The sequence below is a fragment of the Suncus etruscus genome, chromosome 20 (genome assembly GCF_024139225.1).
Source record: "Suncus etruscus isolate mSunEtr1 chromosome 20, mSunEtr1.pri.cur, whole genome shotgun sequence".
NCBI lineage: Eukaryota > Metazoa > Chordata > Mammalia > Eulipotyphla > Soricidae > Suncus > Suncus etruscus.
The window spans coordinates 7,726,503-7,869,653 of NC_064867.1; the positions used below are offsets into that span (position 1 = coordinate 7,726,503).

Below are 143,151 nucleotides of genomic sequence, written 5' to 3' on the forward strand. Positions count from 1 at the left end.
GGAGCTGTCCGACCCGGAGCTGTCTGACCCGGAGCTGTCCAACGGGAGTTGTTCCCGCTCCTGCAGCCGCGGCATCTTTGAGGACACAGTCACCTCCTTTAGATCCTATATTCTCTCTACCCCTGATCATTTTCCGGTGCCGTTCCTGAGTCCACAGATTGTCCCTGGTACCTGTTGCCCAGTTCTTCGTGTGTCAACAAGGTCAGCACTAATAGCATATCTTTCTTACAGAGTCCAGGGGCCACTGAGGGGGCCTGCGCCCAGAAATGCTCCAGACCCCTTGACGGCCCTTTTCCTTCCTTCCTGGAAACCAGCCCAGCCTGAAGATTGCCTCCGGTCTGGACTGTTTCTAGCTTAACCCTAGCAGCTCCCCAGTTCTCCTGTGTCCTTCTAGACCCTGACATTTTGGAACTTCTCTGGCAGTTATTTTGTTTTCTCAATGGCTCAAGAATGCCCCTCGGACTTCACCTCTCATCACCCTGTGACCCTACTCTTCCCCTTCAGGCTCAGAAGAGGACTCTTGGCCGGGCCTTGTAAAACCTTAAATAAACCACAGGAACAAATTCCACTTTGACCACTATCTTGTTAAAATCCCTTAAAAAGGGGAACTCAGAGCCCCGAGTTCCTTAACAAAAGCCAGGCACACTTCTGCCAGCGTTGTCTATTCCTCCAACGCTTTTATGTGCTTTTTTATTTTATTTTATTTTATTTTATTTTTTTGTCTTTGGGCTACACCCGGCGGTGCTCAGGGGTTACTCCTGGCTATCTGCTCAGAAATAGCTCCTGGCGGACACATGAGACCATATGGATGCCGGATCGAACCAACCATCTTAGGTCCTAAATCGGCTGCTTGCAAGGCAAAGGCCGCTGTGCTATCTCTCAGCCCCTTTTATGTGCTATTTAATGATATTTCACAAATAGTTTTTCTTGCCCTGTAAGTCGGAGTCATTGAATTTTTTTTTGAGCTGTTTTTTCTTTTTTTTTTTTTTTTTTTTTTTTTTTTTTGGTTTTTGGGTCACACCCGGCAGTGCTCAGGGGTTATTCCTGGCTCCAGGCTCAGAAACTGCCCCTGGCAGGCACAGGGGACCATATGGGATGCCGGGATTTGAACCGATGACCTCCTGCATGAAAGGCAAACGCCTTACCTCCATGCTATCTCTCCGGCCCCGAGCTGTTTTTTCTTGATTTATTTTTTAAATTCATTCCATTTAAGCATAAAATATTTTTTTATAATTTTTATTATGAATTATGAGAACAAAAGATGCAAAGAAAGAGGATAAGGTAAAGTTACAGTGGAAGGACAATCACCCATAACATAATTATCAGAAGAAGTCCCCTTGCTGTTATCTTAACTTTGAACTTTCACCAAAGAAAGTTAAGATAAATAAAACAGAATCCATGTGTAATTACTTTGTCCCTCAAGTCCCCAGATTGTAGCACATTATAATATTTCTTAACAGCACACAAGGCAATCTAAAGCCATCAAACTTACATAACTCCTTAAACATTAGAGGCATATTATTTTTTACATTTCCATATACATGCATATTAGCTTAAGTTAACCTCAAATTTTAAGTGGGTGTGTTTTAAGGATTAGAGTCAAAGGAGCACAGTAAAAATGGTGTTAGAGTGGCAATTGTTGTTTGCATAGGCCCACCAAAATATGAGAGGCATGGAAAGGAATAGCCTTGGCCTAAATACAAAGAGATCCTACCCCTGAAGTTTCCTGGCATAAGACCAGCTCTAGGCCTCAGGAAAGTTATCGTTCGCTCCAAGACATTGTCCGTAGCGCCAACACACTTATCACACAGTCTCTGTTGTTGGTCTCATGTTTCTGTATTAAAGATTCTGGAATCTGCATGTCCTACATTGAAGTCATGATGTGGAGTGCCTTCTCGTTTCACCTCACCATGAAAGGGGAATGCAGGAAGCCCTGTCCTATAAGCAGGTTGTTGTTGTTAAGTCTTCTCAGTGTTAAGGGAAGTCTCTTTTGAGCAGGATGATGTCTGAGCATAGGGTCTTCCGTGGTAGAGGATTGCTTCCAGGTGATGTTATAGACAAACCTCACCATAAAGGGGCAATACAGCAAGCCCTGTCCAGTAAGCAGGTCATTGTTCTTGTTGTCTTCTCAGTGTTAAGGGATGTCTCTTTTGAGTAGATCGATGTCAGAGCAGCTGTAGGGTCGTCCCTGGTACAGGAATACCTCCGGGTGATGTTATATACAACCTTGGATGTTTTGTAAATGTCTTCTGTAGATCAAGGGGTAAATGGAGAATGCCCATTTTTCTGAGGCCTGTGCCAGGTCTTTATGTCAATGTTCAGGGTGTAAGGTCTCATTGCACTACAAGATTTGTGTGTTCCCATTTCTATTAGATAAGAACTTATTGGTATGTATAGTATTTTCCCATGTTAGTGTGCCTACGCAAACAAGATATAAAGCCACGTGGTGCTATCAGATATATGGGGGCATAAGAACATTTCCAACAAGACCCATGACTTGGTTCAAACATAAGTATTAAACTGAGGGATTCTTTCACACCAAATTCCATATTGAGCAGTTCACAAAGAGAAGATAAAAAACATGGGGGGGGGGGAATCATCACTGTATAAGAAAGTATTTAGCAAAAGTTATAGCCATCAAAGAAAACACCCATAAAATGTTGAAAAGATATGTGTCCTTTTTATGCCTTTTAAAATAGTTGGGTGGGTGTTAACTCTAGGGCACCACTTTGGTCTGTGAATTAGGACTCAACAGTACTTAAGTTAGAAAGGGTAAAAAAGGAGTAATGATGATAGGAGATAAGTTAAAGAGAAATATGAATTTATGAAGGGGTATGCAAAAGGGCAGAGTACAAAATGGACATTCTGCATACATAAAAACATAATTCAATGATAGTGAGTACTATTAATGTTTCTTGTGAGAGTACTATTAATGTTTCTTGTGCTATTGCCCCCGCGCGATTTTGAAAATGTAGACTGGACAGAGATTACCAGTGCCAGCCAAACCTCCTCCTGCTAGACTCCCGGCTCCCAGGAAGGAGAGATCCTTCAAGAAGCTGGGAGACCAGAAGTTCAGAGCCCCACCCAGACCCTCCCTAAGGAGCCGCATGGATAGTGGGGGAAGGCCCAGGGTACCTTCAAGCTCCACCAAGGGACCCAACTCACCGGCTTGCCCAGGCGAGTGGCCCGGGGAAGCCCTGGAGATCTGGAGCAAGGCGGCAGAGGGGTGCTGGGGTTACCCAAGTCCCGCACCCCCCCTAGGCCTGGCCAAGCAGGCCTCCGGCATGGCGTGGGCCTGCCAAACCTCCTCCTGCTAGACTCCCGGCTCCCAGGAAGGAGAGATCCTTCAAGAAGCTGGGAGAACAGAAGTTCAGAGCCCCACCCAGACCCTCCCTAAGGAGCCGCATGGATAGTGGGGGAAGGCCTAGGGTACCTTCAAGCTCCAAGGGACCCAACTCACCGGCTTGCCCAGGCGAGTGGCCCGGGGAAGCCCTGGAGATCTGGAGCAAGGCGGCAGAGGGGTGCTGGGGTTACCCAAGTCCCGCACCCCCCCTAGGCCTGGCCAAGCAGGCCTCCGGCATGGCGTGGGCCTGCCAAACCTCCTCCTGCTAGACTCCGGAGTCATTGAATTTTAATTTAGTAGGATCACCCCCTAAAAATGGGCAACAGTGGCTATGAAGGTCGAGTTAGGGTCGGCACCCTCATTAAGGCCTTTCCCAACAGCGGGGCAGAGGGGGCGGAAAGCCCTTCACAGCCCTGAACACATCACTGCTATAAGTCCCAGGGCAAAGGTCCCTCTTTCCTTCTCTGGCTGGTTCCCAAATGGAAGCTAGCTACTGAGACACTACAGACCTCACACCTCCACTCCTCAGCGCCCCCTCCCTTGAAGTTAATCTCTCATCTTTGCTTGGCTGGATCTAAGCCAACATCTCCATCTCCTCACCATTATCTTTTCAGGACTTCACTTTTCTTTAAAAAATGAAATAAGGTCCAGGAGAGAACAGCTTGCTTTGCCCATGCCTTGACCAATCAGAGTTTCATCCTGGGATCACATAAGTCCCTTTAACCCCATTAGGGGTGATCCCTGAGCATTGCTGGGTAAGTCCCCAACATATCCCCACCCCAAAATGGAATGGAAGTACAGCTGGTAAGGCTTTTGTCTTGCATAAGTCCAACCTGGGTTTGATCCCTGACATTCCAGAATGTTCCCTGAACCTCCAGTAGTGAGCCCCAAGCACAGAGCCAGGGGTTAGCTCTAATCACAGCCAAATGTGTCCCAAAACAAAGCAACAACAGAACAAAATGAAGAGCCAGAGAGGACCCACATATGGTCCTGAGTCCTGTCTGAAGTGATTCGGGTGTGTTGAGGAGATAGCACAGCAGTAGGGCATTTGCCTAGCACGCGGCTGACCTGGGATGGACCTGGGTTCAATCCCTGGCATCCCATATAACTGGTTCCTTGAGCCTGTTAGGAGCGATCCCTGAGCACAGAACCAGCAGTAACCCCTGAGCATCCTCAGGTGTGGCCCCCTCCAAAAAAAAAAAAAACAAAAAAATAAAAAAAAATAAAAACACAACAACAAAAAATCCCGAAAAATGTACTCCACAAAGAAAAAAGTAAACCATGTTCATAGAGACATGAATAAGCCCGAAGCACTGCTCAGAGTGTCCCCTAAACCAGCAAATAAAGAGGTGAGGGCTGAAGTAATAGTACAGTGAGTAGGGCACTTGCCTTGCATGCAGCTGACCTGGCTAGGCCACCAGTAGCTGCTATGGTACCTTAAGTTCCATCAAGAATGAGCCCTGAACACGCCCTAGTGTATGTGATTCCAAAAACAAAACCAAGGGGTGTGTGTGGGAGACAGAGACAGAGAGAGACCTGGAGGGAGACCTGGAGAGAGACCTGGAGAGAGGAGTATGTGGTGCTCTGCATGCAGGCAGAAGTTTCATGTGCTCTCCTTGGCACCTTGGCTTAAGCACTGCTGAGAGTGGCCTGAGTACTGGAGTACTGAGTACTCGTGAAGACCCCCCAAACAAAAACATATCAACCATAGGCCAAAAATAGCACAGAGGGGAGGGGCATTTGTCTTGCGTGCGGCAGACCTTGGTTCAATCCCCAGCATCCCATATGGTTCCCCAAGCCTGCCAGGAACGATTTCAGAGCGTAGAGCTAGGAGTAACTCCTGAGCTGCTGCAGATGTGGCCCCCAAGCCAAAACCAAGCAAAGGGAGAGGTGAGGTAAGGACACTTCAGAGGTGAGCCCTGAAGAGTTGTGTCTGGAGTGGCTCGCAGACCACCAGGTGTGGCCGCCCCAAGCCAAACAAGAAGGGCGCCTTTGATACTTGGTCTTCTCTTGTTCTTTCCTCAGGGGCCACTTCCCCACGTCACTTGGAGCTCAGAGGCTGATTTGGCAGAACTCTGGGGACCGCTTGGTGCCAAGGACCATCGAAACTTGGCTTCTTGCATCGAAGGACTAGCACGGGCCAGAGTATTAGCACAACATTAGGGTGTTTGCCTTGCATGTAGCTGACCCAGGATGGACCTGGGTTCGAACCCAGCATCCCATATGGTCCCCAGATCAAGGAGTGATTTCTGAGCGAAGAGCCAGGAGTAACCCCTGAGCATCACAGGGTGTTGCACACCAAAAACCCAAAACAAAAACAAAAAACAAAAATAACAAGTAAACAAAACAAAACATTGCCCTGCAATGCTGTAGTCCCCACTGGCCGGTATGGGGCACTGTGCACCCCGCATTGCTGGTTCCCTTCGGGCAGGAGAGGACGCCCGGGGACCCAAGGCCCAAGCAGCAAATGAGGAGATCCGGAGGGATGCTCGGCAGAGCCCACCGTAGCCTGAACCACACAAGGTACCCTTAGGCCTACACCTGTCTTTGAACCTTTCCCCAAACGCCCACTTTGACATCCCACATGGTCCTAAGTACCCTGAATTGGGGGACCGGGTTAGGGGGTGGCAGGGGGCGGCAGGGGCCCTGGGAGACACTAGGCCAAACCCCCCTAAATTCTCCAGGACAATCGCCTGTCACTGCACACATCCCCTTGGGCCCAAGTAAGGGGCTAATGAACCCACGGCCTCCTGCCTGGACTGGTCTCCCTCTCCCCTTGAGCAGCCTCTGGGTTTATTTGTTTGGGGGGTTACACCCGGCCCTCAGGGGTTACTCCTGGCTCTGCACTCAAAAATCACTCCTAACAAGCTTGGGGACCATGTGGGATGCCAGGGATTGAACCTGGGCCTGTCCTACGTTGGCCGTGTGCAAGGCAAATGCCGTACTGTTGTGCTATACCTCATTTATTTATTTGTTTATTTATATCCGGGCTCTGCACTCAGAAATCACTCCTGGCAGGCTCGGGAGACCATATGGAATGCAGGGCATCAAACCTGGGTCTGTCCAGGATTGTCCACATGCAAGGCAAAGGCCCTACCACTGTGCTATCACTCCAGACACTCTTTACTCTTTTTTTTTTTTTTTTTTTTTTTTTGATTTTGGGTCACACTCGGCAGTGCTCAGGGGTTACTCCTGGCTCTATGCTCAGAAATCGCTCCTGTGAGGATCAGGGGACCATATAGGATGCCGGGATTCAAACCACCATCCTTCTGCGTCTAAGGTGAACACCTTACTGCTGTGCTATCTCTCCAGGCCCTATTTACTCATTTAAAAAAATTTTTTTTGTCACACCCGGCATTGCTCATGGGTTACTCCTGGCTCTATGCTCAGAAATCGCTCCTAAAAGACTTGGGGGACCATATGGGATGCCAGGATTTGAACCACTGTCCTTCTGCATGCAAAGCAAATGCCCTACCTCCATTCTATCTCTCAAGTCCCATTTATTTTTTTATTTTGTTTGGTTGTTTGTTGGTTTTTGGGGTCACACCGGCATTGCTCAGGGATTACTCTTAGCTCTCCACTCAGAAATGGCTCCCACAGGCTCGGGGGAACATATGGGGTGCCGGGGTTCGAACCACCATCCCTCTGCATGCAAGACAAATGCCCTACCTCCATGCTATCTCTCCAGCCCCCTGTTTACTCATTTTAATAGTCACACTCGTCCCAAAGAAATGTACCCCTTTTCAGACAGGTCAGATACCTCGAGGCATGGAGTGACGGGTTTGAGTCCAGGGCAGTGGTCCTAGGGAAGTGGTCAAAATAATAAAAATAAATTTTATTAAGGCACTTGTAGTTATTCAGAGCGGAACTGAAGACACGCAGTGTTCCAGCATCGATCCTATCACTCAGTGTGAACTCTCACCAGTGTTCCCAGGTTCCATCCGCTACCCCTCTATTGGTTGTGTATTTCTTTTCTTTTTTTGGGGGGGGCGGATTTGCGGTCACACCCTGCAGCGCTCAGGGGTTACTCCTGGCTCTATGCTCAAAATCGCTCTTGGCGGGCTCGGGGGCCATATGGGATGCTGGGATTCAATGCATGCAAGGCAAATGCTTTTTGTCCATCTTATCTCTCTGGCCCAGGTTGTATATTTCTTTTTTTTTTTTTTTTTTTTTTTTTTTTTGGCTTTTTGGGCCACACCCTGTGACGCTCAGGGGTTACTCCTGGCTATGCGCTCAGAAGTTGCTCCTGGCTTCTTGGGGGACCATATGGGATGCCGGGGGATTGAACCGCAGTCCGTCCTAGGCTAGCGCAGGCAAGGCAGGCACCTTACCTCCAGCGCCACCGCCCGGCCCCCTTGGTTGTATATTTCTAAATGACACACTTAATAAAATCATATTTGATTTCTTGAATTTATCCTTTTTTACACATTTTTGGGGGTGTTGTTTTGGGCCACACCCATTTGATGCTCAGGGGTTACTCCTGGCTAAGTGCTCAGAAATCGCCTCTGGCTTTTGGGGACCATATGGGACACCGAGGGATCAAACCCCGGTCCTTCCTTGGCTAGTGCTTGCAAGGCAGACACCTTACCTCTAGCGCCACCTCGCTGGCCGCTTTATACTTTTTCTTTAAATGGGGACTGGAAGGGCCTTTTCAGCTGGTACTAAAGCAGAGGTGTTGTGGCAGGACCCTGTGCATGGCAGGTCTGCAATGCAGCCTGTCAGCTACTTCTCACCCTATTTTCAGCTTTCTCAGTTTAATCCTAAAAGCTGGGCAGTACCTTGAGCTCCTGTTAGGAAGAGCTCCATCTCCTGTTATCTATTAGTATGTTCTCAAAACAATTTCCACCAGAGAGGCACACCAGAGCCAAGGAGAACATTTTAACCAGTCTATGACCTTGTCTTATGTAGATTTTTTTCTTCACTGAGTGTTTTCCAAATTGCAACGACGTTGTTTGTATTGCAATGGATACAGAGAGCTAAGGACATAAATTTTACATTTTAGCTCATGGTAAAGAAAAAAAGTTGCTACCAATTTTAGAGATTTTCTTCAAATAACGTTACCTTTTCACTTGGAAAATTCAAATTTGTACCTGAGGAAAAACAGTAAGAAAACTATTGTTCTAGCTCTGTATGCACAGGGGAAGAGTTTCTCCCCACCCAACCTCCCCCCGGGCGCCAGTTACCAGGCCTGGGAACTTGGAGATGCGGAGGCCAACACTGGTGCTGGGAATGCCCCTCATTCCTTGTCACTAGGTGGTACAGTAAATAATTCTGTGAAAGACTGGTCATGCAATTTGAACAATCATAATTTATTGGGTAGAGACTCAGATGGAGTCAGTCTCTTTTGAAGAGGGAATGCGGATGGTGGCCTTGACTTAAGCAAGTCTTGGCCTTTTGCTGGGAGGGCCCGTCTCCTCCGTTTCCTCTGCATCGAAGCTCTGCTTTCTTTTGCCCAGTAGTGACTGGGCCAGGGCCGATGTAGGGGCCGGGGCCAGTTCCGACGCCGATGACGGGGCTGAGCTGTCCCCGGGGCCCGCTGCAGGGTGCCCAATGGCACCGGTGTGACCGCTGCAGCCCTCTCCGCCACGGACGACCTCGAGTCTGTCCTCCGCGACGCCTCCCTGGACGAGCACCCGAGCGGTCGGGGGCGGCAGGAACCAGGTCCAGCTGCGCGGCGGAGGACGGCAAGGGAAGGGCGATGGCGGCGAGTGCCAGAGCCCCCTGTGCCCCGCGGAGAGCGGCTGCGTCCCGTGGGTGGAATCCGGGCCGGAGGGCGGGCGGGCGCCGCGTGTCCGCTGGTCCGGTGGTCCGTGTCCGTTGGTCGGTGGTCCGTTGGTCCTGGCGGCGGCTGCTCGGGCCTCTGCGCGCCTCCTGCCCGGCCGGCGACGGTGCGGAGGTGGAGGCGGCGGCGACCAGCAGCTGAGGGCCACCCCGTAGACGCCCTGGGCCCGCTGTCCGCCCGAGGAGAGGAGCGATCCGCACGCCGGCATCCAGGCCCACGATCCGCTGCGGCTGGACGGTCGAGGACGAGGCCTCAGCGTGGCCCTGCGAAGGGACCGATGCCGCCACAGCACCTGAAGGGCCCGAAGAGGTCCAGGCAGCCGTCCCGGGAAGGGCGCCGCCGTCGTGGCCGGACAGTATCGTCCGACGGAAGACTGCGGCACAGCAAGACACCTACCAGCGAGGGGAGGAAATTCCCCATCACCAAGCGAATGGGCTTCAGGACCCAGCTCCGTCGGCCTCTGGAAGCGGACAGTGACTGCGACATCCCTGAGCATGTGGCCATGCACTTGGAACAATCACGATCGGTTTCAAAACAATGGACTGGTGTCGCTGCGATTGCTTTGGGTAGAGACTCAGATGCAGTCCGTCTCCTTTGAAGACGGAATGGGGATGTTGGCCTTGACTTAGCCAAGTCTTGGCTTGTTGCCGCTGGGACTGCCCGTCTCCTCTGTCTCCTCTGTCTCCTCTGTCTCCTCTGCCTCGAAGCTTCTCTTTCTTTTGCCCAGTAAGTAACTGGGCCCGGGCTGCCCCCAGGGCCCGCTGCAGGGTCGCTGCACACCTCTCCTCCGACCACTTCTACGCGGTATCTAGGAGAGTTGACCCGACCCAGAGCCGGGTGGATGGGGGCGGCAGGAGCCACCTGTCCCCCCGCTGGGAAGCGGCTGCGCCCTGCGGGGGCCAGTCCGGGGCGGTGGAGTGGGCGGGCGCCGCGTCCCCGACGAGACTGCTCGGACCCGGCTGGCGATGGTGTCTGCGTGGGCGGCGTGGGCCAGCGGACGAGGGGCCCCAGGTAGAGGCGCTGGGCCCGCAGCTCATCCGGACACGGCGGCCGCACTCGGGGCTCCAGCCCAAAGATCCATCGGACGATGCTCAGCCGGCGCCTCAAGGGCCGAGGAGGCGCCCTCAGCCTGGCCCTCCCGAAAGGGCGATGCCGCCACAGCCAGCGGAAGGGCCTCAAGAGGTCCAGGGAGCCGTCCCGGGAAGGGCGCCGCCGTTGGGGCCGGACACTCTCGTCCGACCCACGACGGCGGCACAGCAACACATCCAGTACAGAGGTCACGAAATTGCCCATTATGCCAATGAGCTTCAGGACCCCAGCTCCGCTCGGCCTATATAAGCGGACAGTGCTTGGGACATTGGCCGCAGGGCCCCCAAAGCTGTCACTGGGGCCCAGACACCACGTCCAGGGATGAGCTCAGCGGCCTGGACTTGAGTTGTCCCAAATCCATCCCCTCCGTCCCAGTGGAAGCTAAGGTGAGACTGCTGCTTTTGCCCAGCAGTGACTGGCCGGGGCAGATGTTGGGGCCGGGACCGGGGCCAGGCTGCCCCCAGGGCCCGCTGCCCGGCCGGCGATGGTGTCTGCGCAGCGGGCGGCGTGGGCCAGCGGACGAGGGGCCCCAGGTAGAGGCGCTGGACCCGCACTCGGGGCTCCAGCCCAAAGATCCATCGGACGAAGCTCAGCCAGCGCCTCAAGGGCCGAGGACGCGCCCTCAGCCTGGCCCTCCTGAACGGGCGATGCCGCCACAGCCACCTGAAGGGCCTGAAGAGGTCCAGGGAGCCGTCCCGGGAAGGGCGCCGCCGTCGGGGCCAGACACTCTCGTCCGACCCACGACGGCAGAACAACAAACCACCTAGAAAGGTCACCAAATTCCCCATCACGCTAAAGAGCTTCAGGACCCCAGCTCTGCTCGGCCTATATAAGCGGACAGTGCTTGGGACATTGGCCGCAGGGGCCCCCAAAGCTCTCACAGGGGCCCAGAGACCACGTCCAAGGATGAGGTCAGCAGCCTGAACTTGAGTTGTCCCAAATGCCATCCCCTCCGTCCCAGTGGAAGCTAAGATGAGACTGCTGCTTTTGCCCAGCAGTGACTGGCCGGGGCAGATGTTGGGGCCGGGCCGGGCTGGGCTGCCCCCAGGGCCCGCTGCAGGGTCGCTGCACACCTCTCCTCCGACCACTTCCTCGGACTTTTTCCACCTGGTACTCTAGGAGAGTTGACCCGACCCAGACCCGGGTGGATGGGGGCGGCAGGAGCCACCGGTACCCCCGCTGGGGAGCGGCTGCGTACTGCGGGTGCAAGTCCGGGGCCGGTGGAGTGGGCGGGCAAGATGATTTGTAGGTGTTTCTTCTTAGATTTCTCAGCATTTGGGGGTCTGGCCTGACACCCCGTTCAGCATTACTTCCCGATGTGGCCCACTCCTTGCTTCTATCCCGCAAGGTCATGTCCCTTGCTTTTGTCTTCTCCGTGTGCTCAAATCTCACTTGGTCCTTTCCCCACTGTCCGGTGAGCTATGGAGATTTATCTCAAACTCCCCGTCCCTCCTCACTCCTCTCTCACATAGATGCCTCCTCCATTCCTCCCTACCCCCCATCACAGATCTCACAAACCTATGTTTGACCAAGGTTGTTATTAATTCAACACCCTTTTGTAGGAAACATTGGCATCTGAAGTTTGTCAGTCGTGCAATTGGGTTGGGTTCTTTTGCTTCTACTGTATGTAACCCATCTGGCTGCTCAGAATCTTCTTGACCTGATGTTACAATGTAGGAGAGCTCTCTGATCTCTCCCCCGGAAGGCTGAATTGCTCAGCTCTTGAAGTGGGGACACCCTCTGGAGTAGTGCAACTCTCATTCATCCTAGGGCTGGGCCCTGCCTGGAGCAACATTAGACAATTCTGGCACACTAGTGGTCCACAAATAATGGTTCATTGAGGGAAGAGAGATTACTTTCAGGGGTTCTTTTCACCTTCCCTTGAAAGGACCTCTTAGTTCTCCTCTTTTGTTTGGATACCTGGAACGAAAACAGCACAGGAATAAGGCTCTAGTATGGTCGGGCTCCAGGGGCCTCATGAGAAGGGTGGTGACTGTGGAGGGGGTGGGAGTCAGACAACAACAGGCAGGAATCCAGGGGGTCAGAGCACCACTGAGGAAGAGGGGGATCTTGGGTGGCAGCCTCTCACCTTAACTCTCCTGGGCTGGGAAGGACCAGCTGCTCTTCTTTCCTTTTGGTCTTCGAAGTTGTTGGCTCCATGACTGTGGGCCTTGAGTTTCTTCTGGTACCTTTATTTTCTGGTGGTCTACCCAGGCCTCTGTACCTGCCTATAGATACCATCCCAGAACAATGGGGGTGGGGCTATCACAATGCTGTGTGGTCAGTGCCCTCAGCCAAAGGGACGGGCTCTGAGGACACAATGCACCATTCTGACATGTCCTATAGGAGTAAGCAGAGCAATCAGGATATTCTGGTTAGATAGGGGCTATGGTGTATTTCTGGACTACCCCTAAAAATATTTTTTGCTATCTGAGCTTTCACTCTGCTTACTGCCTTATGTCAATTCTGCAATGATGGGTCATATGCTTGGGTAGAGGATGTTTCCTTTAAGTCATTTGTCCTAGTAGGTTGAATATCACTCTAATTGGTTGTCAGGCCTCTTGCACACTGCTTAGGGGGCATTGTTCTCTCCCCAAAATATAAAAGTGCTAAAATTGTTTATTCATTTTTATTAAAATACTTTCTTATAAAATGATTATAAGGGCCGGGCGGTGGCGCTAAAGGTAAGGTGCCTGCCTTGCCTGCGCTAGCCTTGGATGGACCGCGGTTCGATCCCCCGGTGTCCCATATGGTCCCCCAAGCCAGGAGCAACTTCTGAGCACATAGCCAGGAGTAACCCCTGAGCATTACCGGGTGTGGCCCAAAAAAATAAAATAAAATAAAATGATTATAATCTGAATAGCTAGTATTGTCATTGTTGCAAGTCAGCCCCTGAAGAGGTTGACTGATGGAGGGATGAGGCCTTTCTGAGCATTACCGGGTGTGGCCCAAAAAAATAAAATAAAATAAAATGATTATAATCTGAATAGCTAGTATTGTCATTGTTGCAAGTCAGCCCCTGAAGAGGTTGACTGATGGAGGATGAGGCCTTTCTCCTCCAGCTCGGAGCACGCATCTGCCACCCTGTCTAGTCGACAGTTCTGAGGTGAAACAGCAGACAGTCAGGCTTGTGGAAATAGTAGCTTTATTCGGTGGACAAGACTGAAGTCCAAAGACTCAGCATAAGTTCCAGCCAAAAGCCTCTCGCCTTCCACAGACCCTTGTTTTTATCCCCCAGAATCAGGTACCACTCAATGGTGGGATCAGATACCAACCAATGGTGGAAGCAGAATCAGGTACTACCCTAGGGTGGGGGCAGAATGCCAGGTCACACCCTAGGGTAGGGCACAATCACCAATCAGGTTAGGGTGAGTAACATAGTGATCCCCTAAAATATTTACATACACAACAGTCATGACAAGAGAATACAGTTTCAGAAGAGAAGGGATAGTCTATAAATGAATCCATTCGTGACTATAGATCAGGTAATAGAGAATATTGTAAGTAAAAGACATTTTTCAATATTTGGGTCTGAAAGATTGGATAAGCACTTGCAAAACAATACATATTTCAGACTCAGAGACAGGAAAAAGAAGTAAGTTTTTTCCTTTACATGTGGTTTGATTTTCTGAGCAACACCAAGAGTGATTGCTGAAAACAGATACAGGAATAAGCTCTGAGTACTTCCAGGTATGGCCCACTCCCACCTCCAGAAAATATCAAACAAAAATAATATGTTATTTTGCATATTCTTTGCCATGTCAAACAACCTAAACTGAACAATAGATTGATATGTCAACACTAAATTTATAAAGTTTCCTGAACAATAAATGGTAGGGAAAAAGCATAGTTATCATGGCAAGTGTATTGAGGTTGATCCAGCAAGATACAGAACCATTGAGTCTGTAACACTCATAATACATATGGAGCAGCCACACATCTGGAGATGTTCCAGAGACAAAGACTATCACCCTGAAAGGAAGTAAGATGTGGCAAAGTCTCCAAGAGAGAAGAAACTGGAGATGGGATTCCAGATGCTTATTGGCAGCCAAGTGGGAGTCTGAGGGCTCCAATAGACAATACAAGACCTGTCTTGGTTGGCTGATTGAGCATGCTGTTGTGGGCCAGATAGGCTATCCATAGGTACCAATGTATCTATTTGTACAATATCTAATTGTGCAATATCTAGAATATTGCATATGTAATAACTTGAATTTGGTTCAGTAGATGTTGGGCTAGCCTGCTATGAAGAAGTCATGACAAAGGAGTCTTACACCTTGGCCTGCTGTGATCCATTTTTTAAATTTTATTGAAAGACCTTGATCCGTTGTTAGAACAGCTCATCATTTATTCCCGTGGGAGAGTTATTTAAGCATACCAGGATGTGCTCAGAGCTTACTTCTGCTCTCTGCTCCAGGTCACTTCTAGAGGTGCTTTGGGATCTTACATGATGCTAGAGATCAAATCTTGGCTGCCTACATTTACGGTGAGCCCTGCTAGGTCTCTGGCCTCAGCCCATCATTTCTTAATCACAACACAAATGTTCCTAAGTCACAATCCAGTAATGAAAACAATTGAGAGTGGATTTAATCAAAATCTAAAACTTCTTTCTTTTAAATGATACCATTAAAGGAGCGCAAAGGCACAGGACATAGAGTATACACATAGACTTATATATACTTGTATGTACATATTTTAGAAGCCATGTTTGCAAATTCCACCTCTGATATCTCATGTTGTGATTAAGCTGGAACTCTGAGATCTTTGACAGAAGGAACCAATTAATCTAATACAATAGGAAATGACTGAACAGACATTTTTCCAATAGAGATGGTAAAACATATCACTAGCACTCAGCCTGACAAACCACTATGGAAATGGACACACACACAAAGTAAAACATCACTTACTACACACCTCGTGTTAAGTTTTCTTAACATGAAGATGACAGGATGAGTGCAGAAACTCACACTCCACTCATGGTGAAAAGATGAGGTGCTACACTACCTCAAAGAGCCTGGCTCTTTCTCACAAGGTAAGCACATTCACTCACTCACTCACTCACTCACACACACCCTGATGTGGGCCTTAAAATTATAATTATGAATACAAAACATAGGAATTCTCATGTCTAGCATGGCAGAAAGCAAACCAGCAGTTCCTAGGCAGGGAGAAAGGCCTAAAAGGAGTGAGATATACAGAGGCTGACAAAGGTGTGTGAGAACCCTTCAGGGACATGGGTTTACTCACTCTTATGCTGGGAGAGAAATTTCCATGGATGCATTCTCTATTCTCGAAGAATCTGACAATTTGCTATAATTGAGGAAGGTTCATTTTCTGAAAATGCTATTCACTCAGATGATTTCTTGCCACGTGGGATGAGTGCAGCATATGAAACGGGTATTGCTAATGGGCATCCTTGATTAGAGCCTATGTAGGATGGAAGGACTCAGCTGTGGGTCACAGAGACCTGGGTTTTAATACCAGGTCAGCATGGGACTAGGCTGCTTACATCTCAGAGCTAGCACTTATGACTTCATTTGTGAGCTGAATAACATTGTCAGCCTCTTGGAGGGAGAGAGAGTGACATGAATTTGTGCATCTAAACTGCTCCACAGTCTGGTAGATAGTAAATCCTCAATTAGAGATTGTTGTTACTTTAAAGCATGCAAAGCTGGAGTGAAAAAGGTAAGGACAGAATTCCCTCAGGATTGTTCTCTTGTTTCTGCTTATTTTGCTGCACTTGCTGTTGATTCTAAGTCGTCACTAAGAACGATCACTCAGATTGAGTTAAGGGGCTTACCACCGAAGTTTCCTTCTAAATGTGCCAAAAGTGGTTTTGTTAAATTCAGGAGAACGATGCGCCGTTCAAAGACACCAAGACCACAGTCTCATGCAAAAGCAGGGGAGTAATTTTCTTATAAGCATATGCAGGGGCTGTGCTAGAATCCAGCATAAGCCAGAAACTGCCAGCCCCGAGCCATGAGCTTACAAGCTGTATAAAGCATTTCAAACAATAGAAAGGTACAGTAGATTGATTTGCTTTAGGAAGTTCATGATATCTGGCATTTGCTCAATCCCATTTTTGCAAGGTGCAGGTGTAAGCTTACAGGGTTAACATGACCAGGTTAGAACCATGTCAGAACAGAAAGAAAGTTGAACTGTAACTGGGTCTACAAGTTCCCACAATTGTGAAGGGGGGTAGGTGATCAGGGCTGTCAGGGAACTCAGGGGAAATTTTTCCTTTACAGCAGTTTCCCTCCCTCAGCTGAGAAGCCTGTTCCCACATCTGAGCTGTTAGCCCCATGCCTGTCAAACCACAGGGCAGTCATGGTCCAGGTGTGTCCACTCCCAAGGAAACGGACAGCGTCCCTGGAGGAAGTCAGTAAGTCACCAAGTCTGGGGCCAGAGAACAGATGCAGACATAATCCCTGTGCACAGAACCTGGAATAAACTCAGAGCACTGCTGGGTATGGCTCAACCCTTCCTGGCCTCCCCGCAAAAGTCACAAAATCTGACCTAGGTCTCTGATTCTTCTAGTTACTAGTGTATGCCACAAGAATTGCTGCAATGGGGGCTAGGCTGATAGCACAGCAGGTAGGGGTTTTGCCTTGCACATGGTTGACCCAGTTTCGATCCCTAGCATCCTATATGTTCTCCCCAAGCCTGCCAGGAGTAATTTCTGAGTGCAGAACCAAGAGTTACCCCTAAGTGCCACTGAGTATGACCAAAACAAAATAAAACAAAAAAGAATTGCCAGAGAGTTTCTATCTGTCTCTCTGTTCTCTTTTTGATTTGGGGGCCATACTCTTCAGTACTTAGGTGTTACTCATGACTCTGCACTCAGCAATTACTCATGGTGGGTTCAGGGAATCTTATCGGATGCCTGGGATCAAACCTGGCTAGGCTAGGTGAAAGGCATGCTCACTCGTGTTCTCTCTTTCTCTCTTCACTCTCTCTCTTCTCGCTTTCTCTCTCTTTCTCTTTCTTCTCTCTCTTTCTCGTTCTTTTTTGGGGGGAATAGGGCCACACCTGGCTGAACTCAGGAATTACTCCTGAGCACTGAAATCACTCCTGATGGGGCCAGAGTGACAAGACAAAGGCAGGGCGTTTGCCTTGCCTGCGGCTGACCTGGGATGGACCCAGGTTTGATCTCCAGCATCCCATATATTCTCCCAAGCCTGCCAGGAGTGATTTCAGAGCACAAAGCCAGCTGGGTGTGGCAAAAAAAAATTAATCCCTCCTGGTGACCATTTCGGATGCTGGAGATGAAACGCATGTTGACTGTGTACAAAGAAATGTCCTACCTGCTGTGCTATTGCTCCAGACCTCCTTTTTGTCTTTTAAAATGTTTTTGGGGGGAGTCAGAATGATAGTGCAGCAGTAGGGCATTTGCCTTGCAAGTGGCTGACCCAGGATGGACCTGAGTTAGATCCCTAGTGACCTAGGTGGTTCCCCAAGTCAGGAGCAATTTCTGAGCACATAGCCAGAAGTAACACTTGAGTCACTGGTGTGGCCCCCAAGAAAAACAAAAAAAAAGTTTCTGGTGGCCAGCCAGAGAGATAGCACAGCAGTAGAGCATTTGCCTTGCAAGAAGCCAACCCAGGACCAATGGTGGTTCGAATCCCGGCATCCCATATGGTCCCCCGTGCCTGCCAGAAATGACTTCTGAGCACAGAGCCATGAGTATCCCCTGAGCGCTGCCGGGTGTGCCCTCCTCCAAAATTTAATCTGCCCTTCACTCAGTGTCTCTGAATGAAAACATTTTCCCCCTTTGCATCACCACTTTCTTCTTTCACAGATAATTATATAATATGCTCTGTTTACTACATGTATGTCATTAGTATTGACATGTATAAGAGGTGTTCTATTTTCTTCTTTTTTTATTTTTTGGTTTTTGGACCACATCTGGCGGTGCTCAGGGGTTCCTCCTGGCTGTCTGCTCAGAAATAGTTCCTGGCAGGCACAGGGGACCATATGGGACACTGGGATTCGAACCAACCACGTTAGGTCCTGGGTTGGCTGCTTGCAAGGTAAACGCTGCTGTGGTATCTCTCCAGCCTCAAGAGATTTTTTTTTTTTTGCAAGGAATTGAGCTCAGGTTTCAGGTTGTCAAGGTATATCTTTTGGGGTCCAGAGAGCTAGTACAGGGGTTTAAGTCTTTGTCTTTCATACAGCCTACCTTGATGGGTTGTCTGAGCAGTGCCAAGAGTGAACTCTGAGCACAGAGCTGGGAGAAGTCCTGAGCACTGGTGGATGTGCCCCTCAAATACACATACACACACACACACACACACACACACACGAATTTAATATGCTTTTGGTCTGGAGAGAGTGTTCAAGAGGTTACTGCAGGCGATGCCCGCAAGAAGCTCAAGTTCCATCCCCTCATTCCAAGGTCGTCCCAAGCACTGCCAGAGGTCACCCTAAGCACCACCAGGCATGGCCCCCAAATCATAATCCAATAAAGTAAAATAAATAGGTTGGGGCAGCAGTAGAATGGGCAAAGCATTTGGCTGCATGTGGCTAACCTGGGTTTGGTTGCCAGCAACATATATCATCCCACAAGTGCGGGTAGGTTGTGATCCCTGAGCACAGAGGCAGGAGGAAGCCCTGAACACCACCAGAACACCAGGTGTGGCCCCAAAACAGAAAAAAAACAAACAAGTGATTTAGCAATTAGATGCACGTGTGTGCGCGTGTGTGTGCGCGTGTGTGTGTGTGTGTGTGTGTGCGCGCATGTGTGTGTGTGTGCGCGCGTGTGTGTGTGTGTGCGCGCGTGTGTGTGTGTGTGCGCGCGTGTGTGTGTGCGCGCGCGCGTGTGTGTGTGTGTGTGTGTGTGTGTGTTCTCCCTTGTTTGTTTTTCTGGTGTCATCTGACATTCTCTACCCCCTGATCAATTCCCGGTACTGTTTCTGAGTCCTTGGTACCTGTAGCACAGTTCTGCGTGTGTCAGAAAGGTCAGCACTTCTGGCAGGCTCAGGGGCACCATTGGAATGTCGGGAATCTAACCTGGGTCAGCTGTGTGAAAGGCAAATGCAGCTGTGCTATCGTTCTGACCTCCCAATGTTTTTTCATTCTTTTCTTTTCTGTTTTTCTTTTTTTGTATTTTTGGGTCACACCCGGCAGCGCTCAGGGGTTACTCCTGGCTCTATAGTCAGAAATCGCCCCTGGCAGGGTAGGGGACCATATGGGATGCTGGGATTCGAACCACTGTCTTTCTGCATGCAAGGCAAACGCCTTGCCTCCATGCTATCTCTCCGGTCCCCTGTTTTTTCATTCTTTAAATACTAACAGGCAATTCTCTGAAGCATGTTAGCTGAATAACCATTTCAAGTTTCTATGTCTCTTAGATCAAGTTCAGGGTTGTTTATCAGGTGATTGGGAGATAAGGAGCAAGCTATGGGTTTTTCACTACATGGGAGGCCCCAGCTGGCTCTTTAACAGTATGAGAAGTTAGGGAAACTTCTGACAGATTTGACAGATTACATACCAAAAGGTTCTATGAATTGATAAAGTTTTTCACCAACTGATATTGCTTCTGTATATTGTCGCAAATGGTAAAGAACGACTGCTTGATTGTAATACAACATGCTGTTTTCAACATCATCTAAGCCATCCATTTCTTCAACAGCTGAGTGGACCTAGAAAATAATCAAAGGGATATGCCTTAGATAGTACATAAGTTATCTGTATCTCAACATTAGAGAAACAATAGAAATAAAACAATTTTTGGCTTTGGGGTCACAGTTGGCTGTGCTCAGAGCTTATTCGTCTCCTGGCTTTGCTCTCCAGGATTCCTTCTGATCATATGGGTATTCAGGGGATCATATGGGGTAATGGAGATTGAGCCTGGGTTGGCTGCATTCAAGGCAAGTGTCCCTCCTGTATGGCCCTTAGAAATTACTTCATGGGCCCGGAGAGATAGCCCAGCGGTGTTTGCCTTGCAAGCAGCCGATCCAGGACCAAAGGTGGTTGGTTCAAATCCCGGTGTCCCATATGGTCCCCCGTGCCTGCCAGGAGCTATTTCTGAGCAGATAGCCAGGAGTAATGCCTGAGATCTCCGGGTGTGGCCCCCCCCAAAAAAAATTACGTCATAGGGTTCCTGGGAAAAATAAGTAAGACGTTTGATATAAGGTTTTTAGCAAGGTCTTTTGTTTGTTTGTTTTTGTTTTTGGATCACACCTGGCAGCGCTCAGGGGTTACTCCTGGCCCTTTGCTCAGAAATTGCTCCTGGCAGGCTCGGGGGACCATATGGGATGCTGGGATTCAAACCACTGCCCTTCTGCATGCAAGGCAAATGCCCTACCACTGTGCTCTCTGGCCCTTTAGCAAGGTGTTTTGCATAACAAGCAACAAATGTAGAGCCAGGGGGGCCAGAGAGATAGCATGAAGGTAATGTGTTTGCTTTGCCTGCAGAAAGATGGTGGTTCCGGCATCCCATATGCATCCCAAATTTGGTCCCCTAATCTTGCCAGAAGCATTTTCTGAGTGTAGAGCCAGGAGTAACTCCTAAGCGCTGCTGGGTGTGACCCCCCAAAAAACTGTAGAGTCAGGAATAAGCTTTGAAAATAACTGGGGGTCAGAGCAGTAGGGCATTTGCCTTGGGTGCTGCCAACCTGGGATGGACCCAGGTTGGATCCCCAACATTCCATATGGTACTTCGAGTCCAAGAACTAACATAACAAAAATACTATGAGTAATAAAATTGCCTTTCCTTTTTTTTTGTTTTTGTTTTTGGTCCTGGCTATCTGCTCAGAAATAGCTCCTGGCAGGCATAGGGGACCATATGGGATGCCGGGATTCGAACCACTGTCTGTCCTGGATTCGGCTGCGTGCAAGCCTGACCACTGTGTATCTCTCCAGTCCCTGAAGTTGTCTTTCTATTCTTTGTCCATACGTGGTACTAGGAATCCAACTTAGGTCAGTCTGATGCAAGAGAAATATCCCTCCCACACTAGGAGGAAAAGAAAAAGGAAAAGGAAAGAAAAAGGATGAAATCAAAATAAAGTGTAGTCACTATCAGTGATAATAATAACACACTGTAGTGCCTCCATCGTTATAAATCATTGCAATCATCATATTACATGGGGGTTAGGCCACATCTGACTCAGTGCTTACTCAGTGCTTAGTCCTGACTCTGAGCTCAGAAATCGCTCCTGGCAGGCTGGGGGAACATATGGGATGCCGGGAATCGAACTCTTACCTTTGCTGGGTAGGCCTTGTGCAAGGCAAAGGCCCTACAGCTGGCCCCCATATTCCATTTTTATTTATTTATTTATTTATTTATTTATTTATTTATTTATTTATTCATTTTTTGGTTTTTCAGGCCACACCCATTTGAAGCTCAGGGGTTACTACTCCTGGCTAAGCGCTCAGAAATTGCCCCTGGCTTGGGGGGACCATATGGGATGCCGGGGGATCGAACCGCGGTCCTTCCTTGGCTAGAGCTTGCAAGACAGACACCTTACCTCTAGCGCCACCTTGCCGGCCCCCATATTCCATTTTTATATATGTTGACTGTTAACCACTACTATAAGTATTCTATGGTGTGACCGATTGTTTTGTTACAGTAATAACAATAATAATCAATAGAAGTCCTTCCAGGTTTCTTAGGCCTACTAGGTGCCCAGGTTTGGCCTCCAGGCCGCCCAGGACCCGGAGCGGAGGGCCACGCGCATGTGCACCATAGGAAAGGGGAAGTGGAGCGGAGGGCTCGCCTCAGGGGGCGGGGCGTGAAAGGGAGGAACTTCCGGGGCGTGGAGAAGTCGGAAGAGGGCGGGGCAAAGAGGGGCCGCCTCAGGGGGCGGGGCTTATTAAAGAGGCCGGCAGGAGGCGGGGCGAGGAGGAGACGCTTCACGGGGCGTGGCTTAGGAAAGAGGCAGTGAGGGGGCGGGGCGAGAAAGGGAGACGCCTCGGGGAGGGGGCGTGGAGAGAGCGCGGAAAAAGGCGGGGCGAGGGCGGGAAGGAAAGCCTCGGGGGCGTGGCTTGCAGAAGAAGCCGCCAGGAGGCCGGGCGAGGAGACGTTTCAGGGGGCGTGGCTAAGAAAAGAGGCAGAGAGGGGCGCGGCGAATAGGGGCGGGCACGCGCCAGGGGGCGTGGCTCGGCGCGAAAGCGTCCTGGAAGACAGGGGCGTGGCCTGCGTGGCCGGGACGGACTGCCGCAGCCAGCCAATCAGCCGGTCGGTTCCCGCCCGGAAATGACTCCGGACGCGAAAGCGGGGCGGCGGGGGGGGGGTCCTCGAGGTGCGTTGCTAGGCGACGGGTCAGTACGTCACTTCCGCGGGCCGGAAGCGGGGTCCGGAGCCGAGCCCCGCCGCGCGCCCGACGGAGGATCCGCGAGCCCCGCGCGCCCGAAGATGGCTGCAGACAGGCCCGCAGGTGAGGCCCGACCCAGCTCGGCTCTGCGGGCTCGAACCCGCGTCCCGCTCGGCCTTGTCCTCTGTTGCTCGCCTGCTCGTTCCTTCGCACTCAGAGCTCGCTCCTGGCAGGCTGGGGACCCTTCCTGCCGGGCTCCACGTCGCTGCCCTGCACCTGTCAGCCGGGGTTGCCCGCAGCCCAGCTCTGGCTCCAGAGGCCCGCGGCGGAGACGTGCCAGGGACAGCAGGCTGGACTCAGTGGTCCTCAGACGTGCCAGGGACAGCAGGCTGGACTTAGTGGTCCTCAGACATGCAAAGGACAGCGGGCTGGACTCAGTGGTCTTCAGACGTGGAAGGGACAGCGGGCTGGACTCAGTGGTCTTCAGACGTGTCAGGGACAGCAGGCTGGACTCAGTGGTCCTCAGACGTGGAAGGGACAGCAGGCTGGACTCAGTGGTCTTCAGACGTGTCAGGGACAGCAGGCTGGACTCAGTGGTCCTCAGACGTGGAAGGGACAGCAGGCTGGACTCAGTGGTCTTCAGACGTGTCAGGGACAGCAGGCTGGACTCAGTGGTCCTCAGACGTGCCAGGGACAGCAGGCTGGACTCGGTGGTCTTCAGACATGCGAGGGACAGCAGGCTGGACTCAGTGGTCCTCAGACGTGGAAGGGACAGCGGGCTGGACTCAGTGGTCCTCAGACGTGCCAGGGACAGCAGGCTGGACTCAGTGGTCCTCAGACGTGGAAGGGACAGCGGGCTGGACTCAGTGGTCCTCAGACGTGCCAGGGACAGCAGGCTGGACTCGGTGGTCTTCAGACGTGCCAGGGACAGCAGGCTGGACTCAGTGGTCCTCAGACGTGCCAGGGACAGCAGGCTGGACTCGGTGGTCTTCAGACATGCCAGGGACAGCAGGCTGGACTCAGTGGTCCTCAGACGTGCCAGGGACAGCAGGCTGGACTCAGTGGTCTTCAGACGTGCCAGGGACAGCAGGCTGGACTCAGTGGTCCTCAGACGTGGAAGGGACAGCGGGCTGGACTCAGTGGTCCTCAGACGTGGAAGGGACAGCAGGCTGGACTCAGTGGTCCCAGACTCTGGCCCGCAGGTTACACGTTGCATTCGCATCGCAAAATAAGATCTGTGCAGTGTGCAGAAGAATTCGCATATAGCACTCGGTACGGTTTGTAGGAGGAGTGGAAGGTCAGTCTCTGTTGGGCTGCCTCGGTGCCCCGGCAGTCCTGGCGTGCTTGGAGGCCTTCCTAGGGCCCCTGTGGCACCCACCCTTTCAGCCAGGGAGACCTTGAGCCTTCAAACCCTGCGCTATAACATCCTCCTGCCGTCTCCACCGTCACAGCAGCCTGCAGTTGGTTTGTGTTTTCTTGTGGAGGCGGCCACACCTGGTGGTGCTCAGGGCTAATTCCTGGCTCTGCACTCAGCCATCACTCTTGGCAGGCCCAGGGGACCAGATGGTACGTTGGGACAAACGCAGGTCAAGCTCTCACACCAGCCTCCACAGAGCCTCTTAAAGGGCGTTTTTCTCTCTGTCCAGTTTGTTCTTCTCATTGCCTTTCTAGAAAGGCTGATTGGATCACACCCTTTCCCTGTCCACATAGGTCTAAGATTTTTCTGCGTCAAATTCTCATTCTTTATGTTACTTCTGAAATTACCGTCTATTCCTAGAAATTGCTGTATCCTGATGTCTAGCTCTTCCGACCAGAAATGCTTCCAAAATCGGGAGTTGTTATGGGACCTGCTTTTTCTTTAGCTTGTGAACTCAAGATTTAGCTTAGTGGGCTGAGGAACATAGGACAGATTAAGCGGATTGCTTTGCACGAACTCCCCCCACCCCCATTTGATGCTGAGGACTTCATATGGTCGTGGCTTCTTCTCTTACCGCATGAAGAACATACATAAAAGACCTTGGTTTCAGGAACTCGGAGCCTCTCAACTAAATCTGCGTTTTCTTTGTTTTTTTTTTTCTTTTTTGCTCTTTGGGCCATATCTGGTGGTGTTCAGGGATCACTCCTGGCAGATTCAGGGAACCATTGTGCAAAGAAGAGAACCCAGGTTGACCACATGCAAAGCAAATGCCCTACCTTCCCTACTATCACTCAGGTTCCTCAAAGGTAATCTTTTAATAGAGACCTAAAGAATACAGACGATTCCTTGGAAAATGCTTCAAGAACAGCAAAGAAGACCCCTTTGATTTCAGCACCTTGAGGTATAACTGCATCAGGTATGCTCTATCTCCAGTGTCTGGGCAATGGCTGGCCTGTAGGGGCACGAGAACATACTGAGAGCATAGTAGCAAAGATAGCATGGCAAGGGGCATGTAACAAGGACCAGCTTTTGTCAAGCCTTGGAAGCCATGAAAGTTTGGGTTGATTCTGCTAATGTTAGCCACTGGTGAGTTTACGAAGGGCAAAATGTTATCTCACAACAAGGCGAGAACTGAGAAAGTGATGGGGCATGAGAATCAGCCTAGGTTCATCCTAGCTGTAATGCTTGAAATGTTTATGACCTTTCTGCATGTGGGAAAGAGGGAGATTTCTTAATTCTCATTTTCCACAGGTGGAGGAACTGTGTAGTAGCTCTAACTATAAAACTAGTTCAGTCGTAAAGTATAATACCTTGGAGTGGATAGTTGATATAGCAGGTAAGGCACTTGATTTGCATGTGACCAACCCAAGTTCAATTCCCAAGTATTTCATATGGTCCTTGAAGTGATACCTGAGTAGAACCAGGAATTGCCTGAGTAATGCCAACATGTGGACCAAAGCAAAAAAAGAAACAAAACAAAGATAACATAAAACTGTGAGATCTCAATTAAAAAAAAAAGAAAAGGAAACGCCAAACTCCTCGGCAGTGATAGCAATATATCTTCTGCAAAGCCAAATTGTATGTGAAGTCACACTAATTGTACGCATTGTGCTATGCACAGTGAGGTAGATCATTGTTATGAAGCCCAAGGTCCAAACACCCCCACCCTGGGTGAGACCTTTGGATGCTACCTCAAGATCTCCACCAGACCCATGGAAGGAAGCTGAAGAGGTTAAGGACTGAAGAAAAACTCAAACTCGAGGCCCGCAGGCCGTTTGCGGCCCTCCGTACAACATTTTGTGGCCCTGCCCTAGAGGAATCTTTTTTGTTTTGTTTTGTTTTAGTTGTTTGGGTCATATCCCCCAATGTTCAAGGCTAACTACTGACTTTGCACTCAAGGATCACCCCAACTGTGCCTCCTGCGGCCCCCAGGTAAATTGAGTTTGAGACCCCTGCTCTAGAAGGAAATTGTATTTCTACAACAAAATGGCATCTTATTTAAAACTTCCTTCACAAAGGCGCCATCGTTATTCTGTTTGTGTCGTGGTAGCTTTACTTAGGCTTTAGCGTTCCTCTTTTTTCCCTTGGTAAAATGTTTCTTGAGTGGGGCCGGAGAGATAGCATGGAGGTAAGGCGTTTGCCTTTCATGACGAAGGACAGTGGTTCGAATCCTGGTATTCCATATGGTCCCCCGTGCCTGCCAGGGGCGAATTCTGAGCATAGAGCCAGGAGTAATCCCTGAGTGTGACCCCCCCCCAAAAAAAAAAGGTTTCTTGAGCACCATTGGAGTTAGATATTTTGAAAAGTAGCTTGACTATAAAAACTTCCTCCAATCAGATTTCAGCTGTTAGCATTCTGTATTGGAATGTGTCTTGTGCTTTCAGTTAACTGCTTCTTAGCGGTGTTTAAAAAGCAGTCGTGTCTCTTTTCTACTTCGTTTAAACCTCAAGGCAGTTGCCTGGCTAGACATGAAGCCTAGTGGCTTAAAGAGTGTCAAGGCTGGTGCATCAAAGAGTTCTGTCCGCTTAGGAAGTCTGCCGAGTGCATTGGGCCAGGGCCGAAGGAAAGGGAAACTTCTGGATGAACGGTCTTGCTCTCTTTCAGTTGGCAATGGAGATTGCTTTTGGACAAATAAAGACACATTGTGGAATTATGTGCAGACTCTCTCTGGTAAGAAGTCGCCCCTTACAGAGGACGAATGATTTTTAGGCTGAGCTAAGACAACAAGCTTTTCCAGCCAGTGAGATAAGCTCCTTCAGTGGTAAGGGGCTTGCCTTATACAGGGCCAGTGGGTTTGAAACAGGGCACCCCAGGGGTTCCCCAAGCTCAACTAGGAGTGATTCCTGAGTGCAGATCCAGGAGTAACTTTTTAGCATCCCTCCATGTGGCCCAACACTCCCCACCCATACCGATTTCTTATTTAAAAAAAGTAGAAAATGGGAGATGATAAAATTATGATCGGGGCCGGAGAGATAGCACAGTGGCGTTTGCCTTGCAAGCAGCCGATCCAGGACTTAAGGTGGTTGGTTTGAATCCTGGCATCCCATCTGGTCCCCTGTACCTGCCAGGAGCTATTTCTGAGCTATCTCTTCGGCCCCAGTTTTTCCTAAATTTTATCTTGACTTGAGGGGTCGGAGAGATAGCATGCAGGTAAGGTGTTTGCCTTTCATGCAGAAGGACAGTGGTTCGAATCTCGGTATCCCATATGGTTCCCCGTGCCTACCAGGGGAGATTTCTGAGCATAGAGCCAAGAGTAACTCCTGAGCACTGCCGGGTGTGATCCAAAAAAAAAAAAAATACAGGTGAAAGAAAATTGGTTAACACAAAGTGCTATTGGATACAAATTCTGGAAGTGTCTGGTAAGGAAACTGAGACCCTTCCTATGAAAAAGGCACCATGGTATGCCTTGTTTATTTAGATCGTTTACTAGAATTGTTCTGGCTGTAGAAATTATGTACAGTGGGTAGGGAGTGTGCCTTGCACACGTTGACCAACCCAGGGTCAATCCCTGGCCACCCATACGGTTCCCAGAGCCTTGCCAGGAGTGATCCCCGAGTGCAGAGCCACAGAAGTCTGAGCACAGCTGAATGTGTCCCGAAAACAACAAGAAAGGTTCTGATGGTTAAAGTTAGCAGGTAGATTATGTGATATTCCATTTCCAGCCTTGAAATACATTCTTAGTAGTGAGTCTTAAAAGAGCTTACCCAGGGGGCTGGAGAGAGAGCACAGCGGTAGGACATTCGCCTTAGACGCAGAAGGACAGTGTTTCAAATCCCAGCATCCCATATGGTCCCCCGAGCCTGCCAGGAGCGTAGAGCCAGGAGTAACCCCTGAGTGCTGCCAGGTTGACCTAAAAACCAAGAAACAAGAGCGATGGTGCAGTGGTAGGGCTGCACCTAGGACAGACCTCGGTTCAATCCCCCAGCGTCCCTTATGGTCCCCCAAGCCAGGAGCGATTTCTGAGCACATAGCCAGGAGTAACCCCTGAGCATCACCCATGTGGCCCAAAAATCAAAAAAAAAAAAAAAAGAAAAAGAAAAAAATATATATATACCTTTTATGGAGTACAGCAGACAGGGTATCTGCCTTGCACAGTGCCTACTGAATTTGATCCCCAACACCCCATATAATCAAGCCTGTCAAGAGTGCAACTCTGCAGTGATGCTATTTCTAGACAATCTGTTATAAATAATGTCTGTGTGCTTTCATACGTGGACTAGGATGACTGCCTGAAGGTGCCTCGGTCAAAGGCTGTGTACATAGGTATGTTATGACCGTTACTTTCTAGGTGGTTTTTGGTTTTTGGGTCACACCTGGCAGCGCTCAGGGGTTATTCCTGGCTCTATGCTCAGAAATCGCTCCTGGCAGGCTCGGGGGACCATATAGGATGCCATGATTCGAACCGCCATCCTTCTGCATGAAAGGCCAACGCCTTGCCTCCGTGCTATCTCTCCTGCCCCAATTTCTTTATATTTTCAAAGAAGTTTTGTCCTCATTAGTAACACTAATTACTCATTGTAGTCGAAAGAGTTCCTATGTTGCCACGTTGGTTAGGAAAGGAAAAGAATCACACCTTTTCTATACAACTTATTCCTTTCTAAAGAGCAGTAAAACGTTTGTAATTGCAGATCAGGGAGCAGAGAAACATGAAGGGGCAGGCCAGTCTTCTGGGATCACTGATCGAGAAAAGGAGTTGTCCACCAGTGCTTTCCAAGCTTTCACGGTAAGAAACGGTTTCTCTTGATCTCCATTTTCAGCAGTAAGCAAGTATTTTCTAGTCATAGAAATCTTACCATTGGGGCAGGACCAATAGTGGGTGGGGGTGTGATCGAATGATCTAAGTTTCATCCTTGGCATCCCACATGATTTCCCTAAGTCCTCCGGAAGTGATTCCTAACTGCCGAAACAGGAGTAACCCCTGAGCAGTGCTACGTGTGGCCCCGTGCTTGCCAGGAGCTATTTCTGAGCAGACAGCCAGGAGTAACCCCTGAGCACCGCCGGGTGTGACCCAAGAACCAAAAAAAAAAAAAAAAGATGCTTGTCTTGCATGAATACCAAATTTAAAGTCAACGCCAACAGAATCGATACCCAGTCTACACAAACTGTACAAGGGGGAACAGTTGCACCAGCATTACAGGGGTAAAAGAGGGAGATGTGGGATGCATGCTAGGAACAGGGGTGGTGGGAATGCCCCTCACTTATTGCCATTATGTGCCTCAAATATTACTATGAGAGAATTGTAATTCACTTCGACCACAATACAAATTAAAAAGAAAAAAAAGATGCTTGTTGTGGAGGCAGGAATGTTAGTACAGTGAGTTAGGGCTCTTGTCTTGCACTCAGCTCACCCAGGTTCAATCCTTGAGCCCTTCTAAGAGTGAGCCCTGAGCACCACTCAGTGTGACCCAGACAACTCCTCGTCCCCTACCAGAATAATAATATTTTAGAGGGGACAGGGAAAATAGCTTCAAGGGCTGGAGGGAATGCCAGGAGTGTGTGGGACCGCCTCTAACGACAGAGACAAAATTTCATTGCAGAATTCAAGTGTGGTGAAAGATAGAACCAGGAAAGTGACTGTGTAGAGCACATACATGCCTCCTAAATGTGAGGCCTGGGTTCAATTCCTGGCAACCTGGCAAAGAAATAGAATGTTTGATACTCTATTCTGAAATCTCCCATGCAGCCTGTCTTGGATTGCAGTTTTGGTTTTTTTCTACAGACATTTCTTGCCTTCTCTCTCATGATGTCCTAAATAAAACTCTTGTACTTCAGGACCAGAGAGCAGCATAGCAGTTAAAACATTTGCCTGGTATGTGGCTAACCCTGGTTCATATCCCCCTGACACAGGGTCCCTGATGCTCTACCAAGAGTGTTCCAGAGATACATGACAGTAAGCTTTCTAGCATTTCTGATTTTAAACAATAGGAAAGAAAGCCTTATTTATTAGGTTTCATTGGTCTTTTGCAAGGAAAGAGCCTGCCTGCTATGCAATCGCTCCAGCCCATTTTTTTTTGTTATTTGTGTATTTGTTTTGGGGCCACGTCCAGCAACACTACTACTCCTGACTCTGAACTTGAAAGACCACATAATACTTGAGGATCAAACTCAGGTCTTTTGCACACAATTTGCACTAAGTCCTTGGAAATACTTTCTAGCCCTAGAGTTTCTTAACTGACCAGAATCTCGCTTCATCTAGTACTTTTAATATGTTGATAATAATTTTCAACTGGGGACATAATTTTTCAACTGTTGTAGTAGACACTCACTGGTAAAGGAATTGATGCTGTTGGGACATTACGTACCTGAAACTCAGTTGTAATTTTTTAATCCTACTTCATGGTGATTCAAAAAAATTTTAAATAAAATAATGAAAAAGTAGGGCCTGGACGATAAGGCGTCTGCCTTGCGTGCGCTAGCCTAGGACGGCATCTCATGTGGTCCCCCTAACCAGGGGTAACCCCTGAGTGTCACTGGATGTGGCCAAATAAACAAAAAAGAAAAAGTAAAATCGTATTTATTTATTTATTTTATTTTATTTTTTGGTTTTTGGGCCACACCCGGCGGTGCTCAGGGTTTACTCCTGGCTGTCTGCTCAGAAATAGCTCCTCGTAAGCATGGGGGGGGACCATATGGGACACCGGGATTCGAACCAACCACCTTTGGTCCTGGATCGGCTGCTTGCAAGGCAAACGCCTCTGTGACTGTCAGGGATTATTCCTGGCTGTGCGCTCAGAAATCGCCCCTGGCTTGGGGGGACCATATGGGACGCTAGGGGATCAAATGCTGTCTGTCTTATGCTAGCTCTTGTAAGGCAGACACCTTACCTCTAGCGCCACCTTCCCGACCCCAGTAAAATCGTTTTTAAATGAAGATGAGTCAGCAAATCATATTTAGAAATGAATGGATAGGGCCCAGAGAGATACCACAGCGGTGTTTGCCTTGCAAGCAGCAGATCCAGGACCAAAGGTGGTTGGTTCGAATCCCAGTGCCCCATATGGTCCCCCGTGCCTGCCAGGAGCTATTTCTGAGCAGACAGCCAAGAGTAACCCCTGAGCGCCGCCGGGTGTGGCCCAAAAACAAAAACAAAACAAAACAAAACAAAACAAAAGAAATGAATGGATAGTTCTTCAAGCCCGTGTGTAATGTCATTTGTGAATGTGTGTTTTGTTTTAGGCTGGGAATTACGATGCCTGTCTACAACACCTTGCCTGCCTGCAAGATATAAACAAAGATGACTATAAAATAATTTTGAATACCGCCGTAGCTGAGTTTTTTAAAAGTAACCAAACAACAACAGATAATTTGAGACAAACACTTAACCAGCTGAAGAATCAGGTGATAACACAAATGTTTTTAGCTATAAAAATATGATAATCTCTGCATTGAGAAATAAAAATAGTTAAGGAAAGTTGACATGACTTCTTGTATGAAATTAATAGCATAGTATCTGGTATATTTAAAATATTTATTGGTGGGCCCAGAGAGATAGCACAGCGGTGCTTGCCTTGCAAGCAGCCGATTCAGGACCTAAGGTGGTTGGTTCGAATCCCTGTGTCCCATATGGTCCCCCGTGCCTGCCAGGAGCTATTTCTGAGCAGACAGCCAGGAGTAACCCCTGAGCACCGCCGGGTGTGGCCCAAAAACCAAAATATATATATATATATATATAGGTGATTAATTTTGCTTGTGGAGAATATTTATTCTAGGACCAGAACGATAGTACAGAAGGTAGGACACTTGCCTTACATGTGGCCAACAGGGTTTCTATCCCTGGCACCCTATGAAATCCCTCAAACCTTCAGGAGTGATCCCTGAACACAGAGCCAAGTGCGGCCCCAAAACAAAACAAAACTAAATAACTATTCCAAGTAAGGATAGTTATGTTATTTTACTGTATTTATTATATTATTTTGTTGGGTGTTTAATTTGAACCGGATAGACAAAGGTGGAGTTTTGAAAAAGAACTAAAGTACAAGAAACCTTGTGAAGTTGTTACTATAGTTTTCTCATTTTGCAGGAAGCGTAGATAGTTTCTGTGACTATGAAAAACTTAGCTGCTAAGATTAATCTTACTACTATTATGATTTCATTATTAATAATTTCAAATGGTCAGAACCGAGAAGCTGGCCCAAAGTGCTGGAATACTGCTTTCAATGTCCAAGGGCTAGATTTGGCCCCTGATTTTGCGTAGTCTCCGTAGCCCCACTGCTGGGAATGACTCTTCGATACTGCTGGGTGCAGCCCAAATATAAGTAATATCTGATTATTTTTAGCATTTTAGGACATGACTAAGTGAAAGACTTGTCTTTTCATTTGTCTGGTTCAAAGAGCAATATTTCTCACAAGATTAAATCTTTGATGTCCAAGAGGATCTAATAACAAAGGTGGAGTAAGACCTAATTTGAAGCATTTATTGCTTGCTATGCAAAAGACCTTGCTAAAGGGCCAGAGAGCACAGTGGTAGGGCATTTGCCTTGCATGCAGAAGGACGGTGGTTCGAATCCCAGCATCTCATATGGTTCTCCGTGCCTGCGAGGAGCGGTTTCTGAGCATAGGGCCAGGAGTAACCCCTAAGCGCTGCCAGGTGTGACACAAAAACAAAAACAAACAAACAAAAGACCTTGCTAAAACCTTCTATCAAACATCTTACTTATTCTTCCCAGGAACCCTCTGAAGTAATTTCTAAGGGCCATACAGGAGGACACTTGCCTTGAATGCAGCCAACCCAGGTTCAGTCTCCATTACCCCATATGATCCCCTGAATACCTATATGATCAGAAGGAATCCTGGAGAGCAAAGCCAGGAGACGAATAAGCTCTGAGCACAGCCAACTGTGACCCCAAAGCCAAAAATGGTTTTATTTCTATTGTTTCTCTAATGTTGAGATACAGATAACTTATGTACTATTTCCAGACACAAAGGTTTTAATATAATAGCCACGTGCAAGCCAAGCTCCCTACCCACTGCACTATTGCTTCAGCCCAAGAGATCATGCTTTGAAAGCAGGAGATTCATTTTAAGCCCTGGCACCTAACGGACTGTTCTGAGTAGTCATGAGACTGCTAGGAGTGGCCAAGAAAACAAAAAATACAGGTTTGATATAACACAAGTTATAATGAAGTCATTTTTATTATGAGTAATTAAACTTAATCTCTTGAAAGTATAAGAATATGCAAAGCAAAACTGTTGGTCTAATTTTTTGTTTATTCAAGCATTCTATTATTTCCACTCTTTATTTCTTTACCATTATCTAAAGCATATCCCTTTGATTATTTTCTAGGTCCACTCAGCTGTCGAAGAAATGGATGGCTTAGATGATGTTGAAAACAGCATGTTGTATTACAATCAAGCAGTCATTCTTTACCATCTGCGACAATATACAGAAGCAATATCAGTTGGTGAAAAACTTTATCAATTCATAGAACCTTTTGGTATGTAGTCTGTCAAATCTGTCAGAAGTTTCCCTAACTTCTTTTACTGGTAAAGGGACTGCTGGGGTCTCCCATGTAGTGAAAAACCCATAGCTTGCTCCTTATCTTTTTTGTTTTGTTTTGTTTGTTTTTTGTTGTTGTTGTTGTTGTTTTTTGGGCCACAACCGGCGGTGCTCAGGGGTTACTCCTGGCTGCTCAGTATTAGCTCCTGGCAGGCACGGGGGACCATATGGGACACTGGGATTCGAACCAACCACCTTAGGTCCTGGATCGGCTGCTTGCAAAGCAAACACTGCTGTGCTATCTCTCTGGGCTGCTTGCTCCTTATTTTACCAGATTAACAACCCTGAACTTGATCTAAGAGGCATAGAACTTGAAATGGTTATTCAGCTAGCATACTTCCGAAAATTGAAGAATGAGGCCCCAGAGAGATAGCACAGCGGCATTTGCCTTGCAAACAGCCGATCCAGGACCAAAGGTGGTTGGTTCGAATCCCGGTGTCCCTAATGGTTCCCCGTGCCTGCCAGGAGCTATTTCTGAGCAGACAGCCAGAAGTAACCCCTGAGCACCTCCGGGTGTGGCCCAAAAACCAAAAAAAATAAAAGAAAAGAAAATAGAAGAATGAAAAAGCATTGGTATGTCAGAACGATAGCACAGCTGCGTTTGCCTTTCACACAGCCGACCCAGGTTAGATCCCTGGCATTCCATATGGTGCCTCCATGCCTGCCAGAAGTAATTTCTGAACACTGCCTGGTGTGGCCCAAAAACAAAAACACAAAAGTATAAAGAAAAAAAATGGGCTGTAGGGCTGGAGAGATAGCATGGAGGTAGGATGTTTGCCTTGCATGCAGAAGGAAGGTGGTTCGAATACCAGCATCCTATATGGTCCCCTGAGCCTGCCAGGAGCGATTTCTGAGTGTAGAGCCAGGAGAAACCCCTGAGTGCAGCAGGTGTGACCCAAAAACCAAAACAAAAGAAAAACAGGCTAGAGCGATAGCACAGCGGTAGGGCGTTTTGCCTTGCACGCAACCAACCTGGGACGGATCCATGCTTGATCCCTGGCATCCCATATGGTTTCCAGAGCCTGCCAGGAGTAACCAGGTACCTCCAGTGTAGCCCAAAAACAGGAAGGAAGGAAAGGAAGGAAAGGGAGGGAGGGAAGGGAAGATAAAAAAAAAAAGGAAGAGTCTCAGAAATCAGTCGTGTGGTTAGAAAACATGTAAATTGGCTTACTTTTAGATAAATTCAGGTTTTCTGTTAGCCCCTCTTTTTGTTGTTGTTGTTGTTGTTTTCCTTTATTTTGGGGGGCATACCCAGTGGCACTTAGAGGTTATTCCTGGCTCCGCACTCAGAAATCGCTCTTGCCAGGCTCAGGAAACCATATGGGATGCCAAGGATCTAACCCAGGTTTGTTCCAGGACACCCGCATGCCAGGCAAATCCCTTACCCCTGTACTATTACTCTGACCTATTTTATTCTCTTTATTTATTTTTCTTTTTGGTTTTTTTGGGCCACACCCATTTGATGCTCAGGGGTTACTCCTGGCTAAGTGCTCAGAAATCGCCCCTGGCTTGGGAGGACCATATGGGAAGCCGGGGGATTCAACCACAATCCTTCCTTGGCTAGTGCTTGCAAGGCAGGCACCTTACCTCTAGCACCACCTCTCCAGCCCTCTATTTCATTCTTATCCACTGTAAAATCTCTCAGACCCCATTCACTTTGTAGACATACTCCACTTCATTTCCTGCTTTCTTTTGTTTCTGTAGTATAAAATTTTTCCTCCCATCTCATATATAGAAAGGAAATCTTTGGGAAAATAAATAAGATTCTTTTAAGAAAAAAAAAAAAAAAGGGAAAATAGGGGCCGGAGAGATAGTATGGAGGGAAGGTGTGTGTCTTTCTTTTTTTTTTTTTTTTTTTTTTTTGGGGGGGGGGTTTGGGCCACACCCAGTGAGGTTCAGGGGTTATTCCTGGCTATGCGCTCAGAAGTCGCTCCTGGCTTGGGGGATCATATGGGACGCTGGGGGATCAAACCGTGGTCCATCCTAGGCTAGTGCTGGCAAGGCAGACAGACACCTTACCTCTAATGCCACCATGCCAGCCCCAAGGCGTTTGCCTTTCATACAGAAGGTCGGTGATTCAAATCCTGGTATCCCATATATCCCCCGAGCCTGCTAGGAGCGATTTATGAGCATAGAGCCAGGAATAACCCCTAAGCACTGCCGGGTGTGACCCAGAAACCAAAAAAAAAGGGGGGTGGGAGTCTTGGACCAGAGAGATAGTACAGCAAGTAAGTGCACTTTCCTTGCACATGGCTGACCCAGGTTTGATCCCCAGCATCCCATATGGTCCCTTGAGCCCACCAAAAGCCAGGAGTAACCTCTAAGTGCCGCCAGGTGTGACCCAAAAATCAAAAAAGAGAAAGTAAATATTTAGAGCTGGAAAGTACAGTGCAGGGAGCACTTGTCCCACATGTGGCTGACATCAATTTAATCCCCAGCACCATAAATGGTCCCTCGAGCCGCTGGAGAAATTATCTCTGAGCACAGAGCCAGAAGGAAATTCTGAACACCACTGGATGTGCTCACTTTCCACTCCCCCACAGAAAAGTAAATATCCTTCCTAGAATTCAGATCTTTAGAATCAAAGAACCTCAAAATATTACCTTCTCAACATCTCTGCCTTTTTTTGCTTTTTGTTTTGGTTTTGGGCTGCACCTGCTGGTGCTGTGGGCTTACTCCTGCCTCTCCTTTAGGAATTAGCTCCTGGTGTTGCTTGGGGAACCATATGGGCTACTTACTGGGTGTTTAACAGGTCGGCTGCAAGCGAGGCAGATGTCCTACTCCCTGTATGTCCTTGTATTTCTGTATCATTTATTATCGGGCAGGCAAATAGGCTACTTTTATGATGTGTAGAGGCCATCTGTGTGGTAAGCAGCAGAGCAGATACTAGAATTGAGATTTCCTTCCACTTAAAGTAACTATTAGTTTTACATGCTGGTGCTGAAGTCATGGCTCATAGGACTGGAGTGCATGCTTTGCATTCGAGAATTCCTGGTTTGAGCCTCAGAACATTTATTTCTGCCAGTGAACAATAAAGACATGTTTTTTTTAAGTTGAGGCCATTGTGAATTACAAGTGTTTCCCAGTTGTATGTCAGGTGTTTAGTGACAGTGAGTTAGGACCATTCCCACCACCAGTGTTGGCCTTCCTCACGAGTTATACTTCTTTCAGTAAAGACTTACACTTGGACTTTTAGACCTTTTTGTGGGGAAGAGTTGGGGGTCTAAGATGTTTGTCTCACTTTAGACTGTGACTTTTCTTTTTGTTTCTTTCTCCCTGCAGAAGAAAAATTCGCCCAAGCGGTCTGTTTTTTGCTTGTAGACTTGTACATACTAACCTATCAGGCCGAGAAAGCTTTACATCTTCTGGCTGTCCTAGAGAAAATGGTGTCACAGGGTAATAATAACAAAAATGGAAAGAACGAAGTGAGTATTCTGGGGTGATCCCACTAAATTTTAAAAATATATTCATATTTTTATGGGGCCGGGCGGTGGCGCTGTAGGTAAGGTGCTTGCCTTACCTGCGCTAGCCTTGGAAGGACTGCGGTTCGATCCCCCGGCATCCCATATGGTCCCCCAAGCCAGGAGCGACTTCTGAGCGCATAGCCAGGAGTAACCCCTGAGCGTCACCGGGTGTGGCCCAAAAACAAAAACAAAAACAAAAACAAAAATATATTCATATTTTTATGATTAAATATTATTTAACATCTATAAGCATTCATATAAAACTTAGCCTTTTAAAGTCTACAATTCTGTGGTTTTTAGTGAACACAGTTGTATAGCCATCTCCCCATCTAAATTCACCCCCAGAAGAAACAGGTTCTGAGAGGTAGCTCACCAGACTGGAACACATGCTGGAGAGCAGAGTTTGAGCCCCAATGCCACATGGTCCCTTGAGCCTCTTGGAGCCGGAGAGATAGCATGGAGGTAAGGCGTTTGCCTTGCATGCAGAAGGTCGGTGATTCGAATCCCGGCATCCCATGTGGTCCCAGAGGCTGCCAGGAGCGATTTCTAAGCATTGAGACAGGAGTAACCCCTGAGCGCTGCAGGTGTGATCCTAAAACAACAACAACAAAAATGAGTAGCCTCTTAAGTACTGCGCTGGAGTAGGCCCTGGCCGTTCCCAAGGCTTATTCTTGGCATTACACTTCGGGGTCACTCCTGACAGGGCTCTGCGAACCATATAGGATAGCAAGTTCAAATTCAGGTTGGTTTGCATGCAAGAAAAGCATCTTACCCATTGTACTACTTCTCCAGCCCCTACCAGTGCTCTTTAAACTGTCCTATCTGTTCTTCTCATCCTACAACCCCCCCCCCCCCCTTCATTGTTACAATGACTGGCACTTACACACTTGGTTTCTGTGCTCTCCAAAGACCGTTTCTGTGCTCTCCAAAGACCGTTGTCATGCTGGGAGCAACAATGATAGTAATGCTGTGCACTCAGCATTCAGGGTAGTCCCAGGGACCAAACTCCCAGCCTCTTGACTACAAGGCAAGTGTTTTCTGCTGAACCACATCCCGAACCCAGATCTAGTCTTTACAGGAAGACTTAGTCTCATCTTAGCTGTTTGGAAATCAATTTTGGTTAGCCAATCTACACTGAATTTCTCTACCTGAATTTCTCGGAGTTCGATTTGGGATTCTGAATTGTGAAAACTCTCCACAAGCTAAAACACTTAATTGTGTTTAACTTTGTATCACCACCCTGCAGGCTAGTAATAATAGCAACAAAGATGGATCTAATCATAAAACTGAAGGTGGAGCTCTAATAGAAGTAGCAAAGTCCAAGATACATCAGGTAGTGTACATTTTTTAAAGGTCATAACTTGTGTTCATTTATAATTCTTATGATGAAGCATGATCTTTGAAAGCATTAAATAAGTAGTAAATTCTTGATTATTGAGTTTTTTGTTTGTTTGTTTGTTTGTTTTTGGGTCACACCTGGCAGCAGTCAGAAGTTATTCCTGGTTCTAGGCTCAGAAATCACTCCTGGCTGGCTCAGGGGACCATATGGGACGCCGGGATTCGAACCACTGTCCTTCTGCATGCAAGACAAGCACCTTACTCCATGCTGTCTCTCCGGCCCCATATTGATTATTTATTGTCCCTGTATTTCTGTATCCTGTATTTTCCCTAACTTGTAGGGCAGCCAAGTAGGCTACTTTTATGATGTGTGGAGGCTATATGTGTAATAAGCAGCAGAGCAGAATAGATATTTCCTTCCACTTATAATAATAATTATTGATTGATGTAATAAAAGTAGTTGATTGGGGCCAGCGAGTTGGCGCTAGAGGCACGGTGTCTGCTTTCCAAGCACTAGCCAAGGAAAGATCATGACGCGGTTCGATCCCCCGGCGTCCCATATGGTCCCCCAAGCCAGGGGCAATTTCTGAGAGCTTAGCCAGGAGTAACCCCTGAGCGTCAAATGGGTGTGGATGGAAAAAAAAAGTGGTTGATTATTATTAAAAGAGGTAAATAGGGGCGGAGTGATAGCATAGCAGTAGGGCATTTGCCTTGCACGAAGCCGACCCGGTTCAACCCAGGTTCGATCCCCAACCTCCCATATAGACCCCCAAGACTGCAATATAGTCCCCCAAGGAGCAGTATCCAAGGGCAGAGCCAGGAGAAATTTATCACTGAGAGTTGCCAGGTAAGGCTCCAAAATAAACAAAAGTGATAATTAAAAGCATGTATATTTCTTAGGCTTGAAGCATACTTCTGTTTTGTTTTGTTTTTTGTTTTGTTTTTGTTTTTGTTTTTGGGCCACACCCGGCGGTGCTCAAGGGTTACTCCTGGCTGTCTGCTCAGAAATAGCTCCTGGCAGGCAGGGTAGACCATATGGGACACCGGGATTTGAACCAACCACCTTTGGTCCTGGATCGGCTGCTTGCAAGGCAAATGCCTCTGTGTTATCTCTCCAGGCCCGGCTTGAAGCATACTTCTAAATATATTTTGTTCAAGAGTATAAAGCAGGGCCGGAGAGATAGCATGGAGGTAAGGCGTTCGCTTTTCATGCAGAAGGTCATCAGTTCCGAATCCCAGCATCCCATATGGTCCCCCGTGCCTGCCAGGAACAATTTCTGAGCATGGAGCCAGGAGTAACCCCTGAGCACTGCCGGGTGTGACTCAAAAGCCACCAAAAAAAAAAAAAAGTATAAAGCGGTAAGCTTCTTATGTACTTACAGAAGAATAAAAAATAAGTCCGTACTTAAATTTTTGTTAATTGCCATATGCAGCTGGGATCGGAGTGATAGCGCAGCAATAGAATATTTGCCTTGTATACGGTTGACTCAGGATAGGCCTGGGTTCAATCCCCTGTGTCCCATATGGTCCCCTGAGCCAGGAGTGATTTCTGAGTGCATAGCCATGGGGTAACCCCAGAGTGACACCAGGTGTGGCTCAAAAACCAAAAAATAATGGGCCGGCATGGTGGTGCTAGAGATAAGGTGCCTGCCTTGCCTGCACTAGCCTAGGACGGACCTAGGTTCGATCCCCCGGCGTCCCAAATGGTCCCCCAAGCCAGGTGCGATTTCTGAGCTTGGGGCCAGAGCAGTGGCGCAAGTGGTAGGGCATTTCCCTTGCATGTGCTAATCTAGGATGGAACACAGTTCCATCCCCCAGCATCCCATATGGCCCCCCAAACCAGGGGCGATTTCTGAGCACATAGCCAGGAGTAACCCCTGAGCATCATTAGGTGTGGCCCAAAAAAAGGAAGAAAAGAAAAAAGAGTGGAGGCCAGAGAGAGAGCATGGAGGTAAGGTGCTTGCCTTGCATACAGATGAATGGTGGTTCGAATCCCAGCATCCCATATGGTCCCCAGAGCCTGGTAGGAGCGATTTCTGAGTGTAGAGCCAGGAGTAACCCCTGAGCGCTGCTGGGTGTGAACCAAAAATTAAAACAAATTTTTTAATTAAATTAAAAAAAAAAAGAATTGATAGGAACTGGAGCAATAGCACAGTGAGTATGGAATTTGTCTTGCTGGGTTTGATTCCCGGCATCCCAGATGGTCCCCTGAGCACTGCCAAGAGTGACTTCTGAGCACAGAGCCAGGTGTGGCCCCAAAACAAAAAAACAATTCAAAATAAAACAAAAAATTGGGAAAAGAAAAAGAATTGATAGGTAGGTATAGAGAATATAAAGGTTATCACACTTATTTTGCATGTGAGTGACCCCTAGCATTAGTTTTTCAGAATGTATTAAGAATAAAATTGTAAAAATAGGTCATTTAAGATCATATAAAACTTGCTTTCACAGGGAGCTGGTGTTACTAGTATAAACACTTGAATGTAACACACTTCGCTAAAAAATAAAAGTGTAACATATGCAGATATATCCTCATTCTCAACAGTAGCATCTTTTCTTTGACAGTATAAAGTGAGAGCTTATATCCAGATGAAGTCCCTAAAAGCCTGCAAAAGAGAGGTGAAATCGGTCATGAACACAGCTGGAAATGTGAGTTTCCTTTTCTCCAGGACTTTGTTTTCACTTGTGGTTTAAAGCTTCAAACTTTCTGACTTGTACAGTAGACATTTGTCATTTTAAAATAATTTGTCTTAGTCTATAGAGTCTATAGACTGCCAGAAACAGATCATGTTTTGAGGCCAGAGAAAATGCAGCTGACCCGGGTTCAATCCCCAGCACCACCTATGTTCCCTCAGCACAACCATAAGTGGTGCCAAAACAAAATCAAAAAACTTCATCATAGAGTTGTGAAATCCGTGTCGACAATTTATGGTATTTATCACTTGAAATTTCACTACATGTTTACCTCGGTTCAAAGCAGTCATTTTAAGGGGCCAGAGGAGTAGTATAGTAGGTAGGGCCCATCCCAAATTGAATTGGGTCTCCAGCAGCCCATATGGTCTCCCAAGCCCTCTAGGAGTGATTCTTGATTACAGAGTCAAGAGAAACCTTTGAGCACCACTAGGTTTAGCCTAAAGACAAAACAAAAGTGTGAAATCATAAGGATATTGTACATAATAGGAGTGATTCAGGAAAATTAGCCTTAGAAATCTAAGGATTTAAATTAGCCAGATCTAAGCAGGATCTAAATTAGTCACTGGGTCACAACTAATCTTTTAGAATTTTAATACCTAGACATGAGGGCAGGTATTCTTGAATCTAAGGGGAAAGGCTGAACTAGCCAGAAAGCTATTATCAAATCTTATTTTTCTTTTTTTCTTTTTTGTTTTGTTTTTGTTTGTTTTTTTGGGGGCCACACTCGGCAGTACTCAGGGATTATTCCTGGCTATCTGCTCAGAAATAGCTCCTGGCAGGCACGGGTGACCATATGGGACACCGGGATTCGAACCAACCACCTTTGGTCCTGGATCGGCTGCTTGCAAGGCAAACGCCGCTGTGCTATCTCTCCGGGCCCATCAAATCTTATTTTTCAGTGCTGGAGAGATAGCACAGCGGTAGGGTGTTTGCCTTGCACGTGGCCAACCCAGGACCACCCCGGTTTGATACCTGGCATCCTATATGGTCCCCCAAGCCTGCCAGGAGAGATTTTTGAGTAACCTCTGAGCGCTACTGGGTGTGCCAAAAAAAATTAAATGGTATAACATAGAGGCTGGAGAAATAATCAGTGGGTATTTGCCTTCCTCAGCCGACCTGGATTTGATCCCTGGAATCACATATGGTCTCATGAGCACCTTAGGGAGTTATCCCTGAGTTCAGAGCCTGGATTAAGCCTTGAGGACCACTGAATATAACCCCCAAAACAAATTAAATAGGGCCAGAGAAATAGTACAGGGTGTAGGACACTTGCTTTGTATGCTGTCAGCCTGTTAGATCCCTGAATCCCGTATTGTCCCCTGTCCACTACCAGGAGTCATTCCTGAATGCAGAGTCCTGGAGTAAGCCCTGGGCACCACCAGATGTAGCCCCCAAAAAAGGCCAAAAAAAGAGCAAATTAGTTAAATGATATATTTGATAAAGTCAGATTCTATTCAAATAATAAACATATGTTGTTGGGGTGTTTTTTAGGTAGACCCTTAGTTCAGTGACAGATTTTGTTTTTAGATTTTGAGAAGAGCAACCAACGAGGCTAATTATACTGGATTCATCTCAGCATAGTATAATTCTGACTTCACACCATACATCTTAATGCACGCATCATACATTTGATTACAAATCACCAGTAACGTGTACTTTCTTTACAGTCTGCGCCCTCTCTGTTTCTTAAGAGCAATTTTGAGTACTTAAGAGGCAATTATCGAAAAGCTGTAAAGCTGTTAAACAGTTCAAACATTGCTGAGCATCCAGGATTCATGAAAACAGGTAAAAGAATATCTTGAAGCAGTAACTTTTCTTTTTCCTTATTTTGGGGGGCTGGTGTTCTTCTGGTGCCACATGCTGCGGTGCTCAGGTCTTACTCCTGGCAGTGAGCTCTGGAATCACTACTGGCAGTCTCAAAAGACCATACAGGGTACCAGGGATCTAATTCAATGTTGCCTCCTTTGAGGCAACCACCTTACACACTGTACTATCCCTCTGGCCTTTTCTCCCAAGAATCAAACCCAGGCTTGTCACATGCAGAGCCTGCGGTCAGCCTTTTGGCTCCAGAATAAATGTTTGGGGCTGAAGAGATAGCACGGAGGTAAGGTGTTTCCTTGCATGCAGAAGGTCAGTGGTTTGAATCCCGGCATCCCATATGGTCCCCTGAGCCTGATGGGCGATTTCTGAACGTAGAGCCAGGAGTAATCCTGAGCACTGCTGGGTGTGACCCAAAAAACAAAACAAAAAAAGTTTGAGGCCAGAGCGATAGCACAATGATAGGGCGTTTGCCTTGCATGCAGTTGATTCAGGACAGACAGTGGTTCAAATCCCGGCATCTCATCTGGTCCCCCTGGCCAGGAGCGATTTCTGATCCCATAGCCAGGAGTAATCCCTGAGCGTCACCAGTGTGGCCCCAAAACCCAAAATAAAAAGAATAAATATTTATGCTTCACATGCAGGAGGCTTGGATTTGATCCTTGGATTATGGTCCACCAAGTACTAAACCAGGAATCGGTCCTGAGCATCAATACTGGTTATAATTCAAAAAATAAAAAGAGAAAAAGGAATTCTTGCTACTGATAAAAATTCATTAGTATAGTTGGTAGGGCATTTGCCTAGCATGCGGCTGGCCTGGATTCAATCTCTGGCATCCTCCAAGCCCACCAGAAGTGATTCCTGGGTACAGAGTCAGAAGTAACCCCAAGTACCACCAAGGATGGCTTAAGCAAAACAAAACAAAAAACTTCTATTGTCATTATGGAACCAGAGTGATTATGCAGCAGGCAGGGTGCTTGCCTATTGCAAGTCAGCCCTTGATGGGGCTGGATGATGGTGGGATGGAGGATGAGGTCTCTCTCCTCCAGCTCGGACCATGGTCTGCCACCCTGTTCAGCCGGCAGTTCTGAGGTGATAGTGGCGGGTAGAAGACTCACAGGCAGTCAGGCTTCAGGAGATCTCAGCTTTATTCAGTGGATAAGGCTGAAGCAAAAGGGCTCAGAATCAGCCCCAGAAAAAAGCCCCAGCCTTCCACAGACCCTTGCTTTTCTGCACCAGAATCAGGCACCACCGTAGGGTGGGAGCAGAATGCCAGGTCACACCTAGGGTAGGGCACAATTACTGATTAGGGTAGGCTCAGTAACATAATAATCTTATGGAAATGTTTTCATACTTGCCTTGCATGCAACCAACCCAGCTTCATCCCTGGCATCCGATATGGTTCCCTGAGCCTACCAGGAGTGATTCCTGAATGCAGAGCCAGGATTAAGCCCTGAGTACAATAAAACACAAAATGAAAGCTTGTGAACTGGAGCTTATGGTGGCATGTAGGATACCCAGTTCTATTCTTTCCTCCCATGATTCCCCAGCAGTGCTAGAAACTACTCCTGAACACTGAGTGGGGAGTAGCCCTTAATTACTCCCAGATGAGACCCCCCCCCCCAAAGAAAATAGTCAATATAATTTTCAGATACTCCCTGGATTCCAAATGCTTTGTAAACTATTCTAAGGAAATGAGTAGAATTTTATACTTGTATGAGGTACATCAACAGTAAAATTTTTCTGTGAACATTTTTGTGTTTTTTTCATAGGTGAATGTTTAAGGTGCATGTTTTGGAATAATCTGGGTTGCATTCATTTTGCCATGAGCAAGCACAATTTGGGGATTTTCTACTTTAAAAAGGCTCTACAAGAAAATGATAATGTCTGTGCACAACTTAGTGCAGGCAGTAGTGATCCAGGTAAGCCCTTTGCTGGGGACAGTGTTTTGTATTCTTGTTTGTTTGGGGGGGGGGGGGTTTGAGGGTAGTGGATTCTTTTAATGGTTTGAGGTTCTGTTTTTATTTTTAGCAACATCCAGCAATTTTTTTGGGGGGAGGGCCACACCCAGCAGTGCTCAGGGGTTACTCCTGCTGTCTGCTCAGAAATAGCTCCTGGCAGGCACGAGGGACCATATGGGACACCGGGATTCGAACCAACCACCTTTGGTCCTGGATCGGTTGCTTGCAAGGCAAACACGTCTGTGCTATCTCTCTGAGCCCATCATCCAGCAATATTATTAATAATAATTTCTCATGCATGTAATTCCATAACCACACCCATTTCCTGCCTCATCCCTCCCCATAGGCTCTAATCCCTTTCAGCCTACTTGTATTTTTTTTTTTTTTTTACTTTTTGGGTCACACCCAGCGGTGCTCAGGGGTTACTCCTGGCTGTCTGCTCAGAAATAGCTCCTGGCAGGCACGGGGGACCATATGGGACACTGGGATTCGAACCAACCACCTTTGGTCCTGGATCGGCTGCTTGCAAGGCAAACGCCGCTGTGCCATCTCTCCGGGCCCCAGCCTACTTCTATTTTACGCTTTGGGCAAAGCATGATTCCAAAAAGCAAGCATGCAGTCAGAATGCATCCTCTGTGAATCTATGTACACTGATCCTTGTTTAATATATTGAATCCTGAGGATTCCTTTTTAAATAGAAGGGGTTATACTCGATATCAGCCCTTGGATGGGGCTGGATGGTGATGGGATGGAGAGGCCTTTCTTCTCCAGGTGTCCAGGACTTTTTCCTGGTTCTGTGCTTGGGGGCTATATGTGGTATTGATCATGCATTACCAGGGATTAAACCTGGGGCTCTTTTGTCAACTCTTTGAGCTAATTCTAAGCCCTGTTTTGTTTTGTTTTTAAGAATTATTGATTTGAGAGGCTGGAGCAATAGCATAGCAGTAGGGCATTTGCCTTGCACACAGCCAACCCCAAGGGACCTTGATTCAATTCCCGGTAATCCATATGGTCCCCTGAGCCTGCCAGGAGCAATTTCTGAGGACAGAGCCTGGGATAACACCTGAGCGCCACCAGGTGTGAACCAAAAAAAAAAGAATTATTGATTTGAGGGCCTGAGTGGTGGCATAGCGACAGGGTGTTTGCCTTGCCCTCAGACAATCTGGGACAGACCCGAGTTCAATCCCTGGCATCCCATATTGTCTTCCAAGCCTGCCAAGAGTGATTTCTGAGTGCAGAGCCAGGAGGAACCCCTGAGTGCCTCTGGGTGTGGCCGAAAAATATTACAGAGAGGTATGGTATGAGGTTCTCAGGTAAAAGTCCTTATCTCTTTCCTTAGTCTTCTGGAAAAGAAGTGCTTGAGGTTAGCACTTCTGTGCTCACTAGCAACTGCCATGGCACTGGCAACTCTGTCTCGGGGCGAAACCCACCAATGGTCAGAGCCACGCAACTTCAGTTGGGTCAGTGGCATATACACGACGTGAATTTAAGGACTAAAACCGGAGTACATGTTTTCAGGGTGGCTGGTCCTTAAAGTCTCGCATTTAATCCCATCTCATTCCTGTGGCCAGGCAAGAAGTTTTCAGGACGACCCATGTGCACGTTACTGACCAACAAGAGGTATGAGTTGTTGTATAACTGCGGAATTCAGCTGCTGCACGTCGGGAGGCCACTGGCTGCCTTCGAATGTCTGATTGAAGCTGTTCAGGTTTATCACGCAAATCCTCGCCTCTGGCTCCGGCTGGCTGAGTGCTGCATTGCCGCCAATAAGGGGGTGAGTGCTACATAAGTCTTCGATCGTATTTGTTTCTTGGAGTCGCTTTGGTTCCGTTTGGGCCACACCTGGCGGTGGGGATGTTAGGAAGACCATTTAATGTTTAAGTAGTTTTTGTTTTGTTTGTTTTTTGCTTTTGTTTTTGTTTTTTTGTTGTTTTTTTTGTTTTATTTTCTTTCGTTCCTCGGGGGTATTTTTGTTTGTTTGTTTGTTTGTTTTGGGTCACACCGGGCAGCGCTCAGGGTTTACTCCTGGCTCAGAAATTGCTCCTGGCAGACTCTTGGGACCTTATGGGATGCCGGAATTCAAACCACTGTCCTGCATGCAAGGCAAATGCCTTATCTCCATGCCATCTCTCAGGCTCCTGTTGTTGTTGTTGTTGTTTTTGGTTTTTTTTGGGTTTTGGTTTTTGGGTCACACCCAGCAGCGCTCAGGGGTTGCTCCTGGCTCCAGAAATCATTCCTGGCAGGCTCGGTGGACCATATGGGATGCCGGGATTTGAACCACCGACCTTCTGCATGTGAGGTAAAGGCCTTATCACCATGCTATTTCTCCGGCCCCTGTTGTTTTTTTTGTTTTGTTTTTTTTCTTCGAGGGGTTGGGCCATACACGATGACACTTGGGTTACTTCTGGCTATGTGCTCAGAAATTGCTCCTGTCTTGGGGAACCATATGGGACGCCAGGGTATTGAAACTATGGTCTGTTCTAGGTTAGTCGTGTGCAAAGCAAACATCCTACCACCTGCGGCCCTGCAAGTGCCTGTTTCATATCTTTCTGGTCTCATTAGCACCACATGGTTTCCTAAAACTCCAATACAAGTAGTGATCCCTAAGCCCAGATCCCTTAAATAGAGTCAAGTATGGGCTCCCCTGCAAACAAAACCAAACCAATCAACAAATCAATTTTATAAAAAAAGAAAAAAAGAAAAACCCAAGTCAGAACTGGAATCATAGTATACAGCTTGCCTTGCAAATAAGGCACTTGCCTTGTACATGGCTGTCCCACATATAATCGCCAGCACCCCCAGATGATCCTATGATGGTAGAGCAGGCGTGAGCCCTGAGCACTGCTGGGTGTGTCCCCAAACAAGCAAAAAATGAGTTTCATGATATCTTGAATTTTTTTTTCTTGGTTTTTGGGCCAGACCTGGTGACGCTCAGGGGTTATTCCTGGCTCTGCGCTCAGAAATCGCTTCTGGCTTGGGGAACCATATGGGACGCCAGGGGATCGAACCGCAGTCCATCCCAGGTTAGCACTTGCCAGGCAAACACCCTACCGCCACCACACTGGCCCCAATATTTTGATTCTTTCTTTTTGTTTTTAGTTTTTGGGCCACACCCAGCGGTGCTCAGTGGTTAATCCTGACTATCTGCTCCGAAATAGCTCCTGGCAGGCACAGGGGACAATATGGGATGCCGGGATTCGAACCAACCACCTTAGGTCCTGGATCAGCTGCTTGCAAGGCAAGCACTGCTATGCTCTCTCTCCGGCCCTGAGTACAGCCAGGTGTGAGTGACCCATCAAAATCAAAAAACAGTAATTGTGTGAAAAGTATTTTCTATACCCCTTAAAGCATTTCTGTGAAATCATAAGTTATTTGTATTTTTAGACTTCTGAACAAGAAACAAAAGGTCTTCCCAGCAAGAAAGGAATCGTACAGTCGATTGTTGGTCAAGGTTATCATCGTAAGATAGTGTTGGCATCACAGTCCATACAGAATACCGTATATAAGTAAGTATTTGTAAAAAGAAAGTGAATATAGTTAATCATATTCAAGTTACTTCTAGAAAATGTTGGAGTGATAGCACAGTCGTTGGGCATTAGCCTTGCACACAGCCGACCTGGGACAGACCTGGGTTTGATTCCAGGCATCCCATATGGTCCCCTGAACCTGCCAATAGTGATTTCAGTGCGCAGAGCCAGGAGTAACCCCTGAGCACTGCCAGCCCTAAAAATAGAAAAAGAGGGCCCGGAGAGATAGCACAGTGGTGTTTGCCTTGCAAGCAGCCGATCCAGGACCAAAGGTGGTTGGTTTGAATCCCGGTGTCCCATGTGGTCCCCGTGCCTGCCAGGAGCTATTTCTGAGGAGACAGCCAGGAGTCACCCCTGAGCATCGCCGGGTGTGGCCCAAAAAATAAATAAAAAATAAAAAAAGAGAGAGAGAGTGACCAGAGCGGTGGTGCCAGTGGTAGGACATTTGCCTTGCACGCATCTGACCTAGGACAGACCTCAGTTCAATCCCCCAGTGTCCCATATGGTCCAGGAGCAGGAGCAATTTCTGAGCACATAGCCTGGAGGAACCACTGAGCGTCACCAGGTATGCCCAAAAAGAAAAGAGAGAGAAAATGATTAAGACTTATTCTGTGATGCAGCTGGAGAGATCATGTAGTAGAGGGTATTGCAGTAGCCTGGATTTGATGCCAGGTATGCATGTTCCCCTGAGCCCACTAGGAGTGATTTTCTAAGCACTGCCAGTATGGATCCTCCCTCCCCCAAAATAAAGAAGACTCATAGAAGTCTTTTAAGACTCAACACTTTTTTAAGACTTGTAAAAGCCTTAGTCTTTTATAGAAGGCTGTAAGTTTTTTATGATAGACTCATAGAAGTCTATCAGAGTTTTATTGCTATTTCAAAATGACTTTCATGATCAGATCTACTTTGTTTTGTTTCTTTGGGGGGGGGCATACCCAGTGACGTTCAGGAGTTACTCCTGGCTCTGTCTTCAGGAATCACTCCTGACAGACTGGGGAAACCATATGGGATGTCAAGGATTGAACCCAGTCTGCAGTGTGCAAGGAAAACTCCTTACCCTCTGCGCTATCACTCCAGCCCCTGTTGCTTTTCTTTTTTTCCTATGGGGCCATACCCAGCTGAGATGCCTTCCTGCAAAGTATGCAGTGGAGCCCTTGATCTAGCTCTTTGCCCCTCTCCTCAGTGGTGAATTTAACTGGTTTGACTTTGGTGTTTGGGCCAGGGGTCGGGGAACATTGGTGTTTTAGATTTGTGGAGGACATTGGATTATTTTGGGCCGCCCCTGCCCGATTTTTTTTTTTTTTTGTCTTTGGGCGCCACTGATTTGATTTATTATGTCCATCAGTGCATGGCCTAAGAAACCCTATTCAAGGCCATTATTCGCGCTTTCCAGAAGAGGGCGACTTGATGTCTTTCCTTTATTTCCTTTGGTTTGGGGGGTCATAGCCAGCAGTGTTCAAAGATTACTCCTGGTAGTGTTCAGGGGACTTCATTATGTGGTGACAGGGATTTGAACTCAGGTCAGCTACGCACAAGGCAAGTACCCCATCTCCTGTACTCTAAATGTTCTTCTTGCAGTTGTTACTTTTCACATCTTGTACAATAAAACTTTACCGTTTCTACATAATAGATATTTTGTAGAATCTCAACAAAATTATATGGCTGGGATGTAGTTCAGTAGTAGAGTATATACCTTGCCTGTGTGAGTCCCTGTGTTCTCGTCCTGATACCACCCCCAATGCTGTCTTTTATTTTTCCTTAGTATTGGGTCCACACTGGTGACGCTCAGGGCTTACTCCCGGCTCTATGCTCAGAAATCGCTCCTGGCTTGGGGAACTAACTAGATGGGGTGCCAGGGATCAAACGGAGGTCCATCCTGAATCAGCTGTGTGCAAGGCAAATGCCCTACCACTGTGCCATTGCTCAACCCAGCATTTTTATTTTGGCTTTGGCCCATACCCAGCAATGTTCAGGAGTTATTTGTGTAAAATGTCTACCTTGAGAGGGCCAGAGAAATAGCACAGTGGGTAGAGTGTTTTGTACCTGGCTTACCCTGTTTCAATCCCCAGCACCCCATATGGGCCCTGAGACTGCCAGGAATGATTTCTGAGCACAGAGCCAGTAACCCCCAAGTGCTGTGGGGTTATCCCCCAAAATAAGTTCTACCTTGACAGGCAAAGTTTTCATCTATAATTTTATTGATTTTGTTACTGATGGTAGAATATACTTGTCTTTATATCATTTTGCTTTCTTAATTTTATTTTATTCTTTTAAGTGACGGACAATCTTCAGCAATTCCTGTAGCCAGTATGGAGTTTGCAGCTATTTGTCTCAGAAATGCCTTATTGTTGTTGCCTGAAGAACAACAGGATTCAAAACAGGAAAATGGATCCAAAAATAGTAATCCATTAAGTGGAAACCCTGAAAGCAGTGAAAGCAGTGAAACGAGCAGGTATTTGACCCTTCAGCCCTCTCCTCCACTGCCCCACCAGACCTTGACCAAGACTTTGGGATTTTGGGAGAATCCTAAAAACCTGACCCTTTAGAATTTCAAAAATTTTGCCTGTAGTTTCAAAATGTTATCTATTAATAATAATGATGTTGGGGCCGAAGAGATAGCATGGAGGTAAGGCGTTTGCCTTGCATGCAGAAGGACGGTGGTTCGAATCTCGGCATCCCATGTGGTCCCCCGAGCCTGCCAGGGTAGAGCCAAGTGTGACCCTTGAGCACTGCCGGGTGTGACCCAGAAACCAAAAAAAAAAAAAAAAAGTTTTGGTCGGAGTGATAATACAACATTTGCCTTTCACATGACCAACCTGGGTTTGGTCCTGGCATCCCATATGGTCCCCCAAGCCTGCCAGGAGTGTTTTCTGAGCACAGCACAAGAGTAACCCCCTGAGCACTTCAGGATGTGGCAGAAAACAAAAGAATCATTTATAAGACCACACAGGAGACAGGAGCAGGAAGCTCATCTGATCATAACTAAATAAACATGTTCAATATGAAAATCATGCTTTGTTTTACATATTACCAAGTGATTTATTGGAAAAATTCCTATGTGCTCAGGAGCTATATGCAACAGTGCTTGGGACACCCTGTGTTCAGGGATGAAACCTAATGCTCCAATTTGCAAAGCATGTTCTCTGCCCTTTGACCCAGCTTCCTGGCCCACACATGGCACCTTTATTTTCTGTCTTTTGTTTGTTTGTTTGTTTGTTTTTTGTTCCATGCCCGGCGGTGCTCAGGGGTTACTTCTGGCTGTCTGCTCAGAAATAGCTCCTGGGACACCGGGATTCGAACCAACCACCTTTGGTCCTGGATCAGCTGCTTGCAAGGCAAACGCCGCTGTGCTATCTCTCCGGGCCCTTTATTTTCATTTATTTTGGTTTTTGAGTCACACTTGGCAGCGCTCAGGGGTTGCTCCTGGCTCTATGCTAAGAAGTAGCTCCTGGCAATCTCAGAGGACCATTAGGGATGCTGGGATTCGAACCACCGTCCTTCTGAATGCAAGGCAAATGCCCTACCTCCATGCTATCTCTCAGGCCCTACACATGACATCTTTACATTAAATTTTTTGTTCTTAGAGCTGGAGTGATAGTACAGTAGATAAGGTGCTAGCCTTGCATGTGACCTGCCCATGTTTGATGCTCAGTTTATTGGGGGGGCTAGAGCAGTGGTACAAGCTGTAAGGCGTCTGTCTTGCGCCTGCTAGACTAGAACAGACTGCATTTCAATCCCTGGTTTCCCATATGGTCCCCCCAAGCCAGGAGCGATTTCTTAGTGTATAGCCAGGAGTTATTCCTGATTGTCACCTGGTGTGGCAAAACAAAACAAAACAAAAAACAAAATTTATGGGGAAGGGGGCCTGGAGCAATAGCACAGCACTATGTATGTAGGGCATTTGCCTTGCATGCGCCAACACAGAACGGACCCTGATTTGAATTCCGGGATCCCATATGGTCCCCGAGCCTGCCAGGAGCGACTTCTGGGTGCAAAACCAGGAGTAACACTTGAGGGCCACCAGGTGTGACCCAAAAATCAAAAAGACAAAAATAAACAAAAACTGGGGCCAGAGAGATAGCATGGAGGTAAGGCGTTTGCCTTGCATGCACAAGGATGTTGGTTCGAATCACGGCATCCCGTATGGTCCTTCGAGCCTGCCAGGAGCGATTTCTTTTATTTTTTTCAGGAGCGATTTCTGAGCGTAGAGCTGGGAGTATAACCCCTGAGCGCTGCCGGGTGTGACCCAAAAAAAATCAACAAAAATTTATGGGGGAATAAAGTTCATGGGAGGTCTAGAGAGGTAATAGCTCAACTGGATGGAGTGTGTGCTTTGTAGGAGAATTAACCTTTGAGCACCGAGTCAGGAGTTGTCTAGTCTCCCCTCTCCCCCACCTCCTATCACAGACTGGGCCACTGCCCCCAATTACATGAATGTGGAAATTGAACAGTGAAACAGAATTTTACATCTAGCTATTTCATTTAATTCAGAGTTTGTCTCTTTTAGCAGTAAGAGTCATGATGGAGATAAATTTATCCCAGCTCCACCATCTTCTCCTTTGAGAAAACAAGAACTCGAAAATCTAAAGTGAGTATCTAAACAAATAGACACTTTGGGAATGTTGCGGTGTTTTTAGCTTTTTCCCTTGGTGTTGCTGGATATGCCTTGGCAACCTCACTCTGAAGCTCTCAGTTGAAGGTGGACCTTCTCACACATGGCTTGAGCTTTACCACTGAGCCACATACCTGGCCCTGTTTTTTGTTTCGTTTTGGTTTGGTTTTGGGGTCACGCCCGGCAGTGCTCAGGGGTTACTCCTGGCTCTGCACTCAGAAATTGCTCGGGGGACCATATGAGATGCCGGGATTGGAACCATCGTCCTTCTGCATGCAAGGCAAACAAACGCCCTACCTCCATGCTATCTCTCCAGTCCCTGGCCCTGTTTTAATCTCTTTTATTCCATTCATATTTTGAATTATGTCAAATGTTTCACCTACATTTGCTCGTGTGACGAATCCTATTTGGCTTATAATGTATTTTGTATACATTGCTAGGAGTGGGACCGGAGGGATAGCACAACCATAAAGTGTTTGCCTTGCACGCAGTCCACCCAGGATGGACCCAGGTTCAATTTCCGGCATTCCATATGATCCCTCGAGCCTGCCAGCAGCGATATCCGAGCACAGAGCCAGGAGTAACCCCTGAGCACCTCCTGGTGTGGCCCAAAAAACAAAAAATAGATAAATTGGGCCCGGAGAGATAGCACAGCGGCGTTTGCCTTGCAAGCAGCCAATCCCGAACCAAAGGTGGTTGGTTCGAATCCCAGTGTCCCATATGGTCCCCCGTGCCTGCCAGGAGCTATTTCTGAGCAGACAGCCAGGAGTAACCCTGAGCATCGCTGGGTGTGACCCAAAAACCAAAAATAAATAAATAAATTGCTAAGAGTAGGTTTTATTTGGTTTTGTTTTGTTTTAATTAATTATTTGGTGAGGAGGGGCTTGAGGACCGTATGTAACGTCAGGTATCAAACGAGGTCAAACACATGAAAGGCAAAGCAATCTCCCTGGTGCACTATCTTTCTGACATAGATTTTTTTGTGTTTTTTTTTTTTGTTTTTTGTGTTTTTGTGGTTTGTGTGTGTGTGTGTGTGTGTGTGTGTGTGTGTGTGTGTGTGTGTGTTTTGATTTTTTTTTTTTTTTTTTTGGTTTTTGGGCCACACCCTTTTGACGCTCAGGGTTTACTCCTGGCTATGTGCTCAGAAATCGCCCCTGGCTTGGGGGGACCATATGGGACACCAGGGGATTGAACCGCTGTCCGCCCTATGCTAGCGCTTGCAAGTCAGACACCTTACCTCTAGCGCCACCTTCCAGGCCCTGTGTATGGTTTTTGGGTCACACCCGGCAGTGCTCAGGGGTTATTCTTGGCTCCATGCTCAGAAATTGCTCCTGGCAGGAACCTTCTGCATGAAAGGCAAATGCCTTAGCTCTATGCTATCTCTCTGGCCCCGGGGGGTTTGCTTTTGACTTATATTCGATTCCCAGTATCCTATTTGGTCCCAGGAGCACTTCCAGGAGGTGTCACACCCTGTGGTGCTCAAGGGTCATTCTTCAGAATCACTCTTGGCATTGCTTTGGGGAACCATTTGGGATACTGGAGACTGAACCAGGGTCGGCTGCATGCAAGGCAAGTGCCCTACTCACAGCCCTCTAGCCTCACTAAGTGGAATTCTTAAAACCGTAATTAGTTTCCGGAGACATAGCATGGAGGTAGAGTGTTTGTTTGCCTTGTATGCAGAAGGATGGTGGTTCAAATCCTAGCATCCCATATGTTCCTCCGAGCCTGCCATGAGTGATTTCTGAGTGTAGAGCTCGGAAGAACCCCTGAGCGTAGCTGTATGTGACCCAAAAAACAGAAAAAAGGGCCCAGAGAGATAGCACAGCGCTGTTTGCCGATCCAGGACCAAAGGTGATTGGTTTGAATCCTGGTGTCCCATATGGTCCCCCGTGCCTGCCAGGAGCTATTTCTGAGTAGACAGCCAGGAGGAACCCCTGAGCAATGCCGGGTGTGGCCCAAAAACCAAAAAAAAAGAAAAGAAAGTCACATCAGGGAGATGACTGTAAAGGCGATTAGGAATATTTTGCAGGAAGGACAGCCAGATTTGATTCTCGGCACCACAGGCACTGCCAAAGTCCCTTGAACACCACACTGGCAGCTGCGCTGGGGCACTAGTATTGCTTGGGTGTCCACGACTCCCACAGTAAACGTCAGACTTTTTTGGTCCATTGATGATAGTGTTTAAGAACTTTTTTTGGTTTTGTATTGTTACTGATCCAGCAGTTCTCAGGGCTGAGGGGCTACTTCCAGCTCCATGCTGCGGAAGGTGGGGCATCTCTTGGTGCTGCTGGGGGACCACGCAGCATCAGGAATAGAACCTGCGTGCCATCCATGTACCCAGCGTTCAGAACTGTCTACTTCTTAAAAAAGCTAATTTGGTGCCTGAAGGAAGATAATTATTTCATTTTGTTTCCATGTTCTCAACTTTGTCTTATTCATTCCAAGGGCTTCTTTAGCATGTAGAGGAGAGAGCAGGGGGGCTTATGCAGTGGGGAGTAGCCTGTGTCTCCACCCTTCAGGGCTGCCTTCCAGTCTGATGAACTATCAGATTCCCTGAGTGGTAGTCAAGCAGATTAGACTCAGAAAGAATGAAGTTGGGGGCCCAGAGAGATAGCACAGCAGTGTTTGCCTTACAAGCAGCCGATCCAGAACCAAAGGTGGTTGGTTCGAATACCGGTGTCCCATATGGTCCCCCATGCCTGCCAGGAGCTATTTCTGAGCAGACAGCCAGGAGTAACCCTGAGGCATCGCTGGGTGTGATCCAAAAACCAAAAATAAATAAATAAATAAATTGCTAGGAGTAGGTTTTATTTGGTTTTGTTTTGTTTTAATTAATTATTTGGTGAGGAGGGGCTTGAGGACCGTATGGAAAGTCAGGTATCAAACCAGGTCAAGCACATGAAAGGCAAAGCAATCTCCCTGGTGCACTATCTCTCTGACATAGATTTTTTTTGGTTTTGTGTGTGTGTGTGTGTGTGTGTTTTGGTTTGGTTTGGTTTGGTTTGGTTTTTGGGCCACACCCTTTTGACGCTCAGGGATTACTCCTGGCTATGTGCTCAGAAATCGCCCCTGGCTTGGGGGGACCATATGGGATGCCGGGGGATCGAACCGCTGTCCATCCTACGCTAGCCCTTGCAAGGCAGACACCTTACCTCTAGCGCCACCTTCCAGGCCCTGTGTATGGTTTTTGGGTCACACCCGGCAGTGCTCAGGGGATATTCTTGGCTCCATGCTCAGAAATTGCTCCTGGCAGGGACCTTCTGTATGAAAGGCAATTGCCTTACCTCCATGCTATCTCTCTGGCCCCGGGGGGTTTGTTTTTGATTTATATTCGATTCCCAGTATCCCATTTGCTACCAGGAGCACTTCCAGCAGGTGTCACACCCTGTGGTGCTCAAGGGTCATTCTTCAGAATCACTCTTGGCATTGCTTTGGGGAACCATTTGGGATACTGGAGACTGAACCAGGATCTGCTGCATGCAAGGCAAGTGCCCTACTCACAACCCTCTAGCCTCACTAAGTAGAATTCTTAAAACCGTAATTAGGGGCCAGAGAGATAGCATGGAGGCAGAGTGTTTGCCTTGTATGCAGAAGGATGGTGGTTCAAATCCTAGCATCCCATATGTTCCTCCGAGCCTGCCATGAGTGATTTCTGAGTGTAGAGCCAGGAAGAACCCCTGAGCGTAGCCGTATGTGACCCAAAAACCAAAAAAAAAAGGGCCCGGAGAGATAGCACAGCGCCGTTTGCCATGCAAGCAGCCGATCCAGGACCAAAGGTGGTTGGTTCGAATCCCGGTGTCCCATATGGTCCCCCGTGCCTGCCAGGAGCTATTTCTGAGCAGACAGCCAGGAGGAACCCCTGAGCAATGCCAGGTGTGGCCCAAAAACCAAAAAAAAAGAAAAGAAAGTCACATCAGGGAGATGACTGTAAAGTCGATTAGGAATAATTTGCAGGAAGGACAGCCAGATTTGATTCTCGGCACCACAGGCACTGCCAAAGTGCCCTTGGACACCACACTGGCAGCTGCGCTGGGGCACTAGTATTGCTTGGGTGTCCACGACTCCCACAGTAAACGTCAGACTTTTTTGGTCTATTGATGATAGTGACTAAGAACTTTTTTTGGTTTTGTATTGTTACTGATCCAGCAGTTCTCAGGGCTGAGGGGCTACTTCCAGCTCCATGTTGGGGAAGGTGGGGCATCTCTTGGTGCTGCTGGGGGACCACGCAGCATCAGGAATGGAACCTGCGTGCCATCCATGTACCCAGCGTTCAGAACTGTCTACTTCTTAAAAAAGCTAATTTGGTGCCTGAAGGAAGATAATTATTTCATTTTGCTTCCATGTTCTCAACTTTGTCTTATTCATTCCAAGGGCTTCTTTAGCATGTAGAGGAGAGAGCAGGGGGGCTTATGCAGTGGGGAGTAGCCTGTGTCTCCACCCTTCAGGGCTGCCTTCCAGTCTGATGAACTATCAGATTCCCTGAGTGGTAGTCAAGCAGATTAGACTCAGAAAGAATGAAGTTGGGGGCCCAGAGAGATAGCACCGCAGTGTTTGCCTTACAAGCAGCCGATCCAGAACCTAAGGTGGTTGGTTCGAATCCCAGTGTCCCATATGGTCCCCCGTGCCTGCCAGGAGCAATTTCTGAGCAGACAGCCAGGAGTAACCGCTTAGCACCACCCGGTGTGGCCCAAAAACCAAAAAAAAGAATGGAGTTGGACAGCAGAAGGTGTCAACATTAGGTGGCGACTCATCAAAACGAAAGGAACTCTCCAGGGGCTTGAGTAGATAAGCTATGCCTGGTCTCAAGTATTCTAGGCTGCAGGAATTATGCAGTGTGTAGTGTTCATAGAGGAAAAGGATGGCATGGGAGACTGAGTTGGAATTGGTTGTAAGCCTCTCAAAGAAAAGAAACATAATCTTGTTTGCGTTTGAAGCAATTAAATTTGTTCAGGTGAGGTGGCGCTAGAGGTAAGGTGTCTGCCTTGCAAGTGCTAGCCAAGGAAGGACTGTGGTTCATCCCCAGGCGTCCCTTATGGTCTCCCCAAGCCAGGGGCGATTTCTGAGTGCTTAGCCAGGAGTAACCCCTGAGCATCAAACGGGTATGGCCCCCAAAAAATATACATATGTAAATAAATAAAATAAATTTGTTCAGTACCAGTGACTCTTGATCAGAATGCCAGCTCCAAAACCTTGCATTTGTATATTTCAGTGTGTTTAAAGTGAAGGAATATTTTCTGTTAGAAAAAAAATATTTTGTTTTATTTTTTTTTCAGTCACACCCTGCAGCGCTCGGGGTTACTCCTGACAACGCTCAGAAATCACTCCTGGCAGGCTTGGGGACCATATGGGATGCCAGGAATCGAACCACTGTCCCTCTGCATGCAAGACAAACACCCTACCTCCATGCTATCTCTCCGTCCCCAGAAAAATAATTTTGTTTTGTTATCGGGCCACACCCATTACTCCTGGCTCTGCACTCAGAAATTGCTCCTGGTTTGGGGACCATATGGGACATGGGGGGATTGATCCAAGATCCGTCCTAGGTCAGCCACATGCAAGACAAACAATGTGCCACAGCTCTGGCCCCTAGAAAAAAAATCTTTCAGGGCCAGAGAGAAAGCACAGCGGTAGGGCATTTGCCTTACAGGAACCTAACCCAGGACAGACGGTGGTTTGAATCTGGCATTCCATATTGTCCCCGTGCCTGCCAGGAGTGATTTCTGAGCGCAGAGCCAGAAGTAACCCCTGAGTGCCACCGGGTGTGACCCAAAAATAAAAAAAGAAAAGAGAAAAAAAAAAAACTCTTTCATTCTGGGGTTGGAGTAATAGTGCCCCAGATATGATACTTGTCTTGCATACAACTGGCTTAGATTTCTCCCTGCTGCCCCATATGATCCCTGAGCACTGCCAGGAGCGATTCCTGAATTCAGATCTAGGAGTAGCTCCTGAGTACAACTGGGTATAGCCCAGAATGAGAAAAAAAAAAAAAAAGAAAGAAAGAAAAAAAAAAGTAAAAATTTGACTGGTGTGATTTGTTAAGGTATTATTGAGTGGGGTGCTGGGGATCAAATCGTGGTGTCCTTGTGCAAGGTAAGCGCCCTACCCCAATAGCCCTGGTTTGGTTTTTGACCCATACCTGGTGGTGTCAGGGCTTACGTCTGGCTCTGAGGTTAGGAACCACTCCTTGTGAGATTTAGAGGCAATTTTTGTTGCTGGGGATTCAGTCTGGGTTGGCCATGCCTGACTCACTCTCATCTCAGGCCCCTGGCTTTTTGTTTGTTTTAGTTTTGGGGTCACACCCAGCAGTGCTAAGTGGTTACTCCTGGCTCTGCACTCAGAAATCACTCCTAGCAAGCTCGAGGACCATATGGGATCCTGGGAATCAAATCCAGGTTCATCCTGGGTTGGCTGCGTGCAAGGCAAACACCTTTCTGCTGTGCTCTCTCTCTGGCCCTTTGGCCTTTTTTTAAATATGGGTACTTTTTCCCTTGAACTTAAATGATCCTCACACACCTTATTGGTGTATATATGCATTGTAACTTGTAAACATTATTCAAAACCCTCTGTCTTCGGCCGGAGAGATAGCATGGAAGGAAGGCGTTTTCCTTTCATGCAGAAGGACGGTGGTTTGAATCCCGGCTTCTCTTATGGTCCCCTGAGCCTGCCAGGGGCTCTTTCTGAGCATAGAGCCAGGAATAATCCCTTGAGTTGGGCCATTTGCGGTGGGCCATTCAGACCTCCTTTCAAGTAAATAATGTTACTTGAAGATTGCTTTGTGAAGCACTTGTTTGACATTGAAGGATCTATTTAACAGCATCAATATTTAGCCAGTCTTTATGAATGAGCTGTTTGGGGTTTTGTGTGTGTGTGTGTGTGTGTGTGTGTGTGTGTGTGTGTGTGTGTGTGTTTAATCTTTATTTAAGCACCACGATTACAAGCATGATTGTAGATGGGTTTCGGTCATAAACAGAATACCCCGTTCACCAGTGCAACATTCCCCCCACCAATGCCCCCCTCCTTCCCCACCCCTGTGATCTGCTTGTAGAAAACGAAGGAGAAATTTAGGTTTCCAATAAAATATAGAACCAATGTTGTTATCAGGGTTTTTTTTAGTATTCACATGTATTTGTTTTGCTTTATTTTTTTTCTTCAGTATCATTTAGGAAAATTATGCCTATCTGAAAAAAATTCTTTGAGGTGTCCTTGCTCCTGTTGCTTAACATGCATAGACTTGTTAAGAGGTTCAGAGAACATTTTCTTTTTGTGGGGAGGGAGGCCAAACCAGCAGTGCTTGGGAGTTATTCCTGGCTCTGCTCTCAGAAATTGCTCCTGGCAGGCTCGAGGGACTATATGGGATGCCAGGGATTAAACCAGGTCAGCCACAAGCAAGGCAAATGCCCTACATTCACACTCCAGCCCCAGAGAACACTTTTTTTTCTTAGTAAAATATCAGCTGTCTGGAGGCTGGTGAGATAGTACAGCATGTGGGGTGCTTGCCTTGCACACAGCAGAGCTGGATTTAATCCCTGCATCACATATAGTCCCCTGAGCTCACTAGGAATGATTTCTGAGTACAGAGCCAGGAGTAAGCCCTGAGCACCTTTAGGTGTGCTCAGAAACAAAAACAAAAACGGAAGGTAAACCTACATTTTTTTTTGTTTTTGTTTTTGTTTTTGGGCCACACTTGGCGATGCTCAGGGGTTACTCCTGGCTGTCTGCTCAGAAATAGCTCCTGGGACACCAGGATTCCAACCAACCACCTTTAGTCCTGGATCAGCTGCTTGCAAGGCAAGCACCGCCATGCTATCTCTCCGGGCCCCTACATATCATTTTAATTTTTTTTGGTTATTTTGTTTTGGGACAACAGCAGAGTTCAATGGTTGCTCCCAACTATGGTACTCTGGGGTCTGTGTATTTCTGGAGGGCTGAACCAGCATGCAAAGCAGGCTCTCAGCTCACAGAGACATCTCTGGCCCCCATCATTTAACTCTTTCCATTAGTCTTAGGGATTTCTCTCTCTCTTCACCACTCTTAACTGTGGTCTTCCTTCTGTTTAACAATAGAACTATAGGGACCGAAGAGGTGGCGCTAGAGGTAAGGTGTCTGCCTTGCAAGCGCTAGCCCAAGGAAGGAAGGACCGCGGCTCGATCCCCCGGTGTTCCCTATGGTCCCCCCAAGCCAGGGGCGATTTCTGAGCACTTAGCCAGGAGTAACCCCTGAACATCAAATGGGTGTGGCACCCCAAAAAAAAAAACAATAGAACTATAAACTTAGTGACACAGGTGTTCAGCCCTTCTCCTTTGTGTTGCAGATGCTCAATCCTAGCGTGTAGTGCTTACGTGGCTCTGGCTTTGGGTGATAACCTTATGGCTTTGAATCACGCAGATAAACTTCTTCAGCAACCCAAGCTATCCGGATCTCTTAAGTAAGTATAACTTGCACTTGCCCTGGTTGGTGCTGTTGGAGTATATCTGCTTAATTTGTGATGCACATTGACATCTTTCTATTTCCCCAGTGAATGTTTTGTTTTGTTTTGTTTTGTCTTTGGGTCACATCGCCAGCAGTCAGGGGTTCCTCCTAGCTCTATGCTCAGAAATTGCTCCTGGCAGGCTCGGGGACCATATGGGATGCTGGGATTCGAACCATCATCCTTCTTCATGCAAGGCAAACACTCTACCTCCATGATATTTCTTCGCACCCTCCCCCAAAAGTGAAATTTTATATCTACAGAAAGCAATTGATTAAAACAGCAGATAGAGGAGCCAGAGAGATAGCATGGAGGTAAGGTGTTTGCTTTTCATGCAGAAGGTCGGTGGTTCAAACCCGGCTTCCCATATGGTCCCCTGTGCCTACCAGGAGTGATTTCTAAGCCTAGAGCCAGGAGTAACTGCTGAGCACTGCCAGGCGTGACACAAAAAAAAAAAAAAAAAAAAAACCAGCAGATAGAGTGTTCGTCTTGTATGTGGTTGACTCAGACCCCAGTAGCAACCCAAGTTCAACCCCCAAAATCCTATGGTCTGAGCCTACCAGGAGTGATTTCTTTATTTCTTTTTGTTTGTTTTCATTTTGGGGCACACCCGGTGAAATGAAGGGTTACTCCTGGCTATAGACTCACAAATTGCTCCTGGCTTGGGGGACCATATGGGATGCCTGGGGATTGAACCATGGTTAGTCCTGGGTCAGCCGCCTGCAAGGCAAACGCCCTACCACTGTGCTATCACTCCGGTCCCCCAGGAGTGATTTCTGAGCACAGAGCCAGGAGGAACCCCTGAGCACCACCGAGTATGGCCCAAGAACCAAAACCCCCATTTTATTTCATACACTCACACTAGCATCCTGTTCATGGAGATTAAATGTATGAAACTGAGTTGTGCTAGCTGAGTTGTGCTAGTTGTCCCAAGGTGGTAACAACTTGGATACTTAGGACTACCCAGTGCCTGCTTGTTTTCTGCCCAAGTCATATAACTGAAGTCTTCTTCTTAGATACCAGCTCCAAGAAAAGATAGCTCCTCAAAAAAACTCACAAATTATGGGGTGTTTGCCTTGCATCCCGGGGTAGGGCGTTTGCCTTGCATCCCAAAGGATGGTGGTTCGAATCCTTGCATTCCATATGGTCCCCCTCCCAGCCTGCCAGGAGCGATTTCTGAGCACAGAGCCAGGAGTAATCCCTGATTGCTGCCGGTGTGATCCAAAGACCAAAACCAAAAAAACAAAAAGACGGTCCCATATGGTCCCCTGTGCCTGCCAGGAGCTATTTCTGAGCAGACAGCCAAGAGTAACCCCTGAGCGCTGCCGGGTGTGACCCAAAAACCAAAAAAAAAAAAAAAAAAAAGAAAAGAAAAGAAAATTTGGTCAACATAATAAATCTGCATTGTGGAGTGCATTTTAAGTAGTCAATTAAGAAATTCTAGGGGCCAGAGAGATCAGGAGTAACCCCTGACTGCTGCCAGGTGTGACCCAAAAACAACAAAAAATGAAATTCCAAATGGGATCATAGTGATATTATATATTATAGAACTTGCTCTGCACTCAGACAACTCAGATTTAACCCCCAGCATTTCATATGGTCCCCTGAGCACTGCCCAAATGTGCAAAAACAAAAAACTAATCCAGCACTTATTGATGCATTAATAAATTTAGATCCTAATTTAAAGAATCAAATACATGATTTATTGTATTTTTGGTGTTGTTATGATGAGCTACTTTTCTTTCTTTTAAACTATGTTTCATTTTAGGTTTCTGGGCCATTTGTATGCTGCAGAAGCCCTCATCTCTCTGGACAGAATATCTGATGCCATTACTCACTTGAATCCAGAAAACGTCACTGATGTCTCCTTAGGGATCTCTTCCAATGATCAGGAACAAGGTTAATGAGGACACATTCGATCTGAACTAATCACCATTTCCACTGTTCTTCCTCCTGTAACTCAGGATGAATGAGATTTTAAGGGGGTCGTCTTCCTGTCCCTCCCTCTCTCCTTCCCTCTGTTTCTCTCCTCTTCTTTCTCTCAATGTTTTCCCTCCTCTCTCAATAATACCACATGATCCTCTCAGCAGCACTGGATGTAGCCCCCCTCTTCCTCTCCCACCAGAAGAAAAGTATATGTTACTTTTGGAAAGGAAGGATGCTTTAGGTCAGCGCTACCTTTCAGGCAATAATGACTTGGAAACAATTCTTGGTTAAGTAGAAGTAGTAGTTGATTATCTTGTGTTTGAAGTATCAGTTTTGATGGACTGATTCTAGGTTTTTTGTTTTTGTTTGTTTTGTGTTTCTCTTTTTGGGTGTTACGCTCACAGCTTTCCTCTTCAGTGTTTTTATGAGGTATTTTGTTTGTTTTGGGGACACAACCAGAGTTAACTGGCTCTACAGTTATGAATCACTACCAGCAGGATGAGGGGAGCCATGTGGGATGCTGGAGATCAAACCCAGGTTGATGCATGTAAGGCAAATGCCCTATTCACTGTCATATCCAGCTCTACTCTTTGGTGTTTTGCTTTGCTTGATAGTCTTGTCTTTTCTTTTGTTTTGTTTTTGTTCGGGGCCATATCCAGCATGCTCAGGGGTTAGTCCTGGCAGGCTCAGGGGACCATGTAGCATGAGAAGGATTGAGTCAAGGTTGGCCGCATGCAAGGCAAACACGTTATCCTTGTACTATCAGCCCCATGCTTGCTAGTCTAGCCTTTCTCGGTCCCATTTCCTTTGTGGCTGTTGTTAGTTACCGTTACGGGGCTCCCACACGTGTCCAAGTTCACATATCAGATCACAGGACTGACATGCTCAGCCATGGGCTTCATTTGGGCTCACTGAGTGCCTGTCCTGGTTGGAGTATCCAGGGAGGACACCGCCAAGCTTGCACTGCTGCTCCCCGAACCCACCTGGCTGCAGTGTTGCCCTAGAGCTCACAGACCACGGAGCTCTCAGCACCCGACTCACCACTAAGGGCAGCGGCACTCAGGCTTTGGCCCTACACTTGCCCAGGCAGGTACTCAAATCCCTGACCTTTTGCACTGGACGCTGTGGGTGATTTTGCAGTTGAAGGGTGGTTTTTTGTTTTTTGGGTTTTTGGTTTTTTTTTTTTTTCTGTTTTTGGGCCACACCCGGCAGCGCTCAGGGGTTACTCTTGGCTGTCTGCTCAGAAATAGCTCCTGGCAGGCACAGGGGACCATATGGGACACCGGGATTCGAACCAATCACCTTTGGTCCTGGATCGGCTGCTTGCAAGGCAAATGCCGCTGTGCTATCTCTCCGGGCCCTGAAGGGTGTTTTTTTAATTTTACACTAAAATTTATTTTAAAATAATGATAAAGCGGCCAGAGCACTCGTGCAGCTATAGAGCACATGTCTTCATGTTGCTAACCTGGTTCAAGCGTCAGTACCTCATATGGTCCCCCTGAACCTCACCAGGAGTGATCATCCCCAAGCAGAGTCAGGAGTAAACCCTGAACACTGCCAGCTGTGGTCACAAGCTAAACAAACAAAGAAAACACAAATAAATCAATGGCTAATGGCTGGATGCAGCTGAGCAAAGCACTTGCCATCCATGTGTGGACCCTGGATTGGCTCCACAGAGTAATTTAGTAGTCTTGACTCAATTATTGAGGAAGTAAGACTGGCATACATTTGATTCTTTGCTACTTGCTGGGTAGTTATGGGCTTTGGGATGGCTTCTTGGTGTCTTTTTCTAGTAGAGTCCCTACATATGAAAAGTAGTACCTAGTGCTGTGATAGTGGACTTCCATTCCCAATAGGGCATTTGTGTTTTAGAAAATAGACTTTGGGGGACCGGAACAGTGGTGCAAGTGGTAAGGCATTTGCCTTGTGTGCTCTAGCCTAGGACGGACCACAGTTTGATCCCCCGGCGTCCCATATGGTCCCCCAAGCCAGGAGTGATTTCTGAGCGTATAGCCAAGAATAACCCTTGATCATCACCAGGTGTGGCCCAAAAACAAAAACCAAAAACTAGCTAAAAAGAAAAGAGTCTTTGAGGGCCAGAGAGATAGCGCAGCAGGTAGGGTTCTTGCCTGGCTTACACTGAATTTAACCACTGAGACCCCCTATGGACCACCAGGAGTGATCCCTAAACACACAGCCAGGAGGAAGCCCTGAGGTCCCTGTAGGACTTACCCAATAAAGGGAGAAAGAAAATAGGCTTTGCTGTTCTGCCTCCTCAGATATATTTTCTTGTCTTTGTAGGCTCAGAAAAAGGGGACAGTGAAGCAATGGAATCCTGTGAGTAAGAAGTTTTGTGACTACTTAGATAGCTTTGCCTATATCCCAGGTGAAGGCTGGGACTGCTGTCTCCTTCTGCTGTCTCTTTCTGCTGAAGAACGCTTGGCCTTTCCCTTCACTCATGTCCACATTGTTTCTCTCAGCTGGAAAAAGGGCCCCCCAGTGCTACCCCAGTTCTGTTAACTCTGCGAGGACGGTGATGTTATTTAACCTTGGCAGTGCTTACTGCTTGAGAAGCGAGTATGACAAAGCACGCAAGTGTCTTCACCAGGTGAGTTCAGATGGGAGAATCAGAACAGATCATCTTACCAGAGGGCCAGCAGAGATTTCAAAGAATTGGAGCATTAATGTTTTCTTTTGTTTGTTTGTTTGTTTTGGGGCCACACCTGGCAGTGCTCAGGGGTTCCTCTTGGCTGTCTGCTCAGAAATAGCTCCTGGCAGGCACGGGGGACCATATGGGACACCGGGATTCGAACCAACCACCTTTGGTCCTGTGCTATCTCTCCGGGCCCGCATTAATGTTTTCAATGTGGAAAACCCAAATTTGATTCCTGGTACCACATAGCTCCCCACGCACTGCCAGGAATATTCACAAAGCAGAACTGGAAATAGTCCTCAGACACCATTAAATGTACTCACCTTAAAAAAAAAAAAAGAGGGGGGGGGGAGAGAGGGGCGGAGAGAGAAAAAGAGAGAGAGAAAGAAAGAGAGAGAGAGAGAGAGAGAGAGAGAGAGAAAGAAAGAAAGAAAGAAAGAAAGAAAGAAAGAAAGAAAGAAAGAAAGAAAGAAAGAAAGAAAGAAAGAAAGAAAGAAAGAAAGAAAGAAAGAAAGAAAGAAAGGAGAGAGAGAGAAAGGAAGGAAGGAAGGAAGGAAGGAAGGAAGGAAGGAAGGAAGGAAGGAAGGAAGGAAGGAAGGAAGGAAAGAAAAAGAGAGAGAGAAAGAAAGAAGAAAGAAAGAAAGAAAGAAAGAAAGAAAGAAAGAAAGAAAGAAAGAAAGGAAAGAGAGAGAGAAAGAAAGAAAGAAAGAAAGAAAGAAAGAGAGAGAGAGAAAGAAAGAAAGAAAGAAAGAAAGAAAGAAAGAAAGAAAGAAAGAAAGAAAGAAAGAAAGAAAGAAAGAAAGAAAGAAAGAAAGAAAGAAAGAAAGAAAGAAAGAAAGAAAGAAAGAAAAGAAAGGAAGAAAGAAGAAAAGAAAAGAAAACAGTGTTTAGAATTGATGGTTTTAGGGCTGAAGCAGGTAGGGAATTGCACACAGCTGACCCAGGTCTGATCCACAGCATCCTATGTGGTCCCCTGAGCACCGTAGGAGTGATTTCTGAGTGCACGGCCAGGAGTAATTCCTAAGTGTCTCTGGGTGTGACTGCCACCAAAATATTACGGTTTGGGTCATTTGGTGTGGGTTTTGGTGGGAGGGGGTGATGGTGCTCAAGGTATAATCTTGGCTTAGCTCTCAGGGATCACTCCTGGAAGTGCTTTTGGAAACTATATGAGGTACAGTGGATCAAATCAGGGTGTCTCAGGCAAAACAAGCACCCTACGTACTATACTATCGCTGGCCCCAGTTATTTGGGTTTTTGGCTTGAGGTTTCTGATTAGAATGTTAAAAAGGGGAATATTTGCAAGCTTAAAGATTATTCTTGGGCCAGAGAGATAGCATGGAAGTAGGGTATTTGCCTTGCATGCAGGAGGATGGTGGTTCGAATCCCGGCATCCCATATGGTCCCCCAAGCCTGCCAGGAGCGATTTCTGAGCGTGAAGCCAGGAGTAACCCCTGAGCGCTGCCGGGTGGGGGGGAGGGAGAGAGAGAGAAGATTGATTTTCTTTGGGTCCCCTGCCTATTCCTGAAGAGTCATGGTCCAGTGAGGACCCATTGCTGCAGGGGCCCGGCCGCTACCACTAACAACCCTAAAGAGGTTTGCAGAAAGGAAGGGCCAATTCCGTGAGGAGAACAATGTCAGAATGTTAGTATTTATGTGACTGTTAGCTTCCTTGCTTCACCGTGATAAAGTGAGAATGCTACAGCCCTCACTCACCCTTTGAGTCTTCTGGTTAGGAGATAGCTTCCATCTAAGCAGGGGTCTTCAAACTACGGCCCGCGGGCCACATATTGTATTTATTCCCATTTTGTTTCTTCACTTCTAAATAAGATGTATGCAGTGTGCATAGAAATTTGTTCATAATTTTTGTTTTTACTATAATCTGGCCCTCCAACAGTCTGAAGGACAGTGAACTGGCCCCCTGTTTAAAAAGTTTGAGGACCCCTGATCTAAGGGATTTAAAGGGCAGACACAAGTTATACAGAACACTAGTGGGCAAGGGCTGGAGCGATAACACAGTGGATAGGACTTTTGTCTTCTATGATGTTAACCCAGGTTCCATCCCCGACATCACATATTGTCCCTTGAGCCCCTACCAGAAGTAATTCCTGAGAGCACAGCAAGGAGTAAGTGCTAGGCACCACAGGCTATGACCCTAACACACACCATCACCTTCACTATCACCACTACCATCCAAAAAAGAACTAGAGAGGGGCCAGAGCAATGCCACAGAGTATAGGGCATTTGCCTTGCACGCGGCTGACCCGAGACTAACCCGGCTTTAGTTCCCGGCATCCTCTATGGTCCCCGAGCCTGACACATTCATTGTGATAACTGGAATCAGACCTAACATGACCGAACAGTTGCTTCAGGAAATTTTCTTCCTATGAAGGCAAACTTGATGACTTCCACTGTGGAAAATAACATTGGTATTTTGACATCTTTTCGACCTCTAGTCAACATTTCTGATCTGTATTTGATGTTACTTGGTTTGGTTTGGTTTTTTGTTATTTGGCCACACCCAGTGTTGCTCAGGGGCTGCTCCTGGCTTGGGGGACCATATGGGACGCCAGAGATCGATCCGAGGTCCATCTTAGGCTAGCACACGCAGGCCTTTTCACTTGCACCACCACTCTGGCCCCTTGGTTTGGGTTTTTATTTGTTTTGTTTATGGGGCTACACCTGGTGACGCTCAGGCATTACTTCTGGCTATGCACTCAGAGGTTGCTCCTGGCTTGGGGGACCGTATGGGATGCTGGGAATCGAACCGAGGTCCTTCCTGGGTCAGCCATGTGCAAGGCAAACGCCCTGCCGCTGTGTTATCGCTCCGGCCCCATTTGATGTTATTTGGGAGTTAGTGCGTGATTAGACAAGAGCCATACTGTTGTTGGAGAACATGTGTACAAAACAGCCTGCCAGAAGACCCGTGTGCCTCAGCAATGGTGGTGGACGGGACTTGGGTTATACAGTTGCACTCTGGACCTGCCAGCTGAGGTTCTAGTGCAGCAGGTGGTCATGGCAGCTGCCGCGCTGGGGCAGACAGATGGGGTCAGGCCTGGTTTGGAGTCTGAGGAGGTTTTGTTTGGGTCTCTTGGTTTTTAGGTTAATCCCATAGCTGGACCTTTGTTAATTGGGAGGCCCCCTGACTGGGAGGCCAGAAAACAATGATGGAAAGGGCTCTGAATAGCTGCTTCTGAGGTTGCCTGTCTGCCACTAAGCTCTCTGAACAGCCAGTCAACGAAATATTGTGAAATCTTCTACAGTGACCACTCCACATTCTTTTGTTTTAGAAAAGAATGATACAGGGGCCGAAAAACAGATTTTTTAATATCCACAAAATGAAGTCTAGATGGTCTCGCCTCTATCAAACTAGGCCTGGAAGTATAAAATCCCACTTTCTGAGAACCAGAGGTAGTACTCTGAGTAAAGCACTTGCCTTGCGGGCCCGGAGAGATAGCACAGCGGTGTTTGCCTTGCAAGCAGCCGATCCAGGATCTAAGGTGGTTGGTTCGAATCCTGGTGTCCCATATGGTCACATATGGTCACACACCTGTGCCTGCCAGGAGCTATTTCTGAGCAGACAGCCAGGAGTAACCCCTGAGTGCTGCCGAGTGTGGCCCAAAACCAAAAAAAAAAAAAAAAAAAGCACTTGCCTTCCACATGGCCAACTTGGGCTTGATTCCCAGTTTTAGATAAGATCTTCCAAGCCGGGGCCGGAGAGACAGCATGGAGGTAAGGCGTTTGCCTTTCATGCAGGAGGTCATCGGTTCGAATCCCGGCGTCCCATATGGTCCCCTGTGCCTGCCAGGAGCAATTTCTGAGCCTGGAGCCAGGAATAACCCCTGAGCACTGCCGGGTGTGACCCAAAAACCACAAAAAAAAAAAAAAAAAAAAAAAAGATCTTCCAAGCCCCACCAGGAATGATCCCTGAGTACGGAGCTGGGTGTGGCAATGAGATGAAGATGAAGGGATGAAGAAAAGCTTCCTAGAAGCATAAGCACTTAAAGCTAGACGGATCCTAGAGACAGTGGTGAGGAAGAGGTATTATGTGACTACTATATAGTCTTACATGCATGAGATCATAAAGAGGCAGAAGTAACTCGATTGAATTCAGTCAAGGCAGCTAACCTGAGAATTGTTTGCCAAGTGGAATTGTTAAGGGTCGAGAACAAGGCTGCACAGGCCACATGCTGCCAGATGCAGCTTGTCTTGTAGTGGCTCCAGAGAGTTGAATAGGAAGAGCTTGAAAAGGTTTAGGGCAGAGACCACAGTGATAGCTCACCAGGTAAGGCACAACCAACCTGTTTTCAATCCTGTATGGTCCCCCAGCCTGCCAGGAGCGATTTCTGAGCGCAGAGCCAGGAACATGCCCTGAGCACCACTGCTGGGTGTGGCCCCCCAAAAAAGAGTTGGGGGCCAGAGAGACAGCAGAGTGGTTTTTCTTTGCACGCAGCCCACTTGGCACTATTACCGCCAGGAGTGATCCCTGAGTGCAGAGCCAGGAGCAAACAAAAGTTTGTCATTGACTGGTGTTTTTATTTCTGTTGTTTTGGGGCCACCGGCGGCGCTCAGGGGTTACTCCTAGCTCTGAGCTCAGAAATCACTCCTGGCAGGCATGGGGGACCAGATGGGATGCCGGGATTCGAACCAACATCAGTCCTGGATCAGCCGCTCGTAGGGCGAATGTCCTACTGCGTGCTCTCTCTCCGCCCTCATGGCTGGTGTTATTTCTTATTATTTTCACTTCTTTTTGCATTGCTTGCAATTGTTTTGAGTTTGGATTTTCATGTGTGTTTTTTGTTTTGAGCAAAGGCGGCTTCCATGATCCACCCTAAAGAAGTGCCTCCCGAAGCCATCTTATTGGCAGTCTACCTGGAGCTGCAGAATGGTGAGTTGAGCCCCTTTTGGAGTTTTGATGTTTGCTTGTTTCCTCTGAAATCAAAACTTCATGGATGGGGCCGAAGCAGTGGTGCAAGCAGTAAGGCATCTGCCTTGCCCGCGCTAGCCTAGGATGGACCGAGGTTCGATCCCCTGGCATTCCATAGGGACCCCTGAGCATCATCAGGTGTGGCCCAAAAGCCAAAAACAAAACAAAACAGAAACTTCAGGGATGGGGTCCTGAGATAGCACAGCAATAGGACGTTTGTTTGCCTTGCATACTGCCAATCCAGGACAAATGGTAATTCAAATCTCTGCAATCCTATATGGTTCCCTGAGCCTGCCAGGAGCGATTTCAGAGTGAAGAGCTAGGAGTAACACCTGAGCTTGACCTGAGTGTGACCCAAAAACAAAAAACAAACCAACAAACCTTCAGGGATGGAGGGGTGTAGCTCATTGCTAGAGACTTGCTTTGCATGTAGGAGGCTCGGAATTGGATTCCTGACTGGGAAGAAAGGAGGCCATCTTTTAAAAATCCTTCAAGTTCTTCTTTTTTGTTTTTGTTTTTGGCCACACCCAGCGATGCTCAGGGGTTCCTCCTGGCTGTCTGCTCAGAAATAGCTCCTGGCAGGCATGGGGGACCATATGGGACACCGTTTGGTCCTGGATCGGCTGCTTGCAAGGCAAATGACGCAGTGCTATCTCTCCGGGCCCCCTTCAAGTTCTTTTAAGCCAGTGGTCGGCAACCTGCGACTCTCGAGCCACGTGTGGCTCTTTACACTTTTAATTTGGCTCTTCTGTGTGCCGGGAGGCCACTCCAGGAGCCAGGACTCTGCTTCTAGCCTTTGTCATTGCACGCCCTGTGTGGCTCTCAAAATAAATTTCAGTCGTGGTTTTGGCGAGATTTGGCTTAGTTGAACAGAAAGGCTGCCGACCACTGTTCTAAGCCAAAAATGTAGGACCAGAGAGATGGTTCAACAGTCTCGGGGCCCACTCCCAGGGTGGTGCTCAGAGTTCCTGTTGCTGAGCTGGGCAGTATGTGGGACGAGAGGGGATAGTGGAATGCAGCGTCTAGCACTCTCTCTGCTTCTTTGAGGCTTTGTTCTGTCTCTGGGAATCCCCTTTGCCCACATCATACCCTCTTAAGTCCGCCACAACCTTCCTGCTCTTTATCTGAAACTATCCAGTGGTCCCAGGACACATGCAGCTCTCCCCAAGCCCAGAACAGGACCCTTGTCCCTGCCCTGCAGAGTCGCAAGTTGGCTGTGTGTAGTGCTGTTGCCATCAGCCTTTTCTAACTGGAAGTGTTTTTACAGGTAACACCCAGCTGGCCTTGCAGATCATCAAAAGGAATCAGCTGCTGCCTGCAGTGAAAACACTCTCTGAAATGAGAAAGAAGCCAGTGTTCCAGCCCGTGCACCCGATCCAGCCCATCCAAATACCAGCTTTCCCTGTTCAGAGAAAGTGATCGTTTCAATTTTGCTCTTAGAAAACTGTTAGCTGAGACCCAGGGGAGTAGTCACAGGCCTTCTAGATGCATCACTGCAAAATGAATAAAAGACAGGTGATGATGGTGCAAGTTTCGAAGGCACAATTTCTAATCAATTGTAACCCCTGATTTCCTTTTTTTTTTTTTTTTTTTTTTTGGCCAGAAGCTTAATCTTTACTATTAATTTTGAGCCATTATGTGATGTATCTGTGTCATCGGCAATTAAAACATGGTCATATCAGAACATTCTTAGTCCGGCTTTCTTGGGTTTTTTTGTTTGTTGGTTTGGATTTTGGACCACACCCAACACACTCAGGGTTTACTCCTGGCTCCGCACTAAGATATCACTCCTGGCAGACCTGGGGACCCTATGGGATGCTGGGTATTGAACCCGAGTCTGCCATAGGCAAGGAAAATGCCCTGCCTGCTTTGCTATCACTCTGGCCCCCAGCCTTCTTTTCATAATTAAATATTTTTGTTTTGTGTTTTGTTTTTGGGCCACACTCAGTAGCGCTCAGGGGTGTTACTCCTGGCTCTGCGCTCAGAAATGAGCAGCAGTCAGGGGCTACTCCTGCCTCAGAGCTCTGGGAACCATCTGGTACCTGTGTCTCCAGCAGACAGACACAGCTTCCCCTCAGCCATTGAACTCTCCAGCCCCTTGACAGGCTACATTTGTTAGGTTTTTTTTGTTGTTTCTTTTTACTATTTGGGGTTTTTTTATAGGCTTTGGAGTCATTGTGATGGTGTTCGGGGTCGTGGCCTGAGTTCTGGCTTTCTCCTGTTTGTGTCAAGAATGGAACATGGGCTTTCTATTGTAAAACATGCACTTAAGGGCTGGAAAGATAGCACAGTGGTGTTTGCCTTGCAAGCAGCTGACCCAGGATCTAAGGTGTTTGGTTCTTTTTTTTTTTGGGGGGGGGGTCACACCCGGCAGTGCTCAGGGGATATTCCTGGCAACCATGCTCAGAAATCGCTCCTGGCAGGCACGGGGGACCATATGGGACACCGGGATTCGAACTGATGACCTTCTGCATGAAAGGCAAATGCCTGACCTCCATGCTATCTCTCCGGCCCCAGGTGTTTGGTTCTAATCCTGATGTCCCATATGGCCCCCCGTGCCTGCCAGGAGCGATTTTGAGCAGACAGCCAGGAGTAACCCGAGTGCCGCCCAGTGTGGCCCAAAAACCAAAAAAAAAAAAAAAAAAAACCACACACACACATATGCACTTAGCCCACTGAGCTGTTTCTGCAGCCCCTCACTGAAACAGAAGCTCTAATTGGGGATCAGAGAGATAGAACTTGGCCTATGGCATTTGAATGCAGCTAACCTTGTTCAATCCCTGACACCACATAAGGCATCCCATGACCCACCAGAACGGAATCCCTGAGCATCATCAAGTATGCCTCCCCTCTAAGTTAAAGGAAATGGGGGCCAGAGAGATAGCGTGGAGGTGGGGCATTTGCCTTGCATGCAGGATGACAGTGGTTCAAATCGCAGCATCCCTTATGGTCCCCCAAGCCTGCCCTGGGTGATTTCTGAGTGTAGAGCCAGAAATAGCCCCTGAGTGCTGCCGGGTGTGACCCAAAAACCAAAAAAAAAAAAAAAGTTAAAGGAAATATTGGATTTTATTTGAGGCTGGTGATTTTAGATTGGGAGGGTGGTGGTACTAAGGTACTGTTCCTAGTTCCTTGTTCAGGAGTGACCTCTGCAATGCTTGGTGGAACATACCTAGTGTTGGAAATTAAACCTGTATCAAAAGCCTACAAGAGATAAGACTTTTTTTTTTTTTTTTTTGGTTTTTGGGCCACACCCGGCGGTGCTCAGGGGTTAGTTACTCCTGGCTGTCTGCTCAGAAATAGCTCCTGGCAGGCACAGGGGACCATATGGGACACTGGGATTTGAACCAACCAGGTCCTGGATCGGCTGCTTGCTAGGCAAACACCACTGTGCTATCTCTCTGGGCCCAAGAGGTAAGACTCTTGACTTGCATTCATTCAGCCAAGCCCAGTTTAATCCTAAAGAGACTGAGCAATAGCATGGCGATAGGGCATTTGCCTTGCACTCGGCCAACACAAGACTGTCATGGGTTTGATTCCTGGCATCCCATATGGTCCCCAAGCCTGCCAGGGGAGATTTCTGAACTAACTCTGAATGCCGCTGTGTAACCCTAAAAACAAACAAAAAGTCTAATCCACAGCACCACGTGGTCTCCCTAGCACAAAGCCAGAATAGTCCCCAAAGCCTGGAGGATAGCACAGCACCAGAGCGTTTGCCTAGCGGGCAGTTGACTCTTTTGATCCCTTTAATCTTTAGCATCTGGTCCCCCTAGCCTCTCAGGAGTTATTCCTGAGTGCAGAGCCAGGAGTAACCCCTGAGCACTGCCACGTGTGGCCCCAAAACAGAATAAAGCAAAAAGAACCCAGTAGTCTTACACACACACCGTGTATACGTACAAGGCTTTCAAGGACACTCGGATGAAGATGGTCCTTGCTGTTCCCAGTGTCCTTTCGCTTCGTGTCTCACACTGTCTCTGAGAACTTGGCTTGGGACTGATCGCTGATCTCCAACAAAAAGCCATCTCTCAGTAGGCTGCTGCAGGTTTGATGCCCAGAGCTACTCACATCAACTCAGCCTGTGACTCTGCCACTCTGGGCCACCGCAGTGGAACTGGTAGGTAGTGGCACATGCTGAGCGTTTGCCTACACCGCAGCTTCTCTGTGGGTGTGGGTGTGCTTTTTTTGGTTTTTTGGTTTTTGGGCCACACCCGGCAGTGCTCAGGGGTTCCTCCTGGCTGTCTGCTCAGAAATAGCTCCTGGCAGGCACGGGGGACCCTATGGGACACCGGGATTCGAACCAACCACCCTTGGTCCTGGATCGGCAGCCTGCAAGGCCAACGCCGCTGTGCTCTCTCTCCGGGCCCACACCACAGCTTCTTGAGCAGTGCCCCACCAACATGACCCAGGCAACTCCCATCCCAACGGGGGCGGCACGCACACTGCCCGTGGTGTGCGCTGAGCTTTGCACGTCAGGCTGTAGTGCTTGGTGCTTCCTGAGGTTTGTGTTGCTCCCCTGTGTGCTTACAGAGCCTGTGGCATACACATCTGTTTAGTTCCAGTACTTGCTGGAGTCGCTCCAGGAGCTTTGTCATAGGCTGGGGCTGGGGCTGGATAATCCAGAGTGCTCAAGGCTTCTGTCTCTGTGCTCAAAGATCACTTTTTGGGGAGCCAAACCCAGTGGTGCTCAGGCTTTACTCTTCGTTCTCTGCTCAAAAGTCACTCCTGGCATGGGGCCAGAGCAGGGGCGTGGCGCGGTAAGGCATCTGCTTTGCCAGCGCTAGCCTAGGACGGACCACGGCTAGATTCCCTGGCGTCCCAGAGGGCCCCCCAAGCCAGGAGCAATTTCTGAGCACATAGTCGGGAGTAACCTCTGAGCGTCTCCAGGTGTGGCCCATAAAACAAAACCACTCCTGGCAGGCTCAGAACCATATGGGATGGCAGGAATCAAACCCTGGTCAGCTGTGTACAAGGCAAACACTTTACCTGCTGTGCTATATCGCTCTAGTCCAGCCCCTAATGGAACACTGTTGATGGTATATGTAGTTCTATATGTAGTTCTGGAGATAGAGCTAGGTTGCATGTAAGGCAAGCATTTTCACCATTATGAACTTTCTCCTGTCCCCCTTTTCTTAAATTTGTGGGCCATATCTGGGAATGCTGAGGGCTTACTCCTGACTCCCACTCAAGAATTACTGTTTGGTTTTTTGGGGGGTTACACCTGGTGGTGCTCAGGGGCTGGGGACCATATGGGATACCGGAGATCGAACCCGGGTCAGTCCTAGGTCGGCTGCATGCAGGGCAAACCCCCTACCCGCTGTGCTATCGCTCCGGCCCCAGGAATGACTCTTGGCAGTGCTCTGGGACCCATCGGGGATGCCAGGAATTGGACCCAAGTGGACTTTGCGCAAGGCAAGCACCTTCCCTGCTGTACTGTTGCTCCAGCCCCTCCTGCCTTTTTTCCCTCTAATTTTGGGGTCAGACCCAGCTCAGGGCTCAGGGCTCAGGATCAAACGAGCATGCAAGGCAAGTGCCTGCAGCCCAGTTTTTTCTTTGCAGGTGCCGGCCAGCTTCAGTGCCACCAGCCTACAGTGACATCTCAACCACTTCCTCTGGCTCCTGCCCTGATCTATCACCTGCCTTCTAGCACCTCTGTCCTAACAGCGTCATCCTTCCCCACAGCAAGGCTCTTGTCCCCACAGCCCCTTCCATGACCACTTCCCCAAAACTGCTGCCCTGGACTCAAACCCGTCACTCCATGTCTCGAGGTATCTGACCCGTCTGCGAAGGGGTACATTTTCTCTGGCCCAGTGTGACTATTAAAATGAGGTAATAGGGACCGGAGTGATAGCACAGTGGTAGGGCATTTGCCTTGCACGCAGCCAACCCTGGACAAACCCGGGTTCAATTCCCAACATCCCATGTGGTCCCCTAAACCTGCCAGGAATGACTTCTGAGTGCAGAGCCAGGATGTAAATAAATAAACAGGGTCCAGAGAGATAGCATGGAGGTAAGGCATTTGCCTTTCATGCAGGAGGTCGGTGGTTCAAATCCTAGCATCCCATATGGTCCCCCGAGCCTGCCAGGAGCTATTTCTGAGCATAGAGCCAGGAATAACCCCTGAGCGCTGCATGTGTGATTCCAAAACAAGCAAACAAACCCAGAGCCTGCCCAAGGGAAGAAGGAAACCAAGCCCAAGCAGGAGGCCTCGGGTTCATTAGCCCCTCACTTGAGACCCAAGGGATGTGTGTGGTGACAGGTGATTGTCCTGGAGGATTTAGGAGGGGTTGGCCCAGTATCCCCAAGGGCCCCAGCTGCCCCCTTACCCTGTCCCCTATTTCAGGCTACATAGGACTGCATTGGATGTCAAAGCAGACATTTGGGGAAAGGTTCAAAGACAAGTCGCTGGGCCTGTGGGGCCCAGGGTCCCCTGGTCACTCTCCTGCCCGAGGGGAACCTGCAGTGCTCCAGCCACTGGGAACTACAGCATTGCGGGGTAATGTTTTGTTGTTGTTTTGTTTTGTTTTTGTTTATGTTTTCTGTTTTGTTTTTTGCTTTTGTGCCACACCCTGTGACGCTCTGGGGTTACTCCTGGCTCTGCGCTCAGAAATCACTCCTTGCTCTGGGGACCATATGGGATGCCGGGGATCCATCCCCGATCTGTCCTGGGTCAGCTACATGCAAGGCAAACGCCCTACCGCTTGCAAAGGCCCTGAGCGCGTCCTTCCATGCAAGAAGCCAAGTTTCAATGATCCTTGGCACCACACGGTTCCCTGAGTTCTGCCAAAGCAGCCTATGATCTCCAAGTTATGTGGGGGAGTAGCCCTTGAGGAAAGAACAAGAAAAGACAAAATATCAAAACCCCCCTACTTGTTTGCTGGGGTGGCCACAGCTTGTGGTCTGGAAGGCACTCCAGGCACAACTCTCCAGGGGTCCCTCTGAAGGTGTTCTTACCTCATCTCTCCCTTTTCTTGGTTTTGGTTTTTGAACCACACTCGGCAGCGCTCAGGGATTACTCCAGCTCTGCGCTCAGAAACCACTCCTGGCAGGCTGGGGGCCAGGGGAGAGCACCATAGAACACTGGGGATCGAACCCTGGTCCATCCTGGGTCGGCCATGTGCAAGGTAAATGCCCTAGCACTGTGCTATTTCTCCGGCCCTCCTTTCTTCTTACTTTCCCTCCTTCCTTCTCTCCCTCCTTCCCTCCCTCCTATAACTCTCTCTGCTCTTCCCTCTTCCTTCCTCCCATTCCTTCCTCTCCCTCCCTCCCTTCTCCTTCTTCCTCCTCCCTTTCTCCCTTCCTTCATCTCCCTTTTTCCCTTTTTCCTCTTCTCTCCCTCTTTCCATTTTATTCCTCCTTCCTCTTTTCCTTCTATTTCTTCCTTCCCTCTTTTCTTTCTTCTTTCTTTCCTCCCTCTCTTTCTTCCCTCTTTTCTTCTTTCTTCCCTTTTCCTTCCTTCCTTCCTTCCTTCCTTCCTTCCTTCCTTCCAACCTTTCCTTCCTTCCTTTCTTTCTCTCTACCTTTCTCCTACCTCCCTCCTTCCTTCTCCCCACCCTTCCAAATATATATAGGGGAAAAAAGAGAGAGAGAGAATGTAGCAAAGATACTCCATAGGTGTAGGTGCAATTTTGTGTGTGTGTGTGTGTGTGTGTGTGTGTGTGTGTGTGTGTGTGTGTGTGGTTTTTGGGTCACACCCAGCAGTGCTCAGGGGTTACTCCTGGCTCCATGCTCAGAAATTGCTCCTGGCAGGCACGGGGGACCATAAGGGATGCCAGAATTCTAACCGATGACCTTCTGCATGAAAGGCAAACGCCTTACCTCCAAGCTATCTCTCCAGCCCTATTGACTTACATTTTTCATACAGGTTGCTACCCAGTGGCTCTCTGAGCAACATGAGGTGCAGGAAGTTTGAACTGGGGTGGGGTTGGGGTGTTTGGACCATATCTGACTCAGGGGCTACTACTGACTCCCATGTTCAGTGAAAAATTTATTTTATTATTTTTGGTTTTTGAGTCACACCTGGCATTGTTCAGGGCTTACTCCTGATTCTGAGCCCAGGAATCACTCCTAGCAGGCTCAGGGGATCGAACCGAGTGTTGGCTGTATGCAAGGCAAATGCCCTAACAACTGCAATCTCTCTGGCCCACCCATGTTCAGGGATACTCTTGGAAGAGCATAGGGCTTGCAGTGACTGAGATGAAACCAGGATGGGCCACATGCAAGGCAACTGCCTTCCCTCCTATACCATCTCTCTCCAAGCCCATGGGTTGGTTTTGTTTGTTTGGTTGGCTTTTGGGCCACATCCGGCTACACTCAGGAGTTACTCCTGGCTCTGTGCTAAGAAATCACTCCTGGCAGACTTGGGGAACCATATGGAATGCTGGGGATTGAACCTAGGTCTGCCGCATGCAAGTCAAATGCCTTACCTCCAAGCTATCTCTCCAGCCCCATTGACTTACATTTTTCATACAGGTTGCTACCCAGTGGCTCTCTGAGCAACATGAGGTGCAGGAAGTTTGAACTGGGGTGGGATTGGGGTGTTTGGACCATATCTGACTCAGGGGCTACTACCACTACCCTCTGTGCTATTACTCTGACCCACTTGGTCCATGGTTTTTTATTTATTTATTTTATTTATTTATTTTTATTTTTTTTTTTTTTGAGTTTTTGAGTCACACCCAGCAGCGCTCAGGGTTTACTCCTGGTTGTATGCTCAGAAATCGCCCCTGGTAGGCTCGGGGGACCATCTGGGATGCCAGGATTTGAACCACTGTCCTTCTGCATGCAAGGCAAACTTCCATGCTATCTCTCCGGCCCCAGTTTTTATTTTTTTGGTTTGGGGTCTTCACCCTCTTTCCAGTACTCAGGGGCTACTCTCAGCAGTGCAGAAGGAAAGTGCCAAGGGAAACACATGAAACTTCTGCCTACAGGCAGAGCACCATGCACTCCTCTCTCCAGCTCTCCAGGTCTCTTTCTCTCTCTCTCCAGGTTTTTCTCTTTCTCTCTCCATCTCTCTCTCCATCTCTCTCTCTCTCCAGGTCTCTCTCTTTCTCTCTCTCCAGGTCTCTCTCTCCATCTCTCTCTCGCTCTCGCTCTCTCTCTAGGTCTCTCTTCTTTCTCTCTCTCTCCAGGTCTCTCTCTCCCCCTTGGTTTTATTTTGGAGATCACACACACTAGGGCAGTGTTCAGGGCTCACTCTTTTTTTTTTTTTTTTTTTTTTTTTTTTGGTTTTTTGGGCCACACCCTGTGACGCTCAGGGGTTACTCCTGGCTATGTGCTCAGAAGTCGCTCCTGGCTTGGGGGACCATATGGGACACCGGGGGATCGAACCGTGGTCTGTCCTAGGCTAGCGCTGGCAAGGCAGGCACCTTACCTCTAGCGCCACCGCACGGCCCCGAGGGCTCACTCTTGATGGAACTTGAGGTACCATATCAGATACTGGTGACCTATCCAGGTCAGCTGCATGCAAGGCAAGTGCCCTAGTCACTGTCCTATTATCTTGGCCCTCACCTCTTCTTTAATTTATTTGCTGGTTTGGGAGACACTCTAAGCAGTGCTCAGGGATTACTTCTGCGCTCAGGGTTTCTCCTGGCAGGATTGAGGAACCATATGGGAAGCTGGGGATTGAATCCAGGTCCATCCGGGGTCAGCCACATGCAAGGCAAGTGCCATACCACTGAGCTATCTCTCCAGTCCCAGGAATCACTTTGTTTGTTTGTTTTTCTTTTGGGGCCACACCCAGTGGGTTACATTCAGGGGATACTCCTGGTTATGTGCTAAGAAATCACTCCTGGTTTGGGGAGCGAACCCACAGTTTATCCTAGGTTAGCACATGCAAGGCAAATGCCCTACAGACTGTGCCACTGCTCTGGCCTCAGGAAACACTCTTGACAGGACTCAGGACCATATGTGGGCCTCTCTGGCTCTTCATTCTTCATTTTATTTTGTTGTTGTTTTTGGACACATCTGGCTGTGCTTAGAGCTGACCTCTGGCTCTGTGCTCTGTGTTCGGGGCTCACCACTGGAGGCTCAGGGGACATTCTGGAGGGAATCAAACCCAGGGATCAAAGCCAGGTTGGCCTTATGCAAGACCAAAGCCTTACCAGCTATATTTTCACTCCATTTTTTTTTGGGGGGGGAGGATGTTGGGGCCATACCCAGTGACGCTCAGTGATCACCCCTGATGGAGTTCAAGGGACCTTATGTGAATCCAGGATGGAACTCTGATTGGTCAGAGCATGGGCAAAGCAAGCTGTCCTCTCCTGGACCTTATTTTGTTTTTTAAATAAAAGTGAAGTACTGTGGTCGGAGTGATAGCATGGAGGTAAGGCATTTGCCTTTCATGCAGAAGGTCATTGGTTCGAATCCCAGCATCCCGAGCCTGCCAGGAATGATTTCTGAGCATGGAGCCAGGAGTAACCCCTGAGCACTGCTGGGTGTGACCCAAAAATCAAAAAAAAAGTGAAGTACTGAAAAGACCCTGGGGTACCAGAGAGATAGCATGGAGGTAGGGCATTTGCCTTGCATGCAAAGGACGGTGGTTTGAATCCCGGCATCCCATATGGTTCCCCGAGCCTACCAGGAGCAATTTCTGAGCGTCGAGCCAGGAGTAACCCCTGAGCACTGCCAGGTGTGACCCAACAAAAAAAAAAGAGAAAGAAAGAAAGAAAAAGAAGGAAAGACCTTGGAAAATGGTGAGGAGATGGAGATACTGGCTTAGACCCAGCAAAGCAAAGGTGAGAGGTTAACTTCAAGGGAGGGGGCACTGAGGAGTGGAGGTGTGAGGTCTGTAGGTGCCTCAGTAGCTAGCTTTCATTTTGGGACCAGCCAGAGAAGAAAAGGGGACCTTTGCACTGAGACTTAAAGCAGAGTTGTGTTCAGGGCTGTGCAGGGCTTTCCGCCCTCTCCGCCCTGCTATTGGGGAAAGGCCTTAATGAGGGTGCCAGCCCTAACTCGACCCTCATAGCCACTGTTCCCCTTTTTTAGGGGGTGATCCTACTAAATTAAAATTCAATGAATTCCAATTTAATGGCAAGGAAAACTATTTGTGAAAAATCATTAAATAGCACATAAAAGCCTTGGAGGAATAGACAGCGCTGGCAGAAGTGTGCCTGGCTTTTGTTAAGGAACTCAGGGCTCTGAGTTCCCTTTTTAAGGGATTTTAACAAGATAGTGGTCAAAGTGGAATTTGTTCCTGTAGTTTATTTAAGGTTTTACAAGGCCCAGCCAAGAGCCCTCCTCTGAGTCTGAAGAGGAAGAGTTGGGTCACAGGGTGGTGAGAGGTGAAATCCGAGGGGCATTCTTGAGCTGGCGAGCAAACAAAACAACTGCCAGCGAAGTTCCAAAATTTCAGGATCTTGAAAGACACAGGAGAGCTGGGGAGCTGCTGGGGTTAAGCTAGAAACAGTCCAGACCAGAGCCATCGTCAGGCTGGGCTGGTTTCCAGGATGGAAAGAAAAGGGCCATCAAGGGGCCTGGAGCATTTCTGGGCGCAGGCCCCTCAGTGGCCCCTGGACTCTGTAAGAAAGATATGCTATCAGTGCTGACCTTGCTGACACACGGAGAACTGTGCTATAGGTACCAAGGACAACCTGTGGACTCAGGAACAGCACCGGAAAATGATCAGGGGTCGAGAATGTCAGATGACACCAGAAAAGCAAACATGGGAACACACACAGTCACACAGGTGCATCTAATTGGTAAATCACTTGTTTGTTTTTTTGTTCTGTTTTGGGGCCACATCTAGTGGTGTTCAGGGCTTCCTCCTGCCTCTGTGCTCGGGGATCACAGCCTACCCACACTTCGGGGATGATATGTGTTGCGGGGAACCAAACCCAGGTTAGCCACATGCAGCCAAATGCTTTGCCCACTCTACTGCTGCCCCAACCTATTTATTTTACTTTATTGGATTTTGATTTGGGGGCCATGCCTGGTGGTGCTTAGGGTGACCTCTGGCAGTGCTTGGGACGACCTTGGAGTGAGGGGGATGGAGCCTGAGCATATTGCGGGCAAAACCTGCAGTAAGCTCTTGAACTCTCTCTCCAGACCAAAAATATATTACATTTGTGTGTGTGTGTGTGTGTGTGTGTGTGTGTGTGTGTGTGTGTGTGTGTGTGTGTGTGTATTTGAGGGGCACATCCACCAGTGCTCAGGACTTCTCCCAGCTCTGTGCTCAGAGTTCACTCTTGGCAGTGCTCAGAGAACCCATCAAGGTAGGCCATAAGAAAGACGAAGACTTTAACTCTGTACTAGCTCTCTAGCCCCCCAAGCATACACCTTGACAACCTGAAACCTGAACTCAATTCCTTGCAAACCTGTGACCTGCACCACAAAAACTAACAACAACAACAAAAAAACTCTTATACATGTCAATACTAATGATGTGCATTGTATGTAGTAAACAGAGCATATTAAAATTATCTGTGAAAGAAGGGAGTGGTTCGGCTCCTTAGGGAGGATCTGGGTGGGAGCCCTGAACTTCCAGCCTCCCAGCTTCTTGAAGGTTCTTTTTCCTTCCTGGGAGCCGGGAGTCTCTACCAGCATGGGGTTCAGCAGGCCTCCGCCATGCCAGAGACCTTCTTAACCAGGCCTGGGGGAGGTGCGGGACTTGGGTGACCCCAGCACGCCTCTACCTCCTTGCTCCAGATCTCCAGGGCTTCCCCGGGCCATATGCCTGGGCAAGCCAGGGAGGTGGGTCCCTCCGCGTAGCTGAAGGTTGCCCTAGGCTTTACCTGTGGGTTGCACTAAAGCAGTCACTGGTAATCTCTTACCAGTCTATATTTTCAAAAACGCGCGGGGACAAGGTATATTAATAGTGCTCACTATCATTGAGTTATGTCTTTGTGTATACAGAATGTCCATTTTGTACTCTGCCCATTCGCACACCCCTACAAAAGATCATTTTTCTCTTAACTCTCTCACCCCGTATCATCATTACTCCACATTTACCCTTTTTAACTTAGGTACTGTAGAATCCTATGTCACAGACCATAGTGGTGCCCTGGAGTTAACACCCCCCCAGCTATTCCAAAAGACATAGAATGTACATGCATGTCTTTTCAACATTTTATGTGTGTTTTCTTTGACGACTATAACTCTTGCTGAATATTTTCTTATACACTGACGATTTCCCTTTTTTCTTTTTTTTATCTTTTCTTCTCTTTGTGATCTGTTCAATAGGGAATTTTGTAAAAGAGTCCCTCAGTTTAATGCTTATGTTTGGACCAAGTCATGGGTATTGTTGGACGTGTTATTATGCCCCCATATACTCTGATAACGCCACGTGGCTTTATTTCTTGTTTGCTTAGGCACACTAAAACGGGAAAATACTATACATACCAATAAGTTATCTAATAGAGATGGGAACACACAAATCTTGTAGTGCAATGGGACCTTACACCCTGAACATTGACATAATGACCTGGGCACAGGCCTCAGAAGAATGGGCATTCTCCATTCACCCCTGATCTAGGGAAGACATCTGTGAAACATCCAAGGTTGTCTATAACATCACCTGAAGGCAATCCTCTACCAGGAAAGACCCTACCACTGCTCTGACATTGACCTACTCAAAAGAGATTTCCCTTAACACTGAGAAGACTTAACAACAATGACCTGCTTATTGGACTGGCTTTCTTTATTACCCCTTAATTGTGAGGTGAAACTAGAGGTTAGGGGCCAGGCGGTGGCGCTAAAGGTAAGGTGCCTGCCTTGCCTGCGCTAGCCTTGGACGTACCACGGTTCGATTCCCCCGGTGTCCCATATGGTCCCCCAAGCCAGGAGCAACTTCTGAGCACATAGCCAGGAGTAACCCCTGAGCGTTACTGGGTGTGGCCCAAAAACCAAAAAAAAAAAAAGAAAGAAAGAAACTAGAGGATACTCCACACCAGCCTGACTTCAATGTAGGATGTGCAGATTTCAGTATCTTTAATACAGAAACCTGATGCCAACAATAGAGACTGCATGAAAAATAAAACTGTATTGGCATTACAGACAATGAATTGGATTGAACAAACTAGTTTGCCTGGAGCCTAGAGTTGGTCTTATGCCAGGAAACTTCAGGGGTAGGGTCTTCTTGTATTTAGACCAAAGCTTTTCCTTTCAATGTCCCCCATATTTTGGTGGGCCTATGCAAACAATATTTGCCACTCTAACACCGTTTTTTTTTTTTTTTTTTTTTTTGGTTTTTGGGCCACACCCGGTAACGCTCAGGGGTTACTCCTGGCTATGTGCTCAGAAGTCGCTCCTGGCTTGGGGGACCATATGGGACACCGGGGGATCGAACCGTGGTCCGTCCAAGGCTAGTGCAGGCAAGGCAGGCACCTTACCTCGAGCGCCACCGCCCGGCCCCTCTAACACCGTTTTTACTGTGCTCCTTTGACTCTAACCCTTAAAAAAAATCTCCTAAGGGGCCGGGCGGTGGCGCTCGAGGTAAGGTGCCTGCCTTGCCTGCACTAGCCTAGGACGGACCGAGGTTCAATCCCCGGGCGTCCCATATGGTCCCCCAAGCCAGGAGCGACTTCTGAGCGCATAGCCAGGAGTAACCCCTGAGCGTCACCGGGTGTGGCCCCCCCCAAAAAAAAAAATCTCCTAAACTTTTGATGTTGACTTAAACAAATATGCATGTGAATGAAATTATAAAAAAAAATACTATGCCTTCAATGTTTAAGGAGTCACATAAATTTCATGGCTTTAGATTGCTTTGTGTGCTGCTAAGAAATATTATAATGTACTACAATCGGGGGACTTGAGGACAAAGTAATTGTACATGGGTTCTGTCTTATTTTTCTTAATGTTCTTTGACTGTAAGTTCAATATTTAGGTGTCATCAAGGGGGTTTCTTCTGAGAACTCTGTTTATGGGCGATTGTCCTTCCACTGTAACTTTACGTTGTCCTCTTTGCATCATTGTTCTCATAATCAAAAATTAAAAATTAAAAAAAAAAGAAAAAGAAGGGAGTGTTGATGCAAAAGGGGAAAATGTTTTCATCTAGAGACACTGAATGAAGGGCAAATGACAGATTTTTTGGGGGTGGGCACACCCGGCAGCGCTCAGGGGTTACTCCTAGCTCTGTGTTCAGAAATCGCTCCAGGCAGGCTCAGGGGACCCTATGGGATGCTGCGATTCCAACCAATGTTGGTCCTGGGTTGGCCACTTGCAAGGCAAACGCCCTACTGCTGTGCTATCACTCTGGCTAGCCCCGAAAAACCTTTTTTTGTTTTTTTTTTTTTGGGGTGGGCCACACTCAGTGACACTCAGGGTTTACTCCTAGCTATGTGCTCTGAAATCACTTCTGGCTTGGAAAACCATGTGGGTCACCGGGGATCAAACCCAGGCCATCCTGGGTCAGCCACGTGCATGGCAAACCCTACTGCTGCACTATCGTTCCAGCCCCCCCCCCAATTTTTTTAAAAGACAAAAAGCAGGGCTGGCGAGGTGGCGTTAGATGTAAGGTGTCTGCCTTGCAAGTGCTAGGCAAGGAAGGACCGCGGTTCGATCCCCCCGTGTCCCATATGGTCCCCCCAAGCCAGGGGCAATTTCTGAGCACGTAGCCAGGAGTAACCCCTGAGCATCAAACGGGTGTGGCCCGAAAAACCAAAAAAAAAAAGACAAAAAGAAGGGCTGGAGCAATAGCACAGCAGGTAGGACATTTGCTTTGCACACAGCCAACACGGGTTTCATCTCCAGCATCCCATATGGTCCCCAGGAGTGATTTCTTCTCTCTCTCTCTCTCTCTCTCTCTCTCTCTCTCTCTCTCTCTCTCTCTCTCTCTCTCTCTCCTTCCTTCCTTCCTTCCTTCCTTCCTTCCTTCCTTCCTTCCTTCCTTCCTTCCTTCCTTCCTTCCTTCCTTCCTTCCTTTCTTTCTTTCTTTCTTTCTGCCACAGCCACTGGTGCTCAGGGGTTACTCCTGGCTCTGTGCTCTGAAGTTACTGCTGGCAGGCTCAGGAGACCATATAGGATGCGGGAGATCAAAGCTGGGTCCATTCCGGGTCAGCCACAGGCAAGGCAAATGCCCTGCTGCTGTGATATCGCTCCGGCCCCATCAGGAGTGATTTCAGAGCTCAGGAGTAACCCCTGAGTGCTGCCGGCTGTGGCCCCACACCCCAAAAAAAGAATGTGTATGTGTGTGTGTGTGTGTGTGTGTGTGTGTGTGTGTGTTTGAGAGAGAGAGAGAGAGAGAGAGAGAGAGAGAGAGAGAGAGAGAGAGAGAGAGAGAGAGAGAGAGAGAGAGAGAACACGAGAGCCAGCATGCTTTGCACATGGCCTACCCAGGTTTGCTCCCAGGTATCCCATAAGTTTCCTTGAACCCACCAGGAGTAATTGCTGAGTGCAGAGTCATGAGTAACCCCTAAGTGCTGAAGAGTATGGCCCAAAAAACCCAAAAGAGAATACAAAGACAGAGAAAGAAACTCTCTGGGAATAGTTTTTTTGTCCTATTTTGTCTTTTTTGGTCATGCTCAGTGGCACTTAGGGGTTACTCTTTGTTCTGCACTCAGAAATTACTCCTGGCAGGCTTGGGGAGAACATACATGATGCTGGGGATAGAAACTGGGTCAGCCATGTGCAAGGCAAAATGCCTACCTGCTGTGCTATTGGTCTAGCCCCCATTGCAGCAATTCTTGTGGCACACACAAGAACAATCAAAGGCCCAGGTCAGATTTTGTGACTTTTGGGGGAGGGGTGGAAGGGTTGAGCCATACCCAGCAGAGCTCTGAGTTTATTCCAGGTTCTTTTCTCAGGGATTATGTCTGCATCTATTCTCTGGCCCAGACTCAGTAACTTAACCCACTTTCTCCAGGGAAGCTGGCAGTTTCCATGGGAGTGGACACACCTGGACCATGCCTGCCCTGTGGTTTGACAGGCTTGGCGATGACAGCTCAGATGTGGGAACAGGCTTCTCAGCCGGGGGAGCGAAACTGCCAGAAACAATTTGCCTCTCTGAGATGGAATTTTTTGGGGGGGGTTTTGGTGGTGTCAGAACCGGCAGTATTCAAGGGTTTCTCTGTGCTAAGGAATTACTCCTGGCTGGCTTGGGGAACCATATGTGATGGTGATAAAGATATGGAGATAGAGGCCTGGTCCGCATGTGTGTGTGTGTGTGTGTGTGTGTGTGTGTGTGTGTGTGTGTGTGTGTATGTGTGTGTGTGTGCTTTTCTTGCTATACTATCATTCTGCCCCTACAACATCGAATTCTTTTTTTTTTATTTTTTGGACCATTGCCAGCGGTGCTCGGGGGTTACTTCTGGTTCTGTGCTCTGCACGCAGAAATCACTCCTGGCGGGGCTGGAGAGATGGCATAGAGGTAAGGCGTTTGCCTTGCATGCAGAAGGTCCGTGGTGTGAATTCCAGCATCCCATATGGTTCCCTGAGCCTACCAGGAGCGATTTCTGAGCGTAGAGCCAGGTGTAACCCCTGAGCACTGCCGGGTATGACCCCCACTTCAAAAAAAAAACAAAAAAAAGAAATTACTCCTGGCAGGCTTGGAGGACCATACAGGAATTGAACCTGGGTCCATCCCAGGTTGGCTGCGTGCAAGGGAAACATGCCCTACCACCACTGAGGTATCTCTCCAGCCCCATACAAATTGGAATTTTTTTTTTTTTTGGTTTTTGGGTTACACCAGCAGTGCTCAGGGGTCCCTCCTGACTCTGTGCTCAGAAATCGCTCCTGGCAGCCTTGAGGGGACTATTTGGGATGCCGGAATTCGAACCACCGTCTTTCTGCATACAAGGCAAATGCCCTACCTCCATGCTATCTCTCCGGCCCACAAATTGGAATTCTTGAGGGATGATGGGGAGACTGACTAGAAATTCTCCAGAAGAGACCAGAGAGAATCCACCAGGTCAGACACTGGAAGCTAGGTTTGACATCGGCATCCCATAAGGTCCTCTGAGCCCCTCTGAGCCATCCCTAAGTCCAAAGCCAGGAATAAGTCCTGAGCTTCACTGTGGTCCCAAACCAAAACAGAATATAAAAAAGAAATTTTCCCATAAGGGAGCCGTGAGTCGTGGGAGACAGCTCAGTGAGCACAGAGCTGGGCACAACAGTCAATGTAGAAACCCCACAGCTGAACCACACTGCAGCTGTGAGAGCTGAGGGTCGCCTGGGAACTCGGAGTGGAGGAAAGGAAGTGTGCGAAGCCACCTAAGGGCAGAGGAGACCTCACACTTAGGGGAGGGAGAGGGGAGTGGAGCAGGGTTGTGCAAGGTGTTTGCTTCACTCTGAGCCTGGAAGCTTCCAAGTAAGTCCACCCTTCCCATGAGGGAGGTCAAGGGCCACCCAGGAAAGGAAAGGAAATTGGTGGCAACCTATGGGCTTTGGGAACGGAGCTGGAGGAAGCTGCCTTGCTGCTGTCCGGAAGGTCTCTGGACCAGGGGACCCTGGGACGTAGAAACTAAGACGCTTTCTGGAGTTGGGACTAGGGCAGAGAGGCACCACAGCAGGCCCAACTTCCTTCGTTTTGGGTGAAACCAAGTGATAAATTGTGGACCAATACGAGACAGCGGGAACTGTTCCAGGAATGGTTCGTAACCACACACAGACCTCAAGGCCACAGAACTTTCTCAATGGCAGTTGAGTTGGCCAAGTGCAAGGCAAACCAAAAATAAAATAAAATAAAATAAAATAATAGATTTTGTAGATTTATTAGTTTTCCATTTACTATCTTGTCTCTTTCCCTTGTTTATTTAGTTTTTGGGCCACACCCAGTGACGCTCAGTGGTTACACCTGACTCTGCACTCAGAAATCGCTCCTGGCTTGGGGGACCATATGGGATGCTGGGAATCGAACAGAGGTATGTCAGGGGTTGGCGTGTGCAAGGCAAATGCCCTACCTCTGTGGTATTGCTCTAGCCCCAAAACTCATGACTTCTTATCTGCTTCTCATCTAAACTCTGAGCAAATCTTTTTTTTTTTTTTTTTTTTTTTTTGGGTCACACCTGGCAGTGCTCAGGGGTTATTCCTGGCTCCAGGCTCAGAAATTGCTCCTGGCAGGCACAGGGGACCATATGGGGCCCCGGGATTCGAACCGATGACCTCCTGCATGAAAGGCAAGCACCTTACCTCCATGCTATCTCTCCGGCCCACAAATTGGAATTCTTGAGGGATGATGGGGAGACTGACTAGAAATTCTCCAGAAGAGACCAGAGAGAATCCACCAGGTCAGACACTGGAAGCTAGGTTTGACATCGGCATCCCATAAGGTCCTCTGAGCCCCTCTGAGCCATCCCTAAGTCCAAAGCCAGGAATAAGTCCTGAGCTTCACTGTGGTCCCAAACCAAAACAGAATATAAAAAAGAAATTTTCCCATAAGGGAGCCGTGAGTCGTGGGAGACAGCTCAGTGAGCACAGAGCTGGGCACAACAGTCAATGTAGAAACCCCACAGCTGAACCACACTGCAGCTGTGAGAGCTGAGGGTTGCCTGGGAACTCGGAGTGGAGGAAAGGAAGTGTGCGAAGCCACCTAAGGGCAGAGGAGACCTCACACTTAGGGGAGGGAGAGGGGAGTGGAGCAGGGTTGTGCAAGGTGTTTGCTTCACTCTGAGCCTGGAAGCTTCCAAGTAAGTCCACCCTTCCCATGAGGGAGGTCAAGGGCCACCCAGGAAAGGAAAGGAAATTGGTGGCAACCTATGGGCTTTGGGAACGGAGCTGGAGGAAGCTGCCTTGCTGCTGTCCGGAAGGTCTCTGGACCAGGGGACCCTGGGACGTAGAAACTAAGACGCTTTCTGGAGTTGGGACTAGGGCAGAGAGGCACCACAGCAGGCCCAACTTCCTTCGTTTTGGGTGAAACCAAGTGATAAATTGTGGACCAATACGAGACAGCGGGAACTGTTCCAGGAATGGTTCGTAACCACACACAGACCTCAAGGCCACAGAACTTTCTCAATGGCAGTTGAGTTGGCCAAGTGCAAGGCAAACCAAAAATAAAATAAAATAAAATAATAGATTTTGTAGATTTATTAGTTTTCCATTTACTATCTTGTCTCTTTCCCTTGTTTATTTAGTTTTTGGGCCACACCCAGTGACGCTCAGTGGTTACACCTGACTCTGCACTCAGAAATCGCTCCTGGCTTGGGGGACCATATGGGATGCTGGGAATCGAACAGAGGTATGTCAGGGGTTGGCGTGTGCAAGGCAAATGCCCTACCTCTGTGGTATTGCTCTAGCCCCAAAACTCATGACTTCTTATCTGCTTCTCATCTAAACTCTGAGCAAATCTTATCTGTTCTATTTTGTGTGTGTGTGTGTGTGTGTGTGTGTGTGTGTGTGTGTGTGTGTGTGGTACATCTGTAGGTATAAGGCTTCCTCTGGCTCTGTCCTTAGGGATCACTCCTGACAGTGCTCAGGGGACTGTCTGGGGTGTGGGATTGAAACTGGTCAGCCATGCGCAAGGGAAACACCCTGCCCACTACTCTCTCTCTGGCCCCTCATTCTCCTTTTGTCTTCTCTCCCCCCTTTTTGGGTTTGGGACCATACACAGTATAATGAGTGCTGGGTTTTTCCTACAGCAAGGCTGAAAGGTACTCCGGGCAGTGGCTTGAGAACCAGGAGGGACCAAGGATCAGATCCATGAAGAGCATGTGCTCCAATTCTTTGAGACGTAGTTCCAACTCTATTTATTTGTTTGTTTTGAGGCTGTGGGATACCTGAGAGTGATCAGGACTTATTCCTGGCTTTGAGCTCAGAGATCTCTCCTGGTGTTCGTCACATGACTACTCAATGTCCAGTCCCCCATGGTGGATTTTTTTTTTTTGTTGTTGTTGTTTTTTTCGGGCCACACCCCTTTGATGCTCAGGGGTTACTCCTGACTAAGTGCTCAGAAATCGCCCCTGGCTTGGGGGAACCATATGGGACGCCAGGAATCAAACCTCGGTCCTTCCTTGGCTAGTGCTTGCAAGGCAGACTACCTCCAGCGCCACCTCGCCGGCCCCCCATGGTGGATTTTATTTCTATTTTTATGTTGGCTTTTGAGCCACACCCTGCAATGCTCGGGGCACTCTATGGGATGTCAGGGTTCGAAGTGGAGACTGAATTTGAATCAACCCCATGCAACGCAAACACCTTACCCGCTACACTGCCTCGCTGGACCATACCATTTCCAATGGCATTTGAGACGTCTCAGAGCAAGCTTCCGTCTGAGCTGAGTACAGAGAGGCTGAGGCGATCAGGCACCCTAACTGGCCTTTTATGGCAGCCCATTACGGTTGCCTGACAGCTTCACTTCCACACTTCTGAAACGGAAATGAGAATCCCTCCGTGTCAGGGGAGACACAGACCACATCTATTTCAATAAGACTGTGGTTGAGCTGCAGAGATAGCATGGAGGTAGGGCGTTTGCCTTGCAGGCAGAAGGATGGGGGTTCGAATCCTGGCATCCCATATAGTCCCCTGAGCATGTTGGAGGCAATTTCTGAGTGTAAAGCCAGGAGTGACCCCTGAGTGCTGCCGGATGTGATCCAAAGAAAAAAGAGTGTGTGGGATGTACTGGACCAAGAGTGCAGAAGGAATGGAATTTGCCTTGCATGAGGCTGATCTAGTTTCAATTCCTGGCACCCCTGTTGTCCCCTGAGCATGGCCAGGAGTGGTAACCCTGAGTATCACAGGATGTTGCCCCAAAACAAAACCACCACCACCAAAACAGAAAAAAAAATAACTACAGCAACGTGCAGGAGCCCTAGGCTTGCTCAGACACTGCAAACGCGCCCCCACACCCAGTACTAGTCCTGGCACTGTTGAGTATGGGCTGCCTCCCCCGTCAAAAGTCAAACCAGCATTATCTAATACAATCCTTCATCGTCAGAAAAATCAGAAGCTATTGTTGTTTTGAACTAATGTGTGTGAGTGTGAGGTGCCAGAATGCCAGACTCACTCAAGGAAGTTTTAATTTTGTTTCCTGTTCACATCTGGCAGTGCTTAGGGGTTACTCCAAGTTTAGTGCTCCAGGGGTTGCTCTGGGAGGTGCTGCTGAGGGGATCAAACCTGCCATGGGTCAAACCCAGCTGCAGTCTGCAGAACATGCTCCTCAGCATTTGAGCTACCTCCCATGCTCAAGGGCTTGTTTTTGCCTTTTTTTTGGGGGGGGGGGTCACACCCAGCAGTGCTCAGGGGTTCGTCCTGGCTGTCTGCTCAGAAATAGCTCCTGGCAGGCACGGGGGACCCTATGGGACACCGGGATTCGAACCAACCACCTTTGGTCCTGGATCGGCTGCTTGCAAGGCAAACGCCGCTGTGCTATCTCTCCGGGCCCACATGTACCAGTTTTACATATTTTTTACCATATGGTTAAAAAAAAGGCGTGTAGATACTTTAAGGAGAAAAGATTGACAAGTTCCTTTAACTTCTTATAACTAAGCAGCATTTTAGGGTGTAGGGCTCCCCTGTTCTGGGGGATGAGTAATTGCATAGATACTTACCAATGTCATCAGTTTTATTTATATATTTTATTTATGTATTTATATTTTTATATTTATATATTTCAGTTCAGTTTTATTAACATTTTTTTTAAGTTTTGGGACACACCTGGACGATGCTCAGTGCTTCCTCCTGGCTCTTTACTCAGCAGTGACTCCTGGTTGTGCTCTGGGGAATTCTCTGGGGGTGCCATGGATCAACCCAATTAGGCCAAATACAAGGGAAATGCCTTATTTTACCCACTGTCCAATTTTTGTTGTTGCTGTTGTTTGTTTTTTGTGTTTTGGGTAACACCTGGCAGCGGTCAGGGGTTATTCCTGGCTCTATGCTCCAAATCGCTCCTGGCAGGCTCCGGGGACCATATGGGAGGCAGCCTCTGCATGCAAGGCCTTACCTCCATGCTATCTCTCCGCCCCCCCCCCCCCTTTTTTGAGGAAAGTTTGAGTCACATCTAGTTGTGCTGGGCTCCTACACCTTCTACTGTGCTTAGGGATTATTCATGGCATGGCTCCAGTGGGGCCACATGAGGGAGCCTGGGTCTGCCCTACAGAGAAGCATGCCAGGGGAAGCGCCCTAATTCCTTCACTCTCTGTTCGCCCTTTTTGATTTTGATGGACTTTTAAGAGTTTGGAAGATGCTTATAGCTGTTTGTTTTTGGCCACAGGGTGATGCTCAGGGGTTACTCCTGGCTCTGTGCTCAGAAATTACTTGTGTCTGCTGGAGTGAGGTACCTATGGAATACTGGGGATTGAACTCTTGTTAGCTGCATGCAAGACAAATGCCCTACCCTCTGGTTCAAACTGTTGCAGCTTTTATTTATTTATTTATTTATTTATTTATTTATTTATTTATTTATTTTGGTTTTTGGGCCACACCCAGCATTGCTCAGGGGTAGCATGGAGGTAATGCATTTGCCTTTCATGCAGGAGGTCATCGGTTCGAATCCCGGCGCCCCATATGGTCCCCCATGCCTGCCAGGAGCAATTTCTGAGCATGGAGACAGGAATAACCCCTGAGCACTGCCGGGTGTGACCCAAAAAACCACAAAAAAAAAAAAAAAAAAGGCAAATAAAGATGAAGCAAGGTTCAAGAGTTTTACTGTGGGGCCGGAGAGATAGCATGGAGGTAAGGTGTTTGCCTTTCATGCAGAAGGTCATTGGTTCGAATCCCGGCATCCCATATGGTCCCCTGAGCCTGCCGTGTGTGACCCAAAAACCAAAAAAAAAAAGTTTTACTGGGGCCAGATCCATCTGGGTTCAGGGTTTGTTCCTGAGCTCTGGGATAGGTCCTGTCTGGCTTAGGGGCATTATACAGCGTGCTGGAGCAAGTGCCCTGCCTCTGCCTGCTGTATTATGGTACTTACTGTAAGTTTTCCACATTTAGACCAGAGAGAGATGGTCAGGAATTAAGGGCCCCCGCCATGCTTGGGCATAAGAATTCAACCCCAACACCACAAATGATTTGATTACAGCCAGGAATGAACCTTGAACACTATCACGTGACTGGGAACTCTACCCCCCAATAATATTTTCCACAAAAAGTTAATAGGAGAGAAGGAACTTTTATTTTAGTTTAGTTTAAATTGAAACTGGACAGAGGTCCAATTCGAGACCAAGGTTCTAATGTAATTCAAACATGCAGCTATCAAACAGCATCCTTAGGTCTCTTATGCAATCAATAGCTGTGCCTGACTATCTTAAGAACTAAAATTGGGGGCAGGAGTGATAGCACAGTAGGTAGTTTGCCTTGCCTGTGGCCCACCCAGACTGACCTGGGTTCGATCCCCGCATCCCATCTGGTCCCCCAAGCTTGCCAGGAAAGATTTCTGAACTCAGCCAGGAGTAACCTGAGTACCCCCAGGTGTGGCCCCCCCCAAAAAAAAATACAAAAAAAAAAAAACAACAACCCTGATTTTGTTACTCAATGGGCTGTTTTGCTAAATTGTACATTGTTATCACTGGACAAATGTTAATATCCTGGAAACTTCCAAAGTAAAGCACTAAAAAAGGGCACAGCTGACTGAAAGCTACCACTAATTTAGCTAGTTTTGGAAACAAACATCTCTAAAAAACGGGGTGGTGTTTTCAACCTTCACATAGTGTCCCCCACACCATTGTTGCAGGTCTGAACAGAATTCATCACAACTACTTTTCTAATTTCTTTTCCTTTTTTGGCTTGGTGAAATGCTTGTCAATGTTTTGCTCCCTCCTACCCCCAATATGAGTAAAACATTGGAATAGATTAAAAGTGTGCAAGTTTGAATTATGGAGGGTGGAGAGGAGGATGTTTGGCCCAGTTTTGGGGAGAAGAGATTGGGTTTCATGCTCCGCTGGGTCACTGTGGCCTTTCAACCCTTTTCTCCTGTTTAAGGCGATTGGAGCCCAGAATGTCCAAGGTTTAACATTCCTTCCATGGTTTCAGGAGATTAAGAAACAAAGGTCTTGAAAGCGAAGTTGGAGGTCCTTGCAGGTCCCTGTCCTGTCCTCCAGGTCCTTCCCAGTCCAGTTTCTGACTGTCCTTCAGTATTTGGAGATGGCACGGTGGGCACAGGGCCCAGCTCCATGCTAGAGGTGGGTCCATCTGCCCACAGCAAACAGAAGAAATGTGGAACATTTGTAAATACATGTAGGGTAGGAATCAGAAAAGCAGCTGGGTTGGAGTTGAGGAGAGATTTTTGTTTATAGACACCACAAACTTGTTTTACATAGTGATTTTTTCCCCTGATGGTGTAGATAAACAGTGACGTCATTTTCTTTCTTTTTAAAAATAATTTTTATTGAAGCAGGGGCATTTCCAACCACCAATGTTAAGTGACTTCATTTTCTTTCTTTCTTTTTTTTTTTTGGTTTTTGGGCCACACCCGGCGGTGCTCAGGGGTTACTCCTGGCTGTCTGCTCAGAAATAGCTCCTGGCAGGCACGGGGGACCATATGGGACACCGGGATTCGAACCAACCACCGTAGGTCCTGGATAGGCTGCTTGCAAGGCAAACACCGCTGTGCTATCTCTCTGGGCCCTGACTTCATTTTCTTTCATCTATCTCTTCAGCTTGTTTAAACTGCTGTCAGTACTGCAAAATAGTTTTTTTTTTTTTGTCAGCAATTTGCAAAATTTTCAGCAAATTCTAATCCTGGTTAATTTTGTTGGCTTTGCCTTTGTTTTGGGGCTACCTACCATCCAGCAGTGCTCAGGGTTTACTCTTGGTTCTGCACTGGGGGATCACTCCTGGCAGGGCTCAGGGGACCATGTGGATAGAATCCAGATAGGTCGGTACAAGGGAAATTCTCTACCCAAAATGCATTGCTCCTGTCCTCTTAATATTGATCTAATTATGCAAATGAAAATCACAAGCCTTTTGAAAATTATTCCAATACTGAGGATGCAAAGTTGTTCATAATAGATTTTATGATCGAATTTCAGTCATGCAATGTACCCTTCACTAGTTCCTGTGTCCTAGCACAAATGTCCCCAGTTTTTCTCTCCTTTGTCTGTAGGACAGTTTTCTTCTCCCTCCATCCCCAGAGGCTGGTTTAGAAAGCTTTGTTATCAGGGGCATGGAGGTAGGGCATTTGCCTTGCATGCAGGACAGTGGTTCGATTCTTGGCATTCCCATATGGTCCCCCAAGCCTGCCAGGAGCGATGTCTGAGCCTGGAGACAGGAGTAACCCCTGAGCGCTGCCTGGTGTCACCCAAAGACCAAAAAAATAGAAGGCTTTGTTATTAATAACCTCCTTAACTTGGTTTTTGGGCTTGTGTTTAGGAATCAAATGCTGGGAGGGATGAGGCAGGAGGTCATGTAGGGTTTCAGGGATTGAACCCCAGCCGTGTGGAATGCAAGGAAATACAGCCTTACCTGCAGTACTGTATCTCTCTGGCCTGCCTCTCAGTGATCTTTTAACTACCTGCTTTTTCTTCACCAGTTTTTCGCCACAGCTTTTAACCATATACAAAATTAATGTCAAGTGTCATCTTTGTTTGGACTCTTGGTCACAGCTATTTCCGACTGTGCTGAGCTGGGGGTTGAATCTGGGCTCCCATGTGGAAAGCAAACGCTCATATGAGCCTTTAGGGACACTTCCTCAGCCCTTTTCGTGTAAGATCTCCCGTAGACATTTTTTGACTATTTGTGGAGTGGTTTTGGCTGGTCCTAGCCCTGGCTTAGGTTAGTTAATTCTAGAGCCAAGGTCTCTTTCCCCCACACCCCATCTGCAGGCTGGCCCAGTGGGGCATTCATTTGAAATGTTAATTTGCCCCTGAGCTATCTCCCACCGGCCACATTTCCTCCTCCAAGAGCTCTGAAGCCAACCTAATGGCCAGGGATGGTGGTGGGGGTAAGAATGGTGTGTCCTGTTTTTCATTTTGCATTTCCGTGGTTAGCATTAGGCTAGCGCCTTTTTGTGTGTTTATTAGGATTTGGATTTCAAACCGAGTTACCGGAAAAAGAAAAGTCAACTCATCGTAGGAAAATACTGTTGTGTACTAGCTACCTGCTGCTGCAAATACATTCTCTGAGTTTTTGGTTTGCTTTTAGTGTGAGGTCAATTCTTGTGGTATTTTTTCTCCCCTTTATTTTTTGGGTTTTGGATTTCTTGGATTTTTGGTTATACCTGAAAGGAATGAAAAACATATTTTCCCCTACACATTCCTGATGGGAGTTGTCTGTCTCTTTCTCATGCAATGTAATGTTCCCCCCCTCACCCTCCCCTCTGTGTTAACTATCTGCTTGTCTCTTATCTACTGAGCTACAGGTGCTGATCCATTTGCTGGCTCCCCATGGTTTTACAGACCCTGCATTAATTGTCCTGAAGACATCTTGGAGACTTAATGTCTGAATCCCGCTCACTTGGAGACTTGAAGTCTGGACCCTACTCACACCTACCCCCAACACCTCCGGATTCCCCCATATCAAAGCCCATTCCTGTTTCCTCTGTAAAAATAACACAGCCCACCTGAAAACTGTATAAAAACCCCCTGATTTCAGACCTCGGGGTTCGCAACCTCTGCTCTGCTCTGAGCACGTTTCGAACCTCTGATCGATCAGATTAAAATTGGAACTTGCCTGCAATTTGCTGAGCACGTGCCTTTTTCACTATTCTGTGCTGGGCAACTGGGGGGGTCGGGTCGTCCGGACTTTTCATACCCAGCGATGCTCAGTTACTCCTGGCTCTGTGCTCCTGGCAGGGTCGGTACCATATGGGCCCCCTGGGGGATAGAACCTGGGTCGGTTCCTGCAAGGAACTGTGCTATCTGTCCTCAATTCTAATCTTGTCTAGTCTTTGACTTTGATTCTCAGTTTTTGAGAACTTTTGGCTTTTTCTTTCTTTCTTTCTTTCTTTCTTTCTTTCTTTCTTTCTTTCTTTCTTTCTTTCTTTCTTTCTTTCTTTCTTTCTTTCTTTCTTTCTTTCTTTCTTTCTTTTCTTTCTCTCTCTCTTTCTTTCTCTTTCTTTCTTTCTTTCTTTCTTTCTTTCTTTCTTTCTTTCTTTCTTTCTTTCTTTCTTTCTTTCTTTCTTTCTTTCTTTCTTTCTTTCTTTCTTTCTTTCTTTCTTTCTTTCTTTCTTTCTTTCTTTCCCACACCCAGCGGTGCTCAGGGGTTACTCCTGGCTGTCTGCTCAGAAATAGCTCCTGGCAGGCACAGGGGGACCATATGGGACACAGGGATTCGAACCACCTTTGGTCCTGGATTGGCTGCTTGCAAGGCTAACGCCGCTGTGCTGTGCTATCTCTCTGGGCCCGGCTTTTTCTTTTTTTATGGGGGGGGGGGGAGGCACACCCGGCAGTGTTCTAGGGTTACACCCAGCTCTGTGCTCAGAACTCGCTTTTTACAGGCACAGGGGATCATACGGGATGCCCGGATTCAAACCAATGTCTGTCCTGGGTAGGCTGCTTGCAAGGCAAAAATGCCTTACCACTCTATCTCCCAGGCCCAAAAACTTTTGGTTTGAGGTGGGTTTTAACTTTATGTAACACAATTGTCTTGCCTGCTAGGTAAAAGGTTTCATTTCCCCTTAGTGTCACTTCACATTTTCTGGGAAACTGATGTGACCCTCATAGTTGTGGCCTGGCGGGGGTTGCTGGTTGGGCACAGTTTTAGTCCTTTTAGCCTGTGAGTGCTGAGGGTGATGGGGCCTGGCTAGGTGTTGATGCAGATGGCCATGTATTGGTGATCTCTTGGTGGCTAGCAAGGAAGTCAGCTCCTTTCCATGTTCATAATGATTCACAGCAGTGGTGGTGAGGCTTCTAGTGTGCTAGGCTTGTTAACTGAGCAGCCAGTGACAGCCACAGGTCTTTGGCCTTGTCTCATTGATGGCATTTCATCCCTTAACTCGGCCCTGTGTCTGTGATCAAGGCTGACTGCTGGTGGAGTGGAGGGCTGATAACCCTGTGTGGTGCGGGAGATCCAGCCTCAACTCAGCCAGCCTTCCCTTGGCTGCTGCAATCTTGTCTCTGGCTGGTCCCTCAACCCCTTGTTTGAAATGTCAAGGGTCTCAGTGGTCTTTGATAAAGTGGCAGGCAAAAATTTAGACATAGAATGAAAAACTTGATAATTCCATGTTTGCTTGCAGTTAACACAGTTCCTATAGACATTAGAACATCTTTGATGATAGTTTGGAATTTTGGTTACAACCAGAGGTGTACCGGTATTACTCCTGGCATGCTCCAGGGCAGCATTGGCTACCAGGGATTGAACCCGGCAAGTGCTTGATCCACTGTAATGTTGCTCTAGCCCATATCCTGTATATTTATAGATCTTTGTGGGGTGGGGTGGTTGTTCCCTCTCTATTGCTCCAGGGACATTGTACACAGTGCTAGGATTTGAACCCAGGAGTCAAATCCCAAAGCTTGCTCTCCCTTCATTCCAGGTGGGTTTTCTGCTGAGCTACCCTCCCATTCATATTTTTTGAAGCTTAAGTTTATCTGGCAGAATTTTGCAAGCAGTCTAATCCATTGGCTCATTGCATTTTGTAATGTACTTATTTAGTACCATGTAACTCACTGAATGCTCCCTTTTCATGAATTGTGACAGTGACACACCTTGAATTGAGTCCAAAGCTATTTCTGCATTTCTAGTTCCCTGGCCAGTGTTTATCTCGGGAGAATTTGGTCATGGGTCTCAGAAAAGGAGCCCTAGGACTTGAGAATGAGAAGGATCCTGTCTCTGGCCATGGCAGTCCCCGAAGCCCTCTTTATTGCCATCCAAGGATAGCCAAACAATCCCCCCACCTCTTACCTCTGGGGCATTTCAGCCTCTGGGAAGGCTCAGATTCTATCTCTTTTTTTCTTCCTCTTTTAAACATTTGCTATTTTCTAGGCACAATGCAAATGGCCCCGGCACATTGTTGTCCAGCTAGAGAGGCCTGCTGGGAGGCAAATTCCTCCAGGATTGCTTGGAAAACGTGGCAGTGAATTCCATGCCTGCAAGCACACTCCCCCTGCAGCCCCAGCCTGTGCCCAGCCCCTCTGGGAGTTTGGGGACTGAGAAGTTACTTTCTGGAGACCCTCGCATTACTAGGAAGGAATTTAGGGGTCGTAAACAAGAATGATGGCCATGTAAAACCGTCGCACATGGTTTGAAATGAGTTCTTGCTTCATGATTTTTTTTTATTTTATTTTTGGGCCACACATGGCGGTGCTCAGGGGTTACTCCTGGCTGTCTGCTCAGAAATAGCTCCTGGCAGGCACGGGGGACCATATGGGACACCGAGAAAGGAACCAACCACCTTAGCACCTTAGGTGCTATCTCTCCGGGCCCCTCTTCATGATTTTTTTTTTAATTCAAGGGTTAGGACCAGAGAGAGTCCACAGATCTATAGTGCAGCAGGTGGGGGCGCTTGCCTTGCATGCAAGTGACCTGTGTTCAGCCTCCTGCATCTCAATATCCCCTACCACCACTGGGTGTGGACCCCTAACACAAATTCATGGGTTAAAAAGAGTGAGGTCCGGGCCCGGAGAGATAGCACAGCGGTGTTTGCCTTGCAAGCAGCAGATCCAGGACCAAAGGTGGTTGGTTCGAATCCCGGTGTCCCATATGGTCCCCCATGCCTGCCAGGAGCTATTTCTGAGCAGACAGCCAGGAGTAACCCCTGAGCACCGCCGGGTGTGACACAAAAACTGAAAAAAAAAAAAAAAGAGTGAGGTCCGGGGCTGGAGAGATAGCATGGAGGTAAGGCATTTGCCTTTCATGCAGGAGGTCATTGGTTCGAATCCCGGCACCCCATATGGTCCCCTGTGCCTGCCAGGAGCAATTTCTGAGCCTGGAGCCAGAAATAACCCCTGAGCACTGCCGGGTGTGACCCAAAAATCACACACACACACACACACACACACACACACACACACACAAAAGAGTGAGGTCCAGGGTTCATTATGAGGGGGGTTTGCTATTTTTCTTGAGTGTAGGCCCTCAGTGGTGAACAATAGTGAAATAGTTTTGCCTACTGAGTCCTTGGGACTAAGAAAAATTCATAGCTCTCCAGGCCCATCTGGGCCCATTGGTTAAGTCCTGGGAAATACCTTGGTTGGGAGCTTCTTACAACATAGAAATGTCACTTGTGGGGAAGAGGAAGCCAGTCCTCCCTGAGCCAGCTGTGGTAAAAGTCCTTCAGATCTGCCTTTCTAGAGATGATCCCAGAGCCTGCGGGTTGGGTTTTCACTGCAGTTCAAGGCAGGACTAAGTTAATAAGGAATTCAGTTTCCAGAGTTGCTTGTGGGTGGGGGAAGGGTCCCCAGGTGAGCAGCCCATTGGGATTCAGGGTTGGCTCTTTCATTTGAAAGTCTTCCTCATGGGGTGTTTGCCTTGGGCCACTGATCTGGATGGACCTTGATAGGACACCCGTTATAGCCAGGAGTAACCCCTGAGTGTCACTGGGTGTGTCCCTCAAAAACAAACAAAAACAAAACAAAAACAAAAGCCTTGGAACTGAGTGATAGCATGAAGGTAATGCGTTTGCCTTGCTTGCAGAAGGACGGTGGTTCGCATCCGGGCATCCCATATGGTCCCCGAGTTTGTCAGGAGCGATTTGTGAGGCAAGAGCCAGGTGGAACTCCATACATAGCACATGTGTGCACTTTCTGCCTTCTCAACTGGCCTGGAATGAGGGTTGGGTACTAGGGCATGAAGATGAGCTTTGCTTGGAGGAGCTGGACATTGGGATTCCTGGAAGATTCTGGCTTTCTCTGCAAAGCAAGCGTTCAATTCAGCCAATGCTTCAGGGAGGTGGTGACTGGTAAAGAGGGAACTGCGTGACGGGAATAGGCACCCTCAGACCCACCACCGCCTTTGGACTTGTGTCTGTCCCCAAGTTTCTTGGCTGAGGACAAGGAGAGCGGAGATCTCTCACCTCCCTTTCAAGCTATCTGAAGATCCCTTCCACTTGTGTTGTCAACAGTCATCGTTGTGTGTGCAGGAGGGGACAGAGGGCTGCTTTCATCCCTCCCTACCCTCCTCTCCTGTTTCTTAGATCCTGAAGCTCCCTGGGATCACATGGTGAGGCTAGAGCCCAGGTTGAAAACAAAACAAAATAAAAATAAGCCAGCAGGGTCCATCAGTTTCTTTGCTCTGAAGGACAGTAACCAGAATAAAAGGCAGCCACGAATACCGAGGAGACCCTGAAAATAGAAAAACCAGAGGTCTGGGCTTGTTTGCTTCTGAAAGGTTTGTTTTCTCCGTGGCAGCGGGAGACTCAGCCCCTTAATTGCAGGCCTTGTTTCTTGCATCCAGTTTTTGTCTCTTGACCAGAGGTTTCCCCTTGCTCAGCCAGAGCTAGAAGATGGGGTGGACTTCCCAGTCTGGGGGTTCATTTACCTGGGGCCATTCCTCACTATTCCTGAGCAGCAGAAATTCCTCTCCTTTGTTTCTCCGGAGGGGCCGGAATGGCTGCCTCTTGGTATGTTGATCGCCCCTGTTTGCTCTGAGTGGCTTGCCTCTTGGAAGCCTCACTATGTGGCAGTTCTCTGGGTACGGTCACTTTTATCTTGACTAGTGGCCTTTCAACCTCTGTCTCCTTGGGCTGAGTTAAGTTTGCTTCTGAAAAGTTCGGACGACCCGACCCCCCCCCCCCAGTTGCCCAGCACAGAATAGTGAAAAAGGCACGTGCTCAGCAAATTGCAGGCAAGTTCCAATTTTAATCTGATTGATCAGAGGTTCGAAACGTGCTCAGAGCAGAGCAGAGGTTGCGAACCCCGAGGTCTGAAATCAGGGGGGTTTTATACAGTTTTCAGGTGGGCTGTGTTATTTTTACAGAGGAAACAGGAATGGGCTTTGATATGGGGGAGTCCGGAGGTTTTGGGGGTAGGTGTGAGTAGGGTCCAGACTTCAAGTCTCCAAGTGAGCGGGATTCAGACATTAAGTCTCCAAGATGTCTTCAGGACAATTAATGCAGGGTCTGTAAAACCATGGGGAGCCAGCAAATGGATCAGCACCTGTAACTCAGTAGATAAGAGACAAGCAGGTAGTTAACACAGAGGGGAGGGTGAGGGGGGAACATTGCATTGCATGAGAAAGAGACAGACAACTCCCATCAGGAATGTGTAGGGAAAAATACGTTTTTCACTTCTTTCATTTCCCACTCCTTCTTGTTAATAATTCTAATCTTAGAATTAACACAGAAGGACCGGGAAGGTGGCGCTACAGGTTAGGTGTCTGCCTTGCAAGCGGATGGACCGCGGTTCGATCCCCCGGTGTCCCATATGGTCCCCCAAGCCAGGGGTGATTTCTGAGCGCGTAGCCAGGAGTAACCCCTGAGCGTCAAATGGGTGTGGCCCAAAAACTAAAAAAAAAAACAAAACAAAACAAAAGAATTAACACAGAAGTAACAGAAGTAACCACTGCTAGCCAAGAACATTGAAGGGATTTTGGGCAGACGGTTTCTCTTCTGTAACTACTTCCTGCTGAGGTGGGGCGGAGTTGGTTTCAGGGGTTAAGTTCAAGGTGCAGCAAGTGGTTACTCAGAGTTTTGTGGGTACTTCCTGATATTGCTGTCTTCGCACCATTAGCTTAACTTCCCCCACTTGAGTGCGGATAAAAGTTACAACTCTGTTTACGATACAGGGTCCTACTGCAACTACTAAGAGTACACTTAGCAGTGGACCAAGTAGAGGCAGGAGGTAGGGGAGGATTCCTCCCCATAGAGACCATAACGGTTGATCATAGAGTTCCTCCCTTCGCTTTGCTAATTCTTCCTGGTGTTTCTTTATTCTGTCTCGTACTATTCCGGATTTATTAACATAAAAGCAACATTCTTCTTGTAAAGCTACACACAATCCTCCTTTCTCGGCTAGGATTAAGTCTAGTCCCCTCCGATTTTGCAGGACCACCCTGCAAATGGGCGAGTGAGTCATGCTGGTCTTGTAGGTCCTGGATAGACTTGTAAACCTGCCGGATGTCTGAGGCCAGTCGATCAGATAACTTATTATACCGGTCCAATGAAACTCCTAACCCTGCAGCTCCCATTCCTAATCCTCCGACCACCCCTAACGCAGCCAGCAGGGGTAGTAATACTACAGCCCTACGAGTTCGGTGTCCTCCCAGGAGGTCTATGCTGGGAAGAGGGACTGGTTTAGTTCCTGGGAGAACATCAATGTTGGGTAGCAGGAAGGCAGGTGCACAAATGCCTGTGCTATTTCTGGGTAACACTGGATAAGCCAAATTTCCTCCACAGACCCAGACCTGTCCTGGGGGGAGGCATCCCAAGTCCAACGAGACTTCGGAGATGTTAGAGCACCTTGTTGTTGGTACTTGCCCTAAATCTATGGTTAGTGAGTAATTTCTAACATAGCAAGTGGAGGAGTCAAATTCCTGAGGGATTACTTTAAAGGGCTTGGTATAGGTGCAGTTTGAAAAGCTACTTATATTTGGTTTAGGCACAGGTATTGCTAATGGCCAATCGTTACTCATTTTCATGCATAGCCAGCAGTCAGCCGCTAAGCTTGGGTTGGTTTGATTTAAGAGCTTGTGAGTGTACTTTAGAATGTCGTGTATATTTGAATCCAGATCCTCATTTAGCACCCTAGCTTGAAGGGAGGGGTGCTTGGGCCAGTTTGGCATTAGGTTATAAACTTCCTTTTCAGCCCATTCTATGGCTTCCTTTTCTTTTTCTTGATCTGTGGGCCCTCCCCCATCTGATATATGTAAAGGGGCTTTTAGAGGCCAGCAGACCACATCTCCAATATTTGCTAGACAATGTGCTGCCCCGTATGGAGTTTTAAAAGTTTCAGGACCCCATTCACCTCCCGTGCTCCCCTTGTAGGTATCAGTTAGTTTCGCCACCAGGTAGAGTTGGCCATTTTTAACGCACTGCTGATAGGTTTTATAGCACCATGAGTGTACCTGAGTTAGCTCTACACATCCTGGGGGGCAGGTTCCTTTCGTGTCCGGGGGAAGGGGTTGGGGTTTTTGCTTACATACCCACTGAGCCTTGATTTCACCTGTGGAAGCTGATGGCTTGAGCTGGAGATAGGCTGTTTTAGTGCCACAGTCGACTGCCTGTGTAGCTCGGTACTCAGGTTTGAACTGATGACCTCCGGGGCAGTCACAGGGGTTACCGTAGAGAGTCCTTAACAGCTTTTGGTGTTCCACTGGCCGATCAAACCCCCCTAAGACTGGGGGCATTAGAAGTAACCACAGGAGTTGAGGCAGGAGGAGCAGTTTGCTGGCGTTTAAGCCGGATTTTGAGCGGGTTTTCTGCTCGCTCCACTGCCCACTCATTCTGATTAAATTCTATTGGTGCTGGCTTTAAATGTGAGGCGTGTATCCACGCCGCAATACCGTCTACCTTAACTGCAGTAGGGGTCGTGAGGAGGACAACATACGGTCCCTTCCACCTGGGTTCTAGTGTTAGAGCACGATGTCGCCGCACGAGGACTGAGTCTCCTGGCTTGTAGTTGTGTGGTACTGTCAGGTCCCCGGGCTCGTATGCTTGCTGAAGATTTTTCCAGATGCACTTTTGCAGCGTGGTGACAGCAGCCAGTCGGGCAGTCAAGGGGGAAGAGGAAGCAAGAGAAGGTTCATAAGTATCAGTTATAACTTTTACTGGGGGAGGAGCCCCATATAGGATTTCAAAAGGGGTTAAACTACACTGGGAGGGGAGAGGGGTGTTTCGAGCCCGGAAAAGGGCTGAAGGGAGGAGGGAAATCCAGTCACTTACGCCAGTCTCTAGAGATAATTTAGTTAAAGTCTCCTTAATAGTTCTATTCATACGCTCTACCTGTCCTGAGCTGTGGGGATGATAGGCACAATGTAGCTTCCAATTAATTCCCAGAGCCCTGGCCAATCCCTGACTTACCTGGGCCACGAAAGCAGGTCCGTTATCGGACCCGATTACCTGGGGAAGTCCGAACCTGGGGAAAATATCATCCAGAATTTTCTTAGATACCATTTGCGCAGTTTCATTTTTACAGGGGTAGGCTTCTACCCAGCCGGAAAAAGTGTCCACAAAAACTAATAGGTATTTCAGTCCATATTTGGTGGGCTTGATCTCGGTGAAGTCAATCTCCCAGTGCTGTCCAGGTCGTGTTCCTCTTAATCGTTTTCCCATTTTGATTCTTCCAGGGTAGGCATTTACCAGCTGACATGGCTGGCACGACTTAACAACTTGTTCTGCAAGTCTTTTTATTTCCTCGGGGCGCGTGCCCCCCAGCCAGTCTCTTGCAATTTCTAACATTTTCCTGGGCCCTAGGTGGGTGAGGCGATGGAGTGTTTTTAGGTACTCTTGAATTCTTGAAGTTTTCTCTTGTCTAGGTACTTCCTTGAGTGGCAACAACCTTCTTGCCTCTGGGTCAGGCTCTTCTATTTCTTCCGGATCTAGTCCAGCAATTTTTGTAGTTTTCCACTCCGGCTTGAGTGGAGGTATAGGGATGTCTTCTCTGACCCATACTAATGCCTCCTCCTGAAGTGGCCTTGGTCCTGCGACGGGGCAGGGCAGTAGTCCCTCAGCTGCAGCCTTTGCCTCTGCATCTGCTTTTCGGTTCCCTGCTGCTACTGCTCCATTTCCTTTTTGATGTCCGGGGCAGTGAACGATGGCCAGTTCTTTGGGGAGTTGAAGGGCAGATAATAATTCCAGTATTTCCTTTTTATTTTTAATGTCCTTTCCCGCTGAAGTCAGCAGCCCTCGTCTTTGATAAATTATGCCATGGACGTGGGCGGTTCCAAAAGCATACCGACTATCTGTGTAGATGGTGGCTTTCTTCCCCTTTGCTAATTTTAAAGCTTTGGTTAATGCAATTAGTTCTGCCCGCTGAGCAGAAGTTCCATCTGGCAGCCGTTGGGCCCAAACCACTTTATGATTGCTTACTACTGCTGCTCCGGCTCTTCTTTCTCCTCCTTTTACAAAACTGCTTCCGTCTGTAAACCATATCACATCTGACTGCTTTAACGGCTGGTCCTGGAGGTCTTTTCTGGTACTGCTTTCCTCAGCCAGTATGTCTTGGCATTTGTGCAGTATCGGCTCTGCTTCTTCTTCAGGCAGCAGAGTGGCCGGGTTTAAGGTGGCGGGTACTCCGATATGAATTCTGTCTTTGTCTAGCAGAATACTTTGATAGTGTGTAATTCTTGCGTTTGAGAGCCACCGGTCCAGAGGCTGGCGGATGATGCTTTCCAGTGCATGTGGGGCTACTATAGTTAGCTTTTGCCCAAGGGAGATCTTGTCAGCATCTTTTACCAAAAGGGCCATGGCTGCAATTGCCCTAAGGCACTTGGGCCAGCCACTGGCTACTGTGTCCAATTTCTTTGATAAGTAGGCAACTGGTCTTTTCCATGGCCCGAGTGTTTGGGTTAAGACGCCTCCGGCCACCCCGCCTCTTTCTTCCAGAAATAAAGTGAATGGCTTACTCACATCAGGTAGAGCCAGCGCTGGGGCGGACAGCAGGGCCATCTTGATTGCATTGAAGGCTTGTTGGCAATCAGGAGTCCATTCAAATGCTGCATCTCCCTTTGTGAGATGGTATAGAGGTGCTGCCAGGTTGGCGAAACCCGGAATCCATAAACGGCAAAACCCTGCTGTTCCCAGGAACTCACGCAGCTGACGCCGTGTTGTTGGTGGCGGGATTTGGGCAACTACTTTTTTCCGAGCCTCCGTCAGCCATCGTTTGCCATCACGTAGGGTGTATCCTAGGAACGTTACCTCCTGTCTGCATAATTGGGCCTTCTTGGCAGAGGCCCGGTATCCCAGCTGGGCTAGCTCTTGTAGCAAATCTAGAGTGGCTTGCCTGCAACTGCCCTCGGTTTCGGCAGCGATCAACAAGTCATCGACATACTGCAACAGAGTTACCTGTGGGTGTTGTTCGCGAAAAGCACTTAGGTCCTGATGCAAAGCTTCATCAAAAATGGTGGGGGAGTTTTTAAATCCTTGCAGGAGTCGTGTCCATGTCAGCTGGCCTGAGATGCCGGCCTCCGTGTCTGTCCACTCGAAAGCAAACAATGGCTGGCTAGCTGGGTGCAAGGGTAAGCAGAAGAAGGCATCTTTCAAATCCAACACAGTGTACCAAGTTCTGTCTGGACTGAGGGTACTAAGCAGATTGTAGGGGTTGGGCACCGTAGGGTGAATGTCTTCCACCCGGGCATTAACTGCCCTCAAGTCCTGTACTGGTCTATAGTCCCCGGAGCTAGGTTTCTTGACAGGGAGGAGTGGAGTATTCCATTGGGACTGGCATTTTACCAGAATTCCTTGCTTAAAGAGCTTTCTGATGTGGGGAGTTATTCCCTGCTTTGCTTCTTGACTCATGGGGTATTGCCTGATTCTTACAGGGGTTGCGGTTGCCTTTAATTCCACCACTACTGGTGCCTGTAGTTTCGCCAGCCCTAGTCCAGCAGTCTTGGCCCATGCTGCTGGTGCTATTTCTAACCACCAGTCCAGATCTGTTTTGGAGGTATGGATTTCTTCCTCAAATATTCTATACTCGTCTTCAGCTCTCATGGTTAAAATGGATGTTCCAATAGGTTGGACTTTTGGATTCCTAAAAATTACCTCAGGGCCTGTTTCCTCAAAAGTAATTTGTGCCCTTAATTTAGTTAATAGGTCTCGACCCATTAAAGGTGAAGGACAGTCTGGAATGACCAGGAAGAAGTGCTTTATTTCTCCTCTCCCCAGATCCATTGTACGACTAGTAGTCCAGGGTCTGTACTTGCTTCCATTTGCTCCCTGTACTAAAGTTAGTTTGTTTGCCAATGGCCCTAGTGGTTTCTTCAGGACTGAATATACTGCTCCTGAATCTAACTCAAAATCCACGGGAGTCCCCTCCACTTTAAACTTAGCCCTGAGCTCCGGGAGGGGATTGGAGCCCCGACCCCCTCATTTGGAGTCTATTGCTAGGGTCTTTGTTGAGCGAGGTTTCGGGGGTTGGGAGCACTCCCGTGCCCAGTGCCCTATCTGTCCACATCGAACACACTGGTCCTTCTCGAGCTTGCGCAGCTTCCGTCGTGATCCTAAATCGCGACGCGGGCCTGAGCTCCATCCCGGGTTCTTACGTGGGCCCAGGTCCCTGTCTGCCCTTTCTGCACTGACTGCTACGGCCAGGGCTCTTGCTATTTCCTTAGTTCTCCTGTAATCTCTCCGATCTTCCTTCCGCTCTCTCTCTAATCTTTCTTTCTCTTCCTCTTCCTTCTTATGCTTTTCTCTCTCTTCTTCCCACTCTCTACGTTCCTTTTCTAACCTTTCTTCTCTCTCTTCTTTTGTTTCTCTTTTCTCATATATCTTTTCTGCCTCTTTTAACACATCCTGCAAATTTTTGCCTTGCATGTTTTCTAGCCGCTGTAACTTCCTTCTAATATCTGTTGCTGACTGTCCTACAAAAGCCATGATTACTGATGCCTGATGGACCTCAGAAGCAGGGTCAAATGGGGTATATCGCCTATATGCCTCCATTAGTCTTTCTAGGAAGACAGCTGGTGGCTCCTCTGGCCCTTGTATTATTTCTTTTACCTTGGCTAAATTTGTGGGCTTTCTAGCAGCTTCCCGGAGACCTCTCATAAGTGTCTGGCGATAAGTGGACAGATGTTCCCTACCTCCAGGAGCGTTGGGGTCCCAGTCAGGTCTGCGCAAAGGAAAGATGTCATCTATTTTATCAGGCCTGTCGGTGATTAGACCACCATTCCCAATCACATTTTTCCGTGCTGCGGCCAGGATTCTATTTTGTTCCTCAGTAGTAAAGAGGGTTTTTATCAGTTGCTGGCAATCATCCCAGGTTGGTTGATGAGTGTTCATTAGGGAGTCAAAAAGGTTGATTAATTTAGTAGGGTCCTCTGAAAAAGAAGGATGCTTTAGCTTCCAATTGTACAAATCAGAGGAGGGAAAAGGCCAGTACTGTAAGGTAGGCATATTTCCACCATGCCCATCGGGCAAAGGAACGTTGGGGACCACTGGTCTTAGTGGCATGATAGATGCTGCAAGAGGGGCAGAGCTTTGTCCTCTTAGCTGGCTCCGGGTCCCTGCAGCTGGTCCTGTGCGTCCATCCCCTCCCTCTGAGTCAGGGGGGGAGGGTGGATAGTATGATTCCTGTCCGTCTGTTGTTAAAACAGAAGGCAGGCAAGGGGCCCGGTCATGCCCCTTGGTTAATAGCGGTGGTGGTGGCTGGGGAGGGGCAGTGGGAGCTGACAGTGTGGACGGTTCCCCTCTCCCAAATGCAGGCGCTGCGATGAGCCGCCGCGTCCCCTGGTCTGCACTTCCTGCATTCCCGCAGATCGAGGCAGGAGCTGGGGTGGGCTGTTCCCCTCTTCCTAGTGCAGGCGCTGGGGTGACCCACCACGCCCCCTGGTCTGCCCTTCCCTTCTCCGAACTTTCGCAAGTTGAGGGAGACGCAGGGGGGGCAGACGCTCCCCGCTCTGCAGACCCGGGAAGCAGCCACGCCCCCTGACCTGCTCCCTGCTTCTCCACGCCCTTACAGGAAGACGCAAGGGGGACAGGTGCCTCCCGTTGTGTGGATACGGGCAGGGTGAATCTCCGTTCTGTGGGCCTGTAGGGGGGGGCTCGAAAAGAAGAAGATCAGTTGTATCTGGATAAATGTTGTGGAACTGTGGTGGGCATAGAGGTGAGCCGGGAGGGGCTGGCTTTGTTATCTCCTCCGGGGAGCCTCCTTCTTGGGTTCTTACGGGAAGAATGCTATGGTTAATAGGTGGGGGTAAGGAAGAGCGCTCAGGGTCAGGCGGCAAGGCGACCAGGCTGTCGGGAGCTGTTGGAAACAGAAAGGGGTGCATCCATTCCAGGGGGTTTTCACACAAATCTTCCCAGACAAGAATATAGGACTCCTGTTCTGGGTGTCCCTCGGGTTTGGCGCGGTAGATAACGCTTTTTACTTTTCGTACGGATGGCAAATGAAAAGAGCCTCCCTGAGGCCACCCTACACCAAAGGAGGGCCATTCGGAAGAGCAAAATGCCTGCCATTTTCTCTTCTTTATAACCCAAGACTGTTTGCCCTTTTGTTAACTTCTTTCCAGTGCTCTAGTGTAAGAGCAAGTGGTGTGGATTGTACTTGTCCCATTGCTGCCTGGTCTCACCAGCCTTATGCACAAACAGCTGTTACCAAGCCTCTCTTTCACACAGAATACTTGACAGCAATATATCAAGCCCTCTTTCCACACCTAACAGTGTAACAACCAACAAGGAATAAAAAAAAACACAATACAGATTCCGATTTGAAACACGAAAACAAGGGTAGGGTGTTCCGTAGAGAGAAAACAACAAACTGGGATGAGTGTACCAGAATACGAGGCTGGATCAGCCAGTTACAGGTAGAAGGACAGAGAGAATTAGTCGCAGAAGACATAGAAAAAGAATGTCCGACCACTAGAGGGAGTAGTGTATTGCTTAAACCAATGTGTTCCTAAACGGTGCTCAGTTTTGTCTTGTTGGAGGGCAAATCTATCTGGAAAGATTTGTCTGAGACCCTTTATTCTTCACCAGGATTTATCTATCGGACCACGTCTTTTATGGAGAAGACAGGGTACCTGGCTCCGGGGGACTTTTGCGGTCGGACTCAGTAGCGTTATTTTAGATACAGTTAGTGAGAGATCTTAAACAGAAAGTTTTTCGGCTCGACAGTCAATGGACGAGCCCCAAGGGACTCACAATAGAGAAACACAATGACGATATCAGAATTGCCAGATATTCAACTCAAATCGCAAGCCAATATTCCAACAACAGTTTCAAATCCAATAATAGCGGCGGAAAGCAAACCTACACAGACAAAGACAGACCTCCTTCCTGCAATCAGGGAACGTCTCCCCTGTTGCTTTAAATCGCCTCCTAGGCCCCCTGGTGCGCGCGTCCAGGGATGTGACTTTGCATTGGAGTTCGTCAACTCTTGCTTGCCACTCGGTATACACGTCGAGTGGGAATCTCAATCTGGGATTCCAAAGCCACACTTCCACGACTAAGCCTCCTTAGTCGAATTACCAGGTCTGTTTACAATAGCAATGCAAAATGGCGCTTCCCACAGATAAACCCAGAGCAAAGCACACGGGGAACTAGAGAGTGAGCTAGGGGGAGGAGGAGGGAGAAGGGATCCCAGGGGAACTTACCAAGCAGACCTTGTTCACTCGTCCGGCTCGGGTGGGGTGTGTAAGGGTCTCCTGGTGGCTCGCCAAAAATGAAAAGTTCGGACGACCCGACTCCCCCAGTTGCCCAGCACAGAATAGTGAAAAAGGCACGTGCTCAGCAAATTGCAGGCAAGTTCCAATTTTAATCTGATCGATCAGAGGTTCGAAACGTGCTCAGAGCAGAGCAGAGGTTGCGAACCCCGAGGTCTGAAATCAGGGGGTTTTTATACAGTTTTCAGGTGGGCTGTGTTATTTTTACAGAGGAAACAGGAATGGGCTTTGATATGGGGGAATCCGGAGGTTTTGGGGGTAGGTGTGAGTAGGGTCCAGACTTCAAGTCTCCAAGTGAGCGGGATTCAGACATTAAGTCTCCAAGATGTCTTCAGGACGATTAATGCAGGGTCTGTAAAACCATGGGGAGCCAGCAAATGGATCAGCACCTGTAACTCAGTAGATAAGAGACAAGCAGGTAGTTAACACAGAGGGGAGGGTGAGGGGGGAACATTGCATTGCATGAGAAAGAGACAGACAACTCCCATCAGGAATGTGTAGGGGAAAATATGTTTTTCACTTCTTTCAGCTTCAAAGTCTCCTTTCTGCCATCTCTAAACGGGATATGACAGTGCGTGAAATTCCTTCTTTCACTGAGAAGTTTGGGTGTTCGAAATGGCCAGGATATGGTGCAGGTTTCCTGTTCGCAACCCGAGGAAGGATGGTGGACGGTCTGGGAGGGGAACCTGGGAGTGCTCTTCCGAGCACAGATCTGAAAGGCTCACTTGGGGGTTGGCTGCCTAGCTGGGCTCTGTCTTCCAGGTTCTCTAGGACAGGAATCTGGCCAAGGGAGTTCTACAAGCTCTGACCCATAAACTCTTTATCTTCTCCAGATGTCACCCAACCCACCTAAACTCTTTCCTGAAGGGATGGGAGGGGGCTGAGTCTTTGGGACCTTCAGAGAGATGGGGGGGTGGGAATCCCGGAGGATCTATGAGGTGTTTTTTGTTGGTGAAATCCCCCCACTCTATATATCTAAATTTATATATAATTTCTAATTCTGAATTTCTATAAATTCTAAACTATTTTCTAATAACTCTTTAATCAAAGAATTAGAGGGCATTTTATTGCAGGGCATCCTTTTTTTAGTTTCTTTTTGGCTGCACACTGAAAAGGAAAATCAGCGCCCCCCCCACCAGCCTTGGCGGGTGTCCCGCCCTTAGGGAAGTCGTCACTGCCTCGGCCCCACCTTTACCCCTACCTCACCAATGATTCGTGTTACCGTAGTGGAAGTCCAGCCCTCAAGGACTCTCCTTCCCCTCCCACTTCCCATCCTATATAAGGGGGAAACTAGGGAACCACGAGGTCTCTTTGTCCCCCTTCTATGGTGGGGGCACTTTGACCCTGGCCATTCGAATGGTTAGTATTAAAGCACTTTTCAAAGCATTTGCTGGGACTCATCAGCCTCTTCATTTCTCTGCGTCGGGCAGCTAGATTAGGACGTTCGAACCTTTCACACACCTCTTTGTTTTTGGGGGGGCCACACTTTGCTCAGAGCTTCTAGTTCTCTCCATGGTCAGTTATTGCCTTAATGAACATTATACCATCACCCCCATAATATTGTATGCGTGTGTATTTGGACCACATCCAGTCCCAACTGTTGAGAAAAATCATACCTGGTGGTCATCCTCAGGGCTTACTCCTGGCGGACTTCAGACCAGATGTGGTGCTAGGGTTCGAATGGGGTTGGTCTCCATGCAAGCCAAGTATCCTATCTGTTGTATTATGGCTCTAACTGCAGATGTGGAAATATTTTTCAGACTCTTGAGTCCCTAATCTGGGAGTGCCCCAGGCAGAGCACTGAGAACTGGGCTGGTTGACTGGAACTGGATGCAAAGCTTTGCTTGCATTTAGCCTGAGAGGGTCATCAGGTGGATTTTGTGGGGCTACCTCAGGTCTTTGGTCACTCTCCCACCCCCGTGCCAGGACTCTTCACTGCCAGCCTTGTTCTTTACTGCAGGCGTCATGGGACCAGGAGTCATAATCCAGGAGTTGGGCCCTTGTCCCCAGGGTAGCCTCCAGGAAACCTGACACCACACATCTTCCTGGGAGATGATAATGCACAGGGGCTCTGCAGTTGTGTACACAGTTTGTGGGGCGCTTCCATCTAGCCTGTAAGTCTGACGCAGAGCATTCTTGGGGAATGGCTTCAGTGCCTTTTTGCACAAAACTCTGGGCAGTCATCTGTCCATGTAAATCTTGTAAGACTACAAGGAAATTTGCTCCAAGTCCCCCAAAACCTGTGGCTCTGGAGCCCCCACTTTTCTTTGGTTTGGGGGCTACACCTAATGGAACCTCAGGGGTTATTCCTGCCTCCTGGTAGGCTCAGGGGACTATATAGGATACCGAAATTTAATCCCGGTCTGTCCTGGGGTGGGCCGCATGCAAGGCAAATGCGCTACCGCTGTGTTAAAAAAAAAAGGGCCCCTCACCTTTTTATAATAGTTTGTTTTGGGGCCTCACCAGGCAGTGCTGATGGTTACGCTTGAGCTCCATGTCCAGGAATTACTCCTGCCAGTGCTTGGGGAACCCGGATAGGAATCGAACCCAGATTGGCTACCATGCAAGGCAAAGTAACCAAAGAACGTTCCCATTTGGGTTTGGGGAGGCTGATGAAAGGAGCTGAGGCAGTGTCAGGAGTCACCCTGTTAGTCACCCTGTTGCTGCCAGGCTGAAGAACTTGCATGATTAATCTGGAGTAGGAATATGTGTGCGTGCGTGCGTGCGTGTGTCTATGAAGAAAATCATCTCCCAGTAGATCTGAGGCTTCCCCCGCCCGCCCCGTTCTCTTGAGTTTGACCTATTTCTGTGTTTTGCGAGTGCTGATGTCATAGACTCTCAAAGGGATATTGTATGTCTTGTTTTAAAGAGTCCTAAAATATCTCTCCTTCCCCATTCATGATCAACTTCACCGCCTCTAATAATGATGTGGCAGGCCCAGAGACTGGTTGGTTGGTGGGCTACATTTGCCAGGAAACGGCCTTTCTGTTGTTGAACAATCTTCAGATCTTTAAAATAAAAACAAGCAAAAACCACCAGTCCAGAACAGCAGGTCTATCACTTGCTCGCCTTGCACGTGTCTGACCGGGGCTTGATCCCCAGCATCCCATGTGGTCCCCCCAGAGGCCACCAGGAGTGATCCTTGAGCACTGCTTGCTGTGGCCCAGAAACCAAATAAAAACTGAAAACCCTATAAAAAAAAAACCTCACTAGCCCTAGGCCCCCAGCTTTAAAGGGGAAAGCTGGACGGGGTTGGTTGGGTGGGACCCCTGGGAGCTGGGGCTCTTGGGCCTTTTGACTCCTGGGAGCTGGGGAGGCCTTTCCCGCCCCACCTGATGCCGGTTCCTCTGGTGGGATTAATCATTTCCTTTTGACCTTGTGCTCTGCCCCCAACTTGTTGCATTGATCAAAACCTGAAATCTGGGGCCCCTCCCCTCCCCACCCCCACCCCATTCTAATGAGAAGCCCTGAGGTGCCAGCGGGGGAGGGGGCGCCTAGAAAAGCCGTTTGCCAAAAACACACAATGGGGAAGAAAATAACATGTTTTCGCAACAATCCCCCACCTTCCTGTTGTGTGTTTTGGATTTGGGCGGACTGGGCCCTTGGAATCCGCCTTCCCCCAGACGCCACTGGGAACTTAGTTTTATTATTTTATTGCTTACCTTGGGGGGAAAAATGTGGGCGATGTTTTTGGGGAGAGGAACAGGGGGCTGTAGTAGCCTTTGTTTCTTTTAATAAATTGTAAGGTTTCTTCCCCTCTGCTCTCTTACTTGAAATGATTTCAAATCCTCTACATTTAAAATTAAGAACTTGATTCCTTGCTTAAGATTTTGAATCTACCCCACATACAGCAAAAAAACAAAAGGGAATTGGTAATAGTTGAATATTGTTGATAATAGAGCTAAATAGCATCAGGGAGGGCAGTGAGTCAGCGATAGGTATAGATGCGCACTCGTACGTGTGTGTGTGTGTGTGTGTGTGTGTGTAATTGATTGCAGGACCCCTCCCCAATCCACCCAGTTACATGCAAAGTGCTGCTCACACCCTTTCTTTTTATTTAATGATGCATCTAGAGCTGGGAGAGGGGGCAATTCTGATTAAATTAATTGCCTCTTGGGTGATAACTATAGAACATTAATTTGTGAGTTTGTGTGTGTGTGTGTTGGGCCACACCCCGTGGTGCTCAGGGGTCACCCCGGCCATCCTGGGGACCATATGTGGTTCTGGGATCTTGCAGGGGACAGAATGGAGCAGGGGTGGGGTACGAAGAGCGTTCAGATCACCCACTGTGTAGGCAAAGGGGCCCCTATATTCTCCATCCACAAACATTAATTTTTAGGGAATGTAATGATGCGGTTACAAAGTGTGTGTGTGGATTAAAACTGAAGTTGCTAGAAAATTGTGACACCAGGCTGATTCCTCATCACCATCATCACCCCTGGTTGTAAGAACAGTTCTGGGGGTGGGGAGAGAATTTTCTGTTCACTTTCGCTTGCTAGAAGCCATTCAGCAGAAGAGAATGCCTGGAAACCTGGGCTGGAGCAGCTGGAGCTGGCCTGAGGGAGGCTGAGGAACAAAGGCTCTGTCTGTATTGGACCAGCTGCCATCTTGGACCCAGCTAGTTGGTGATTGGCTCTGAGCCTTGGACTCCATTGATCCCAGAGCCTCTGGGGGTGGCCTTTTGGATCGTGAGGCCAAGGGAAATTAGGGACAGGGACCCCGTTGTAGCCTCAACAGGCCCTTAGGGGGCACCTCTGGAGGACATTGAGGGCTGTGTTCCAGGACTAGAGAGAGTAAAGTGGGGGCTGGGAGACCAATGGATAAATAGGGTTAACGGGATTAGGCCTGAGGGGGTCTCTGGGAAGAAACCTGAGCCTCCCAGAGTGTTTGGGAGAAGAGCTGTGAAGAATTAGAGACCATGTTTGGAGGGAGGAAGTTGGGGCCCCTCAGAGGTGGACCCCTAGTACCAGAGGTTTTTCTCAGAATGTGTTCTTTTTTTTTTTTTGGGTCACACCCGGCAGTGCTCAGGGGTTATTCCTGGCTCCAGGCTCAGAAATTGCTCCTGGCAGGCACGGGGGACCATATGGGATGCCGGGATTCGAACCGATGACCTCCTGCATGAAAGGCAAACGCCTTACCTCCATGCTATCTCTCCGGCCCCTCAGAATGTGTTCTTGAGGGAAACTGGGGGGAGGGAGGAATGTGCTGTTAAGGTCTCCCATGTCTACTCAGAAGAAGCTATTCTTCCTTACCTCGCTTTTTGGAGGGCTGATGGGGAAACTTCCTACGTGGGGACTGGAACTCCAGTCATGACTGCCCAGCCCAGAGGGATGAGTTCTGGGTGTGAGGCCTGGGAATTCTGAATGGAGGCTGTCAGCTGGTGAACTGCTTTGTTTCTGAAGCTGCTTGGCTGTATGCTTCGACTCTTTGGATCATCTTTTCTGCTCCCAGATAAATGTATTTCAGGGAGAGGGTATTTGGACCACACCTGGTGGTGCTTTTGTTACTCCTGGTGAAAAGGGAAATCAGCGGGAAATCAGCCCCCCCACCACCACCTTGGCGGGTGTCCCGCCCCTTAAGGAAGTCGTCACTGCCTCGGCCCCACCTTTACTCCTACCTCACCAATGATTCGTGTTACCGTAGGGGAAGTCCAGCCCTCGAGGACTCTCCTTCCCCTCCCACTTCCCATCCTATATAAGGGGGTGATCAGGGAACCACGCGGTCTTTGGTTCCGGTCCTATTCTGGGAATCCACTGACCCTGGCCATTCCGAATGGTCAGTATTAAAGCACTTTTCAAAGCATTTGCTGGGACTCATCAGCCTCTTCATTTCTCTGTGCCGGGCAGCTAGATTAGGACGTCCGGACCTTTCAGTTTGGCGAGCCAGCCAGGAGTCCTCATTCTGCCCGGTACAGAGCCATGAACAGGTGATCTGGTGAGCTCTAATGTGTGTGTGTGTGAGAGAGAGTGCTTTGCTTCGTGTCTGTCTTCTTTGCTTCTTTGCTTTGCTTCTGTGTCCAGTGGGAAATTGTTTTGTGGTGACTTAGTGGCTGATGTTATGAGCTCTTTGCTCGATGTGGAAACCGAGTGAGTGATAGCAGACTTTGTATAATAGGAGGGTTACAGTCCCCCGTGTGACTTAGGGATCTTCCACCTGATGTGTTTCCGGGATTGGGGTCCCCACCTGACGCGTATTCCAGGTGACAGAATGGGTTGACGAGCTTTAAGTACTGTTATAAGTCACAACCCTGGTGGTACCCCAGGGGTTCAGTAAGAGCAGCGGGAAGACGTTCCCGCTGCTGCTGGGAGAGGCTGTCTGCCTGTGATTTGTGGAGCTCAAAAACTTGGTTGTTATTGGCATAGCCGTCTGTCTAGGAATCTGAACTTTACAGTTGTGTCTCTGAATGTTCGTTTGACTCCCCTCTGACTGCCTCCTTTGCCTGTCCGCCTTCCTGGCGATTCTACAAGTTTGACTCTGACACTAGAACTTTGGGAAAAGATTACTTGAACGCATTCGTTTGGGTTGTTTCAGTGTGGCGCCACTGTCTGTCTGTTTGTTTTTGTCTGTGTGTTCTATGTTTTTCTTTGGTCTGACCACGGGACGTGCCCGACCCCCTCTCGTGGGCCGACCCCTGGGGAAAGGGGCCGACCGCCAGCGAGCCCGCGTCTCCCTGGCCCGTCAGTCGTCCCAGCCCGGGATCGGGAGGGCCAGTCGCCGACCCCGGCGACGGAGGGGAGGAAGGCCGGACCGGTGATGGGGGCGAGAGGAGAAAAAAAAAAAAAGCAAGAGACAAAAACCCGGCGACCCAACCACGCCCAGCGGGACTCTCGACCCCCGCCGCCCGCGGTGCGGCGAGAGGGCGCCCAAAACCTGACTAACCCGCTCCCCCCCCAACCAGGGAGCGGGCGCGTGCAAGGGCCACGCTAGGGACATGGCGGAGGGTGTTGGAGATTGCAAACCCCAGATTTCTCAAATGGCCATCGAGGATAAATTTTCCCTGGAGAATTTCTGGACTTTGCGATCCCCAACTATCCTGCCATGTGTTCAGGCCAAAAAGAGCAACTGGCCGTTTTTTTTTTTCTAGCCGAAAGAAAAAAAAATTGTGCTTTTTAAACTCTCCAGCCTGAAGGAATTCACCATGCCCCAGGGCAAACCATTGTCCCAAACTCACCTGGCTGGGGTATGTGGGTCATTTACATATCAAAGAAAAATCTAGCTAATGGTTTGGAAGTCAGAAAAAATTTTAAGCGTTTAAATTTCTAACTTAAAGGTTTCTTAAAAAAAATAAATAAATAAAATAAAAGAATGTTGCAGATTACTGTTGTTATTTTTGTTTGTTTTTCGGTGCACGTGGAAATTTTTAGGAGCAGAACCACTGCAAAAGAATGAGTGGAGAAGCTTAAAAAAAAAAAGAAAAGGAGAAGGAGCCGGATGGTAGGGCATTTGCCTTGCATGCAGAAAGGAAAGTGGTGCAAAAAAAAATTAAAAATGTGTAATAGGAAAAATCTGTATAATCAAACTAAATAATTACTAATATGTCTCTAGGTTAAAAAAAGTGTAAATTTTTTAAGCATGTTCTGCCAGTAAGGTGTTTTCTGTCTGCAAACCAAGGTCAAAAAACTAGGTAAATTTCTATATTTAAAATTAAGCATGATTAAAATATTATTTTGCAATTTTTCATTATATGTTACCAAGAACATTAATATTTGTATCACAGGAGGTTTTATAAAATTGGTCATGGTATTACGAAAAAAATGTATGAAATATTTCGTTGCAGAAAAAGATTCTAAAATTATCTAAGTAATTTAATATTTGCTTTTTCTCTTCTCCCAGAACCTTTTAGTACCATTTATGTCATGGTATCATGTTGCTTTGCACAAGATACAAGCAAATGGCTTTCCTCTCTGCATGAGGAGTGACCCCCCATGCAGAGAGAAAATCCAAAAATTAGTGAGGGGACCCCAAAAGCCCTCTTTCAGAGGAATAATTGGAGTCAAGGTGGTGTGACAAGCAGGCATCCTTAAGCATTTGGCTGAAAAAAACGGAGAGAGACTGAGATAAATGGCCTGAGTAAGGAAATTGAAGATTTTCCTAGAAGATCATCACAGCCTGTGGGCCCTGCTCTCACCCTCAATCTCAGGAGAAGAGAATTCGAGGTCAGTCCCTTCCAAACCTGGAGAGGAGTGGAACAGACAAGTCACCTCTAAAAATTCCTGCAGAGGGTGAGATGCCCAGCCAGAAAATCCTCATGCTGAACCGACCATCTCATCAGCCAAACCTGAGTGACTGTAACATGACAACCCTGCTGTGTCTACAACCTATCCTCAGAAAAGCTCTGTAAGTAATGGGGGTGCCCCAGATGGAGATTTCTCCAACAGTGCTGTATATGTGCAAAGGAAAAAGCCAAGTTATTCAAATACCGGGTAAGGTACAAGGTAAAGGTGGAGAAAAAAACCATTTTTGGTAGCTAATTAAAATTCTAGTGGGCCTAACTTAAACCCACTTCTTTGAAGTAACTTATGTGAAAATGCTCTTACTAGTTATATTAAACCAGATTATAAACTGTAAATGTAAATGTTAGTCTAACTGAAGTAACTCAAAACTGTGTTTATTCATAATGCTATAATGCTTTGTTTTCTGTTGATTAATTTGTGCTATCATTACAGACAATAAGAACAGCTGTGCCATTCAAGTTGTGCTATTTACTGCTCCAAGGCCTGAGTGGGTTAAGTAATATTCCCCTGTATAATTAATCTGATCCTTTTCAGGTGTTAAAACTGCAAAAGTGAACCAGTTAACTGCTCCTTTAGGAAAATATGAGATTTCACCCTATCTAGAGATTGAAACTGCAGTCCCCTGTCAGCCTGAAGTAGCTACAGAAGATTGATCTTCGACCACGTTCCCTCTAATAACTTCTAGGGTGATGAAATCTCTAAAGCAAAATGGTCATCAGAAAAAGCTATAAGGGAAATAAGGGGAAAAGAAAGGCCACAGGAATTAATAAGCCAAGTTAACAACTAAAAATAACATTATGCCTATCTATCCCAAAGGTTAAGGCAGGTAGCAAAAATTATGCTTCTCTTGATAATGTTAAAAGTAGAACAGTCATTACTAAAAATAAAATTTCTTCATCTCTGTCTGAGCCAGTGCAGAAAAGGCAACTGGAGTTTAGGGCTCTGTCCTCTCTACCCCAACAGCTGTTTAAGTTGCAGGATTGAAGCAAAGGAAGCAGAAACCTCCTTATCTTCGTTGTGGAATTCACGGCCTATAAGGAGAAAACCCTGAAGATCCAGCTGAGTCAGCTCATAGACCAGAATAAAAGCCTAGTCTTCCTATAGCAGCAACCATATGCCCCCCCCCCAGTGCAAATGTTTTCTGAGCCTTATAATGTTCTTCTCTCCCCCTTCCACTCTCCTAGCAGCTTGGCCGGCCGCCATCGATGCCCCCTACAAAGCCAAGTCTGAAAGGAACTCAGGCATATAAGCCCCAGAAGCTGAGAGACCAGGTCCTAGTAAAATGGTACCGCTCGCAAACACTAGAGCCTATGTGAAAAGAACTGCTGTCAAGGTGGACTGCATGCTTCCTGGGTTCACGCCTTCCATCTAAAACCTGGAAAGTGGAGCACACTGAGGATCCCCTCAAGATACGGGTTCGGTGGGCATGGCAATGCTCTCCCTGGCACTTGCTAAAATAGGGCTTAATCAGGTCATGCACCCAGATGAACTGGTGAAAAGACTATATGGAAACCCCTGTGACTGAAGGGTGGGGGCATCAACTCAATAGGCTTGTGTGAAACTAGAACCAAAAAAAAAAAAAAATCAACTCGGACACGTAATTTAGATACTCATAATCCAAATCAAGATCTTGACACTGATGATCAGCCTCCAGTGCTAAGTCCACAAGGGAGTCCTAATTCTTTTTTTTTTTTTTTTTTTTTTTTGGTTTTTGGGCCACACCCGGTGACGCTCAGGGGTTACTCCTGGCTATGCGCTCAGAAGTCGCTCCTGGCTTGGGGGACCATATGGGACGCCGGGGGATCGAACCATGGTCCGTCCAAGGCTAGTGCAGGCAAGGCAGGCACCTTACCTTTAGCGCCACCGCCCGGCCCCTGGGAGTCCTAATTCTGTTCACAGTATGGACTCACATGTTAGTGCCAACTCAGACAATGAACCACATTCTAGTATTCCACACCTCAGACATCAGAGTCCTGTGCAAGGTACTTCTGCTAATCCAGCCTCAACTCCATTTCAAACAGTATATGTTTCAAATTATGAACCTCTTGAAATGGAGGATGTGGAACGGTTTAAGAAAGCATGTAAAGAATTTGGGGCTACCTCTCCAAATTGTCAGGAGGTACTAAGCATGTGGTGTCGAAAATCAATTTGGACTCTGCATGACTTTAAAAAACTTGCTGAAATATGCCTGCCATCTAAACAGCGAACTGAATGGGAAATGTTATATGCAGAGGGTGTGAAATCCAAACTATATAGTCCAGATGGAACCAAAAAACGAGTGGCAGGGGTTAATCTCTCATATGAATTATTAATGGGAGAAAATCAATATTCAGATATACAGACACAAGCAGCTTTACCAAAGGAAATCTCAAAAATAATTAAAGACATTGCATTATCTGCATGGGAAAGAATTGATACTAACAGTACTGGTGAGGGAACCTTTTTAAGAATCATCCAAGGTCCCCAAGAGCCTTATGTAGAATTTGTGGCTAAACTCAAAGATGCTTTAAAAATACAAGTTAAAAATGATGAGGTGAGGAAATTTCTAGAAAAATGTTTGGCTTATCATAATGCTAATTCAGCTTGCAAATTGGTATTGGCTCCATTGCAGGAAAAAAGCTGATTTAAATGAATTTTTATATGCCTGTAGGAATGTTTATGATATACCCCATTCATTAGCAAATTCAGATCAGTGCAAACCTTTGCAATTACTAAAGGAAATATACCTCTTTACCAAAGGGGACAAAAAGTTGCCCGAAAACCAGGTCTTTGCCCAAAATGTAATAAGGGTTACCACTGGGCGAAAGACTGTAGATCTGGAAATCCCCATAATAATAACATAGGAAGAGGTTTTAATACAAACCCTAGGAGACAATTTGCCTGTTACCATTATGGAAAACAAGGGCATATTAAAAGATATTGCCGTCTTTTGTTAAATTCAGTTCCTCCAGGATCTACAATTAAAAAACAGGGAAACTCCTACAGGGCCAATCCCCAGGCCCTTACAAATCAGGGGCAAAGTCATCAAACCATAATTCTCCCCAGCCCAGCCCAAGAAGATTAATCTCAATTAATGAATTAACACATGCCACTGTGGGCAGTGCTGGGCTTGATATAACTTGCCCAGTGAACATTACAATTTACCCAGGAGAATGCCCTTATATGTTACACACAGGCATAGTGGGACCACCACCCCCAGATACAATGGGTTTGATTCTGGGCAGAAGTTCCCTTAATGTAAAAGGTATATCAGTAACCACAGGTGTTATTGATTCAGATTCAAAGGGAGAAATTATTGTAGTTATCAATGTGCCAGTTACTTGGACTTTCAAAAAAGGGGAGACAATTGCCCAAATAGTAATAATACCTTATGTTAAATTTGGGACTTCAGATAAGAACTGGAGGTTTTGGAAGCACAGATCCAGGGGCTGCCAAAAACCCATTAGTGGCTCTGATTACTAAATGTAAAGATGAAAATCCAATGATTAAACTTAATATAGAAGGGCAAGTCTTCAATGGCATGATAGACACAGGTGCTCAGGTCACTGTAATTTCTGATAAAGAATGGCCAAAAAATTGGTCTCTGCAAGAAATTCCATATTCATTAAAAGGAATAGGAGGCCTGAGTTCTTGTTTGTTAAGCACAAGAACTATGGTATTTCATGGCCCAGAAAACCAAAAGGCTATAATCAGACCTCATGTGGGCCCATTCTCACCATCCCTATGGGGCCGTGATTTGCATAAACAATGGAAGGCAGAATTCCATATTCCATTAGCTCAAGGTGAGCCTAAACCTTCTCCTGAATTAAAAACCCAAAATTTTTGGTAGGGGCCACTGCCAGAAAAACCCCAGCACCAATAAAAATAAAATGGAAATCTGATGAACCAATTTGGATAGGCCAGTGGCCCCTTAAAACTGATAAATTAAAGGTGCTGACAGAATTAGTGGAAGAACAGCTAAAATTAGGACATATTGAGCCTTCATTTTCTCAATGGAATTCACCTGTATTTACCATAAAAAAGAAATCTGGTAAATGGAGATTGTTAATGGATCTGAGAGCTGTGAATTTATCTATGGTACCTATGGGAAAATTACAGACAGGTTTACCATCACCTGTAGTAATCCCTAAGGAATGGCCACTAATTATAATTGACTTAAAAGATTGTTTCTATCATATTCCTATTCACCCAGATGATAAACACCGTTTTGCATTCTCAGTTCCTTCTATTAATAATACTCACCCTTGCAGGCGTTTTCAATGGACTGTTCTCCCTCAGGGCATGCTAAATTCACCAACTATGTGTCAATATTTTGTGGACAAAATTTTGAGCCCTGCTCGTGAAAGATTTCCCCAAGCTATAATTTATCATTACACCGATGATATTTTAATTACAATGAATAATGAAACAGATTTACAGAAATTATATGTTTATGTGATCAATTGTTTGCAAATGGCAGGACTGAAAATAGCTTTAGAAAAAATACAGACCATGCCACCATACCAATACTTGGGCTTTATTTTGGACAGAATATCAATACGTCCACAAAAAATTTCCATTAAAAAAAGAGAACCTTAAAACGCTTAATGAGGGGCCGGAGAGATAGCATGGAGGTAAGGCGTTTGCCTCTCATGCAGGAGGTCATCGGTTCGAATCCCAGCGTCCCATATATGGTCCTCCCGTGCCTGCCAGGAGCAATTTCTGAGCCTGGAGCCAGGAATAACCCCTGAGCACTGCCGGGTGTGACCCAAAAACCACAAAAAAAAAAAAAAAAAAAAAAAAAAAAAAAAAAAACGCTTAATGACTTTCAGAAACTTTTGGGTGATGTAAATTGGCTCCGCCCAGCACTAGGAATCTCAAATGCAGAGCTGTTTAATCTGTTTAAAACTTTGGAAGGTAATCCTGCATTAGATAGTCCCAGAAATTTAACACAAGCTGCTAAAAATGAATTGGACATTTTCTTGAACAGACTGCAAAAATCATTTCTCTTAAGATTTATTCCTGGAGAGAAGGTATTTTTATTAATTTTCCCTACAAAAGAAACACCTACTGCGGCTTTAATGCAACAGGCTGGTCCTTTGGAATGGGTGTATTTACATAACAAACAGCCTCAGTCTGTGATATCTTACCTGCAACTAATCTCAGAATTGATTATCAAAGCAAGACTCAGATCAATATCTTTGTTAGGTTTTGATCCAGATATAATAGTATTGCCAATACCAAAAAAGGAAATTGAGTTAATATTGCCTCTTAATGAATCTCTACAAAGGGCTCTCTCAGATTTTACAGGAGAGATTTCTTCTCACTATCCAAAAGGAAAGACCTGGGACTTTTTGAAAAAGACTCAGTTTGTTATCTCTTCAATTGTGAGGGATTCTCCTATTCCCAATGCAAAAGTTTTTTATGTAGATGGATCAAGTGGGGGACGGGGTGGAATAACCGGAGAAAATATGAACATAACGATAGAAACCAAATATAAGTCTGCACAGAAAGTTGAATTAGCAACATTAATTTATCTATTAGAAAATGTATCTGAAGCCATGAATGTTGTTTCTGATTCTTTATATGTTGTAAATTTATGCCCGGTGATAGCCACTTCCTCCCTCAATTCTCATAGTCCTATTATACAGAATTTATTAAAAAAGTTACAACACATTATTCAAAAAAGAACTGAACCTATCTTCATCACACATATTAGAGCTCATTCAGGCCTTCCAGGGCCAATGGCTCAAGGAAATAAAACTGCAGATTTGTTGGCAATGCCTATATTTAAATCACCTGTAGAGGAACATTCAGCCTTACACACAAATGCTCGTCGTTTACATGTAAATTATCAAATTCCATGGAGGCAAGCGAGAGAAATTATAAAAAGATGTAACATATGTGCACCGCTAGCACAAAAGACTCATATAGCAGGAGCAAATCCAAGAGGCTTGCAGTCTAACGAATTGTGGCAAATGGATGTAACTCAAACAGACTTATTTCCCGAAAAAACCATACCTTCATGTGGTAGAGGATACATATTCTCGATTTATTTGGGCAATTCCTATGTCTTCCCAAAAATCTAAGGCAGTTTGCAGTTTTCTTTTACTATGTTTCTCTGTTATGGGTATTCCGTATTCTATTAAGACTGATAATGGACCTTCTTATATAAGTAAAACTTTTGAATTTTTTTGTAATGAATGGCAGATAAAACATCTTTTTTTTTTTTTTGGTTTTTGGGCCACACCCTGTGACGCTCAGGGGTTACTCCTGGCTATGTGCTCAGAAGTTGCTCCTGGCTTCTTGGGGGACCATATGGGACGCCGGGGGATCGAACCGCGGTCCGTCCTAGGCTAGCGCAGGCAAGGCAGGCACCTTACCTCCAGCGCCACCACCCGGCCCCGAGATAAAACATCTTAAAGGAATTCCCCACAATTGTCAAGGACAGGCAATTGTGGAAAGAGCCCATAGAACTCTGAAAACTCAATTGCAAAAGAATAAAAAAAAAGAGGTTTAATGCCAATGGAGCTGTTATCTTTGACTCTCATTACACTAAATTATCTAAATTTACCTCAGGGAGAGAGCTATACAGCAGGGGAAAAACATTTCAAAGAAGATAATCAGAGACAAGAAACAACAAATATTCCAATTTGGATAAAAGAGGATAAAAAATGGAATGCTGGTTATCTCCTCTTGAGAGGGAGGGGTTATGCTTGCGTTTCTACAAATGACAACCCTCCTAAGAAATTTTGGGTCCCCTTGCGCCTCGTTAGAAATCGGACTGGCGCTGATGATCAAGGTCAGGTTGCTGGGACTATAGATTCCTCCCCACATCAAGTACAGAGTGCTCAAGATATTGACAGTTGTGGTGCTGCTGAGGTGACTGGGAAAGTAAGTGAGGGATTAACTTTCATACCTCATATTCTCAGTGAATCTGACAAAAGTGAAAAATCCTTACAGTCTGGACTACAAACAGAAAAACAGAAACCTGTTTTCACTGGATTACAAAATTTGGGTAACTCATGTTACATGAATTCAATATTGCAATGCTTGTATAATATTACAGACTTGACTCAGTATTTTTATCAAGATCATTATAAAAAAGATATTAACAGATAAAATCCAAAGGGACATAAAGGTAAATTAGCAGATGAATTTGGTCATCTTATCAAAATCATGGGAAATGGATGCCATAAGTATTTCAATCCTGAAAGCTTCAAAGCAACAATAAGTTTACTCAATGTCCAATTTGCTGGACACAACCAACAGGATCCTCATGAATTATTAATGTTCCTTATAGAAGGACTACATCAAGATTTGCTTAAAAATTCAATAACATGAAACTGTACACTTTATAGACAATGATAAATATGAACAATTTAGAGTTTGCAAATCTATTATCTATGATACCTTTCAAGGACAGTTTAAATCTATACTACAGTGTCTTACATGTTACCAAAAGTCTGAGGTTTATGAAACATTTGTTCAGTTGTCCCTGGCTGTCAAGTCTGCAGATAAATGTACTTTACAGGAATGCCTTGTTGAATTTTTTAAAGAAGAAGATTTGAGAGATAACAATAGAATTCACTGCAATAATTGCAACACTAAAAGGGATTTTTCAAAGAAAACATATTTATGGAAAATACCTCCCGTATTGATAATTCATTTGAAACGTTTTGCTTTTGATGGAAAACAGATTAAAAAATTATACACTGGGGCCGGAGAGATAGCATGGAGGTAAGGCGTTTGCCTTTCATGCAGAAGGTCATCAGTTCGAATCCCGGCGTCCCATATGGTCCCCCGTGCCTGCCGGGAGCAATTTCTGAGCATGGAGCCAGGAGTGGCCCCTGAGCACTGCCGGGTGTGACCCAAAAACCACAAAAAAAAAAAAAAAAAATTAAAAAAAAAAAAAATTATACACTTATGTGGATTTTCCTTTGGAAGACCTCAATTTAGCAGAATACACTCAAGAAGATAATAACAAGATTGAAAAATATAATTTATCATCAGTATCAAATCATTTTGGTCAAGTTCATTATGGACATTGTACTTCATATTGTAAAATTGCCACAGAACAGTATTGGATCAATTTTGATGATAAGAAGATCAAGAAAATCCCTATTGCATCGGTAAAATCTACAGCAGCATATATCTTGTTTTATATTTCTCAGAGATCTACTATGAATACTTAATGATCATTTCCTTTATTTGTTGATTATCACTGATGTTTTGCTGGTCATTTTTTAAATATGATTTCTTTTTTTTTTTTTTTTGGGCCACACCCGGCAGTGCTCAGGGGTTACTCCTGGCTGTCTGCTCAGAAATAGCTCCTGGCAGGCACAGGGGACCATATGGGACACCGGGATTCGAACCAACCACCTTTGGTCCTGGATCGGTTGCTTGCAAGGCAAACACCGCTGTGCTATCTCTCCGGGCCCTAAATATGATTTCTTAATAGGAAAGAATACAATGAATCCCCATTGTGGTTGTTTGTATGATGTATTTATGCCTTAATTTCAGTATTGTTTTAGGTCACTATTAGAAGATTTTGCAATATATTGATGTTACTTAAGACCTATATGAAAGATTCTTAATCATGTTAATGTTGCTTTATGATTGTATATCGATATATGTTCATTTGGCAACTTTTGACTTTTCATTGTAAAATCAGTGTTTTATTGCTCTCAACATAGATTTTGAGATGGAGGAATAATCATAGTTTTGATATAACCATAATTTTGTGTAGACTCTGTTCACAGTGCTCATTATTGATGACTGATTATAATATATTTATTGTTTCATATTTGCATTATGGAATTTTATGGTCATGTTGTACATGAAATTCTTGATTATCTAGATTTATTCGACTTTGATTTAAAAAGTTTTTTTGTTACTATAATTTTTTGTTATTGTGAAATATCCATTTAAACAGTTTTTTCATTATTGTATTTTCAAAGTGTTTTTTCTTTTTCTATTTTTTTTTTGATTCAGTTCAAATTTTTTCTTTGGCTTTATTTTGATTCCTGTCTAATAGATATTTCTGGCAATTATAAGTGAGTGTTATTCCCATAATTTTGTATAGTATGTATTTGCATGTTTATCAGTTTTGTAATTTTTGTTTATGGTTTTCTTTTCCTGACACTTTATGCCTTAATTTATTATTTCTCACAATTCATCTTTTCTTCCTAGTTCTTAACGTTTTATTTGTAGGAATCTCATCACAATTGCAAGCCTCCTGATATCGAACTGAGGAATACATCATTAACTGTTCCAGTGCTGTGTCCTATATCAAGTTACAACTCGTCTTTCCTGATTCATCAAATGTCTTTGATTGGACTTTTAGGAGTTCTATACTCCTTATTTTTTGAGAGTAACTTTGAACCTGGTAAAAAATATTTTTAACTTATATATTTGTATTTTTTATGATTAAAATCTTTTAAAGTATATTTAAATTATGATTAGTGTAATTAAATGTTTTTAATTAATTGAAATTAATGTTTTTAATTTTATAGTATTTAATATTTCATTAAAGTTTTGTAATTGTGGGGCCGGGTAGGTGGCGCTGGAGGTAAGGTGTCTGCCTTGCAAGCGCTAGCCAAGGAAGGACTGCGGTTCGATCCCCCGGCGTCCCATATGGTCCCCCCAAGCCAGGGGCGATTTCTGAGCACATAGCCAGGAGTAACCCCTGAGCGTCAAACGGGTGTGGCCCAAAAACCAAAAAAAAAAAAAAAAAAAGTTTTGTAATTGTAATTATGTAGTGTTGTATTGTATTGTATATTATTATTGTATTGTATTGTATTGTATACTATTACTGTTTGCTTACAAAAAAGGGGGAATTGTTGTGTGATTGTTGTAATAATGTTTTTGCCTGTCATCCCACCTGGATCTTCCAGGTGGGGGTGATTAAGGAAACAAATAAATAGCTTGTTGGGGAGGCATAGGGAGCTCTTTTGCCAGAACTGACTGCTGGTTCAGTTTGCTTTTTGGAGCTGGCTGCAACTGACAAAAGACTTCTTTGCTGAACCTTTGGTCCCCTAATCTTTTGCATTCGTTGATTATTCACGTCGGATATTAATATCAAAGTCTCCCTCAAAAGGGGGGACGGAAGAATGGGATTCAATTTATCTTTTTGGGAATCATTCTTTGACTTGGAGACCATCAACAAGGGGTTTGACCTCCCAACACAGGTCAGTGGTTCAAAGCCAGGCATCCCATATGGTCCCCAGAGCCTGCCAGGAGTGATTTCTGAGCATAGAACCAGGAGTCACCCCTGAGCACTGCCGGGTGTGACCCAAAAGAAAACCCAAAAGAAAATAAGGTTAATTTGTTTAGCTACATAACATGGACACTGGGGATTTGAAACTGAAAAAATCATATTTGCCTATAAACTGGCGCTAAGCAAGCTCACTATACGACAAACCACCCATATTTTTGTTTTGTTTTGGGGCTACCCATAGCAGTGCCCAGGCCTAACTCTCTGCACCAGGGGTCACTTTTTTTTGTTGTTTTTGGGCCACACCCGGCAGTGCTCAGGGGTTACTCCTGGCTGTCTGATCAGAAATAGCTCCTGGCAGGCATTGGGGTTGGGGGGGAACCATATGGGACACTGGGATTCGGACCAACCACCTTAGGTCCTGTAGGTCCTGGATTGGCAGCTGCTGTGCTATCTCTCTGGGCCCCAGGGCTCACTCTTGATGCTGAGACCATCAGTGGTGCTGGGGGGAGGGTGTTCCTATCTAGGTCGCTGCAATCTCTTACCACCCCACTTTTTTTGGCCACACCCGGTGACACTAACGATTATTCTCTGGCTGTGTGCTCAGAATTTGCTCCTGGCTTGGGGGACCGTATGGAACCTTGGGGTTTGAACCACAGTCCTTCCTAGGTCAGCCGCATGCAAGGCAAACGCCCTACCACTGTGCCACTGCTCCGGCCCCATAAACCCCCCACTTCTTTTTTTAAAGAAATCTGAACTCCCGTTTGGTAGGATGTCATTCCCGATGTTCCAAGCTGTCGCTGTGGTGTGTGGTGTGACTTGGTGCAGTCCCAGTCCCAGATGTGGGAAAGATACCTAGTCGAATGTGACTGCCTGGTTGCAGCTCTTTTCGGGAGGGCCTGAGAACTCTGGCACATCTGTCTACTTGGGGTACTCTGTGCAAGTTTTGACAACTAGGGGGGATAGCTGGAAAGCAAAGGAGTGGTTGGATTCTCGAGTTTAGATCCAGGTTTGTTTGTTGTTTTTTTGTTTTGTCCTTGGAGCAAGGGTCTCAACTGACTGAAGACCATTGACCGAGGTAGGCGCACTTCCAATTACTGTGCTGGGCTAAGAGGAGGGAGGAGCATTCCTTTTCAGGCCCTGTTTCCTCCGGGCCCAGGAAACAGATGCAGGGACCTAGAGGCACAGCACTAAGTCCTCCATGCTTTGTCCCACAGGCCTGTGCTCAGAGATCACTCATTACAGCAGGTTCCAGACCGGGCAGGATGCTGATGAAATCCTGATTTGAGGCTTGCAAGGACTCTGTCCCAGAAATGGTATATTTGGGTTTGGTTTTGATTTTTTTTGCTTTCTTGTTTTTAGGTCACACCCTGTGTCCCTTGGGGGGGGACCATATGGGACATCGGAGGATGGAACCGCGGTCCTTCCTTGGCTAGCGCTTGCAAGGCAGACACCTTACGTTTAGCGCCATCTCAGGCCCCCTAATGACTCAATTTTTTGTTTGTTTGTTTTTGGGCCAAACCCGGCGATGCTACAGGGGTTCCTCCTGGCTGTCTGCTCAGAAATAGCTCCTGGCAGGCACAGGGGACCATATGGGACACCAGGATTCGAACCAACCATCTTTGGTCCTGGATCGGCTGTTTGCAAGGCAAACGCCGCTGTGCTATCTCTCCGGGCCCTAATGACTCTAATTTTTTTTTTTTTTTGGTTTTTGGGCCACACCCAGCGGTGCTCAGGGGTTCCTCCTGGCTATCTGCTCAGAAATAGCTCCTGGTAGGCATGGGGGACCATATGGGACACCAGGATTCGAACCAACCACCTTTGGTCCTGGATTGGCAGCTTGCAAGGCAAACACCGCTGTGCTATGTCTCCGGGCCTGCTCCATACAATTTCTTTTTTTTTTTTTTTTAGTTTTTGGGTCACACCCGGCGGTGCTCAGGGGTTCCTCCTGGCTGTCTGCTCAGAAATAGCTCCTGGCAAGCACGGGGGACCATATGGGACACCAGGATTCGAACCAACCACCTTTGGTCCTGGATCGGCTGCTTGCAAGGCAAACGCCACTGTGCTATCTGGGCCCACAATTTCTAATAATATTTTGTTATTTTCCTTTTAAGCATACACATTTGAGTGAATACCCATAAAAGACAGAAATATTAAAAAGGAAGTGGAGTAAACATAATATGCAAAGAATAGGGAAACATTTTTAAGAAACTTTGGAGAGATAACATGATATTATAATTATGGCTTGGAGAAACATACATGATGCCTACATTTTATAGAAACATACTTAGCAGTGCTCAGGGGCAACTCCCAGTTCCTCTCGGTTCTTTGGGGTTACTTCTGGAGGTGCAGGGATCAGGGGATGCAGTGCAAGGATGGATCTGGGCCTCCAGTGTGCAAAACACACTCACTCTGCTTTGAAAGTTTTTTCCTAGTCCTAGAACAGCTTTCTTAAAAGTACATTCACATGTCTTCTCTGGTCAATAAAAAGGTTCAAACGAGCACTTGGGTTTTATTTGTTTTGTTTTGAGGCCAACACCTCATGATGCTCAGGGGTTAATACTGACTGTGCACTCAGCAGTTATTCCTGGTGGTACTCTGGGGACCATCGGGGCTACTATGGACCAAGCTTTGGGTAAGCTGCATGAAGAGAAGCCTCTATCTTCTGTTCTCTCTCTGTCCCCCTAAAAGAGCTCTTGGAAATAAAAACATGGCAGCCAAAATTGTTTTTTAGTTCAATAGACAGGTTGGTAACTAAAATGGAGAAATTTTCCTAGAAAGCAAATTGGAAATTAGAGAAAAAAACATAAAAATTGGTGAGAGCAACTTGTCCAGAAAGTCAAATATCAAACAAAAAGAATTGGGTGAGTCTAAAACACAATTATGAATAACTCTGTAAAACACAATTTAAATTACAAAATTTGAAAAACGAGTTGGGGGCCCGGAGAGATAGCACAGTGGCGTTTGCCTTGCAAGCAGCCGATCCAGGACCAAAGGTGGTTGGTTCAAATCCCGGTGTCCCATATGGTCCCCCGTGCCTGCCAGGAGCTATTTCTGAGCAGACAGCCAGGAGTAAGCCCTGAGCACCGCCGGGTGTGGCCCAAAAACCAAAAACCAAAAAAAAAAAAAAAAAAAAAAAAGAAAAACGAGTTGGAAGGAAGTGGAGAGAAAGCTAATTAAAAAAAAGACAAACATTTTTCAAGCCAAAGATATCTGTGTCGGGGCAGGGAAGGTGGCGCTAGAGGGAAGGTGTCTGCCTTGCAAGCCCTAGCGTAGGAGGGACCCCGGTTTAATCCCCCGGCGTCCCATATGGTCCCCCCATGCCAGGGGCGATTTCTGAGCACATAGCCAGGAGTAACCCCTGAGCGTCAAATGAGTGTGGCCCAAAAAAACAAAAAACAAAACAAAACAAAAGATATGTGCCATGGCTATGATTGTTTATAGTGCTTTTAGTATAATGAATTATAAAAAACCATACTAAAACACATCAGGGGCCAGAGCAGTGGTGCAAGTGGTAAGGCATCTGCCTTGCCCATGCTAGCCTAGGACATACCACAGTTCAATTCCTCAGCGTCCCCCAAGCCAGAAGCAATTTCTGAGCACATAGCCAGACGTAACCCCTGAGCATCACCTGGTATGGCCCCCAAAACAAACAAAAAACAAAACAAAAAACACATCAACCTGAAATTTCATTACAGTTGTAATAAATACATTTTAAACTTATTAACAGGAAAGTGAAATCCAAAGGAGCTTTGAATATGCTTTCCAGACTATAAAATTATTCATAAAATAGAATTTTATAAATAAACCATCTAAGTAGGAGAGTAGCTTAAATACATGATCTAAAATGACATGTTTCTTTTATCCATCTGTGAAGGAGGTACTTCATAAGGTCAGAGCATAAATGAAAAGAATCATAGGGTGCATGACACAGGAGAGAATAATTCCTTATTCTGAGGCAAATTAAGTTTCGTGACAACTGTGAGTCGATCTGGATTATTCCAAGATAAAGAAATGCAGGAACTGGGGCCGGAGAGATAGCATGGAGGTAAGGCGTTTGCCTTTCATGCAGGAGGCCATTGGTTCAAATCCCGGTGCCCCATATGGTCCCCCGTGCCTGCCAGGAGCAATTTCTGAGCCTGGAGCCAGGAATAATCCCTGAGCGCTGCCGGGTGTGACCCCCCCAAAAAAAAAGAAAGAAAAAAAAAGAAATGCAGGAACTATGCCTTTCAATAATAACAGTGCACTAATAGACGAGTATGCATCTAGAGTCATGGGGAGTTTTACTAATCTCACAAAGATTTTGAGGATGAATTAACGATAGATACATAAACTATTTATTAACAAGAAGTCAATTTCATACTAATAAACTTTAAAAAATTAAAAGTTTCACAAGAAGATGATTACAGCTTTTCTGCGATTCTGTGGCAAATAATAGTTTCTACTTTTGACTACTATAAATAATATTACTATAAAATGGATGCATATACAAGTTTTTGTGTATTTTTACTTTTCATGGGCATTTCTTACAATAAATTTACTATGAAATATTCTAAATCTATATTTAATCTGTTGAAAATTGTCATTGCCTGGGCACGATTTTGAAATCAGAATGAATTTTGATTTCATTCAAATTTATTTATTCAAATTGATTTATTATAGTGCTTAAATAAAGATATTAAAATAAATAAGATTTATTCAAGTTATCTTGAAAGTATTAAGTGTTTCACTTGCTTCAATAAATGATTTATTTTCCCCAAAAAATGTCCATATATCTTTAAAAATTATTTATCAGGGACCAGAGCGATAGCATAGTAATAGGGCATTTGCCTTGCATGCGGCCAACCCAGAACGGACCTGGGTTCGATCCTGACATCCCGTATGGTCCCTCGAGTCTGCTAGGAGCAGTTTCTGAGTGCATAGCCAAGAGTAACCCCTGAGCGCCGCCAGGTATGGCCCAAAAACAAACAAACAAAAATTATTAAAGAACTCTGATCTGGGGGCGGAGCAACAGCACAGTGGTAGGGCATTTGCTATGCTCAGGGCTGACCCAGGACTGACCCCGGTTCCATCCCCACCACCCCATATGGTCCCCGGAGCCTGCCAGGAACAATTTCTGAGCGTAGAGTAGGAGTAACCACTAAGTACAGCTGGGTGTGTCCCAAAAACCAAACAGAAAGAAAGAGAGAACTGTGATTTATAAACTTATGAATAGTTGAGTTTTACACATCAAAATCCTAGCATCAATCCCTCTTTCAGTGTCAACTTTCCTTCAACAGTGTTCCCAAGTTCTCAACTGGCACAAGTATTCCATCTTGCCAGGTATATTTTTAAGTTTTGTTGTAGCTTGGATATCATGTTTTCAGTGGTTTGGATAAAAATTAAACCACTCCCCCACATCACTGCTATATGTGAGGTCCTTGACTGTTGCTGCCCCCATTACTTCCCTTCCTCATTTTACTTCCCCCTCGAATTAGAAACACTCATATCTTGATGTGCCTTGTCAATAACAGTAAATAGCTGCCTTCAAATTTTAGCTTTCATTTTTGTCTTACCCCCCTCTGAAGAGAAGAAAAAAAGGTTTATGGATGATAAAACATCCACCTATGTACAGATCTTAAGTACAAATAGAAACTGGCAATGTGTACATAGGTGGATAAAAAAGAACCATATATAGACCTGCATTTTTAGCTGGAACTGCCACAGGCTCATCATTCATGAAAATGATCCATGCAAAGGGAAGGCGGAAAGACACTGTACTATGTTTTCTAGATCCTTTAGAAACATGGAGTTTTTTTGGTTTTTATTTTTTGGTGATTGTATTTTTTAGCCACAAACATGCAAACCTACAAGAAACGTGATATTGTAGACATCAGGAAATGGGTGGTATTCCCAAACAAATGCCCCAGGGCAGAGAAAGAGCTGGGCACAAAAAAATGTACATACAAGAGGCCTGGGATCAGTCACCAGCACTGCACGGACTTCCTGGCACAGCCAGCAGCAAACCCGAAGCATAAAGCCAAGAGTATCCCCCAGCATTGCCTGGTGTGGCCCAGAAACAAAACAAGTAGGGCCGGAGCAATAGCACAGCAATAATGCATTTGCCTTGTACACAGCCAACCCTGGATGGACCCAGGTTCGATACCCAACATCCCATATGGTCCCCTGAGCCTACCAGAGGTGATATCTGAGCACAGAACCAGGAGTAACCGCTGAGCACTGCCTGTTGTGACCCCAAAACCAAAAACGAACAAACTAAAAAAGCAAGCAAGCAAACAAGCACATAAAGGTATGCCCTGGGCCCAGAGAGATAGCACATTGGTATTTGCCTTGCAAGCAGCCAATCCAGGACCAAAGGTGGCTGGTTCGAATCCCGGTGTCCCATATGGTCCCCCATGCCTGCCAGGAGCTATTTCTGAGCAGACAGCCAGGAGTAACCCCTGAGCATCGCTGGGTGTGGCCCAAAAACCCAAAAAACCAAAAAAAAAAAAAAAAAAAAAAAGGCATGCCCTGCAAAAGTTACACGGGCAACACTCATCTACTATGTTGCCTAGCACGAAGTTGTATTGCTATAAACAAACCAAGGGTATGATTCTTACCAAGAAGATTAATGTTCATTTTGAACATATTAAGAACTTTCAGAGCCAAAATAGCTTCTGGACATTTGTGAAGAAAGATGATCCAAAAAAAAAAAAAGATGCTAAAGAGGAAGGAAAATGGGTTAAAATTCAAGGGCTATAAATAAATAAATAAATAAATAAATAAATAAATAAATAAATGCAAGGGCTAGCCTGTTAAATTTTTTTTTTTTTTTTTTGGTTTTTGGGCCACACCCGGCAGTGCTCAGGAGTTACTCCTGGCAGGCACGGGGGATCATATGGGACACCGGAATTCGAACCAACCACCTTAGGTCCTGGATCTGCTGTTTGTGAGGCAAATGCCGCTGTGTTATCTCTCCGGGCCCGGGCTAGCCTGTTTTACTGGAACACAAACAAGCTTTACGAATTTGAGAGCTGCTGGGAAAAGACCTTTGAGCAGTTAACATATTTCTCTTAATTAAGCGCAAGTGTGGTATCCAAACTATTTAAAGCAAAAAATATATAGCTACAAATTATAATTATGACTTGCTGATTATTTTGACTCAAACTCAGTCAGCCCCATTTTCACAAGAACATATTCTTTTTCGAGACTTGGTGAATTGCTGGTTCACCAAAATGTTTTCAGAAATGAAGCAGTGATCTTGCTCTCAAAAATATATTGATTAATTTTTTCTTGAGTTATTACAGAATTATGACCTCCAGGAAGATGTTAGAAAGCCGAGACCTAAACTAGAAAAAAAAAACAAAACTACATTCAAAGTTGCCTTTGAGTAACAACAACAAAAAAAGGAATAAATGACGTTATTGTCAAAATACTTGGAAATTCACTGAGCAAAGTTAATAACAAACATTAGGTTTGGAGAGACAACAAACAATTGCCTGAGTGCATTACTTAAATGACATCATTGGACATAGAAAATAAGTTACCGTAAGGTAGACACAGAGGTAATTCTTCTCCTGAGCGAAAACCAGCTCTTGGTCTATATGCAGTAAAAGTACTTGGTGTCTTGGTTTTATTTTTATACTGAAATCCCTGTCCCAGGAAAACATTTTCTTGTTTTTGGTTTGACTCTCTCCTCTGGGGATGTTGAGACAGCCACGGAGGCTCTTGTCATGATCAAACAAAGGAGATTAAAAGCTGTAAGAAGAGACATCTGCAACCTCCATTCCCAAGTTATCTCTAGGTTAGAAGGTAAGAAAGGTAAGGCCCTGTATATCCACAGATCGCGTGTGAATTCCACAGATTACAGTTTTATAGGTGAGAAAACAACAGATATGTGTGGTGACCACAATAGGACCTCACAAGAGCAGTAAGTCTTATTTAAAAATCTCTACCTTCTTGGGTCTGGGTATCTGAGTTCAGTCCCTAACAGTTAAAAAAAAAAAAAAAAGAAAGGAAAGAAAAAAATCAATGTCCTTTCCCCCCCCAAAAAAATATTTTTATCCTTTTTCTCCAGAAAAAATAATTTTTTTTTTTTGGTTTTTGGTCCACACCCGGTGATGCTCAGGGGTTACTCCTGGCTAAGTGCTCAGAAATTGCTCCTGGCTTGGGGGTCCATACGGGGACACCAGAGGGTTCGAACCATGGTCTGTCCTGCATTAGCGTGCAAGGCAGATGCCTTACCGCTTGCGCCACCATTCCAGCCCCAGAAAATTTGATTTTTTGTTTTGTTTTTTTTTTTTTTTTTTTGGTTTTTGGGCCACAACCGGTGACGCTCAGAGGTTGCTCCTGGCTATGAGCTCAGAAGTCGCTCCTGGCTTGGGGGACCATATGGGACGCCAGGGGATCGAACCTCGGTCCGTCCAAGGCTAGCGCAGGTAAGGCAGGCACCTTACCTCTAGCGCCACTGCCCAGCCCCTTGTTTTGTTTTCGAACCACACCCGTTTGATGCTCCTGGCTAAGCGCTCAGAAATTGCCCCTGGCTTGAGGGGGGGGGACCACATAGGACGCCGGGGGATCGACACCTTACCTCTAGCGTCACCTCACCGGCCCCAAAAATTTGATTTTTAACCTTTCCCCAAACTCCTTCTAAATATTATGCTCAATAAATCTTTTTTTTGTTTGTTTGTTTTTTGGGGGCCACACCCGTTGGTGCTCAGGGGTTACTCCTGGCTGTCTGCTCAGAAATAGCTCCTGGCAGGCACGGGGGACCCTATGGGACACCGGGATTCGAACCAACCACCTTTGGTCCTGGATCGGCTGCTTGCAAGGCAAACGCCACTGTGCTATCTCTCCGGGCCCATCAATAAATCTCCTTAAGAGCATCATGACTCTTTCTGCTGTTGTTTTGTTTTGGGGAGCCACACTACACATTTATTCCTGGTTCTGTACTCAAATTCACTCCCTAAAGGGCTCAGGAGGCGGAAACAGGTGCTGGGTATCAACCAGAGTTGGCTGTGTGCAAGGCAATAGCATTATCTGCAGGACTGTTATTCTGGCCCTCTCCACCGATTCTTACATACATCTTCTTTTATTTTCACCTGAAAAGTGACATTATAGTTAGTTTGTGGTCCTCACTGTGCAATCACATAGTAATGTAATCTGTTCTCAATGAAGATGTCCATTCCCCTTGGTCAGATCTTTTTTTGCTTGTTTTTGTTTTGGGCAACACCCAGGCAGTCCTGGCTCTGCCCTCAGAAATCACTTCTGGCAGGCTTGGGGGACTATATGAGGTGTCGGGGATCGAACCCAGGTTTGTACTAGGTTGGCAGTGTGCAAAGCAAATGCTCTACAACTGTGCTGCCACTCTGCCCCCCCTTAGGCAGGTCTTATCAGTTGTCTTATGTCTTATGTTTCTTTTTTGACTCTAAAAGGGTTGAAATTAAGCTACCTGCTCAGGCCCCCAAGTATCCTTTTGATCAAAATATTAATCTAGGGGCTGGAGAGACAGCATGGAGGTAAGAAGTTTGCCTTACATACAGAAGGACAGTGGTTTGAATCCCGGCATCCCATATGGTCCCCAGAACCTGTCAGGAGCGATTTCTCAGCATAGAATCAGAAGTAACCCCTGAGCGTTGCCGGGTGTGACCCCAAAATACCAAAAACAAACAAAAAAAGCAGGAGTCCATCAATTCAAAAATAAATCTTTGTAACTAGTCTGTGGGTTAGTTCTCTGTGAGCTAGATATCAAAAAAATTATAGGCCATCAACATCTTTAAAATGAAGACCCCAAAAGCTTTTAAAACATGTATTTGAGCGGCCAGAGAGATAGCATCGAGGTAAGGTGTTTGCTTTGCATGCAGGATGGTGGTTCGAATCCTGGCATCCCATATGGTCCCCTGAGCCTGCCAGGGGAATTTCTGAGCATAGAGCCAGGAGTAACCCCTGAGCTCGCGCGCACACACACGCACACATACAGTCCCAGGGAGCCCCGCTGGACTTACAGTCCTTACACACACACACACACACACACACACACACACACACACACACACACACACACACATGCTAGGAATGTCCCAAGGACTCAGGGAGCCCCACTGGACTTACAGTCCTTACACACACACACACACACACACACACACACAAGCGCGCACACGTGCATCTAATTGGTAAATCACTTGTTTGTTTTTTTCTGTTTTGGGGCCACACCTGATGTTCTGGTGGTGTTCAGGGCTTCCTCCTGCCTCTGTGCTCAGGGATCACAACCTACCTGCACTTGGGGGATGATATATGTTGCTGGGAACCAAACCCAGGTTAGCCACATGCAGCCAAATGCTTTGCCCATTCTAATGCTGCCCCAACCTATTTATTTTACTTTATTGGATTTTGATTTGGGGGCCATGCCTGGTGGTGCTTAGGGTGACCTCTAGCAGTGCTTGGGACGACTTTGGAGTGAGGGGGATGGAACCTGAGCATATTTCGGGCAAAGCCTGCAGTAACCTCTTGAACTCTCTCTCCAGACCAAAAACTGCTGCGGACTGTTTTATCCTAATGAGATAAAAAGTCCCTAAGCATGACCTTAGTGAGTTCATTTTCCCACTGAGAGTCAAGCGGGAGTACGAAGAGGCGAATATGAATTATGAAATATGAAATGAATGAGGCCACACAGAATGCATGGGGACTTGCGTCTAGAAAGATGAAGACAAATTTATTTTTTGAGCTGGGTAACTTTTAAGGGTTGAGCTTTGGAATGCGGGGTGTAATTTTTGAGATCAAAGAAAGTGGGAGATGGTTAGGGAAACAGAATGAAAGACCATGGCAAAAATCTGCATATTAAAGAACCGATACTGAAGTTGAAAGGCAGTTTTGTTGTGGGTTAGCTTTGTTTTGGGTAAGCAGGAGAAAACAGGTAATTTTCAGGGAAGTGGGAAGAGAGAGAAATGTTTTAGAGTTTTGGGGGAAAACTGAAAATTGCTTTACTTTGAGCTAAGTTTTGGAAAAAGCATGATCTTGGCGCCAAGGTAGCAGAGATCACAGAGAGCTGGTCAGTGGGAGACTTTTGTCGGGATTTGTACTGTGCTTCTTTGTTAGAAAGAATTATAGAGGCCTGATTTCTAATAATGGTTAAAAATAGAGATAGTTACAGCCACGTTTTAGAATTATGGCCAAACAATCCACGCAAAGGGTCAACTGATTTGACTGCTCTAAGCGGGCCTTTTTGGCAAATAATTCTTTTTCAGGCGTGCAACAGTTCTGATGTGTGCCCTTCCTGAGTGGGGTGTAACAAAAAACTTATTACATTTGTGTTTATGTGTGTGTGTGTGTGTGTGTGTGTGTGTGTGTGTGTGTGTGTGTGTGTGTATATTTGAGGGGCACATCCACCAGTGCTCAGGACTTCTCCCAGCTCTGCTCAGAGTTCACTCTTGGCAGTGCTCAGAGAACCCATCAAGGTAGGCTGTATGAAAGACAAAGACTTAAACCCCTGTACTAGCTCTCTGGCCTCCCAAAAGATACACGTTGACAACCTGAAACCTGAGCTCAATTCCTTACAAACAAAAAACAGAACACCTCTTGGGACCAGAGAGATAGCACAGCGGCATAAGACCCCAACAGACGTACTGGACAGGCCTTAGAAATTTCTGTTGGTAGGGGGCCGGGCGGTGGAGCTGGAGGTAAGGTGCCTGCCTTACCTCAGCTAGCCTTGGACGGACGGCGGTTCGATCCCCTGACGTCCCATATGGTCCCCGAAGCCAGGAGCGACTTCTGAGTGCATAGCCAGGAGTAACCTCCGAGCGTCACCGGGTGTGGTCCAAAAACCAAAAACCAAAAAAAAAAAAAGAAATTTCTGTTGGGGTCTGGTAGGGGGCATTGCCCCCTGCTTAGCCATTGGGACCGGAACTTGGACTTTTTGCCCGACCTGGCAGACGACCAGACAACCTTGCGCCCGACTCTAGAGTTTTTTTTTTTTAACTTTTTTTTTATTTTAATTATGACAA

The 143,151-nt window shown here is 47.0% G+C and overlaps 1 protein-coding gene across 1 annotated transcript; it reads left to right on the plus strand.

Annotated features, from left to right (window-relative positions):
- Positions 1 to 22,524: 22,524 nt before the first annotated feature.
- Positions 22,525 to 72,295, plus strand: LOC125998128 (CCR4-NOT transcription complex subunit 10). The gene is made up of 19 exons (XM_049766400.1): positions 22,525 to 22,594; positions 28,517 to 28,611; positions 31,062 to 31,223; positions 33,169 to 33,319; positions 36,664 to 36,806; positions 38,092 to 38,178; positions 40,749 to 40,832; positions 42,545 to 42,662; positions 44,468 to 44,617; positions 46,228 to 46,430; positions 48,041 to 48,162; positions 50,459 to 50,635; positions 52,691 to 52,771; positions 61,107 to 61,220; positions 63,031 to 63,161; positions 65,490 to 65,525; positions 65,669 to 65,796; positions 70,651 to 70,726; positions 72,033 to 72,295. The coding sequence occupies exons 1-19, from the start codon at positions 22,573 to 22,575 to the stop codon at positions 72,182 to 72,184; spliced, it is 2,232 nt and encodes a 743-aa protein (XP_049622357.1). The 5' UTR covers positions 22,525 to 22,572; the 3' UTR covers positions 72,185 to 72,295.
- Positions 72,296 to 143,151: the final 70,856 nt, after the last annotated feature.

Excerpts from the sequence above, each read along its gene's own strand:
- LOC125998128 (XM_049766400.1), top strand. The coding sequence starts at position 22,573 with ATGGCTGCAGACAGGCCCGCAG. Across the intron at positions 48,163-50,458 it reads ATACAGAATACCGTATATAA|TGACGGACAATCTTCAGCAA; the intron begins GTAAGTATTTGT and ends TATTCTTTTAAG. Across the intron at positions 61,221-63,030 it reads AAGCTATCCGGATCTCTTAA|GTTTCTGGGCCATTTGTATG; the intron begins GTAAGTATAACT and ends GTTTCATTTTAG.